Raw genomic sequence first — 144,179 nt, forward strand, 5'->3', positions numbered from 1 at the left:
CTGAAGCTGGCTTGGGCTTGGGTTCCATGAAACCGATGAGGCTAGAACCAGGCTCTTGACCGTGATTTCAATATGCTTTTTGCCCTACCCTACTCCTCCAAGATCAAAATGATAAAATCATACAATTTCAAAGGTAGAGGAGTGAGAGGTGTACATTTATAGACAGTGTGGATTCCTTCTCTAATATCTCTCTGGTAGAACGTACACTCTCTGAGGGCAAAATCTGTTGTTAACTTTGTCTTTGTATCCCTATGAGGAAAAATGATGACCAGATGAGGCAGTATTCATAAAGCATTTAATATAGTGCCTAGTATGTAGGAGATGCTTACTAAGTGCTTGTTTCCTTCCTTTCTTCCTTTCCTCCCTCTATCCTTCCTTTCTTCCTTCCCTCCCTTCTTCCTTTCCTCCCTCTTCCCTTCATTCTCTCCCTTCCTTTCCTCCCTTATTCCTTCCTTCTTTCCTTAGCATTTAGCATAAGGCCTTACAAGTGATAGGCTTTTAATAAATGCTTGTTGAATGCCTGAATCAAATGTGGTTATCTACTAAGAATCTGAAGACATTTAATGATGGATATCTACCTACTGAGACAGCCTGTTCCCTTTGGGGACAGCGATACTTTTAAAATACTTTAAAAGCAACAACAGTAATAATATATATATATATATATATATATATATATATGTATGTATGTATATGTGTGTGTGTGTGTGTATCTCTTTAAGGCTTGCAAAGTATTTTACATGTTATCTCTTTTGATACTCACCAGCACTCTGTGACATAGGTGCTATTATTATCCCCATCTTACAGCTGAGGAAACTGAGGCTGTGAGATTAAATAATCTACCCAAAGTAAAAAAAAGCTCGTAAATACCTGAGGCAGAATTTGAACTCAAGTCCGTCAGACTCCCAATGCAGCACCCTAGTCACTATAACCAGTTGGAATTTTTTTTTTCTTGAGATTGAGTCAAAATATATGCCCTTCTATATTTTCTTGTTCTTTGGGGCCATTCCAAAGAGGTCAGCTTCTTCCAAATGACAAGCCTCCTTGTTCTGAGTTAACTATCTGCTCCTGATTCTTTTATCCGTGGCTTCCAGTCACTTCCTCCTCTGGGAATGCTTCAGTACGTCAACGTCCTTACTAAAATGGGACACCTGAGCTGGACTCCTCAGTACCCTGGACAGGGTTCAGCCTGACAACAGAGACTGTCACCTCCTTTTTCTGGAAATGACTCTAAAATTCAGCCCACTGTCCCTTAGCTTTAGTGTCTGTCTCATCATATTTTGTCTTGTATTGAGATTAATGTCTATGAAAACCTTTAGACAGTTTCTCATATTAATTCCTTTATAGGCACCTGCTCCCCCATCCTATCCTCATGTAATAGACTTTTTTGAATGCAAATGTAGGATTTAGGTCAATAAAGTGGTTAAATGTAATAAAAATTAAACTAGTAGAAATAAATGTAAAGTCTTTCACTTGCATTCATAAAAATCCACTTCATAAGTAAAAGAAAAGAGACGGATAGTGGAATGACAATGTCAGAAATGGGACATATGAAAAAGATCTGGGGATGTAAGGAGACGGTCAGCTCACTCTGATTCACTAGGGTGACTTGGAAAACCCTTCTCACCTATCATCTAGACCAGTGGTGTCTGACTCTTATAGAGATGGGAGTCACTAGGGCAGATTTCTGGGGCATACACTGGCTTTGTTGCTGTTCTTCAGTCGTTTCAGTCATGTCTGACTCTTTGTGACTCCATTTGGGATTTTCTTGACAAAGATCCTGGAGTGGTTTGTCATTTCCTTCTCCAACTCATTTTATGGATGAGGAAACTGAGGCAAACTGGGTTAACTTGCCCAGGGTCACACAGCCAGTAAGTGTCTGAGGCTGGATTTGAACTCAGGAAGATGAGTCTTCCTGACTCTAGGCCCAGTACTCCATGCATTATGGTGCCACCTAAATGAGCTATAGCCTAGATGGTTTAGAAAACCACATATTAGCATTATCAATGTTCTATTGCATTTTTATGTATTTTGTTAAGTATTTCTCAAGTACATTTTAATCTGGTTCTAAGGTACTTGGGAATGTTGGGGGCCACAATGTGGCTGTGTGTTTGATGTTTCTGATTAACCTTCTAGCTGGTCTCCCACTAGCTACTCTTCCCCTTTTTCAATCTTTCCTTCATATAATTGTGAATATGATTTCCCTAAAATATAGACCTGATGATGTGACTTCCTTACTCGAAACCTTTAGTTATTCCTGATTGCCTCCAAGATGAAACAGAAACTCCTATTTGGCAGAGAACTTTCAGCATTTCCGGGCTTATTTTTTACAGTGAAAGAGTTTTAATAAAAATGTGTTTAATAGGAAAAGCCAATATATAATAGAGAAAGAGAATGTCCTTCACAAAACTAGGCTTATGCTACTCTTGGTAAACCAGGTTGGCTTTAGGCCCCCATTTCTTCATATTCCTTGTTACCTCTATAACTGCCTGAGGGTCAAACTTAATCTCCCACTGTCAGGTATCGCTAGACTTAGGAGGAGATGAATCTCCTGCTATTCTAATAGGAACCACAGTGTCTGAGCTGAAAGGAATTCTAGGGAAACTGAGGCACAGAGAGTTGAAATGACTGACCCAATGTGGGAAGCAGCTAAGCCAGGATATGAAACCTCTGATTCCAAATCTGGCTTGTCTACCATTATACTAGAATGGAGTCTGGATAGTAGGTGGGGGGAGGGGGAACAGTGAGATCCACTTACATCTTTAGATTATAAAGAAATCTGATCTGATGCTAGGGGATACTGGAAAACAGGACAAGGAAACTGTTTCAATTTAACAAATATTTAGCAAGTACTTTTAGTAAGTATAACAAAGCTAGTAATAGCAATAATTTCTATGCTAACTTAAGATTTACAGAAGACTTTGCAAACATTATCTCATTTAATCCTCAAAACTAGCTCCCTGAGGGAAGTGCTGCTATTAACTCTACTTTATAGATGAAGAAACTGAGTCTAGGAGAGACTATAGGACTTGTCCAGGGTCACATAGCTAATAAGTGATTGAGACAATATTCAGACTTAAGTCTCCCTGACTACAAGCCCACTTTGCCATTTAGCTAACTTCTATGTACCAAGTAATAGGGATGTAAAGGCAAAAAACAATGTCCCTGCCTTCAAGGCCCTTACATTCTCCAGGGGTATGGATAAGAGGATAGGAAAAAATCTATATATAATGTGCATGTAGATATAGACATCTATGTATATATAATATATATGTATGCACACAAATATATACATACACACATATATATAATGTGCCACAGTATGTACTTTATATAGTATACATACACAGATTGTATATATATATGGACATATATATACATTTATATGTGTGTATGAGTACATATGTATGTAAGTAAACATAGATAGATAGATACATACATACATATGTCTCAGCAATTCATTATCGTTTCAGTCTCTTAGAAGAGGTGGCACTGGAAAGCTTATCCTTGGAGGTAAGCCAGTAGTTCCATGAGGCACAGGGGTGATGAGGGAAAACTGTCTGACATGGGAGATGGCCTCCAAAGGCATAAGTTAAAGATGAAATGACATGTATGTGAAGTAACAAGTAAGCCAGTCTAGTTGGAATACAGAATCACCCTGGAAAAGATCAGAGTCATATCATAAAGGCCTTTGAATGTCAAGACATTTCATCCTAGGGGCAACTGGAAGCCACTGAAGGTTCTTGAGAGGAGGAGTGACCTTGTCAGGCATGCTTTAGACATATCAGTTTGGTAGCTGTGTGGAGGATGAATTAGAGAAAGGAGACACTGAATGCAGGGAGATCAAGTGAGTAGCTATTATTATAGTCTAGACAAGAGATGACGGGGGTCTGTGCTCCTTTGGCTCTGAGAGAGGAATTATGTAGACAGTATCACCAGAAGTCTTAAAAGAAAAGAACCAAAGATGGTGCTCTTTCCAAAGGCAGTGTAGAATGTTAAAATACAAGTGATTTGCTGAAGAGAAAGATTATGCTAAAGGAGCAGTGGCAGCAGCAACCTTCATCAGCAAAAAGGAGGAATTCATTAATCCATGGAGGAGAGCCATTTCCTTGCTAGGGCCAGAGCAAATTCCAGATTAAAACTGGTTATGGGTATTACTGAAGATAGGGATTGGAAGGAGGAGAGGAGGTAACTTTCATCCCTTTCTGAGAAAGCAAAGAGCAAAGATAAGAATGGACTTAGAGAGGCAATATTTTTTTTTCTTCTTAAAAGGTTTAAAGGAAAGAAGTAGCAGGAGGTGGGTTGAGAGTCTGGGTCAAGAGGAAAAGTGAATGATGGAACACATGACAGATGCTATACTGGCAGAGGAGAGGTCATGTCATCCAAGACAAATCTTTAACCAAATTAAAGTGCTTCAAATATGAATTGCTTCTTGGCATGAAGATTGCCTGGTACTAATTATGTTATATATTGATAACTATGTTTCAATATGTAGATATCTAGGTGGTGCAGTGGCTAGAACACTGGGCCTGGGGTCAGGAAGACCTGAATTTGGGTCTGCACTCAGATACTTATTAGCTCTGTGATACTGAGCAAGTTACTTAACCCTGTTTGCCTCAGTTTCCTTACCTGTAAAATGAGCTAGAGAAGGAAATGACAAATCATTCCAGTGCCTTTATCAAGAGAACCCCAAATGGGGTCACACATTGTCAGACACAACTGAAACGATCGAACAACAAATATTTCTATATAGTGTGTTTCTTCTGTATTACTGTATATTTTATTTTATGCCTTTTCAAAGTTCATGTTGAATAGGGGGTCCATGGGCATTACTACACTGCCAAAGAGGTCCATGACCCAAAAAGATAAAACCCCCTGACCTAAACTAATGGGGAGCCCCAATCTGTTCTTTCTCCATACATTTGGTAATTCAAAAATCAAAGAGATATTTTGTTCCCCAAAATCCTCTCATCATTTCATTCCACCCAAACGGTGCCACATGGCTTAGATGCCCACTGTTAATCATCAGATATTTCTGGTGCCCTCTACCTCGGAGCTTGAAACAATAACCAGCCTCTTTCTTTTTCAGACAGGAAGCATTGCTGGCTGCTATCAGTGAAAAGGATGCCAACATAGCCTTGCTTGAACTGTCTGCTTCCAAGAAGAAGAAGACACAAGAGGAAGTAATGACCCTGAAACGTGAAAAAGACCGACTGGTGCATCAGTTGAAGCAGCAGGTGGGCTCGTATGCATGTACATACTTTCTTTCCTTGCCAAAGTCTGGGCCTTTATTTCAGGCTTCGTGTCTTAGCTGTTCATCCTCGCTCAGTTTTCATCAGGCAGACATCAGCAGCTAAGGCAAGGTAGGCTGATGGTAACAACTCAACCATCACTCTCACAGCATCCCGTGGCTTCTCCATAACCCTACCCATGCATGCCAGCTTGTGTGTGGCCCATGCTCTGGGTTTTCATCCTTCCATTATTGCTTCTTTTCCTTACTAAGTCATTCTCAACTTTTCCCCCCATTGGACCTACTCTAATGTGTGACTAAATCCTAGCGACTCCTTAATTACATTTTGTGAATCCTCTGTTACCTACTGTCTGTGTGACCTAGGGCAAGTGACTTAGCCACTCTGGGCCTCTGTTTCTTCATCTACAAAATGACTGGGGTGGACTAGAAGGTCTTTAAGGTCCTTTGCAGCTCTGAATCTATGATCACCTTTTATATTATGTGTGATTCTTCGTCCACAGAAGCAGTCACCTTTATTTTGTTGTCCCCTCTCTGCTACTCTCAAATTCCCTTGTTTGCTTTTCCTCCTCACAAATTCTGTTGTTTAGCTTTTCTCCTTTCCCATGCCTGATCTCTGTATTCTCTGAACTCTTTCTCTTCATCATTCCTCACCACAGTGAGGTTTGATGTCTAGCCATTAGAAGCTTCAGCACCATGGAGAGTGCCTTGACACCTCTCCCTCCCTCTGCCCCCCCGCCCCCCATGAAAATTGAGAAATCACCTCCCTTGCTCCCCAGAGCCTAGATGATCAGTATCTTTTGATAACACCTTTTGGTCTTACTGCTCTCTACCTCCAACTTCTCCCGGATGTTTGTCCCTGTGTGTTGAGGTGGACCACCTCTTGCCTTTGCTTTCTGCCAGATGCTTTGCAATGGGCTTACCTGGCAATTAGAGACCATGGTGTCCCAAAATTAATGCTTGAAATATTTTCAAGTTATTTATCCTCTTAAATAACTTGAGGGCTTTTGCATGCAATGGTTCATGAGCCCACCCCACTCCCAGACTTCTCTCTTTATTCTGAGATCTAACTTTGAAAGTTCTCTATCTCCCTGGTGGCCTTGACCTCATGAAAGGCTTGCTACTTATGAAGGTCAAAATTTTGAAATGGCTTGTAGATGATTTAACTTTCTGTTGCCACACAGACTGTGTCTGTATCGAGGTGAGTCCTGGGGATGGCTCTCTGGTCCCAACAAGGGTGACTTTAGTCAAGAAAAGCAGGTCTATGATGGGAGGCAGGGAAGCGAGAGCTCAGGAATCCTCAGAGGGTGCTCCATACTTTTCTTTTTGCAGGGTATCTTTAGGCCCTGACCATGTGTATCCTTTTTTGCCTGGCTGAGCAGACTCCTAGCCTTGGCTTACTAGCCCTTCAGAGAAATCCATTGCTGTCCAACACTGGGGGTCATTTTGCAGACTGGCATGGGGTTTGGGCGCTAGGGTGTCATCCATTATAATTCTTCATTTGGAGCTGTACATCCTTTCCTTGAGATTCGCAATCACTCAGCAACAGAAAGTTAAGACGAAGCCTTTCTTTGCCCTAGGTCTTCCCCATGCCCTCTCGCGTCTCACCTCCTGCACCTAACCATTGTAGCTCTCTCCTACAGGTTTATAGATATAAGAAACATCCCCAGAGCATGAACATACCATCCACCTGTGATGTTGGCTTCATCACAGATATTGCTGCCACCTACCTCGGCTCCAGCCATGATGCACACATGATCCCAAAGTCTCAGGTCAGTCAGCTGTGTAGGAAGCTTTTCCTGTCCCCCTTCCCAGCCATGATATACATCTGTGCCAAGACCAGGCATCAACTCCTTGGCTATCTCGCTCTCCTCCTGTAGGCATGCCTTGGCTGAAATTGTACAGCTGAGCTGCAAAGCATTGTGGGGAGTTGTTGACCAAGCAATAGTAATTTTTTTCTTTCAAGGCTTTTGAATAATCCTCTCACTGCCCATCTTATTTCTCCCTTAGTCTTGGAGCCATAAGGGGATTAAAAAAGAAAATAAAAGGAAACAGAGAAAAACAAGCCGAAAACAAACAATACTAGGGCAAAACTGTGTGTTTTTCAAGTCTTTTTTTAACGTAGAAATGTGTTCTGGATTCCTGGAATGATTGAGCAAAGCCCTTCAACTTGCTCCTAGGGGAATGTACAAAGTGTTCCTTATTTGCAACGGGCTTGATTTTATGGAACATGAAATGTGTTTGAAAAATGGTCAGTCAGGGTAGAGAAATGCCAAGTGGGAGCAGATTGTGGGAAGCTGTAGCAACAGGAGAAGGAGCAGAGGCAGGCGGCCTCAAGGAGCCCTTAGCCTTTAGAATTGGGAGGGAGCAAAGCATTGGCCCCAGGAAGACTGTCTCAGCTGGGGCAGTATGGCTTCTTTGATAGAGGGACCCAATGCCTTTGATCAACTGCTTGAATCCAAAATAAGCCATGTATAGACAGTCTTGTCCAGATAAATTAAGAAGGGGATACCGCTAGGAGGAATTGACAACCACTAATTGAGGAAGAAATCAATGAGCATTTATACAGTGCTAATGACAATAACAACAGATGGTATTGGTATGATGCTTTAAGGTCTACAAAACACTTTCCATATGTTAGCAATGGATGTGGAGTCAGGAAGACCTGAGCTTGAATCCTACCTTACACACTTACTAATGGGTGACCCTGGGTAAGTCACTTAACCACTTGTCTTCCTCAGTTTCCTCTTCTGTAAAATGGGGATACCTCCCAGAATTATTGTGACAATAAAACAAAACAGTATTTGTAGGCCGGTTCATAAACTTTAAAGTTTTAAAGTCAGCTTAAAAATATGATATAACTGGTTATTGTTAGTTATCATCTTTATTATTATTGCCATCCTCACCCTATTACTCAATCCTACTGTGTGCTAGGCACTGTGGGTAAAATTACAAGGACCGAAATCGTCCTCCCTCATAAAGAACTTACGTTCTGATGGAGGAGACAAGTCCATATACACGTATCTATGGAATGATCAGAAGTAGAATGTCATTTGGGATGAAGGAGACCATCATGTGGGGGCATCAGGGAAGTTCAATGGCAAAGACTGTGTTCTGACTGTGTGTTTGTGATGCAGAGATGAGGAGTGAGGGCATTCTAAGTCTAGGGGCTGATCATCATAGGGACGTGGAGGTGGGACCTCCAGAGTTGGGATGAGAGGCAGAGAGAGGTCCAGTTTAGCCTGGCTGTAGACTACGGGAAGGGGAGTAATGTATGTTGAGAATGGAAAAAGAGTTTGGGAACAGGGTATACAGGAGGTTAAAAGCGAAGTCAAGAAGCTTATATTTCATTTTCTGCCAAAACATTCTAGGTATGTTTGGAGTTGTTTGGAAGGGTGGCAATTGCCAGAGTATTCAGCTGGGTGTCTAGAAGACTTGGATTAACCTCCTGCCTTGGACATTTTGTACCTGTGTAACCCTGAGCAAATTACTTAACCACTGTCTTCCTCAGTTTCCTCAGTTGTCAAGTGAGATTGATAATAGCCTGTACTTCAAAGGATTGTGAAAATCAAATGAGCTAATATTTTAATAATGTCTTGGCACATGGTAGACATTTAACAAGTTCTTGTCCTTCCCCCAATCCCCCCTAGCCTCAGTTTCCTCACTTATAAAATAGCGGTCACAGTAGCACCTCCCTCTCAAGGTTGTCATGAGGGTCTAGTGAGATAATATATGAAAAGTGCTTTCAGATCAGGAAAATGCCTGAGAAATGCCAGCAATCACCATCCTCTTCATCTTTGCCATGTTAGCAAAAGGATCTTCACATGAAATTTTACTCCCAATTCCTCCTAACAGTCTTCAAAGGTGCCGTCTTCTCATCAGGCTCGGTAAGGTAGATCACAGGTCCCTGTTTTCCCTGCTCTCTTGTCCAATGAGATACTCAGCAAGCCACATGGCCTCTGGGCAGACAGTGGAGCAGCAAACATGCTCCTTGTCCCAGTTCCCAGGTCCCATGACTAATAGCCAATAATCAAAAGACTTAGAGGCTTTTTTTTTTGAAGTCACTGGACTAGTGAAGGTCACAGTCAGAAGGGACCTCTCATCATCCAACTGAGGACTAACCAAGGTTCCACCCTATAATATCACAGAGTTTTACCCAATCTTCTTTTAAAGACCTCTAGCAAAAGTCACATAATTACCTCCTTAATTCTACTTGAGAAGGGTTTCAATTGCTATGAAGTTTTTCGTTTTTTGAAACTTTTATTTTCTGTATTTTTTTCAATTAAAAAGCATTTATTTTCTCTACCTCCAACACCCTCACTTCCTAAATGTAAAGAAAAAGAAAGCCCTTGCAGCAAATATTCAAAATCAAGGAAAACAAATTCCCAAATTGGCCGTGCACACACATATACACATATGTATTTGTGTTTGTATATATGTATATGTGTGGGTGTGGATGTGTATCTATTTATGTGTCTATGTATCTGTCTGTCTATCAAATAATTCTACCCCAGAGCCCCTCACTCTGTATCAGGAGGTGAGAAACAGGCTTCATCATTAATCTTTTGGAATCATAGACGTAAACACATTGAACAGAGCTCTGATATCTTTCAAAACTGTTCATTCTTACAATATTGTGATAGAATAATTTTGTCTGGTTCTGTTCACTTCCCCTTGCATCAGTTCATATAAGTCTTCTTAGACTTCTCTGATACCACCCCTTTTATCCTAGATTTTTTCTGTAACAATTGCTCATTGCTTCAAGTTATACCCTTTGGGGACAAACACAATGAGTCTAATCCCTCTTTTGCACAATGGCCTCTCAGATCTTAAAGAAAGGCAGCTTTAGCTTTCACCCCAAGTTCTTTCTTCTCCAGGTCAATTATGCCCAATTCCTTTCACTAGTCCTCATGTGACATGAGCTCAGATTCCCACAACATCCTCATTAGCCCTCCTAAGCTCCCCGACCAGTATTTGGTGACTCGGCTCTGTTCCTCCTTTTTCAGACAGTCGGGGCATTTGCTTGTCTCCCTTCCTGAGGTGTCTTTCTCATGCTCCACAATCCTTTGAAAATCACCAGCAAGTGTTCAGGAATTATATATGAGAAGTATTTTGGTGCCTGAACTTTTTTTTTTTTTTTATCAAGGATCCCAACATTTTATTTTATTTTATTTAAATTTTATTATTTATTTAATATTTTAGTTTTCAACATTGATTTCCACAAGATTTTGAGTTACAAATTTTCTCCCCATTTCTACCCTCCCCCCACTCCAAGATGGTATATATTCTGATTGCACCGTTCCCCAGTCAGCCCTCCCTTCTGTCACCCCACTCCCTCCCCCCATCCCCTTATCCCTTTTCCCCTTATTTCTTGTAGGGCAGGATACATTTCTATGCCCCATTCCCTATATATCTTATTTCTCAGTTGCATAAAAAAACTTTTTCTTTTGAGCATCTGATTTTAAAACTTTGAGTTCCAAATTCTCTCCCCTCTCCCCTTCCCACCCATCCTCCCTAAGAAGGCAAGCAATTCAACATAGGCCACACATGTAGCACTATGTAAAACCCTTCCAAAATACTCATGTTGTAAAAGACTAGCTATATTTTGCTCCCTCCTATCCTGTCCCCCTTTATTCAGTTTTCTCCCTTGACCCTGTCACTTTTCAAAAGTGTTTGCTTTTGATTACCTCCTCCCCCTATCTGCCCTGCCTTCTATCATCCCTCCTTTTTTATCCCCTTCCCCCTACTTTCCTGTGGGGTGATATATACAATTGAGTGTGTATGTTATTCCCTCCGCAAGTCAAATCCAATGAGAGCAAGATTCACTCATTCTCCCTCACCTGCCTCCTCTTCCCTTCCAATGAACTGCATTTTCTTGCTACTTTTATGTAAGATAATTTACCCCATTCTATCTCTCACTTTCTCCCACTCTCAATATATTCCTCTCTCATCCCTTAATTTAATTTTATTTTTTTTAGATATCGTCCTTTCATATTCAAGTCATCCTGTGCCCTCTGTCTCTCTCTCTATATATATACATATATATGTATATTCCCTTCAACTACCCTAATACTGAGAAAGGTCTCATGAATTACACACATCATTTTTCCATGTAGGAACGTAAACAAAACAGTTCAACTTTTCTTTCTTGTTTACCTTTTCATGCTTCTCTTGATTCTTGTGTTTGAAAGTCAAATTTTCTATTCAGCTCTGGTCTTTTCACTGAGAAAGCTTGAAAGTCTTCTATTTTATTGAAAATCCATATTTTGCTTTGGAGCATTATACTCCATTTTGCTGGGTAGGTGATTCTTGGTTTTAATCCTAGCTCCTTTGACCTCCAGAATATCATATTCCAAGCCCTTCGATCCCTTAATGTAGAAGCTGCTAGATCTTGTGTTATCCTGATTGCATTTCCACAATACTCAAATTGTTTCTTTCTGGCTGTTTGCAGTATTGTCTTCTTGAGCTGGGAACCCTGGAATTTGGTGACAACATTCCTTGGAGTTTTCTTTTTGGGATCTTTTTGAGGAGGTGATCGGTGGATTCTTTCACTTTCTATTTTACCCTCTGGCACTAGAATATCAGGGCAGTTTTCTTGGATAATTTCTTGAAAGATGATGTCTAGGCTCTTTTTTGATCATGGCTTACAGGCAGTCCAATAATTTTTAAATTATCTCTCCTGGATCTATTCTCCAGGTCAGTGGTTTTTCCCATGAGATATTTCACCTTGTCTTCCATTTTTTTCATTCATTTGGTTCTATTTATTAGTATCTTGATTTCTCATAAAGTCACTAGCTTCCACTTGCTCCTATCTAATTTTTAAGGTGGTATTTTCTTCAGTGGTCTTTTGGACCTCCTTTTCCATTTGGCTAATTCTGTCTTTCAGGGCATTCTTCTCATTGGCTTTTTGGAGCTCTTTTGCCATTTGAGTTAGTCTATTTTTTAAGGTGTTATTTTCTTCAGTATTTTTTCGGTCTCCTTTAGCAAGTCATTGACTTGTTTTTCATGTTTTTCTTGCATCTCTCTCATTTCTGTTCCCAATTTTTCTTCTAGTTCTCTTACTTGCTTTTCCAAATCCTTTTTGAGCTCTTCCATGGCCTGAGACCAATTCATATTTTTCTTGGAGCCTTTTAATGTAGGATCTTTGGCTTTGTTGACTTCTTCTGGTGTATGTTTTGATTGTCTTTGTCATCAAAAAAAAAGATTCTAGCGTCTGAGTCTGCATTTGAGTCTGAGTATGTTTTTGCTGCCTGGCCATGTTCCCAGCCAACTACTTGACCTTTTTGACTACTTGAGCTTCTTGTCAGGGAAGACTGTTTGTAGAGTACAGAGTGCTTTGTCCCAAGCTTTAGGGGCTGCGCTGCTGTTTTCAGAGCTACTTCTACTCCACTGTCACTGCAAGCTCTGCCACAGCAGTATTCCTCCTCCCCCAAGAACTGCCAACCAGGATTGTGACCCAGATCCAAGCAGGGCATAGCAAGCCCTGCATTCCTGCTCTGGTCTGCCACTTGGTTCCTCCCACTGTGTGATCCAGGGACTTTGGAAGCAGCTGATGCTGGAGCTCTGGAAGCAGCCACAGGAGCTTCTTGCTGCTGCTGCCACCATGGCACTGCCTGCACTGCCCCCAGGGCTGGGGCTGGACTGCTTTCTAACCAGATCTAGCAGTTTTCCCACTAACCTGTTCTGTGGTCTTTGGCATTTGTGGGTTGAAAAGTCTGGTAACTGCCACAGCTCAATGATTCATGGCCCTAAGGCCTGCTCCAGGCCAACTCCCAGTCTGGTCTCTACTGGCATGGCCCATGCTGGGCTGCGCTCCACTCCCAGCACAGTGCAACAGACCCTTCCCAGTGACCATCCAGGCCATCCTGGGCTGGCGACCTGCTTACCTCTGCTATTTCGTGGGTTCCACAGCTCTAGAATTTGTTCAGAGCCATTTTTATAGAGTGATTTGGGGGAGAACTTATGCAAGTCCCTGCTTTTCAGCCGCCATCTTGGCTCTGCCCTACTGAATTTTTTTTGCTGTTATTTCAGCCAGGTTTTATGAAAGATAGTTGAAGATTTTGCCGGGGGTCGTTATTGTCTGGGTCCATCATTAATCATTAACAGAGAGTAGATGGGTGCTGGAGCTGTGATTTTACTGGGTTAGGGAACTCCCAGGTGAGAAAACTCCTAACAATGCAGGTCAGTGCTTCCTCTGCAACACTTGAACCCAGCTCATCCTGGCTTTGAGGTCAGCTCTCAAGCTATTGTGCCATGCTGACTCTGTAAGGTAGCCAGGTAAAATATTCGATGAAGCAGTATTAGTGTATCCCATAGTGTTCTGAAGGTAAGCCTTGGCTGTATGGCCTACTTTTGCCGTGTTGTCCCCTTGAAGTTCCCATAGAATACATCAAGTACACCTCAACTTTGACGAGTCTTCATTGGATTAGGAAATGAGACAGAATCATAGAAATGAGAAACTCTCAGGTTTGGAAGGGATCTAATAAGCCATCCAGTGAACCCGTATGTGAAAAAATGCCCTCTACAGTATCTCCAACAAGCGGTCATAGAGCCTTTCCTAGAAGACTTCCATTGGTGAGAACAAGCAAAACCCCTTGGAAAGTTCTAATTGTTAGGACTTGTTTCTTCGAGGTCCAGAATTGGGATGTTCTTAAGAAAATATAACTACTTAGCAAAGTTCCCCAGGCTTTGCAAAGTATGTCCCACTGCCATGGCCTGTAATTGCTGATATCATGGCATCCTATCCTTTTCTATCACATTTTAAGACAGTATTTCCCAAGAGGTGTTTGCTTACCACTTGAGCTAATCCTTCTGCAACCTGACCATAAGGAGCAGTCTGTGTCCTTGGTGTTTCCTCATTTATAGACAGACACATGCATGAGCACACATATATGCATAGATAGTTATGCATATGTCTATACATGTGTACATATATACATACGTAGGCAGTTACATAAGAGATAGGTTCTTAGATACACACATGTGCACGCATATATGTAAGTAGATAAGTACGTAAGTAGATAAGACATGTACGTAGATGTAGCGATACAAAGATAAAGCAGCCATTTATTAAATACGTATAAGGAGTCAAACAGTGTGTTAAGTCCTGGGGATCCAAAGACAAGCAAACAAGATAGTCCTCTGCCTCTGAGAAGCCTATATTAAAATGGGGTGAGATACCACATAATGGAGCTAGAGGGAGTAAACATTTGTAGAGGGCTCACTATGTACAAGACCCTGTCTTATGTACTTTACAAGTATTATCTCATTTGATCTTCACAACAACCCTAGGAGGTAGGTGCTGTTATTAACCTCATTTTGCAGTTGAAGAAACTGAGACAAATAAAGGTTAAGTGACTTGTCCAGGGTCACACAGCTAGTAAGTGCCTGAGGCTGGATTTGAGCTCAGATCTCTTCTTGACTCCAGGCTCAGTGCTCTACCCATTGCACCAACTGTGAGGTGATGACTTGGTTCTCATCAATATAAGGTGAAAACTCTCTTATTAGGATGGTTCCCAGTATGGAGTTTCTGGTGGGGAAGAAGTAGGGGGGAAAGTCAGAGTGGAAACAGCAAGGTTTGGAGCCAGTCAAGTGCTCTTTTTAATGGGAGTTTATATTTACTTTTTATGTCTCTTGCATTTACTAGTGGGGTGAATATGCTATTACTCTCTTATAAAATGTAAGCACCTGGAGGATAGAAATTATCTCATCTTTGTCTTAACATCTTCATCTACTAGCACATAGTAGGCATTTAATAACTACTTACTGAATTGTTAAATTTCAAGGAGAATACAAGGAAGGAAGACATTGAGGGTTAAGACAAAATTATTATTATTCCAAATGCATATCTCTGACACTTTAATTGAGCTTTGACCTTGTTAATGCTATGCCACCATTATTACAGATTGCACTTCCATCTGTTCGTGCTCATCCTGATTCTCCTGCATTGTATCATGAGCTCCAGCATCCATTCACCTTTCTGGGGATCTTCCTCAACTTGTCTTGTTATTGTGATGATACCAATGGAGAACGTGGGCTGTCCACTGGTTATTTCTCATTTTGGGCACATGATTGAACCATCATCTTCTTCAGTCCTCCATGTTTCTGATGACATCCTTTACCCAGAAACCCCTGGGCATTTCCTCATTTGTCCTCTATTGTAATGTCCTTGAATCTGCCACATACCTCTTCACCATCCTTTGGGTGATTCTCACCTACAGTTCTCTGGTGACTGTGACATTTTGTGGCTTATGGCCATGCAGCACTACTGCAAGACAGGAGGTTTGAAAAGGATGGGCATTTGCTTCCTGGAGAATGTTGGCATTGGTAAGAGAACTTGCAGTTTCCCAGATTCTCATGACTGCCCTTTCCTGCTCTTACCTTCTAATTTTCCCACAAAAATCTCAACCTTTTTTTGTTTTTCTTGTATCTGACTTCCTTCCCCTCTTTGTTTTTGTTATACTCATCTCTGAACATGATGCTGCTGAATTCCAAGGCTGGGTCGGGATGCTTTTTGTGAGGGGAATCTCTCCGTGCCATCTCTGGGAAGGTTCAGGTGTCCCAGACATCAATTTGCTTAGAAAAAATCTGAACCTCTGTTCAGTGTCCAGAAAAGATGGCCCCAAAGGCAGTAGGCAGTGAGCTCACCAATCCCAACTGAGTTGAACCACAACAGAATCTTGACTCTGCAATTCTGTGACTGACGGCTGAATTGGCTCTAGACAAAGACAGGAATGAAAGGCATAGTATCAAGGAAAATACAGTTTCCTACACCAATTCTGTTGTTTTGAAAACTATTATGGGGTGATAATAATTTAGTATTAATTCTCTGTGTCTTCCTTCTACTCTCCTTGGAATCCATAAGTAGTTATTAAATGCCTACTGTGTGCTAGTAGATGGGGATATTAAGACAAAGATGAAATAGTTACTGCCCTTAGGATGATTACATTTTATAAGAGCAAACTAGCATGTTCACACATTAGTAAATGCAAGAGATACACAAAAATAAACCCCAAATTACTTTGTTTAGAGAACTGTGTTAACTGGGGGAATCAAATGAAAATCCTCAGAGGTGATGTTTTAGCTGAGCCCCATTAAAGAGTTCTTTCTACCTATGCTTCTTCTAAAACATACCTCCATCTCCTTTTACTCCATCCTGTTTTGTCCGCCTTCCAGACCTATAAGGGTTTAGGGAGTGAGGGCAGGGGACAGAAAGTTGATAACAAACTTCCTTCCTTCCTTCATTCCTTCCTTCCTTTGTTCCTTCCTTGCTTTCTTCCCTCCCAAGTCCTTCCTTCTTTCCTTCCCTCTTTCCTTCCTTCCTTCCTCCCTCCCTCCCTCTCTTATCTTCTCTCCTGTATCCCCCTCCCCTCTCCTCCCTTTTCTCTCCCTTCTGCTCCTTTCACCTTTTATCCTCTCCTCCTCTCCCCTCCTCTTCTTCCTCTCTCTCCTCCCTTCTTCTCCATCACTTCCCCTCCATCCCTCCCTTCTTCCCTCCCTCTCTCCACTATCTCACCTGGTCTGGTAGAAATGGAGTGGCCCCTCATGCCTACTACTGAATGGCACAGGAGCATTAACACCCTCCATTTCTGAGCTGAACGGGTTCACCCTTCCTTAGGTAGCCCTAGTGGTCCCATGATTCTGGGACCCACCATATTATTTTGAGCCTTCATGTGGCCACCCAATCGGGTGTAGCCCTAATGCAGCTGACAGCTCTCAACCTCAAGCAGTACACCAACCTGAGCCTCAAAGGTAGCATGTGTTACCTTGCCTAGTTTCAGAATAAGTACTAATTCAACACCAGACCTCCTATTGGGCGACAATTTTGTTTAAGAGAGTAAGAAAGAAAAGATAATCATCTTCCCCTCTTTTGTTTCTTGCATCCAATCCTGCCTTAGAAGAAAGAATTGACATCAAAATAATTAATTTTGAAACTGTTGGATTTGTCTTCTGTTAAGCGTTTTTGAAGAAGACTTAAAACTCAATCTTACCCCATAAGCTCTATTCCCAAATGTCCCTCTGTGATCTGAAGAAGCTGATATGTACATCCTTTTTAGAAATGCCTTTTAAAAAATGAGAGCCAGACATTATTGTTTGGTGAAAATTAGAACCAGCCTCTTCCTTAAAATCATTAGAACACTTTTGAGAGAAGATCTGTGTTTTCCTAAACGTTCTTCCCCTCTTTGTCCTTTCTCTTGGTTCTTTTGGGGGATCTTGGGCACCATTGTCAAAAAAGTTTCAGAGACCATATTGATCACGCAGGAGCAGCGAGATGCCTGAGCCACTGTCTGCCATTCCATCTTGGGGAAAGGGAAACTTGAGCTTTCCCCTCCCACTGCTTCTCCCCTGGAGCCTGTTGGAAGAGCAGAGCCAAACATCTGGGTGAATGTTCCTGGGTCAATGCCAACCTTGGAGCAGAATAACTCGTTTGATGGGGAGGGACAGCGCCGTGTATTAAATGGAAGGTCACAGTTCTTCAGGCACAGAGTCAGGAAAGCTATGAATGACTGTGGGACAGAGCAGAAGTCTGCCCCCAACCATGCATACACACACACACACACACACACACACACACACACACACACACACACACACCAGTTCAGTGGATCAGAGAACCTGGAGCTGAAAAGGATCTTAGGGGGCTCATTCATCTTGGAATGTGTCCAGGTGAGGTAGAAATCTTCTTGTAAGGCATTTATTGAGTCCCTACTATGTTCCAGGCAGTGTGCTAAGTGCTAAAGACACAAAGTAAAAAAATAAATAAAGCCCCCAAACCAGTCCCTGCCCATAAGGAGCATGCGTTCTACCAAGGGGAGGGGGAGCATCATAGATGAGCACAGATATATCAATATTTCAAAGTAATTTCTAGGGTGAAGGTAGAATCGCATCATTTGGGATAATGGAGTATGTGTGTCAAGGAAGACCTCATAAAGGAAGGAATATATAATCTGAGCCTTGAAGGGAAGAAGGGATATCCAAGTTGGCAAACTATGGTTTAGGCCTTTTATTTTCCTAGAGAAACTCATGTGACGGAAGCGGGTGCCAAGACCTTGGTCTGGCTGTGGTGGGCAGGACGTGTGGGACTCACTGACCCTGGGGCCCCCATAGATGTGTATTGTGCTTGGCTGAAGTCCACAAAAGCTTGCTCTGATCAGAGAATCCTAATTCAATACAGACTCACCCTCAGATTGAGTTGCCCAGATGCAAATGAATTCTATTACTGATTCACATTAGGATGAACTGCTCCAGTCACATGGGTGGGACCCAGGCCCATCCTTTCTCTGAGCCCTGACTAGAGCTCTTATGAGGGTGGGGCAGTGAGAGCTTTTCCCTAGGTTGCCAAAATTTAGAGGGGTCCAAGAGCACCATCTGGGGTATTAACTTCCAATTTTTTGTGGGATTACTTGTTTCACCAGATACTCTCCTCAGGAACTTCAGTGTTAGAATGAAACATTTAGGGTCCCTTGACAATAGGCTAAGGGCAGAGATACACCAATGAAAGTATAAATAGAACCATGTCTCTAAGAAATCCTCTTTGTCGTCTCAAGGCCCTGTCAAGGGCATCCTACCAGTAGGACAGACCATCTAAGTGTAGAATGGCAAGCTGGAGAGAGTGTAGGATTGACAATTGGAGACCCTGCTGCAAAACAGCAATCTTTGGATTTAGGATCGTAGACACAGAGTGGCCTTGGAAGTTGGCTGCTCCAGCCTCTTCATTCTAGAGTGGAAAAGACAGAAACCCAGACAGGTGCAGGGGGCAAAGCTGAGACCTGAACCCGGGTCCTTTCACTCCTAATTCAATGTCCTTTGGAATACAGCAGACTTTTAAAATCATGATTCTGCCAAAATAAATCGTTTCTGTAAATGAAAACTTAACAGCTAGGTACAACACTATACACATGTGTGTATATACACACATATGGACACACATGTACACACAATCATAAGTTTGGAGTTATAAGGGACCCTTGAGCACCAAGGACACCCTCTCATTTCGTTGATGAGAGATCCGAGAAACAGAGCTTAAATGCCTAGGGTCACACATCTAGTAAGCATCTGAGGAGGAATTTGAACTCAGCTCTTTCTGACCACACTTCCAGCCCTCTATCCACTGTACCAGCTAGATGCCTCACTTTTCAGCAACCCAGACCCAGGATTTCATCAATATAGGGAACTTCATTTTCCCAAGCAAATGCGAACCACCATGTGATTGAGAAGCTCACAGAGTTACAGTCTTCACCTGGGCACTGAGAAGTTTGAGTGAATGGTCCATGGTTACATATCCATTAGATGGCAGAGGCAGGGTTTGATTTCAAGCTTTCGATTGGCTAAACTGTGTGACCATATTTGTAACCTATGTGACTTTGGGCAAGTCACCTGACTTTGTTGAGTCTCAGGTTCCTCATCTGTAAAATGATGGGACAGAACTCAGGAAAACACTCCAAATCACCCTGACTAATGGCAGGTATTCAGCTTATCACCACAGGCCCAAGAAGAGATGACAGTTTAGTTCCCTAACGCCCAGCCAGTGAACCAGGACATGGTGGTATATCTCAATGACATCTGGCTTTCCTCACTCATCGACTTATGACCAGAAAGGTAAAGGGTAGAGTTAGTATTAATCAGGATGAAGAGTAGGAAAATGGAAACTCTGCATTGGAAAGGAAGAAGCCCTGACCCACTGGAAAGAGTGTGAACCCGGGTTCTAGACCCGTGCTGACTAGGTATCAGGTCAATCATTTATCTTGTCTACCCTGGTTTTCTCTGACGTAAAATGTTGATAATGATACATGTCAGCTTCTGGACATGCCATTCACTAGAAAGAGCTCCCCTTGACCTGTGTTTGTTACAGTTTGGGGATGGGTTGAGAAGGGAAGGATAAGTGTTAGTTGGTGAAATCAGAGAGGGCATCATGGAGAAGGCAAAAGTCCCCATCAAACTTCCTGCTGCCAAAGGAGGTGCTTCTAAAATTTTTCTTCCCAAGAAGTAAAAAGTCTAACTAAATGAGAATCTCCCTGCTTGCTGCTTTTAATATACATGCAGAAAGTCTTTCCTATTGAATTATGCTACTTTAGAAAAACAAATAAATGAGTCTCAATTGTTAGTCTAAAAACATTTGCCAATTTGACTTCAGGCCTTTGGCAGGGCCAATCAGAATGGCCAGCTGAGCTGAAGGTGATCAAACCAAAGCTTCACATGGAAATGCCAAAAAGAGCTCTCTTTCTCTTTTTTAAATTTAAATTTCACATCTGTGCTCTATTTTTAAACATTTATTCTTTAAGTGATAACGCATGTTTTACCAGGGTTCTTATTGGATTAGACATGTTTGAAATCCTTTCTACTTTAACCTGTTCATTACTGCCTGAGAGGATGTCTGGATTCATCTTTGGAACTAGAAGAATAAATATCTAGGACCTTTATGGAGACCCGTATAATCAGGGAATCAGCTGGAGAGTGAGGTAAGCTCATGGCCCATCCTGAAATCTATGCAAACTAGATTGAGGGTCTAGAGTACAAGTTAGCCGGTGGTCTTCTCTTGTTGCAATGAGGGAGGCTTGCCATGCCTAAGTCTAGGTAACTTGTAGAGATATAGCTCTCCAAATGAGGAGGTACCTTTAAACTCTGTCCTGGTCCTACCACAGCTGGGGTATTTTATTCTGCAGAGAGTACAGAAGACAACAGGTCGTGCACAATGTTGACTTCTCTGTGTCTGAAGATTATGAGAAAGAACTAGTGGTATTTAGCTTAGGAAAGAGAAGATTCAGAGAGCTCATGTTAGCTTCTGGGAGTGCAGAGTGTTTCCTTCTTTGGAATTTTATTGCCAGCACTTAGTACAGTGTCTGACACATAGTAGGCATTTAATAAATGCTTGTTGATTACTATTTTATTCACTGACAACATAGCTGTCTTCAAGAAGTGGAAGGGCTGTTATATGGAAGATGAATGACTGAATAAATCACTTATTAAGTGTTTACTCAATGCTAAGCTCTGGATATACAAAGTCAAACAGTCCCTGCTCTCAAGGATTTCATGTTCTAACGGTGAAGACAACACAATCAGAAAGATTTTAGCTACAAGTAAGATGGAGAGATCCCATGGTTCTTTGAGTACAGCAGGAATCTGAAGTCAATGCCTCTTCTTTAATATCATTTGCAATGATAAAATCACATCAATTTCTGATATTGAACTATTTGATAATGCCAAGGACTTTGGTGGCAAGACCCTAACCCTAGCTCTCACCTGTTGCCAGGTTAAGCAGTGCCCTAATATTCTATGTAATCTCTAATCATGGAATGGCATATACTGAGATGCTTTTTGGGTCATGGAAAGAAGCCCAGTAGATAGAAGTGAGTTATAGCATGTTATCAGGGAGGAACTGTGCAAACGAAATGTCATGGATGACAATGTGAAGAGCTAGTAGGAACAGAGATATGCACTGTCCCTAAAGCATGGCCAGGGAAGAGCTGGCACCTCAACTGGGCCTTGAATGAGATTAAATATTCTTAGAGGAAGAGGGGAGGAAAGAGTGCATTTTAAGCTTGGGGAATGAGCAACCTAGGCAAAGGCAGGAGAGAGGAAATGGAACATTGTATATAAGAACCAGCAAGGAGTCCTCTTTGACTGGAATATAATGGCCCCAAAGTGGGAGCAGTGAAGAGACAGTTAGAATCAGATTGTGAAGATTTAACGTGCCAGACAAAGGAGAATGTGTCTCCTAGCACTTAATTCTCATGATCATTTGAAAAGGATCAAATGAGATATTTATAAAGCTCTTAACACTGCCTGGAACATAGTAGGTGCTTAATAAATCCTTTCCTTCCCCTTCCCCTTTCCCCCTTTCCCTTCCCTCTTCCCCCTTTCCCCTTCCCCCATCATTCTTCCCTTTCCCTCAGCATGTAAATAAAAGCTCTTCTGGCTATGTTCACCTTATCAATGAAGAAGGTTTGAACTTGAACTTCCCATCCTTGAGTCCTCCTGATACTGAATTGCAAAGGGAAAGAAAACTGATTTTGTTTAATCCACACTAAACAGGGACCAGTGAAGAAAGCTGGTTCTCTCCTTTTGTAACTCATCAGCTCCATGGCCTTTTCAGAGGTCCCCAACTTCAACTTTAAAAAAATATTTTACATATCTTCTATAGAATATTATCTTCATTTCCCAAGATATCCTTTTCCAAAGAGAACTATCTCTTGTAGCAAATATTAAAAACAAAGAGAAAAAAGTATTTCCACAAAACTAGCCCAGATATTAACCAAGTCTGCTGATATATTCCATTTTCTGCACCCACAGCCTCCACCCTTGCAAAGAAAGAAGAGAAGGGCTTTTTCATCTTTTCTCTACGCATAAGCTTAACACCATATGCAGTTTCATTCTTTTTGTCTTTTCATTTACACTACTGTAATCATTGCTGAGGGAAAGCTAAGTAACACGGTGTATAGAGTGCCAGCCTGGAGTCAGGAAGACTCATCTTTCTGAGTTCAAAACTGGCCTTAGATAATCACTGTGTTACCCTGGGCAAGTCACTAAACCCTATTTGCCTTAGTTTCCTTATCTGTAAAGTGATCTGGAAAAGGAAATGACAAACCATTCTAGGATCTTTGCCAAGAAAAACCTCAAATGTGATCACAAAGACATGACTGAAACAACTGAACACCACCACCGAAGTCATTGTTTATATTATTTTCCTGGTTCTGCTTATCGTATTCTGCATCAGTTCATATAAGTCATCTCATGCTTTCTGTATTCTTCGTGGTTATCATTTTTTATGGCATAATCAACGTTCCATTACATCGTGTACTACAACTTGTTTAGTCCTTCCCTAACTGATAATTTACTTTATTTCTAGTTTTCCTTGCTAACATACGTGCGCACGCGCGCGCGCGCGCACACACACACACACACACACACAAGCTGATGTGAATATATTGGAGTACATAAAAACTTTTCTTTATGTTTTTGATCATCTTGGAATGTGACTGTCTATGGTTATAGACAATTTAATTACTTTGTTTTAGCATAATTCCCTATTGATTTCCAGAATGATAGGATCAGTTCCAAAGTTCTACCAACTGTGTACATGTACTAGTGTTCCTACTTTCTAGTAACACACAACATTTACTGTTCCCATATTTTGTCACCCATACCAATTTGCTTCATATTAGTTTATATCTCAAGGTTATTTTCATTTGCATTTCTTTTGTTATGAGTGATTTCAAAACTTCTTTTCTATGGTTGTTAACGTTCTCCTTTTGTGAGCTACTGGTTTATTTCTTTTGACTATTTATCCATTGGCCATTGGCTTTTGACATATTTTTGTGCCAATTCCCTAAATATCTTGGTTATCAATAACAACTCTTAGCAGAGATACTTGGCATGCTGTTTTTTCTTCTTTTTTTGTTTTTTTTTTTCCTCTCAGTCAGTAATTTTATTGTATTGTTTTGATGTGATAATTTTTCTCATTCAAAGTTTTTAATTTCATGTGATTGAAACAGTTCATTTTATTTTGTGATTTACACCGTCTCTGGTTGGGTTAATAATTCTCTTCTTAGCACTAGTTATAGAAGTTACCTAGTATTTTTAAAAATTTTGCTCTGGTGTGATTTTTAATATTCAGAACACTCATCTCTTTTGAGCTTGGTGTGTTACATGATATAAGATATTAGGCTAACTCTCATTTCTGACAACTTGCTCTCCAGTTTTCTCAGCAATCCTTGGCAAATAGAGACTGTTTCCCCAGTGAGTTTGTTTTGTGGTTTAGTGAGCCCTAGCTTATTGAGCTAAGTTATTTCTGATTTTGTGTTTATTTATTCTTATCCCCGCTTCACTTTTCTATTTTTCAGTCAGTACCAAATAATTTTGATGGTTACCGTTTTGTTATATAATGAGGTCTGGAAGTGCTATTCCCATTTAATTCTTCTATTTTGTAGGGATCATTAGAAGTTCTAAAATCTTTCACATTTTTAGCCAGTGTGTACTACCCAAGAGGGAATACTTCATTCCTAAAGCAACTAACATCCGAGGAACTAATTTCATCATTAGTATTTATTGCTCGTTGAATTTGTCATCTCCCCCTGCTGGGAACGATGTTATCCCACAGTGGAGATATAGCAACTTGTTTTCTTTTCCTTTTCTTCTTTTTTTCAAAGTCTTCTATACAGAGTTGGTCATTTACAAACTGTCCAACAGATATCAAGATTTCACGTGTACAATCTGTCTCTCCACAGATTCTAGCCACAGGGCAAGCGTAGAAGTATTCCAAAGGTCCGTGGTATACCGTCAGTAAACACTTGTCGGTTGATGGATGTTAGAACTGGGATATTTTCTTTTTAACTGGGACTTCGGGGGAGGGGGAGGGAATGTGGGGGAAGAACATTGAGCCGTGATATGGAAGAATAATTTGTCTCCTTTTCTTCCCTACATTTACTTAGACTGTGTACACTCCTAAGGGAAGCATTAGAAACTAAGATCCAAACTCTGAACTCTCAGAATTTCCAAGTAAGAATAAACCATCTAGTCCAACCAGAAGCTGACCTAGACTCCCTCTACTTATACCCAACTTGGGTCCATGGCCTTTGCTCCAGGATTTCCATTGAATAATAGTGACAATCTTAGTAATAACAAGACAGACAGGTAGCATTTATGTAGCTCTTGGACATTTGCAAGCCAGGTTAAGGATAACTGACCAGTCAGTGAGTTAGGGGGATGTCTACCTCAAGCATGTGAGACCCCTCCCCACCCCCATGTATGAGAACACTTTGTTCCAGAGGCCATGAAGGTGGCTGAAGCAGGCCCTGTGAAGTGCTTAGAGCTTGGTCAGTTACTGAAGACACCAAGGTCATCCGCTGCATCCTGGGCCATCACCAGTCATCTTGACTTTTGTCTTGTGACTGGACTTTGATGTCTTTGGAAGAGAGAGTAAGGCTGGACTTTGTGCAACTCTGCTTCACTTAAATCCTATTCATTGGCATGTCAAGACGTTGCCCCTGATGTCATTGGTCCTCTTCCAAGGAGAACAACAAGATAAGTTAACTGATCTGAGGGAAATCAATCATCCTTGGGCCACCTGTTCAATTTCTTCTCACCTCAGGCCTAATTTACCTCTTTTTTTTAAACTCTCAGGCCTCTTCCTTGGTCCTAAGGCCAACGAGAGCCAATCTATTCTTTTTTCCTGTGACAGTCCTTTGAATACTTAAGGTCAGCTGTACTGCCCATGCTGTCACATCTCCTTCAGGTCAAAGATCACAATTTCATTCAACTAGTCCTCACATGGTATCTACCATGTGAGGCACTTCACCATTTGTTTCCTTCCTCTGGACATTTTTTGACTTGCCTGTGGCCTTCCTGCACTCAGAATGCAATATTCTAGTTCTGATAAAGGACAGGGTACAGTGAAAATATCATCTCTAGAATCTTGTACACTCTCTTGACGTACCCTCAAATGCCCTTATTTTCATGTCCAATCCAATCTAGGAAAGGTGCTGGGTATTGTTTGATTAATTGTTCATTCAGTCATTCATTAGGATTTGGTTTTTATTTATTGTTTAGTGATCTGTGTATTTATTTGTATGTTTATTCGCTTAATTATTTATGTATTTTTATGTTTACTTGGTTACTTCTTACCAGGCCTGTGATTTCCTGGGTGCAGGAGCCCCCAGTGAGAAGCTCCTTTGGCCAATGCAGATTTTTTCCCCCTAAGTACCTTAGAGAATTGGCTGGGGCCCTGAGACATGAAGTGACTTCTACCAGGTCACACAACCATTAGGTATCAGAGCTAAAGTGGCATCTAGGATAGAGTGTTGGCCTCCAGCCACATTATTAAGATAGTGGAAACAAGAATGAACACATCCCCATTATTCAAGGAGCTTACATTCTACTTGGGGGCCAAGACAGAACTATAACATGTAGACATATAAAATATGTACAAAATATATACAACTTTCTAGGAATAAAAGAAGCAGAACGAACAACTGAAGGAATGAAGCAGGGCTTCCTGTAGGAGGACGTACTTGAGCTGGGCCTTGAATAGAGCTAGATGCTCCAAGAGACAGGGGAGAGAAGAGCATTCAAGGGATACAGACTATACAATGGTGTGATGATGAGAGGTGAAATGTTATGTATAGGGAAGAGCAGTGAAGTGTGTTTGGCTGGGGTGCAGAATTTGTGAGATGAGGATTGGGAAATGTCTGGGGGAGAGCAGGGGTGATAGATTGGGAAGGGCCTTAAATCCCAGGCTGGGGAGTTTATATTTGAATGTGGAGGTAATAGGGAGCCAGTGAGGCCTTTTGCGCATGGATGTAACTTGGTCAGACGAGTTGGTCAGATATTTGGGAATATCATTTTGACCTCTGTGTGGATGACATCTTTAGCTTACAATCCATTAAAACCCTCATATCTTTTTCACAAGAAATGTGCTTCCTTTCCTCTCCTCCCCCCACCTCTCCTCTCTTCCCTCCACCTCTCCTCTCTTCTTCCTTCTCCCCCTTCTCTTCTCTTCCTCTGTTTCTCCCTCCATTTTCCCATTCCTCTCTCTTGTCTATACCTCCATCTTTAGCCCCAGCAGCTGTGTCAATTGCATCCCCTTCCTCCAGTGGTGAGACAGTGCTCTTCTTTACTACCCCAGGGGAGAGTTGAACATCTGGGGAGAAGTTGGAATAAGACCAAGCAAAGCAACACAATTTCAGTCAGTTCAAAGTATAGAAGAAGTAGTGAGCTGTCAGTGTAGCCAATGGAAGAGATACTTGTCCCATGGAATTGCCCTTAACAAGTCCAGTGGCTCCATTGACTAGGTATAGGGCACCACATTCCCATCCCACTCAAGTCTGGCTGAGTGGAATACTTGGTGAAGTTGCCAGCAGATGTGTTTGGCACAGTGGAGGAAACAAGGATGGTGTTAAACAAGGAAGAGCTGGCAGTTTGGAGTCAATAGACCTACTTTCAGGAATTGACTTTGCAGCTTAATTCCCACATGACCTTGGGCACACAAGTCAATCCTGTTACTGTTATCTCAGTTTTACCTATAAAATAATATACTTGGACTTGAGTTATTATCAGAAGTCTTTCTCCCAGTCTTTGTTCATTTCTTTATTCCAAATTTGCTGAGTGAGGTTCGGTGAAAAGAGTGTTGGACTTGGTACAAGGAGGCCCTGAGTTCAAACACTGTAGCGAGGGGCTGCTAGGTGGCGCTGCAGTGGATAGAGCACTGGGCTTGAAATCAGGAAGACTCATCTTTATGAGTTTAGCTGTGTGACCCTGGGCAGGTCACTCCACCCTGTTTGCCTCAGTTCCTCATCTGTAAAGTGAGCTGGAGAAGGAAATGGCAAACCACTCCAATGTCTTTGCCAAGAAATGGGTTCACAAAGAGTTGGACACCACTAAACAACAACAGCAAAATTGTGTCATTGTGAACAAGTCATTGAATCATTATGATCATCAAAGGATGTTAGCATCATAGAGTTAGAACTAAATGCAGGGGTGCGCTGGAGCCAGCTTTTACCAATTGGAGAAATATCACTGTTAAATATTCAGTGTGAGCATTTTCATACTGGAAATTGGCCAAATGCTAAAATGCTTCAAATCAGGGTTTGATTTTGTTGTTGTTGATTTCTAGATTTAAGAAAGTGATGCAGGCAACATTAATAATGTCAACTAAACTTTAAAGTATGTGATGTTTTTGGAGAGCTGGTTGTTAAATAGCTACCCATGTACCTTTGGGTAGAAGGATCCTTAGAGACCATCCAGCCCAGGAGTCCTGACCCTTTGTGTTCACTACTCCACTGGCAGCCTGATGAAGCCCATGGACTCCTCCTCCCAATAATGTTTTTAAATGCATAAAATAAAATACATAGGATTATGAAAGAAACCAATTATATTTAAATAGTCAATTGTTTCTCCCCATCCCATTTCACAGGCCCATCCAGAGACTCCAGGCTAAGATTTAGTCTAAGAGCCTCAGACAAGAAAATAAGAACCAGAGAGGTTAAGGGACTTATCATAATTCATGAAGGTAGGGTTATCTGTAAAATAGGCGCCTTAATAGCACCTGCCTCACAAAGTTGTTGTGAAGCCCAAAGAATATGATCTATCTCTAGTGTGTGGCCAACTTTAAAGTGCTGTATAAATGTTGGTTACTGTGATGATGAATATCTTTGTTTTGAAGACAAGAAACCCTGGGACTTCTGACTCTCTTGAGTGTGGGACCACCCTTATGAGACCTACACATAGGAAAGAGGGCATCCATATGAGCCCCAGAAAAGCTCTAAGAAAGCCCATTGTCTCGTGCAGTGATGGGGGTGGTGATCTGGGCTCTTTGTAAACCCCTTGAAATCTAGCATCTTGAAAACTTTGGGTTATGGTAAGGTCACAGATGACCAAAAGTCTTTAAAAACAAGACACCATGAATTTTACCTGCTTCTCTAGAAGAAATGCCTTGGAAATCCATGAAAGCCAATGCCTTCCTTAGTAGCAATCTGGCAAGCAAAGGGAGATAATCACTCCGTCACTTATTTATTCATTCATTCATTGAATAAACATTTACTAAAGTCCTTTGGGCAAGGCAGAATGTGAAATTCTTTGGTGGATGAAGGATAAATAACATCTGTGAGATACTAGAATCATAGAGTGGAAAGGGAGGTCGATTTGGAAATGTGGAGATATATTTGATAGTTCCACTCCTGCCCCTTGTTGGATGACTTTTCCCTCTTTGAGCTTCAGTTTCTTCAGCTCCAAAGTGTGGGATGCCTTAAAACACAGCACGGCATAATGAAGCAAGAGTTGGTTTGGAGTCAAGAAGATATTGCTTCAAGTCCTGTAGGCAAGTGTCTGTTATACCCATCTCACTGATTCAAGGCAATTCACAGATGAACTGCTAAACAATATTGGTGGAAGTAATTTCCATACTGGGAGTTCCCTTCACCATGAAATTACCTTATCTGTGTCACTGTGTTATAGGAATCAGATAAGATCATATAATGCAAAATCAATTTTTACCACAAAAGCACGGCATAAATGTCCGTTATAGTAATTGTTAGTTGAGAATCAATTCAGCAAATATTTTAAACTACCTAGCATGTTTAAGACACTCTCTTATATTCTGGGCACACAATGGTCCAATAACATATAGCCGAATGAGAGTATTATAACATTGGGACGATATTTTTTACCCATGTTCTCCAAGTTGTTTTTTTTAAATGTTTTAAAATTATATTTTTAAAATTTAATGAATATTTATTTTCTCTCTTCTACCTCCAACTCACAGTAAAATAAAAGAAACAAAACCATTGTAACAAATATTCTGTGCAAATTGACATATATAACTGGAAAAACATGAATTACTCCTGGGTAAGCCAAAGAAACGTTACAAAAATGACAATACTACTGAAGTTAATTTAGAGGGAGCTGGTGACACAATCGACAGAACACTGGGCCTGAAGTCAGGGAGACCTGAGTTCAAATCCAGCCTCAGACACACACTAACTGTGCAAGCCTAGGCAAGTCACAACTTCTGCCTCAGCTTCGTCCACTGTAGTATGGAGATAATCATCACACCTACCTCCCAGGGTTGTTGCGAGGATCAAATACAATATTTGTTACAAGCGCTTGGCACAGTGGCTGACCCATCGCAGGCACTATATAAATGCGTATTCACTTCCCTTCCCCTGAATTTGCTTATTAAATGCCATCCCCATGAAACTTCCAAAAGATGACTTTATAGAAGTAGAAAAAAAGTAATAAAATAAATTGGAAAGAAAAAAAAGGTCAAGAATCTCAAGGCTAGCCATACCAGATCTCAAAGTGTACGGCAAAGCACTTTTCATCAAATTATTGGGCACCAATTAAAAATGGAGAGGTCAATAGGTGGTTCAGGTTAGGTAAACAACATACCAAAGCAAACAAACCTACCTGCCTTCTGTTCAATAAACCCAGTGACCCCTTGTGACTAGGGGAAGGACTTCCTATTCTCTCCTTACGATGGATCCATCTTCTTTTTTACTCATACATCTCTTGGATGGCAACCTTTACTCCAGTACCACTTCCTGCTTCAGTGTCTGAAGGCACTGACTGGCTGTGTGACCCTGGGCAAGTCCCTTAGTCTTGTTTGTCTCTGTTTCCACATCTGTTGTTGTTGTTTGTCCTTCATCTGTAACATGTGCTGGAGAAGGAAATGCAAACCACTCTAGTACCTTTGCCAAGAAAACCCAAAATGGGGTCACAAAGACTCAGACATGACTGAAATGACTGACAAACAACAAAAAACAAAGCATTAGTGAATACTAATGAGGCTGCTTTCAATATTTTTAGACAATGAGCAAGGAAGGGAGCATGTAAACCCAAGATCTCCTTGTGTAATAGAAACTGCCTTCTGTTTCTGTCTATACCAACATGATATGGACTTCAAATTAATTAAGCATTTATTAAGTGCCAGGCACCGAACAAAGTCCTAGGAACGTGTGTGTGTTATACACACATATGGAGGTAAATACACACACATAATATATGTAGGTTAAATATCTATTTCCTGCCCTTCAAACAGCTTCTGTTCTATTGGATTGTTTTTAAGGTATAAAGCCCTTGCTCACTTTGGCTAGGGTACCTATGGTGTTGCCAGGAAATGTTAATGCTAGCAAGACTTCTGCAGGATGCTTTGGTGAAAGAATAAAAATCAAAGCTGGTATTTTAGAGGAGAAGAAGAGAGAAATAGAAATGCCCAAAGGATTTTCCTTTTAACCAAACCCAAGGCACTTCAACAATTTTGATTTATCTGTGTCTCAGATACAGCGAGCAAAGGTCCCAGTTGCCTGTTTCCATCTGGGGCCTAGGCTGCTGAGCAATGAAATGGAATGGACCCAAGCTGTGATATTACAAGTCTTTAAGAGGATTTAGCCCTTTGACAGAAAACATGAGGTTTAGCCTCATTTCCAACATTTTCCAGACTGCAGGTGGACAGAGCCCCTGCGCCAGAGGAGAAGAAAGGGTGGGGCCCTGGGCCCGGCACATGGCTCTTGGGCGCCATGTTCTCTATCAGTCAAATGAGCCCATGTGCCCATCAGGGGAAGGATGTGGGTACCACTCATGAGCACATTCCAAGACAAATTAAGTAGCACCCAACTTCGTGTAGCTTTTGTCTGTGAGGCAGGCTTTCATCCCCAAGGAAGGAGTGACTCAGTTTACTGCCTGGGTGATAAGGGAAAGGGAGTGTACTGGAGTTAGGCTGGAGAGCAGGCAGAGAGGATTCTCTGAGGAGCTTGGCTTATCCATGTTTCGTGTTCTGCCGTATCTGAGCTGGAATGGAGAACACTCCAACAGAGCCTTAGAAGTTGGAGCATAAATTATGTCAGAGCCTTGCACGATGTTGTAATATTTGCTAATCCTTATTAGAGATGGATAAATTCTCATGGCTTAATTTGGCATGTTGGGCCTAGCCCTTCAGCCTGTCTTCAGGGACCAGAAAGGAAATAGACAACTTTGCTGCGATTTTTCTTTCGTTTCTCCAGAAAATGACATGGTTTTTATTGTGACCTGGTGGAAAGTTTGGGGAACCTGGGCCAGATCAGTCTCCATCCCCATCCCCCACCCCCAGAAAACAACAGGCCCATGCTGAGGTGAATGGTCTTGTTGAAATAAACCAGAAAATTGAATGTTCCCAAATATTTTCCCACCAAAAGATGCTATTGAGCAAATGTGTGCTCTGTGACCAGGACTAACAAATTAAGGAAGAGGAAATGGAACGTTTTCCTCATGGGCTGGTCTGGGGGTAGGTGGGACAGAGTTCTCACTGACCCCGTTTAGGGGAAGTTCACCTCTGTATAGCAGGAAGGAAGCTCATAGGTGATTCAGTAATACTCCTTTATTTCACACCTGATGAAAGTGAAATCCAGAGTCAAGTGTTTTGTGCAAAGTCACTCACAGAAGAAGTAATAGGGGCAGGATTTGAACCCAAGTCTTTTGACTTCAAGTCTGAAACTCTTCTCATTAGGTGGCATCATGGATGGAGCACTGGACTTGGATTCAGGATTCTGAGTTCAAATCCTGCATCAGAGTCTTAATAGCTGTGTGACCCTGGACAAGTCAACTTACTTCTCTCTGCCTCAATTTTTTTATCTATAAAATGGAGATGGAAATAACAGAACCTGCCTTATATGGGTATTGTGAGGATTGATACCATATGTACAGAGCTTTCCAAAGTTTAAATTACATATAAATATTATTATTGTTGTTATCATTATTATGGACCTCGGTGGCCTTCGGTCTTCTCTCCTTCGATGTTAGACAGGTATATTTTGCCTTGCAAAGCAAAAGTCTTGAAATCAAAAATCCAGGCTCTCCTGCTAGGTGGCCCATAGGGACATGGCCCTGGGAAAGTCAAGCCAGCTCCCAGTTCCCATCCCACATCCCACATCTGTTTCTGTTTTGGGGTCCAGAAAGCAGAGATGATAACAGATTTCTCCTTTTCGCCTCTGAAGAGCTTTGTCCTGAAAAATGATGTTTGTCGGCCTTGTCGAATTCCTTGAGCAAAGGTGCTGGCTTGTTGTTTGTTATTTTAACATCTTTTAACATCACTCTGTGCTCAGCAAATCCACTTGGTGATCATTATGTCTGGTCTGGTCCAGCAGTTTGGACCGAGTCTCAGGGGCTACTCTATCACATGGGATTGTTGCTTTAAAAAGATTTCAGTAGAATTCTTGTTCTGGTCATAATTTCAGGTTTCCTGGCAAGGATGTGGGAAGGGGGAGGAGAGGCAGCTTCCTTACTTGGGATCCTCTTAGGTAAAGCTGCATAAATGATCAGTTGGGAGAGCCCAGGCACTTGTCTTAAAGCCCTCCTGGGGCTTTGTCAGCAAAACAGTCACATCAGAAGAGACAGTTCTGCCCCTGCCAGCCTAGTTGGGAGCCAGTTCCAAGCTTAGCCCTCAAACCCACTAACGAAAACGTTAGGCCTTGCACTCCAAAGCTAGACCACGTTGGGGACATTTGGTGGAGTTTCTGCGGACAGGGGAGGGGGCAGGAAAAACGACCATCTCCTGGTCTAGCTGCTCATAGGTTTGTAACCTATTATTAAACTTGCCTTGACAGGCCTGGGATACAGACTTGGGTGTATTTTTTTAAACTGGTTGACCTGTAGTAATTGTGAGAAAAGGGTAGCTAGGTGGCACAGTAGATGGCGTTGGCCGTGAGTCAGGAAGACTCATCTTCCTAGGTTCAAATCTAGCCTCAGATACTTGCTAGCTGTGCGACCCTGGGCAAGTCACCTCACCCTGTTTGCCTCAGTTTCCTCATCTGTAAAATAAGCTGGAGGAGGAAATGGCAAGCCACTCCAGTGTCTCTGTCAAGACAACCCCAAATGGAGTCACAAAGAGTCGGACGTGACTGACAAATGACTGAACGACAATAACAATTAGGAGAAAAATTAGGAGTAGGAGAGTCTGGGTCATGAGAAAATCAACTTGCCTTCCCCCACACACATACTTTTTAACTCTGCAGTGATCCATTAATGCATTCCTTAGAATTTTTAAGAGATAAAGAACTGCACTTAAGTCAAGGAGACCAGAGTTTACCTCCCAATGAGAGTAACACTCGAACCCTAATATTGCTGGGGCCCATCCCCAGCCCTCTGATCTGCTGGTGCCATTCCCCTGCCTCAATGAAGGAGTCAGCAAGACCCAAGGTCACATTTTACCTCCAAAACTAGTTGTACAATCCTAGGAAAGTTAGTTACACATGGTCTGCCTCAGTTTCCCTATCTGTAAAGCAGAATCTATTACAGGGCTATTATGAGTATAAAATGCGATCGTTTATGTCCAGCACTCCGCAGACCTTAGAGAAATATAGGAATAGTAGCTCTAATTGTCGGTGGTGGTATAGGGGATGCAGAATGAGTGGGTCACCGTTTCAAACGTTAGGGTACTACAGGCAAGCTAGTTATTTCTGTGGTCAAATCCTTGCTGATTGATTGGTTGATTCTGGGTAAGTCTCTCGAGCTCTCTGAGCTTCAGTTTTCTCACCAGCAAAATGAGGATTGTGAAGCTTGAAGTGGCCTTGTGTGAGACCCCGATGGGATGTGTGTCAGCCCCCTTGTGAACTGTGAAGCAGCACAGAAAATCTATTGTCACTGTTGCTCACATAGACACTAGTGAGCTGGGAAAAAGAAGGAAACTGTAGAGCAAAATTGTGGGCAGCTGCATGCGTATCCAAGAGGAGGCTGGGGTCTTCCCCTCTCATCGCTCCTTGTAACTGATTGGGTTCAAATGCAGCACCTGCCTCTTTCTGAGCCAAATCCCTCATCTCTCAAGGTCTCAGTTTCTTCCTCTGTGAAATGAGGGAGGGGAGGTTGAACTAGCTGCCCTTGGTGGTCTCTTATAGCTCAGGAATCTAGAATCTCACAGCCAGCTCCAAGCTTTTCTAAAACACAAATGTTCCTCAACACCTCTGGGAGGCAAAGGAAGTTGCCTCACTTGGACAGCTCCCCTGGGAGCAGGAGAAAAAAACAGGACCTGGAGAAAGATGAAATGTGGTGCTCAGGATCACTCAACACACGCCAGCAGATAGGAGGCAGGAAGAAAAATTGGCCTTTTTGGGGAGCGTATAATAATATACAGATCGCCACTTTCAAGAAGTTTAATGTGATACCTACAGACTAATCAGAGAAGGTCATGGGTCAGGAAATGGGCAAAGGGTGAAATGACATGTATACACATACCCGTTTGTACATACACCCATTTATGTAAATATAAATTTTTGTGTATATATACACGTGTACATATGTGTGTGTATATATATATATATATACACATACATATGTGTGTATGAATGTGTGTATATATATATATATATATATATATATATGTGAAATTTCTAAGGGATAGTCTTTAAAGAGGTCCCTTCCAGTAATTTCAAAGAGAATTGCAAAAACTTTCAAAAACAACTGAAATCCACATCAATTCTTAAAATATGCACATGGCATATCAACATATTTAAAAGGGGAGGTACCCCAAGCTCAAACAAGCAAAGCTAGTGTGTCCAATCCCCCATAGCCTAGGAATCGCTAAGGCCACCAGCCTCTGCATTGGGGGCCAGTGGCCCGCAGATTTAAGCTAAAAGTCAAAAGGGGGAACTCTGGCTTGATAAGGGTGTGAGCAGGAAGGCCAGCTGGGGGCTGGAGGGAATCATGACAAAAAAGGAGTGAGGAAGGGGGAAAGATAACCCTGTCAACACAGCCCTCCTAATCTTTGGGCCAGTTAAACAATAATAATGATAGAGAGATAGTTGGCCCAACAAGTGTTGAACACTGAGTACATCTAGATCCCTGTCCTAGGCACAGGATGGGACAGATGAAAGAAGCCAAGGGTGAGTATATTGCTAGTTTATCCCATCCATGGCTTATCTGTGGGTGATTCACATTCTGTCCCTCCCATTTGACTGTGAGCTCCTTGAGACAGGGGACTGTCTTTTGCCTTTCTTGGTGTCCTCAGTGCTTAGCACATGACCTGGCACATAGTAGGTGCTTAATAAATAAATCATTACTGCCTTGACTTAAGAATAGATATATAGAAACCACCTCTTTCCCTTTCCCATCTCCTATACATTACAAAGGAGTTATATTTACAGAGAGGCACATTCCAAGGAATCAGTTACAGCAGAGTCCACATCGAGCCCATGTATAACTGGGGGCCTCAAGCAAAAAGTAAAATGTCACCAGAAGTCACAGAAAAGAAATATACCAAGAGCAGGGTAGTGGAGGCTTTGTCTCTAGGTGCTTAAATGTGGAGGCTTCTTCCCTTCCCCCAAAGTCATCCCAGGTTATACTTCCCTCTCCTCTTCCCCCATCAGGTGAACCCCAAGCCCACATAACCTCCCCAGTAATAGCCTGTAAGCATCTTAAAGACCTCATGGCATCCCAGGATATGGTTACTTCTCCTGGGAACTACATGCCAGGTGACTTCTCTACCAACACTCTCCCTCCAGCTCCAACACCGCCCCCCTCCCCCCTCAAAGTCCTAGATATGACTGTGTCAAATTTGGAAAGCATCTTTAAAGATTGCAAATCACTTTGTGTTGTCCTGTTTGAGCATCACAATAACCCTAAGAGGCAGAACTATCCTTACCATTTTTCAATTGAATATATTGAAGACAAGAGGGGTTAAGTGACTTGCCCAGGATCACACAGTCATTAAGAGTCTGAAGGTTAATTTGAACTCAGGTCTTCCTGACTCCTACTCTGTCAACTATGGAGGCTTGATTGGAAGAAGTCATTTTTTAGCCTGTTTTGAATGAAGAGAGGCATATAGATCGGCAGGAAAGTTGAAGCCAACAGATGTAGAAAATGATGTACAGATGTTGGTGGGGTACAAGCAACCTCACTTGGAGACGTTCTATAGATGGTAATTCTAGGAAACGAGATTATTGAGGTGGGAAGGAAGAAATTGTGAAAAGACATCTTAGAACAAGGCCACAGGTTTAGATTGAGTTTGACTTTAGGAGAAACTTCCTAAAATTTTGAATGAGTGAATCCTAAGTAGGATTAAGGTATCTCTAAAGAAGCATTAATTCCTCCTCACTTTAGACTCTCTGTGTATACATTGGAGTTAATGGCCACAGGTGAATGATTCAGAGCTGAGATTCTGTGATTTGGGAAGACACAGCAAGCATGGGATGCTTCTCTTCAAGGATCAAAGGGACTATTGTGTGGAAGACAGAGCTGATTTGGCTTTCCTGGGTCCAAAGATCAGAACTACTAATACTAGGGCAGTGTGACTAGGTCGCATTGTCAAGTGGATCTGGATTCAAATCCTATGCCCCCAAATAAATCACTTAATACCACTGCTCATTTTCCTCATGTCTGCAATGAGGGCTGTTTGACTTAATGGGCTCAAAGGTTCCTTTCCAACTTTGAATCTATTATCCTCTAAATTGCATAGAGGCAGTCAGTCACTTACTAAGCATTTATTATGTGCCAGGAACTAGGCTTCATGTCAGAAAAAAAAGTCTTCCAAATGACTTGAGCTACCCAGGAGTGGAATGGGCTTCCCACTCCTAGGAGAGCTTCCAGCTGTTTTTTCCTTTTTGTTTTGTTTTGTTTTGTTCAGTTTTGCTATAGCAAAATCTAGTTGCCTCAATGTGGATTTCCTATATTTTATTTCCATGAAGAAATATAATTTCCTGTAGATGCTACAATCCATTTGAGTTCAAGATCTGAACTTCTTACCCTGGGAGATCAATTTATAACAAAATACTGCATGGGAAGCTTAGAAGCCAATGGCAGGGTTGCCGCTCACTCGGCATTTGGGTACTAAGGACTTTATTTGGCTACCAGAGTTTCCTACTTATAGCTACTCTTACATAATCATTATGGTCCATTATCATTTTAATGAGTTATTTCCTGAAATGGTTAAGAAAAAAATTCAAAGACAAACCTGCCATTGGGTTTCCCAAGCTCATTTTCTCTTTTCTATTTGTTATTTTTTTATTTCATGGGACCTGGCCTGAAATGTCCCCAGGCAGAGGCTGGTTCTGGGCCTTAATTATGCTTTTGAACCCACTTCTTTGTGTCTATGTTCTCCGTGCTTCTCCATAATTACTAAGTTCGGCGTGTGGGAATGAGACGGATACTTGGAGCATGACTTGAGCCTATACATTACTGTAATGCCGTATTATTACAAGATATTTCCTGCAATCGGAGCTGTACTATTAACTCTCGACTTGAAAAGATTGGGGAAAGACAAATTCCCTATCTCGAGCCCGCAGAGGGGAGCTCGGAGGGAAGGTGCCCCTGTCCAGGGTGACCTCACCCTGCCCGTTGGGAGCCTTTGCCTTTGGCGCCACATCTCCAGAGCTCTGAGCCTAATGGGCTTTCGGCTTTGGGTTGAGTCTATGGGGAATGAGAGATCCGGATTCTTGACTTCTTCCCCCCTCCCCGCTTGTGTGTAGACGGGGCCATTGTCTCAGGTCACAGTCAGGAAGGCTTTGCCTTTCTTCTGGCTTTGAGAGATTCCAGGCACAATCACATCGTTCTCATAAAAAAAATTAGAAGTGGTTGGCCACTCAATGTGTTGACATTAACCGAGGAGATTTAAAATAATAAATAGACTGAGAGGCAGGCGAGCTTTTCCGCCAGTGGCCAGGACCTTCACTTCATCCTGGACTTGGGTAAAGTTCGTGAAAAGTAAGTCAGATTCCTGAGGATCCCAAAAGTATGACTAAGAAACTAGGCAAGATCTGGAAAGTCTTAGGCCTGTAGGATTGAGACCCAGGAGGGATCTCTGAGGCCATTTAGTCAAACCTTGTCATTTTACAACTGAGGAAATTGAGTGCTAGAGAGGGGCAGTGATCTGATTGAGGTGACCCCAATAGTAAAGTCACAGCTGGGATTTGAACTCAGGTTCCTTGGCCACAAATGCAGGTTCTCTTTCTCCTCTGTGATGCTGATTCTTAGTCCCAGAAATGTCTATTCCCAGGCCTCGGGATGATAGTACCCATTTTCTCATTGCTGTCCCAGAAGGTGACTTTTAATCTTAAGTTTATTTAATAAAGAATGAAGGATGTTAATATCCTTTGGGTTTCTGGGGCCATTCTTAATTGCTGGACTGATAAGCTTAGAGGAGGATAGGGCCTTTGAGACTAACTGAACAAATGAGGAAATTGAGACCCAGAGAGATTTGGTAACTTTGCTCAAGGTCACATAAGTAACCAGTGGCGGGGCTAGGATGTGAACCCAGATGGGGTCACAAGGAGTCAGGTCAGACATGACTGAAATGACTGAACAGCCAGAAAACCTTTCACTCCAAACCCAGTTTCCTCTTGCTTTTGACAGTCCTTCCTGGACACCTTCCTGGTATGTTTGGCCACATCTGACAGTCATTTAAATATCTACATCTTTTCTTTTCCTTCCCCTTCCCCTTCCCCTTCCCTTTCCCCTTCTTCTCCTTCCCCTTCCCCTTCTTCCCCTTCCCCTTTCTTTTTGTTTCTTGTTTTCTATTTTCTGTGTTTTCAATTTTCTGTGATTATAGCTAAGGCACTAAGTACGCCAGCTGAGAGGGGGCATTATCAATACATGTCTCCTTAAAAGTCTTCTACTGTCTACTAAGGCCATTCCTGTGCCTGCCTCCAGGGGACCCCCAGAATCAGGCACAACCCCCACCCCACACCATCCTCATGTTCTGCTCCTCCCTAATATCCCGAGTTCAGCCAGGCTGGATCCACTCACTGTGCCATGCTCATTCCATAGTCATCCCTGTGTCCTTGCCTTCACTTCTGTTTCTGCTTAAAATACCTGCCTTCTCCTCCTTTCCAAATCCCAGTCATCTTTAAAGAGGCAGCAGAGATAGGGGAAAGAATACTGGCTTTGAAGTCAGAGCACCTGGGTTCAGATCCTGACTCTGATTCAGTACCGAGGACACTTGATTTGATCTCTGGGTTCAAAGACAAAAAAAAAATACAATCCTTGCTCTTGGAGAGTTTAGGTATGTGGATAATAACAAATTCACAGAAGAGTCTGTATAAACTAAATACAAATTGTATGTAATGTAGGTAAACCTGAACTTGAAGTCAGGAGACCTTGGGTTCAAATCCCACCTTGGACATTTACCATCTCTGAGGGTCACTAGATACATAACCCTGGGTAAATCACTTAAACTTTTGGGGCCTCAGTTTCCCCATATCTAAAATGAGTGTTTGTACTCTGTGACTTCTTAAAACTCCTCCCAGCTGTAAGCAGACAATGCTAGGGAGTATATCAGTTTAAGATCTTTTCTACTGTCCTCTGAGTGATGGTTTTATGGAGGGCCTAGCACAAGCCTCAGCTCTTCCAGGAAGCCTTTTCTGTGTGTCCCAGACCAGTCTATAAGTCAGTCAACAAACATTTATTAAGTTTTTACTATCTGCCAGACCATTCTGATCTATCCCTTTTCTGCTTGGCCCTGGATGGATGAGCTTGGAGCCATGTGTGGGAATTGAAAAAAGGCAGAAGTAGGTTTGCTGTCAGGATCAAGAAGAAAGGAATGGAGTAAGCATTTATATAGCACCACTGTATGCCAAGCACTATGCTAAGCACTGGGGTTACAACAAAAGGCCAGAACTGTACTTCCCCTCATTGAACTTATATTCTAATGAGGGAGACACCATGTAAAGTGCACTGGAAATGTAGCCTTAGGGGGAAGGGACTGGCAGTAGAGGAGACATGGAAAGGCTTCCTGAAGGTAAGCAGGCAGGCAGGAAGCATTAATTAAGCATTTACTATGTGCTCAGAACTATGTTAAATTCAGGCAAAAAGAAAGATAGTCTCTGGCCTCAAGGAGTTTATGTTCTAATAGGGGAAAATAGCACATAGATAGGAACTAGAAAAGAGGATGGAGAGAAGGCTCCCTCAGCTATCATGGTGTTGGGGCAAAGCCTAGGAGAGTAAAAAATTCAGCTTGGAGGGGAATAAAGCATGATGGACCTGGCCCCATCCTCCAAATGGAGGCCTCTGAAAGGAACTCCCCAATCAGAGAAGGGGATTAGTATGGCAGAGGGATATTGCAGGGTGAGAAGCCCCAGGCCCTGAGTGAAGCTTAAGCTAAGAAGGCATCTAAGACATGATGGTGAAGTTGTAGACATGCAGAAATAAAGCATGAAGGTGGGATTTGAGCTTAATCTTGAAGGAAGCAGTGGAGCCAGGAAGTAAGGATGAGGAGCAAGAGCATTCCAGGCATGGAGGATAGACAGAAAAAGGGCAGGAAAGGGGAGGACGAGGTGTCACATGGGAGAAAGTAGGACAGTATGGCTGGACTACAGAATAAGTGAAAGCAAAAGAGATGTAAGAAAACTGGGAAGACACAAGGCCGATTGGAAAGATCATTAAATTCCAAACAATTGACTTTATATTTGATCCTGGAGGTAATAAGGAGGAATGGAGTTCTTGAGCAGGTGGGGTTGGGGATGAGGGTGGCATGATCAGGCCAGTGCTTTTGGAAAAATCACTTTGGCAGCTGTATGGAAGATGGATTTGAATGGGGAAAGACATCAAGCTGGGAGACTTGTTAGAAGGCAATCCAGGATAGAGGGGTTGAGGGCATGAAGTAGGATAGAAACTTGGTGAGTGGAGAGAAAGGGACATTAAGAAAAAAGTGATGATTGGAATGACAAGATCTGGAAACAAAATGGCTCTAGAGAGTGAATGACGATGAAGATGCAAAGATGACATTGATGTTACAAGCCTTGAGTGACCAGGACAATGGTGGTGCCCTTGGGAGCAACAGGGACATTTGGAAGAAGAGATGCTTTAAGGGGGGAAATATTAAATTCTCTTTTATACATGTTGAGCTTGAAGTACCTGTGGGGCATCTAGTTCAGGATGTCTAAAAGGCAGTTGCTGATGGGGACTGGAGCTCAAGAAAGAGAAGACAATGAAAAGAATCAATATAGGTGTAAGGCATAAAGGTTCCATCATGGCCAAGGCCATGGCTTGATGACTAACCTCATGCTTTGTACATAGTACATGTATAATAAATGATTGTTGAGTGAATGAATGAATGGCTACATATTGAAATAAAAAACCTACACATCCAGTCTGTTACCAAGAATGGGGAAGGCAGGTGGACAGCGCACGTGCTCCATTGGTACTAACAAGTGTTGGTAGAAAGTGAGGAAGGCCTCCAGTACATTGGATGGACCCTCTGTGTTTTCCCTGCTTTAGGAAGGATGAGGGCAAGAAACACACAGAGTGAGAAGGCATGGATAGGTAGCGATCTTCACCACTGGAGGGCATAGCTACATTCTAGAGCCCACAGACCCATTTTAGTTGGTATTTGGGTGTAAATATTGTTTGCTGCCACTCCCCCAAATAGAATATATCCTTCCTGAGGGCAGGGGCTTTTTTTTTCCAGTACAGTGTCCTTCCCGTAACAGGTGTTTGATAGATATTCGTTGAATTGAATTAAGACATTTGGAAGGTCTCCATATGGGAAAGATATTAGGTCTCTCTCACCTACTCTTGACCCCAGAAGGCAAAAAGTAGGACCAATGGGTAGAAGTTGTAGTGAAACAGATTGAATCTTGATGTTCAAAAAGGGAAAAAAAACCTTCATAGCAATTCTTGAACTGGGCTGTCTAGAGAGGTGGTGGGCTTTCCATAAGTGGAAGTATTAAGGAAAGACTAGATGGCCAATTATCAGGAATGTTATGAAGGGGATTCTTGTTTCATGAGCCTTGTACTAGAAGACTACTAAGTTGGTTTCTGTCTCTAGGAGTCTGTGGTATTAGCATCAATAAAATACAGGCTGCTCACCCACGCACTGGCTCCCATGCACCTATCCAGTCTTATCTCCTATTACCCTTGCAACGCTCTCCACTCCAGTCAAGCTGGTTCAATAGCTCTTCCCCCGGCATGACACCTCCACGCCTTGGCATCTGTACAGAAGGCATTCCCTCCTCCCTTCTGCCCTTTAGGGTCTTTATCCTCCTTTTAAGTCATGTTCTGATGGCTGCTGCGGGTGACTTTCCTTCATCCGTGTTCTCCTTTCAATTATTAGCTCTTTCACCCGATTGAAATCACTTATTTTATGTTCATCTTCATTTGTTCTTGGTAGAATGTATCTTGCACACAGTAGGTGCTAAATAAAGACTTGCTGAATTGAATTGAAGATGGAGTCAAGATTTTCAGTGAGAGTGGATATGGGCAAATTACTTAACATCCTTGGACCTCAGCTCGTCAGCTATAAAATGAGGACTTTGGACTCAGTGGTTTCTTGGGGCCCTTTTGACTGACCTTCTTAATTCATTCAGGGTGTCATGTGACAGTATATGAATGGCAGGGAAGTAGTCTTGCTTTTAAATATGGACTAAAACTCATGTAGCAACAGCTCAGACTCATTCTGATTTTACTTTGGTTGATTACCATTATTTTTAAAATTTAAATGTATATATAAATATATGTGTTTATATAATATATTTGTTGGTATATATATATATATATATATATATATATATATATATATATGTATATACTAGAGGTTCTGTTTTGATTTACTCACTATCTATCTACATGTTTAGATCAAACCTATGACTTTAGTAGTATAAGGAATTTGTAATAAGGAAATGTGTGCTTCCAAGACAGATAGGCACCTGCTGTCTTGTACAGTTGCTTGGGGCAGGGGTGGGGGGCTGGGGAACACTTAGAGGTTAAGGGACATGCCTAGGGTCACCCAGCTGGACTCAACAGAGCTGGAACTTGAATCCAGGTCTTCATGACTCTGAGTCCAGGTCTCTATCTCCCAGACATTGGTAGGAACACAATCCCCACTCTGTACCCCACCACATACTTCTACCAAATCTGGCTTATAAAAACGCTGAGTGTGGCCTGTAATCATGCTCTCAGTCATTATTTTTCAGTGTCTCCCTCTATATTTTTCCTTTCAAAGAGATCTCATTTTAGGGGTGTGGGCTATATTTGGGCGTGGCCTCCATCCAGACCATCTGTGCTAAACCTATGTCCTAAAATGCTTTCTATGTATGGACTGTGTGTGTCTGTTTGCAGACCCCCAGATTTCAGCAGTGACCACTAGTAAATTGTCCCTCCCTGGAATATGGTGGTTTCTTTGGTTGGTGCACATCCCATTAGTATCCATAGCAATGAAGGACCCAGAGTTTTTGCCACCCAGCCCTGTCTCCTGAATTTTTTGAAGAAATGTACTCTAAAGCTATGGCTGTTATTATCATTCAACCCTGGAATAAATGACCAAGAAAACACATAATCCTATATATCTTACAAGTTAAAGTAACAAAGAATAGATAGAAACTCAATGAAATCAACAATAGAGGAGGTCTGGTCTAGTGTAGTGGATGGAGCTTTGGACTTGGCTCAAGTCCAATCTCTACAACTTACCAGCTCTTTGACCCTGGGCTCACCCTTTCTGAATCTCTGACAGATCTTTCAGATTTACCCACCTACTATGTTATCGATGGGTAGTGAACGGCCTGAGGAAGGAAGATGCCACAGAGCTGACATTCCAGGTCCTTGACATTCTGGCCAAAGGTGGCTAGACGCCTGAGACTCTAACCAGCAAGAACATGGAGAATCGCCAGCCATCCTCATTGGAGCAGGCTGCGAAATGATTAGGGCTTTGAGCTTTTCATTGTCCAAACTGAAAGAGGGGTAATGAATTCTATAGGATGTTTGAGCATGGAGGGATTAGCCTTCTGGGCAGATCTGTTGCTTCACAAGCTGCAGCTGCATAGGCCAGTTAAAATGCCAAAGTAGAACGGTGTCAAGATGATAGGCCAGACTGGGGCTGAGGAGACCTGGGTTCTAGGCTTACTTTGGCTACTGCCCCGCTTTGTGATCTTGCAAGGAACTCGACTTCTTTGGTCTTCAGCTACTCTTATACAAATGACGAGGTTAAGCTCCATGATTTGTTAAGGGTTCTTTCTCCTTTATGGGCTTATGATTGTGGAAAATTGGATTGTAAAGACAGCTAGGATTAGAGGAGGCATTTTGAAGCGGGGGGGGGGGGGGGGGGGGGGGAGCTTGGTTTGGATCACTTGGGGAGAGAGAGAGAGACAGAGAGAAAGAGAGAGAGAGAGACACACAGAGAGAGAGAGAGAGAGGGAGAGAATGAGAATATGTACTTACTCAAGCTGGAGGTGGTTAATCCACCCTAGAATATTCCTTGTAAGGGACCTCAGATGCCCTTTAATCCAACCCTCTCGTTTCATCAGGAGAGGGAAATGACCTTTCTAAGGTTCCACAAGTAGTAGACATTAGAGGCTAAACTTGACCCCAGGTCCTCTGTCTTCAGAGCAAATGCCTTTTTTTTCCACAAAGTGATTCTGCTGCCCTGAGTAAGAGGTGTCACCTGGGCTGCACTTTGAAGGGATCTAGAGATTTTAAGATATAAAGACTGAGTCTCTGTTCATAAGGAGTGTATGTTCTACTGAGGTCCAGGTAAATCAAAACAAAGTAGATACAGTGGCGGTAATGAATATTCGTGAAATCAGAAAGACCTGACTTCACATCCCACCTTAGGCATTTATTAGCTGTGTGACCTTGGACAAGTCATTTAACCTTTTTGAGCCTCAGTCTTTTCATCTGTGAAAGGAGACATGTTGAACTTGGTGACCTTCATGGTCACTGCCAGCTCTATAGCTACGATCCTAGGAACCGGTCCGACCCCTGACCAAGTGGTCACTTCCATTTTGAATTCAAAAGTAAAAGTAATTTTGTCCTTTCTTGAAGTGTGAGCTCCAACAGACCATCAGCTCCCCTAGCTCTGCTTTGAGTGTTTTCCATTTGTAAGCTTTCAAAGGAGGCAGGGGGCTTATTACAGTGTAGGTTTAATTTCCTAGTCCTGAGAGCTCATAGGTATGGATGAGCATGTGATGAAACCAGGGAGTTGATGTGTTTGTACTTATCTCTGTGGGTCTGAGTGGAAGCCAGAGGACCCATCCCACCTGGGCTGGAGTGTATGGCCTAGAAAATGGATTGCCACGCAATAATCCATTGCTCTCCTGGAGGAGAAATGTCCAGGGTCCTCTAGAAAGCCATTTTGGTTATTGCACTCAAACGAAAAGCAGGAGAAAGCTGAGAGATGGGGGAACCAAAGGAAAGGAGCATCCCTGGAGAAGGATCTTGGAGCTGGCTAGTTGAGGGGATTCACTGTCATTTCTCTGTTATGCTTGGTTTTTCAATGGCCTTGAGAAGTACTAATATACATGTTTACATTTTATTAGCTTGTTTTATCCAAGTGTGAGACCAGCTGGCGAGAGAGTCTTGTGCTCCTTCCAAGGTCCTAACTCTCTCTCACTCCGTCATCCTCTCCCTCTCCCAGCTGCCAGGCCCCCTTCCCCCTGCCAAGCCTCTCTCCACTGTCTCGCCACCCCCACTCTCCAGGGTTCTATCCCAGCACATGTTTTGTATTGCACACACCCTGTTCAAGGCTCTTCTCCAGTTCTGGTGTTTTGTTTTCAGGAGGGGATCGAATAGGGTGGGCCACCATTTTGTGATCCAGGACTCTGAGGCAGGTCTGAGGGCTGATTTGACATCTCTCTGCTTCCCATTTCATGTCAGGACCTCCCCTAGTTTCAGACTTTAGGTCCATCCTGCCTTGCCTGTTGCTTTAAAACTGAATTCCTTCTCATTACTTTCATTAGTAATCTATCTCCTCTTCTTCTTCAACTGATACCATCTCGACTTTCTTTATTCTTCCTTTCTGAAGACTTTCCTTTGCTTTTGCTCCATCATTTTTTAAAAGAGGAATTTGCTGTTTCCTAGAAGTCTCCTTGCCCTTTTCTGAGGATGTTACAAGTGCTGTATCACCCTGACATTTTTCTCTCCTAACTCACTGGTCCAATTCTCTTTCTACTTTACATGAATGTTATCATGCACTACTGTGTCTATGACAGTGTCTTGGATGCTAGCTGTCTGACCTGGGCCAAATGTGTTAACCTCCCTGAGCCTCAGTTTCTTTTTCTGTCCAATGTTGGCCTCTGAGGTTCCTTCCAGCTGTAAATCAATGGTCATAAGATGATGTGATTGATTGCCTTGTGACCCTGGGCAAGTCAATTCTCTTTCCTCATCTGTACTATGGGGGCAGAGGAGATTAGACTAGATAGCTTCTGAGGTTCCCTCTAGCTCTTTGGTATTTCAATGGATTGGCAGATAGTCCCTTCATCTTTGTAAATCTCGGCCCATCCATCACCTTGGAATCTTAGTCATGTCCTTTAATAAAGCATTCTAAGACAAATAACCTGCCAGCTAGAGCTTTTAACATTTTATAGAAGCTGCTGTCCTATTAAACTGACATGTATTTAGTATTATATATGGCCCTTAGAGAAGACATCCGGCCCAACCTCTTTATTTTTACGGATGAGATCATGGAGATCCAGAGAATTGAAATTACTTATTTAAGGTCACCAGTAGCTGAGGTGGCACCCCCTCTCTCTAAATTCTGCAGTGTCCTTTCCATTGGAGCAGCATTATTCCAGCCTGGCTGATAGTCTCCCCTTTACATCTGTGGCCAGATCACCTTCCTCTCCCATCCTATTTGCTTAAATCCCAACCATCTTTCAAAATCTAGTTCAAATGTTATCTTCTGCAGGAGACAGGAGCCACAGTGGGCAAGACACCACAGCTGGAGTCAGAAGGGAGCTGGGTTTCAATCCTGCCTCTGACACTGGCTAGCTTAGTGATCTTTGGCCAATCCCTTCACATTGCTCAGCCTCAGTTGATTTATGTGTAAAATGGGACTGATAAGAGCTGCCTTTCCTACCTTTCAGGGTTGTTGTAGGGCTTGAATGAGATAATGGATGTTAAGTGCTTTATGAGCCTTCATGCCACATATAAAAATCAGCCGGTTTGAAATCCTGCCTATGGTATAAAATTAAATATTGAACAAAGTTTTCTTGTAACTCTCACAAGTCCTCTCCCAACGTACTTTGACAACTTAACATGAGAGCCTGGCCTTTTCTTGGGCTGTCTATTGATTCACAATTTGGAAAACAGTTGGGATTTCTTAGCTCTTTACCTAGCCAGGTCTGTGTGGACTTTTCCTTCCTTGAAGAGGCTGTCATTGACAAAGTTGACAAATTGATGAAGTGGGCTTTACAAGGATCTGAAAGGGAAGCATAGCGCTGCTTAATTAAATACAACGCTGTTTGACTAAGTCACTTTGCTGCATGAATTTCTAGGGTTGCTTCTCTCTACCCACTTTGTCCCCATCCCAGAGTTCTATAGAAATTCAGGATGCTAGAAATTCCTCAGCTGTCTACACTTGGCATGCCATACTAGATTCTAAACAATCTTGTTAGTGAAACAATAAAACCTAATGATGTTTGTGCCTGGTGTCCTTTAGGTTTATGTGGATGTTGATTGGAAAACGAACATGTCTGATTTTGATTCTTTTAGCAGCTAAAAAATCTTTTAGGGCTAAAAAAATGAATTGTGACTTTAAAGTTTGGATTGGCCAAGAAGCCAAACATTTGAAGCCAATTTCACTGAAATCCAATGAATATTTATTATGTACCTAGTATGTGACAGCTACTACATTGGAAACTGGGAATATAACGATAAAAACGAAACAATCCTTGTCCTCAAGGAGCACCAAAGACATTGGAATTATTGTGTTCATGTTATACAGGAGGTCCCAAAATTCTTAATGCAGTTGTAACTCACTAAAGTGTAAACTTCACTAAGAACTTTGCCCCCTTGGATGGGTGCATATCATTTCCCACAATGAAAATGCTAGCTCCCTAAGGGCAAGGGAGTTTTCATTTTTGTCTCTGTCTCTTTAACAGTAAGTATAGTGTTTGGTACATAGGAGGTGCCTAATAAAGGCTGGGTGATTGATTGAGGTATCCTTAGTGTTCCTGGCACACAGTAGGCACTTAATAAATGCTTGGTGATTGATACAAGAACTTGTGTGTACAGAAGCTAGAGAGTAAATTTATAAATGATGGACTGAATGAGTGAGAACAAAAATCACAGGGAATCTCTACCAAGAGAGCATGATAAAGTTCATGGCAAGCCTTGACCTTGGAGTCTGGAGGAGTACTTTGGAGATGAGGCTCTGTTGTTTGCTGCTGAGTGATATTGGGCAAGCCACTTCCTATCTCTAGTCCTCAGTTTCCATTTCTGTAAAATGAGGGGCTTGCACTTGGTAACCCCTAAGGTCTTTTGGTTGGGTGGGGAGAGGGCAGTGAAAAAGATGCTGGATTCGGGTCTGAGGATCTTTGAGTCTGCCTGGAGCCCAGCTATCTTGCCAGGTGTGTGACTGAGGAAGTCATCTTGGCACTATAGACCCCAGACTGTGCTTCACCTTCACATGCCATCCAACTCTCACCCGGGGCCATTCTCCCATCTGTCTTCTACCCTGCATGTCATCAGCAAGGTCCCTTGCAAGCACTCAGCTTACTTGAGTCATTTATAGGTGAATACAAAGAAATAGAGGCCATCTTAGAACTCTTAGCACCATCATGGAACAGCCTTTCCACAGAGAATGGTACTTTCTCAAAGAGTCACTTAGACCCCAGATTCCTTCAAGAGCTTCCCTCTTCTTCCCACTTGAAGGAAGGGGATTTATGAACCTCCCATCCTCCTATTGACCATGTGACTCCTTCCTGGTTGCCCTCAGGCATCCTGCAATCTCACTATGGCTTCCTTGTTCCTGGAGCAAGTCACACACCACTAAGATGTCCTGCTCTCCATGAGTATTTTCAATGGATGTGAAGGGAGGGAAAATTGGAGTCATCTCTCCCATTCTAAAATCTTACTACATATATGCCAGTATGTCAGATTATAGCTTGTCTATAACTTAAGTAGTCTTAGAAAGCTGGCTGAGCTTCAGAAAGTTTAAGGGAATTGGCCATAGTTGTGAAGCTAGTAAGTATGAAAAAGTGGAATTTGAACTCAGATCTGCCTCACACTAAATTCAGGGCTCTATGTGTTATACCACATGAACTCTTCTGGTGGTGGGGGGGAGGAAGAAGGAGAGGAGGTAGAGAGTGAGAGAGAGTCAATCAAAGCCTAGGATTTCATTGCCTTAGGGAGATCCTGATGATGAAATTCCCTTTACTGGGGGTGATTGGAGCCTTCTCTGGCATTGACAGCCTTAGAAAATTGCATGGGGCACTGAGAAGTTGGAGTGACTTGACCAAAGTCAATAACCGTGAGACTTCCATCCAGGTCTGGCTGACTCTGAGGTTAACTCTATAACCTTTAGGCCATGCTACCTCTCCCATACAAATTAAATGAAAGGAAAGAGGGAAAGAATACTAGTAATAGGTGTAGGGGCTGAAGGGATTTTAAAAAGAGGCCCAGCATGGGAGGGGTTTCTGAGCTGTGCTTTGAATGAAGGAAGCTAAGGATTCTTGGAGGTGGCAATGATAAGGGAGGGCATTACAAGCAGGGACATTTTCTTGTTCCTGACTATTCCTTTCACCAAGCCATAGAATTTAAGTATTAGGGGGACATTTACTAGCCACCCCCACAATGTTATTGATTTGTCCATTCAATGAGTGTAATTGGACCCCTCCATGTGGGTACAGTCCCTAACAGGGAGAGTTAGTCCCATCCAGTCCTATCCAAATAAATGTTTATTAAGCACCTACTATGTGCAGAGTTCTGTGTTAGGTCCTGAAGCTACAAAGAGAAAATTTTAAAATGTTCCTTTCCTCAGGGAGCATGTATCCTACAAGAATATACAAGACACAAAGAAATAAATGTCTTTGTGTAGAAATAATTAGGCAGGTTGGGCAGGGGAAGTTTGCTTTAGCATGTGGCCCCTTGGAGGAAGGAGGAATTCTAAGAAGCCAAAGTGAAGAGACAGGGACAGAAGCTTTAAAAGGCAAGTTCTCATATAGCCAGCAGCCAATTTGATGGAATGGTGGAAGGTGTGAAAGGCAGTATTATGGCAGAAACTTGCAAAGGTAGGTGGAAGGTGCTTGATGAAGGGTTTTTAAGAGCATAAGGAGGAATTTCTATGTTTGCTTAGAGAGAATGAAGAGCCTGTGAAGACTCTTGAGGAAGGGAGGAACATGCTTAGTCGTGTGTCTTGGAAGACTGTGAATGTTGGAATGGAGAGGAAAAAGACTAGAAACAGGGAGACCAAAGTGGAGGCTGCTGCCAAAATTCCAACTGAGTGGTGATGAATACCTGGCACACAGTAGGTACTTAACAAATGTTTATTGCCTTACTAGGGTACTGGATGTGATTGGGGAGAAGGCATCTTTTCTTTTAGATTGTTGACACGGATTGAATTGTTTCATTCTTTATCTCAGTGCTCCTAACAACTAGCTGGGTGCCTAGCACATAGTAGGTGCTTAATGAATAATTGGTGATTAAATGATTGATGGTCTTCTGTTTATATGTCAGCTTTCCTAACAAGATAGACTTCCCCTTTTCCTTCTGTGATCTGCTTTGCTGTTTTCTTCACGAGTTAGCCTAACTTTGGAGCTCATCTCTCATAGGATTCATTGTTGTTTGAGTCTTGCCAATGACAGAGACACCCAAGGTTGTGCTAGAGCCAGCTCTTACTGGTTCCAACATCCACTTGTTATATTTTCCATGTTAGAATTTACACTTCAGAAATTGAAAACACTACAAATCAGGGCTTAATTTATTGTTTTGTTGCTTATCTGGACTAAAGAAAGTGATGAAGAAAATATTAATGATATAAATTAAGTTTAGAAGTGTGACATGCATACCGTTTTCCTCTGGACAGCCAGCTGTTAACATTTCCCAGCACACCCCTGGAGATACTCCACCAGTCTTCACTTGCCAGGCATTATCTGTGTTCCCTATCCTTGGCCTAGAGACATAGACCATGTCACCTATCCCCAGCATGGGAGCAAACAATCTCAGCAGAAGTGCTCAAAAAGAAATCTGATTTCACTGTCAGGGAAGAGATGGAGGAGAAAATCTGATAGGAGAAAGTGTAATTACAATTGTGCAGCATTATCTCTATATCCCTTAGCAACAAATCTTATTTTTTTCCCCTTATTTAAACCACATTCATGAAGGTTTCATTGTTAACTTGATCCAGATGGCTGATCAAAGCAGAGTTACTTATTGCCACCTTGCTAAAATCTTTTTAAGGGCAGTTGTAATATTATCGTTTTATGGCTACATATCACGATTGACCTATTGAGTGTATTACCAGTCAATCAAAGATTTTCCTTTCATTCCAAGAGCCCTTTGGATAAGCCCTTCAGAAATATCGAAGGAGATGGAATATCTGACACCTTTTCCCAGATGTTGTTCATAAACGGATCGAGTTTTAGCTCTCTGCTCAGGATTTGGGGAGCTGACAGAGTCCCCAACAGGATGGGGGTATATGGCTCAGTGATACCTTATCTGATAAAAGACCTGAGGCCTCTGGCAGGCTGAAGGTTCAATAAGAGTCAACCACATTCTTAACTAAGCTCTCATGGAATTGGTTTTGGACGAGACCGGTGACGTCACCTGGTCGGGAGTTCCTGGTGGGGAACTTTCTCTGCTAATGCAGGTAAGCACCTGCTCTGCAAATCTGAGCCTCAGAGACTTGGGGCACTGAGACCCTGGGGGCACTGGGAGGGTTAGAAACTTACCCGGAATACACCAGTGTGTGTCAGAAGCCAGATCTCCCTGGCTTCAGGGTCAGCCCTGTCACCTTGCACAGTGCAACGCTCCTTCCCAGGTTACATTAATGGCAATAAAATGTCTGTGCAGAAGGAAAGGGTAGTCCCTCTGTTGTCTGCCCTCATTAGGTCACCTCTGAGGTCTTGTGTTTGGTTTTGGGTTTACCCTTTTAGGAAAGGCATTGGGCAAGCTACAGTATGTCCAGATGACGGTGACTCTCATGGTGGAAGGCTTTGGAATTAGCCTCTTATGAAGGATGGTTCAAGGAGTTAGGGATATTTAGGCTACAGAAAAGATGTCTTGAGAGACAGTGGGAAACATGATAGCTGACCTCAAATGTTTGAAGAACTGTTATGTGGAAGAGGGATTAGGTATATTTTGTTTGGCTCTGGAGCACAGAATTGAGACCAATGGTGCAGAAGTTACAGAGAGGAGTATTTTAGCTCGATAGAAGGAAGAATTTCATAACAATTAGAACTGTCCAAATGTGAAATAGGCTGCATTTGGAGGTAATGATATAAGAGGACTTGAAACAGAGATGGAATCACCAGAGACCAGAGATGCTGCTAGGGGAGGCAGTGTAGCCAAGTGGATAAACAGTTCGATTTGGAGTAAAGAAGACTTAAGTTCAAATCCTGCATCAGACACTATCTGGGCAAGAGTAAACCTCAGTGTCTTCATCTGTAAGGTGGGAATGAGGGTAAACCAAGCTCACAAGTTTGTTGTGAGAACAAATGAAAAAAAGGAAACATTCTGATAAAGGAAGGATTCTGCGAGGCAGAGATGAGAACCAAGAGCATCCCAGCTTGGGGGCCCAATGAGAGAAAGAGATGTTCAGAGGCTGTCATTTGTCCACCTGGGCTAAAAACAAGGCATGCCCAGGAATCTGGAGTGCTCTTTGGAGGAATCATTTCAGCCTTGGGCCCTATCCGCCTTATGCAAAATACCAGACAAAAGCTTCGAAATGTCCCTTCCCTTCAAGATGGAGCCTGTGGCTACACAACACTCCTGTGCTCCAGCATACCTGAGATCTTAACAAATGGAAATGTTCTCTCCCTCCCTCCCAGCCTGGGCATTGGGGATGACTCTCGTTAATTAATGTTCACTTCCCTCCTGGCTTCTTACAAAGACTTGACCAGAAATTCATCGTCCTACAAAATCAGACTTCCTCAGTCCTCCCTCCCTGACTGGGACCTTGGCCCAGAGCAGGTACTTCATCCCCACCTGGCTGTAGGACTTCATCACACCTCCTTTCACCCCTCCCCCACCACTTTCTTTTCAACTTCTGTGTTGTAATTCCTATTTAGATTGTGAGCTCCTTGAGGACAGGGACTGTCTTGTGCCTTTCTTTGTATCTAAGCACCTGGTGCTTAGCACTGTGCCTGTCACATAGTAGGCTCTTGGTACATACTTATTGACTGACTGTGTGCCCATCCTATATGGCTCTTGTGCATGATCTCCCACAAATTCACCACACAGGTTCTACCCAAGGTGCTTTGGGACATTCTTGGCTTCTTGTCACTGGCTGTCACCAGATGAAGACTCCACATTTTTCCAATTGTCTATTTCTTTGATGATATTCTTGATTCTATGTTCCTTCATCATTACTTGTCTGTGACAAATTCACGTCTTCCTGCTCCCACTGGGTGTTTTGCCATTGACCTCTGGATTACTCATTTTTACTTTTCCAGATAGAGTTGTACGCCGTGACTGCAGACTAGGATGAAACAAATGTCAGTATTTTTGGAAGCGAATCCAGTGAACTTGGGATGACCTTGCATCCTTTAGCAACCCCAAGGTTCAGTGCTGGATTCGTAGTCAGAGTATTGGGTTCAGATCCCAGTTCTCACACTACCACTGTGACCATCAGTAAGCCATTTACTGAACCTCCATGTCCTCTTCTAGAGAATGGGGAGAATGGCTCCAATGACCCCTGACATCCCTTTCAGCCCTAGGTCTGTGATCTCATGACCTCCATTGGGCCTCATGTTTCCCATCTTTGAAGTCAGGTGGTTGGATCTGATGACCTCTGAAGCCTGGGTCTATAATTCCCAGGGGGATGCAACGATGCTTACTATCTGTATGAAAGAGGAAAGTCACCACCTCCCTATGCCTCAGTCTTCTCATCTGCAAAATGGGATGGGTCTGGACTAGATGACTTCTGAGGTCCCTTCCAACTTTCAATCTGTGACCCCCCCAACTCATAATCAGAAGAGACTTGTACCTACATCATTTTAAGCCTTATGATCATGATTTAACCTCCTTGGGTCTCAGTTTCTTCATTTGTAAAATGGTGTTGATAATATTTGTAGTACCTAGTTTCTCATAGCTATTGTGAGGATCAGAGAAAATGAGAGATGAAAATTGATTCATAAAACGTAAAGACCGTTAAAAGACACCTCCCATAATCACGAAGCCCTACAGGAGAATGGAGTTTAAGCCCAAGTCAATGATGATAGATGATAGTCCTGATTCCCAGGCCTAACAAATTTTACCCTTCCAACTTTTCAGAACAATCACAACCAATCAAAACTCCTGTAGCTGAGTAGAATAATTTAGGGGCAAATTGGTGAAAGGAAGGGTTTCCATGGAAAAGGCTACTGGATGAGGTTGGTTCTACCAGACATGACGAAGCAAATCAGCAGTGCCCATCAACAAAGGAGTACGTCTGAAGACTGGGAGAAGAGAAACACACTGGGCTTCAGCTGAACTGCTAAATTAATCTATGCTTTTTGACGATGAAATACCTCCTTCTTCTGCTTGATGTATGCAGTATGAGTTTAAGTGATAGTGCCACTGTCCTCTGCTCTGGTCAGAGCCCATCTGAAGTACTGTGTTAATTCCTGACCATCACACCGAGGATGGACCTTGGTCAACTTCAGCATGCCCACGGATGAAGGCAGGATCCGAGCTACAAGCCCCACTCTCCTGTACCCTCCACATTGCTTCTTGCTTGTTGCATTGCCAATCTGCCCCATAAGACCTTATTTTCCCGATTGGTGACTCTCTCCCTAGGACCATCTTATTGGGAAGGACCCTGGCCATGGCACCACCTCCATCTTGCCTAGTCTCTCTCCAAAATTGTCTTCCTTCTCCTCACCTGCCACCTCCCTTCAACATGGGCAGCCCTCCTTCTCCATCCCTTGGTCTCCAGATTCTCTTTGTGGGTTCTCTTTTGCCCATAAACCAGGCATTTAACACAGTGCCTGGAACATAAGAAGCATTTAACAAATAGTCTATCTATCTACAACCTATTTCTTTCTATCTGCATATTTATCTATTCATCCATCCACCTACATCTATCCATCCATCTATCCATCTATCCAATCTATCCTATCTAATCTATCTCTCTCTATCTATCATTTCACAAAAGATTAGTTGAAAAGCCAGGGTTTTTTAGCCAGGGGAAGACTTGGGGGAGGGGAAGAGGGTCATAACTATGTTCAGATATTTGAATTCCCATCATATGGAAGAAGGATTAGATTTTCTTTGCTCATCTCAAGAGAATAGAACCAGGAGTAATGGATGTAAGTGTGTATGTATATATATGTATGTATATGTGTGTGTATTTATGCATATGTGTTTTTATCCATATGTGTATATATATGTATAGACACACAAATAAAATTTGGCTTTCAGTGTTATTATTGTCCCCATTTTACATATGAGTAAACTGAAATCTACAGAGGTCAAGTGACTTACCTAGGGTCATACAACCAACACATTTCTTAGGAAGGCTTCAGACCAGGTCTTTTTGATATGACAGCCAACACCATACCCGCTGTGCTACCTTGCTTCCTGATTGAAGCTTGGTGTCAGGAAAAAAAGCAAAACCAACAAACACAAAATAAAAAATTTCTCACTGAGGAGAGCTGTCCCAGACCATTGGGAGGTAGTAGATGCCCTCTCACTAACTACTTGTTGGGTATGTTGCAACAGGGATTCTTCATCAGATATAGGTTGGACATGTCCCCGGAGGTCCTTCAAATCTCTCTAAGATTCTCAGAAGCTTTACTCCGAACAGCCAGCAGCCTTATGGAATCCCTTGTCTATTTGATGACTAGGACGACTAGACCTATATGTGAGTCATAGAGCCGGTAGGTTCTGTGGTGCAGTTGAATCCAGATTCTTAAAGCCAAAGAAAGAACTTTTTGTGATTCTTCTACACACTGAAGTTGGGAGAAATGAGTCTTTTTCTCATAGGAGGACAGTCTACATTCTCTGAACATTATTGAAAAAAAGCAACTTGGGGGAGGATATATAACAGGCTTAATTCTTTTAAAGATGTCACAGCGGTCCTCATTCACCAACATTTTTATAAAAGAATTTTTTATAATAACAAAGAACTGGAAACAAAGAAGATCCATTAACCTGGAAATGACCAAAGAGTCATGGAATGTGACTACTGTAAGAAAAGAAAAATAGGAAGACCACAGAGAACCATGAGAAGGCGTCTACGAACTGACATAAACTGACATGAGCAGAACAGGGGGAACAGCATACAGAATGATGACAATGGCAATGAAAAGTACCCCAACAAAACAATAGAAACTTATGCTGTGGAATGGTAATGTCCAAGTTTGCCCCCAAAACAGACCTCAGAGAAGGTACCTCTCCCCACTTGTTTGAAGAGAAAGGAGACCACACTGCATACAAGATCAGATTTAATTCAGGATTTGGTGTTTGGGTTTGCTGAACTTTTCCCCTTTCTTTCTTTCTTTCCTTCTTTTGTCTTTTTTTGTTATTATAAGAGCTGATTCTCTGAGGAAAGGAGGGTACGGTGATACAATGGGAAGTGTGGTGATGTAAAACAAAAGGTATCAATAATAATTTATTTTGAAAAAAGCTGGCAGAAGATGCTCAACTTAAAACTTTTTTAATTTATCAAAGAACGGCGACTAGCCAATGTTATTTATATATGGGAGAAATAGCCGTCTTCTATCCCATCAGGATGTGACTGTCACCATTTTGGGAGCCCTGTAAAGGCAAGATAAATGAAAAAGGTCAAGACTAGCAGCTAAAGCTGTCATTTTTCATCTCGGTTTCACGCTCTCCAACTCCAGCACAGACTAGTCAAAGGAGCCCCCTTTAGTAACAATCACCCCGTCTACATTTCACCCAGATTGCTTATTCACAGGGAAGAAGTGGTTTATTTATATTTCAGCACCAAATTGGGAAGATGACATCATTCATTTACAGTCCTTAGCCCATGACACTTCTAATCTCTCACACCTCATTATGGGAGACACTTCAGGATGGCCCAGAGCATCTTGTTTAACTGGTGCATTCTTTTATGGAATAGAGTTCAAAGGTAGGGAACTATAGGCTGTTCGTGAGCAAAAACAATCATCTCCTAAAACATCAGGAGCTTCCCCAAAGGATAACAGAATTGTGATGTTTACAATAACAGCGTTATTATTTGTTCATTTGTTCTCCATCGTTCATTCTTTGGAGAGTTCTTTCGTCTCCGAGCCAAAGTATATCTCATTCTTCCTCTCATGATCTTCTCTCTGTGTGTCTGTTGCTAAAAGGACCAATTACAGACTGATTTCTTCAGCAGTTCAAAAATACAGGCTCCTGACAATACTGGAATCATAGGTGTGAAAAATGAATTTCAGAAACCCATGTTCAAGGTAAGGTCAGAAAAAGGGGAAGCAGCTTTGTCCTTTGTCTGCCACAGACAGCTCCAATGGGCCTGCACTTTCTCAGCAGAAATAACTTGTCCACTGGGTCTTCTGACACTTCAAGTGGACAAGGGGTGGATGGAAATAACATCAACTGCCAAAAATCTTTTTATTTCATTTTTAATGTTTTCTCTGTTTTTATTGCTTTAATATTCACAAGGCAATTTTATCATTTTTGGGTTTAACATCCACCCTGGGACCTATCAAATATTGTACATGTTTTAAAGCATTGAATGAATAAATAGTGGGACATCCGTGGGTGGATGAGGCTGGAAAGGAAGGTGTTTGGAAAACTTGGCAGGATGTAAGGAATAAATGGGAAGGGATATTTCCACCTGCCTAACGGGATGAATTCTTGGAGGCATAATAAATGAGGAGAATCGAATACGTGCACACACACCTGGTCAGGACCAGTGGGATCCCACGAGCCTAAAGTCACTCAGTCTGCTCTAAGATAAGTCACTTCTGCCTCTGGGCCTCCATTTTCCCACAGTAACAACAATGGATAGATTTTGGACAGTTAGGGCTCTTGAGTCCTCAATCTAAGCCCATGAGATTGTGGGGTCCTGGAAGGCAAGGACTATCTTTTGCCTTTCTTTGTATTGCTGGGGCTCGGTACAGTGAGAGACACACAGTGATGCTTGTTGACTGACTGACTCAGTTTCCTAAAAGTGGAACCTTCTTGATGATGAGAGCTCTCGAGCACTGAGATGGGGAGGATTTCCAGCAAGAAGGTAGAGAGAGAGATGTTCATTGTAAGAGAGCCCCCTTCCTCGATACCTTCCACAAAAATAGAGAGAACAGATGACTACAACAGTAGCAACTTTCACATAGCACCTACTGTGTGCCAGGCGCTGTGCTAAACACTTTATAATCTCATTTTGTCCTCACAATCTCCTTGAGAGGTGGGTCCTGTGATTATGCCCCCCTCCCTTTATTTTTACAGATGAAGAAAGAAGACTTGCTCAGATTGACATAGCTAACAAAAGCCTGAGGCTGGATTTGAACTCAGGCCCACCTGAAATCAGGCCTGATCCACTGTGCCACATAACTACCCAGCAGATGAGGAAAAAGGAGGGATGTCCCTGGAGTCATAAGAGGGAAGTGAGCTCAGGAAATGAGCAGGCGGGGAAAAAAAATCCTCTAGTATTCTGAGCAATTTTGGAGGGATTAATTAAACTTAAAGAGAAGACATTTAGAAAGAAGGAAGAATTAACATGAATGACTACCAAAGGAATAAGTTTGGAAGGTTCATAATATGCCCTGAATTGGACATCAATTCAAGCACCATTCAATAAGCACATATGGTGTATTGGGCCCAGTACTCAGCACTGACAATGCAAATCCCAACAGAAAGACAGTTCTTATCCTCAAGGAGCTTGTATTCTAATGGGAGAGAATAAAAATAAGGTGAAAAGTAAGAGAGGGAGAAAGAGGTGAAGGACCTTGTACAGGGGTATGGCGGAGAAAGTAGAGAGAGTCAGATGTACAGCCCAGAGTGGAAATAAGACATGGCTAGCCTGGGTGTCCACCTTAGAACAGAACTTCTCAGAGGAACCAGGCAATCAGAGGGAACTAGCAGGGTTAGACAGTACTTCCAGTGCGGGAGACCCAGGGGTGAAGAGAGCTTTTTGGGTGAAGCAGCTTGTGGAGACAAAGACCAGGAGAGATAAGAGTGTTGCCTGGAGAGAACATTTAGTCGTAATCGTAATCGTAGTAGTAGTCGTAGTCGTAGTCGTAGTCGTAGTCATAGTCGTAGTAGCAGCAGCAGTAATAATTGTGACAAATAAGAAATGATTATATAATAATAATAATTTCAATTAATAATGATGATGATGACAATAATTATGATGATAATAATAACTTCTAAGGAGGAATAAATGTGGCCAAAGAGAAAGTTCAGCATCAGAGGCAATGTGGCCTAGAGAATGGAGCTAACCCTGGAGTCAGTGAGAACTAGGTTCAAGTGCAGCCTCTGAAGCATCCCAAAAATGCGTGGGGCCTTGGGCAACTCTCTAAGACACTTGATTAAGGAAAAGGTTCCACCTACTTTGGTGAAGAGGGTTTCCTCATTGGGGAGTTTGCTATTTCTTTTTTTTTTATTATTATTTTTATTTTTAGTTTACAACACACGGTTCTACATAATTTTGAGATCCAGATTTTCTCCCCTCCCTTCCCCCTCCCTCCCCAAGACAGCATGGAATCTCATATAACTATCATGTATAACTTCGCATTGAATTAATTTATATACTAGTCAAGTTGTGGAAAAGAATTATGACCAATGGGGTGAATCATGAGAAAGAAGAGACAGAACCAAAAAAAAAAACCCAAAAACAAAAACAAAAGAGAAGAAAAAAGGCGAGCATGAAGTGTGCCTCAATCTGCATTCAAACTTCACAGTTCTTTCTCTGGATGAAGATAGCATTCTCCATCGTGAGTCCCCTGGAGTTGTCCTTGCACCTTACATTGCTGAGAAGAGCGAAGTATGTCAGGGTTGGTCCCCACAGAATCCATATATCTGTGGTTGTGTACAATGTTCTCCTGGCTCTGCTCCACTCACTCAGCATTATATCACGTAGGTTTTTCCAGATTGTTACGAAGTCCGTATCATCCCCATTTCTTATGGCACAATAGTATTCCATTACTTTCATATACCACAGCTTGTTCAGCCATTCCCCAATTGATGGGCATCCCTTTGATTTCCATTTCTTGGCTACCACAAAAAGAGCCGCTATAAATATCCTTGTACATATGGGTCTTTTTCCTGCTTGTGTGATTTCTTTGGGATACAACCCTAGAAGTGGTATTGCTGGGTCAAAAGGTATGAACATTTTTATAGCCCTTTGGGCATAGTTCCAAATTGCTCTCCAAAATGGCTGGATCAGCTCACAACTCCACCAGCAATGTAGCAATGTTCCAATTTTCCCACATCCTCTCCAGCATTTGTCATCCTCTTGTTTTGTTATTTTAGCCAATCTGACAGGAGAGATGCGGTATCTAAGAGTTGTTTTGATTTGCATTTCTCTAATCAGTAGTGATCCAGAGCGTTTTTTCATATGCCTATAGATAGCTTTAATTTCTTCCTCTGAAAACTGCCTGTTCATATCCTTTGACCATTTCTCAATTGGGGAATGGCTTGTATTCCTATGTATTTGGCTCAGTTCCCAGTATATTTTAGAAATGAGGCCTTTATCAGAGATACTAGTTGCAAAGATTTTCTCCCAATTTTCTGCTTCCCTCCTAATTCTTGTTGCATTGGCCTTTTTTGTACAAAAACCTTTCAATTTGACATAATCAAAATTATCTATTTTGCATTTTGTAATGCTCTCTATCTCTTGTTGGGTCATGAATTCTTTACTTTTCCATAAATCTGATAAGTAAACTATTCCTTGCTTTCCCAAATTACTTATAGTATCAGATTTTACTCCTAGATCATGAACCCATTTTGACTTTATTTTGGTGTATGGTGTGAGATATTGGTCTATGCCCAGTTTCTGCCCTACCATTTTCCAATTTTCCCAACAGTTTTGGAGTTTGCTATTTCAAAGAAATCTTGGGCCTAGTTCTTACTCTGTCACTTGAAAAAGAGGCCCGTTGTCCCCAAAACGAGCAAAAGAGGAAATTATAATGAAGTTTAATGCCATGGAGATGCTCCTAGAAAATATAAATCAAAGTCAAGATGGTGGAATAAGATCTGGGAAAGCAAGAACTAAAGAAGGAAATTCCACTGGCTGTGAGGCCTTTATCACTCCGGGAGCCAAGAAAGAAGACAAAGGCCAGAGCCTGCTTCCTCAACTGGAAAAGGGGGATGATATGAGGGCCTACCCCTCAGGGTTGACATGAGGTTCAAAGGAGACAAGAGACAGAACACTTTGCAATCTTTAAAATCTTACTTAAATATTAGCTTTAATTATTATTTAATAAAGTGTCATGACCTTGTTTTAGTAAATTTCATTTGGAAAGTTCTAAGAATTATTAAAATTAAAGGACATATTAGGAGGCTGTGTGGGTTAGTGAATAGAGACTTGACCTTGAAGTTGGGAAGTCTTGGGTTCAGGCCCCACATCTAATACCTGCTGGGTGTGTGACCCTGGACAAGTCACTTAAATTCTCAGCATCCAGGCAACTCTCTAAGGCAATCAGTAACAGAGTGGCTTCTGAACTGTGTCGGACAAGTTCCTCACCAAGAGTTCCCTACAATATCAGTCATAAAAGCAACAGGAGGTGGGGGCAGAAAACAGGGATAGACTACCAATGGATAGAATCAAATGCAGACAGTGAGGAATATCAGACTGAACTTAACCAAACAGTCGTCAAATTCCTAAACTTCACCAATACGTAGATAATTATATCAACATCTAGGAAAAGCCCTACCTATCCAGGAACACCCATTCAAATCTCAAAGGTGGATTCATCCAAGACAAGAGATAGGAAAAATGGCCATGTTGCTAAATTGAAAGTCAAGGGAAATTTCATGGCATCCCACCATGATCTGGTCAGATAAACTATAATGTTTGAAGGTAAATCATTGAATTCTCAAGAACTTATCCAAGAGCTCCTGTAAGAGAAGGCAAGTCCCCCTCAGGTCTTTGATATCAACAGTTAAAGGAATCCTGACTTGTCTAGGACCTTAATAGTTAAATCATGACTGGATTCAACAATGCTGAATACTGAATGGATATTTTAAATAACTAAATGGAGATGGAAAACTTGACTTAGATTCAGAAAGATCTGAGTTCAAATCCAGCCTCAGACACATAATACTCTCCAACTCTGAGTAAGTCACTTAGTTTCTCTCTGTTTTTGTTTCCTCATGGGTAAAATGAAGATGATAGTAGCATCTACCTCCCAGGGTTGTGATGAGGGCCAAAGGAGATAATATATATAAAGGGCTTTGCCAACCTTAAAGCATTATATACATGTTAGATATTATTATTATTTTTGTTCATTATTGTTACTCTGTGGGTTTAGCAAACAAGAGGTAGGGTTGTAGAGTGGGTAGGGGATCTCGGAATGGCAAGAGTGGATGGAATGACTGGGTACCTCACCACTAGAATTATTAGAGGCAGCTATCAAGGCAACAGTGGCCTGGATTCCATTAATGAATTCCTCATGTCCCTTTTGGGTGAAAACATGCTGGCAGCAAAGTTCCCTTGCATGGTACTCCAGAGTCCCAAATGGGCTTTGGGTTGGAGTGAGGTATGTGAGTAAATGAAGAAATATAGAATATAGCATAAATATATATGTCTGCTTAATAGCAAGAGAAACAAGACTTCAAATGGGCCATGGGATTTCATTGGTATGGAGCTCCTGGATGAAAATGCTCCCTCTCTTTATATAGGTTGACACCTTCTTTGCAACCTATAGTCTTCGAAAGTTGACTAGAGAGCCGTGATTGCTTAAGTGGCCTGCCTAGGATCACATGGCCAGGATGTATGAGAAGCAAGATTGAAATCAGGCCTTTCTGGAGCTAAAGACTACTCTCTCCCCCACTCTGCTATGATGTTTCTCAAGAATGTAAAAAAATGACAACCATATTTTCTTTAAAATGCCATCTCTTGAGTTGTGGACATCACCAGTCATGAATAAGTGCAGTGGAGAGGGAGGAAAGTATGGTCATTCCAGAGTAACACACCTACCTAGAAAAAAGAGAGTTGGGGTAGAATAAAACCATTGAAAAATGGATTGAGGTAATAGTAAAAATTAGGAACTCTGTGTGTGCGCGCACACACATGCGTGCCACATATAAGGGAAGAGAATGTCAGGCTAGATGCTCTATGACTGCTGATGTATAAAAGTGGGAAAAGCACTAGAGAAAGGGGAGGGGGTATGTTTTTAAGAATTTCTAGGGGCACCTAGGTGGTACAGTGAGTAGAACCCTGGCCCTGTAATCAGGAGGACCTGAGTTCAAATGTGATCACAGACACTTGACATACTTACTAGCTGTGTGACCTTGGGCAAGTCATTTAACCCCAATTGCCCTGCCTTCCCCCCTCCAAAACAAATTTCTAATTTAAAAAATCTAATATTCAAATCTTTAGAATTCATTAATGTAAAAACATAGGAGTCATTCTCCAATAGGAAAAAACCCCACAATCTCTGATAATCGGAGAATTTCAAGTTAAAAGCCACTCATAAGATTATTAAACATTTATTAAGTACCTACTATGTGCCAGGTACTGGGCTAAGTACTGGGGATACAATGGAAGGGCAAAAGATAGTCTCTGCTTTCTAGGAGCTCATTGTCTTATGGGAACCTCCAAGTTCATACCTTATTTCCATCAAATGGGGCAAAGAAAAGACTAATTCCGTGCTGGCATAGGTGTGGTAAAATGGAAATGTTCATCCTACCAGGGTGGTGCTGGCAACTATTTGAGGAAACTATAGAAATGACACTAGAGCAGTTAAGGACATATTCATGTCCTGTGATTCACTGGCACCATTCATGGAACCATGTCTTCAGAAAATTTTACCAGGAAGAAATGACTTATTTATACAAGGAGTAGAGAGGGTGAAGAGAGGGAAAGACCCCCTAGGGAGTCTTCAAGGTAGGGTTGTGGGACTCCTTGACTAGTCCGTTATTGAGGGTATTTTCGTATGGGTGTGAACTGGGCTAGAGCAGGGATTCTTAAATGAAGCCTATGGGCTCCTTCTCAGAAAAATGGTTTTGAATGCACAAACCAAAGTTCAAAGGATTACAAAGGAATCTATTCTATTTAAATATGGTAGTCACAATATTATACAAATCAAGTTTATGGACCCCAGGTTAAGCACCCCTACAAGAAATGGTTTCTGTGGTCCCTTCACTCTGAAATTCCGTGATTTTCTGAAGATGAAGGAAGCAGTAATACTTCCCAGCTTCCTCCCGTAAGTGTCAAGAGGACAAAAATGAAATGGCAAGATCCTGGGTAGTGAGAATCACGAATCCTGTGAAGTGGTCACATTATTTGAATTTGCACTGCATATTTCCACTGGGCTGGAACCAATTACCATATTTTACTTAATTATAACTTCAAAGAGCTTGAATTCAAAGACTTGCAACCACTTCATAGGATTCATTACTCGCACTCGTAGGAACCTGGTGGCATTATATGATATAGTAGGATGCAAATTCATGACATCCCCCTTTTTGTTAACAGAGGCATCTATCTAGGTGGTGCAGTAGATAAGGCATTGGGATTGGCTGGAGTCAGGAAGACCTGAGTTCAAATTTGACCTCAGACAATTACTAGCTGTGTGACCCTGGGCAAGCCACTTAATCATGTTTGCTCAGTTCCTCATCTGTAAAATGAGCTGGAAAAGGAAATGGCAAACCACTCCAGTATTTCTGCCAAGATTTGGGGTTTCTCAATGGGGTCACAAAAAGTTGGGCATGACTGAAAACAACTGAATAACAACATAAGGATAAATGTGCCCCCCTCAAACTGCTGGCTCTGTACCAATGGATAAGTTGGTCTCATCTCCTTTTGCTATTGGGGGGGGGTCTTTAGACACTTGTGAAATTAATAGGTACTGTGATTCATTTAGGTAAAGTAATAAGATGAAATTTAATTTCTTAGCTGATCAAAGGATAAAGGTTTAAGTTGAATGTTAAATAATTGCCCAACATGACAAATGCTATAGAAGAGAAATAACAGATGTAGGCCAACAAACTTACTCCATTCTTTATTCCCTTAATAAATATACTTCCCTAATGTGGCCCTAGCATGATCACAATAGGTAAAGGTGATCAACATAGAATGAAATCTTTCTTGATTGTCTTTGAAAAATGGTCCAGTGACTTCATCTCCATTGGCTATTTTTCCCCAAGGGTAGCAGTGATCTCCTTGTTATTTCATTGCTTCATCCTGTATGTGTGTAATTGTGTGCTTCGTTCCAGCGTTACATCATCTCAAGTTCACACACTCACTTCTCTTGCTAGTAGTTGATTGTGACATGTGACCTTTGGGACTTGAGCACCGCCATGGGGACAATGTGAATGGATGGAATGCCCCAAGGAGAAGGAAATTTACAAATATAAATGCTTTGCCTGGGATAGACCCTCTTCCAATGTGTCGCAAAACTCTCGTTGGATGGTTTTCCTGCCTTGATCTCAATTTGACTTAAAGTCATAACTTGTGAATGGGGAACCAACAGATTACTACTACGGATATTCTTGCTATTGCCAAGACTCTGTTTCCATAGTCTTTCCATAGCTGATGGAATTCTTCCCCCTTTCTGTTCCGTACAGACCCAGAACAGAATGAAGTTGATGGCTGACAATTATGATGAAGACCATCACCATTACCATCACCATCACCACCATCACCATCACCGGTCTCCTGGGAGGTCCCAGCATTCCAACCACAGACCCTCTCCAGACCAGGTCAGTTACATCATCCCTTACCTTGAGTATCCCTTTTACCCTTTAGATATTTCAAGATAAAATAAATACCCCTTGAGAAATAATAAACAGCACAAAGTGATATGTTCTTTGAACTGAAACTAATAGCTTTGGTATTTATTTCCATCACTCAGAGAACCTAAATGTTTTCTTTTCTCTTTCCTCTTTGGGTTTTTGTCTTTTACTGTTTATATTATGCTTCCCTCCCCAGCCTTCTTTTCCTTTTCAAACTCACTCCCCCCTGCTTTTGATTCCTAAGTATACCACTAATTTGATAACTAAATTTTGACAACTAAAAAGTCCTTTAGGATGTCCATTTCATTGAGTTTCCAGAGAAGGTAATTTTTTGACAATGTCCAAGAAAATTCCTCAGCAATACAAATTAATTCTAGTGCAAACCAACGGGACCTTAAAACAATGATGCTTGGTTTTTAGCAGATAGTGTCCAAAATTCCAGTTTATATCTTCTGGACACTGTGGTCTTGATTTTCCAAGCAAAGTGAACTAGAAGTAACATTGTAAAATAAAAGATCTATCAATAAAAACTTTGCTTTAAAAATAAAGCAAAAAAAAAAATCCTCTCATCATGCTAAATGCCTTTCAAATTCGCCCACAGAATGGGGCTTGCTTATTTTTTGGTTTTGTCTTGCAGTTAACCATGTTAAAAGCAGAATGTCATGACAAGGTCAAAGGAAATGCAGACCAACACAATAACATCTCTGACGTTAGCCCCTTTCATTTCATTCTTGTTTCTCATGCATTGGAGGTGGCCATAGTGTAGTAAGAAATATCAATGTTGCCTTTGGACCCAGGAGGCTTGGGTTTGAATTCTCTTTACTAGCTCTGTGAGTTTGGACAAGCCACTACTTTCCCAAACCTCCATTTCCTCATTTGCAAAATGGACGGTCTAGACAGGATTGACTTTAAGGGCCCTTCTAACAACTGAATCCTGTAAATCCATGAGACAGGATTGTATGGACAGCTTTTCAGTAGTTGTTGTGAGGATCAATTGAACTAATGAATGTAAACACCTTTTGAAAATGTAATGTCATATTGATGACCATTATTATTAACTTGGTTCTATACCTGTCCCTTGAATGTTTTGGGGGGGGCGATTATATCCTTTATTAATTTCCATCATACCACAGTTGGCAAACAGGTAATTAACAGATGACTCACACTGCAATCCACGGGCAAGAGCTCAGACCATTTGATTTGTTACTTAAAAAGCAATATCTGTTTCTCTTCAGGAGTGATGGGCTCTTGTAAGTGCCTGTGATCCCATTCCCAAGAAGCACCCCATTTCCCCCAATTTATTATTCCTGAAGCTTGACTAAATATGACTAAATCATTAGCACTCAATTAAAAGAAAAGACGTAGAATTGCAGCTCTTTGAAGACAAAAGATAATTTCATTTTTGAGTTTGCACCTTGCATATAGTAGGGATCTAATAAATGTTTGATGAATTGAATTAGAACTTAAAAGGTAAAGGAAGTAAAAACCTGGACTGACACTAAAGTTTAAAGAGATCTCACCCATCACATTCGGGAGCTCTCCTGCCCCTCCCCACCACACCCCCGCCCAAACATGGAGGACAGCTCTACTTTGAGAGATCCCAAGATATGCACCAACAGCTCAAGCAGAGAGTCACCCAAACATTTGACATTTTTGATGCACAAGTCAGGAAGATACTTTTTTGATATAATTGCAAAATTTTTAAATAAAATTTTAAGTTGTGTTTTTATGGTAAAGATCTAATAAGAAAGTGGGGAAAATTTTTTTTTTAATTCATTGTTTTCCACAGCTGAGGGTGTTTTGGTCTGTGTGTGTGAGTGCCCATCCTCCCCAGGCTCCTTGAAACCTTCTTTCCTGACTGCTGATAGCTGCCTCACTCACACTAAAGGTCTAATTTTTCTGGATTTCAGAACCTCTGCCCCCATCCCTTCCTTCACCCAAGTCTTGTCTGTGCCTCATCATAGGACGATTTGTAACTGGGCTAAAATACAGAAAGCAAACACCACAAACCAGGGGCCATTGCATTAAAGGGATATTCTAGGACCTTATGAAGGTCATGAAACTCAGTGACCCAGAAGAGGGAGTCAACATGGCCCATGGGAGCCAAAGCTGTGTTGTTCTATCACCTAGAGCTTATCTGCCTTTTGTAAAAGAGGTGGATACAGTGTTAGTTTTCTATGTCTGGACTAATAGTCAAAGTCTAGTGGAAAGAGCAGCTACTTTGGCAGCAGAGGGCATGGATCCGAGCCTGGGACTGCTGTTTGCAACAAGTACAATCTTGGGCAAGACATCTCCCTCTCTGGGCCTCAGTATATTCATCTCTAAAATGTGAGGGTCAGACTAGGTGATCTCAAAGATCCTGTAATACAATAGATTTTTCAGAGGGCATAAAGCCTGCTTGGGAATTTGAATATGCTGTCAATCCCCAATGACACTGTCTTCTGGGGATTGCAAAAGAAATGCAGAATCATGAGGAATCCATCACTTGCCTTGGAGAGAAAAACATCATACAGCCAATAGAGTGCTGATCTTGGAGCTAGGAAGACCTGTGTGCAGATTCAGCTTCTGACATTTACCTGCTGGGTGACCATGGGCAAGCATCTGCCTCAGTTTCCTTCTCTGTAAAATGAGGGGGTCCAACAAAGTGACCTTTTTTTTTGGACAAAGTGAACTTGAAAGTCCCTTCCTGCTTGAATTCTATGATCTCTATGCACCACAGCCCACTGCCTGTTTTACTGCTCTTAGGAGGCTAAATTACATCAGGTAAGACGTAATTTTAAAGAGGAGTCATGGTGTAGTGGACAAAATACTGAATTTGGATTTAGAAGTCCTGAGTTCAAATCCTCCTGCCTCTGACATTTACTAAGTGTTTAACTATAGATAAGTCACTTAACATCTCTGGGGCCCAGGTGAGTCACTTGCAAAATGAGGGGAAAGTCTTTTTTAGCTCTAAGTCTCTATATATTTAACTATCTCTATAGATCCTGGAAAGCAAACTAATTTAACAAACATTAAGTACCTAAGTTGGATCATAGCATGGGTATTGGATTTCAAAGGAACTGCTAAGACAAGAACTATTTTTCCTTCCTTCCTTCCTTCCTTCCTTCCTTCCTTCCTTCCTTCCTTCCTTCCTTCCTTCCTTCCTTCTTTCCTCCCTTCATTCCTTCCTTCCTTCCCCCACACTGTCTCTCACCCTTCACAGTCTGATGAAAACTGTGGACCCTTTCTCAGGATCATATTTTTCAATAATTGAAGTAAATGCTAAATTTCAGTAAAATGTTAGTGGGGATAAAGAAAGACACATTTCCCAAACAAATTCAGAAACTCCCTGAAATCTATCCACAGACCCCTCTTTTAAGCCCATAGTTTTGATTAAGCCAATGTTTCTATCTGAAATTTACCCATTTAATATCTCTACCCTTTCTCCCAAATCTGGTAGGATTTGAATGGCCATGGTAACAACGTGATGGCATGGATATGGCGTCAAACAACTTGTCTTTGAACCAAGCTTTTCTGCCAGTTCTCTCTGTCTGGTCATTTGACCAATGAGCCAATCACTTGACTTCTTTGGACCTTCATTTCCTCCTCTATAACATGAGGACCTTGGTCTAAATGGTGGCTAAGGACCACCCTATTAGATTTGAATGTATGCTCCCATGACAGTTGAATAATGTGCCCTTTCGTACTTCCCTAGCAACCCCAACTCCTGGGATTGGAGACTGTCTCTGAGAGGAGATATTGAGTATTGAGTGATAAGGGTCACTTTCTATGGTGGCTTGGTATAGAAATTACCATGTCCTGAGCTGTCCTGACCCAAGTGAAACTAGGAATCTCAACTGTTTTCCAGATTGGAAGAGATCTCAGGGGCCATTTATTAAAACTTCTATCTCAGTTGGTATCTCCTTTATAAAATCCCCTCAAAAGTGGCCATCTACTCCCTATGTCATCACCTCTAGGAAGAGAAACCCCCTCCCTAATGAGAGGCCATTTTCTCTTTGAGATCCTTCTAGACCTTAGGATGCTCGTCCTTCTTTCAAGCCTGTTTGCCTCTTTGGAACCTCCTTCTTTTCCTGCTAGCTCAAGGATGAACTTAGAGAGGACAGTGGGGAGATGGGAGGATATTTTTTATGTCTCTCATTCCAAAAACAAAATTCATGAAAGCAAGAAGAAAAGAAAGTAATATTCCTGAAAAAAAATTCAAAGATTGCTAGAAACTTCAGGAAGGGGTCATTTTCTGCTCCTCCCTTCCTCCCCCCATTATTTCACTCCTTTTCCCCCCTTTCTGCCCCTCCTCTTTGCTTTTTAACTCAGGGGAAATTTCATTCAAAGACTATGAGTTTGGAATAATGTCAGGTGAGGGAATAGCCTGACTTGGTGCTGTCAGGCATAAAAAATAGGGCCCATCTAGTTTTCCAGTAGCATTTCTAATCAGAAGCACGTGTTTTAAGGCAAATTTTCCCTGTATCATATTGATGCTGAAAAGCAGGAAGTGAGCCTTCCATCCATTTCCTTAGCAGCCTTTTTGAAGCTTCTTACCAGATGATAGGGAGATTCATATCAGGCTCTCCTCCCCCTCCTTCCCCCCTCATCTAATCAAATGAATTTGCCAGAAGAGAATGGAGGTATTAACCCAAGGGATCCACCATCAGCCATCCGGGGGTCCTTGGTGAACAGGGGCCTATGTATATGTGTGTATACATGTATACAACTGTATACATGTGTTTCTGTTCATAGGATTACAGACATAGGAGAAGAAGTGACTTTGCCAGCCCTCCAGGCCAACCCCTTTCATTTTGCAGATCAGGAAACTGAACCCCCAAGAGACCATAAAGGGCCTTGCCCAAATTCACACAAGTACTAAGCATTGGGGGCAGGAGTAATGGAATGGCGTTTGGGGAAAGTAATGCAGGATGAACTGGAGCGCTTAGTGTAATTTAATTAATGCATTTTTCAGTGAGAGGGTTGGCAAGAGAGGTCAGTTTTCAATAAATTAGCAATGAAGAGCCCCTCCCTGGAATCTAGAAAAGGAAGTATTGCTCCCAGCTAGATGGCTAGAGAGAGAGGACCACAATTCTGATTCTCATCATCCATGTTACTGTAATGATTTAATATAATAATTATCAATACCCACAAAGGGAAGGCAAGTGACATAGCGGAGAGAGTACCAGGCCTAGAGTGAGGAGAACCTAAGTTCAAGTCTGGCCTCAGACACTTACTAGCTATATGACCCTGGAAAAGTCACTTAACCCTGTTTGCCTCAGTTTCCTCAACTGTAAAATGATCAGGAGAAGGAAATGGCAAACCACTCCGGTATCTTTGCCAAGAAAATCCTAAAGGGGGTCGTGAAGAGTCAAACAACTGAAAATGCTCACAAACTCCTAAAGGTGTATTACCAGAAGATAGGGAGATTCAAATCAGCCTCCCTTCCCCCTCTCCAAGGGGGAAGATGGATTTGCCAGAAGAGAGTGGAGGTATTAACCCAAGGATCTACCATCAGCCATTTGGGGGTCCTTGGTGAAGAGGGACCTCCTCTTTCAAGGGGTTTTCTTTCCTGAAACCTCATTTAAAACTCACACTGCCCCTCAGAGGGAGGCAGGGGGAGTTGTATAATCCCTAATTTACAGGCAAGGAAATTGAGCCCCAGAGATAAGCCAACAAGAAGTTAATTAGCATTTATGAAGCACCTACTATGTGCCAGTTGCTATGCTAAATGATGGGGATACAAAGAAAGTTTAAAAGTACATGGCTCCTACCTTCAAGGAGCTCCCAGTCTAAGGGACACAGCATGTAAACAACTATAGACAAAGAAGAAATGGGTAAGATTAATTGGAGATAATATCAGAGGGAAGGCACTAAAATGAATGAGGCCTGTGAAGGGCTTCTTTCAGAAGGTGGGACTTTAGCTGAAAGTTGAAGGGAGCCAGGGAGGGCAAGAGGCAGGATTTCCTGGTGTGGGGGCAACCTGCAAAGATATCTGGGGACAGGTGCCTTAGTGTCCTGTTAGAGGAACAGCAAAGATAGGCCAGTGGCACTGGATCAGGAGTGTGATGGGGGTGGGTACAAGGAGGGATTGGAAAAGTAAGGGAGGAAGACTGGAAAGGCGGAAAGCGGCCAGCTTATGAAGGGCTTTAACAAATAGGATTTTCTATTTGATCTTAGACATAATAAAAAGCCACTGGAGCTGATTGAATGGCGGGGGGTGGAAGAAGGAGAGGAAAGGGGACAGGAGGTATGCCAAGGACTGGCTTCCACTCTAGGAAGTTCGGATTGAAAGCTGAGGGGAGCATGGACTAGGTTGTAGAGATACAAGTAAGGAAGACCAATCAACAGATTATTGTGACAATCTGGGCGCCAGGTGAACTAAGGCAGTGGCAGAATCAGACAGAATGAGAGAACTTGGCAACAGATTAGCCAGGGAGGGACTGGGGGGTGGGGGAGAGCAAGTGAGGAATTGAGAATGACACCCAGGCTTGAGTCTGAGGACCTGGAAGGATGGTGGCTCCCCCAACGGGAATAGGAGAGTTAAGGTGGGAAGATGGAGGAGCGGGGAGAGATCCTGAGTTCACTCTGGGATATTTTGAATAGGGACATCCAGTTCAAGACATCCAGTAGGCAGTTAGCAGTGTAAGAAGTGGGTCAAGAAGGAGGTTGGGACCAGAGGAGCAAATCTGAGAGTCTTCTGTATAGAGGGATGAAAGGCCTTACCTGAAGTTTCCAGGCTGGTAAGTGCAGAATCTGGGCCTTCTTTTGTGGCATCCAAGAGTCTTTCCCTTCTTCTACTCTAGTGTATGAAACTATGAGACTACTAAAGTAAAGAGACAGATAGACAGGACACCTAGAGGTGGGGAGATGAGTCTTTAGAAATGTCAAAGACTTCATCTTAAATTCTTATTATGTGCCAGGCACTGTGCTAAGCACTGGGGATACAAAAGGAGGCAAAAGACAGTCCCTGCCTTCAAGGAGCTCACAATCTAATGGGTCTTATTTAGAGAAACAATTCTTTAAGTATCTTGGACAAAAATTGGAAATGGATAAAAAATTGGGGTATGATTTGATGCCAGATTTGATTAAGAGGCTGGCCAAATATTGAGAGTGAAAGCCTGGTAGCCGTACGATACCAAGAGAAAGCAAGATGACTTTCTCACCTTGAATTCCTCAAACATTTACATCTTTATGAATTTACAGCAAGACAGATGAACCTATGGGGGTTCATGTCAATTTCAGGATATTCACTGTTTCTTTATGATATGGAGTAATAATCATTGTCATTATCAAGGAGATAGTGGTGGCATTATGTCAAGAGACAGGAATCTTGAAATCAAAGCTTAATGGAAAAAGGCATTGAGAGTAATTAAAAACCTCTCAGTATCAGACAATATATGCCTTTGGAATAACAAGAAAATGAAAATTGATTTACAATAAAACACACAGCCCACTACTCTAAGGCACCTTCATGTCAGAAAGGAAGAAAAAGATTTTCTAAGACTGCATGACAACCAGGTTACAAATTTACAGAAGTAATTCTTTAACAAATGGATCCTAATTAACAGAGCTATAATAAAGATTGCTAATAGATATATTCTATTAGATTGAACGGACGTGACTGTACTGCTTTGCCAATGGACAGATCCTATGAAATGACTAAGGTATTAGAATCAAAAGGCCCTCCATGGGCAACATCCATATGAACTCAACCAACAATATTTTGAAAAAGAAAAGGGGCAGGCAAATATGTGAATTAAGTGAATTTGTTTACATAAGTGGAACGGTTCATGATAGTGATAGAAGATTCAGTCATTGCTACTAAACTAAAGAAGGCTAGATCTGAAGGAACCTGGACTCTATTGATAAATACAGATTTTGCAAGATAATGGTAGGAATGCCATATTACTGCAGATTATCAAAACTTAGAAACTCCTGAATACTTAGAAAGACATGATCTGATGGCCAGAAGTATACAGCAGAGGCATGTTGTTTATCATCCTCCTCCTCCTCCTCCTCCTCATCATTGCTAGAATTTATATGGCACTTTACAAATTTTATCTTATTCTCATGACAACTCTAGAAAGTAGATACTATCATTATTCACCTTTCCTGTGAGGAAACTGAGAGAGAGAGTTCATAAACTGATAGATAAATCTCTTTACTATAAATAAAATTTTCAAAAAGTTCCTGATAATTCAACAAATAAAGAGAACTGCAGCATTATCAGGGTTGAAGTGACTTCTCCTAGATACCCCAAAATAATATTTATCCACTAACATTTTAGAATAATGATTTTGACAGGTGCTGCCACATCAAATGTTTATAACCTTTACCCTATGAGGAATGAATAGCACCCCAAATATAGAGGACTAATGGAAACAATCAAAAGTATTTGGGAATGAGAAGATGTCTCATCCCCATTGTCTTGTTTGCTAATAGAGTTGGAATGAAGATACTTTCAGTGACCACAGAAGATGAGCCAGCCTGCCAGACCTTTTATTCAGTTACGAAAATCACTCATTTTGTTCACCTGTATAAGGGTTTGGCAAACACTAAGTGCAAAGGAATGAAAATAGCTCATATTAGTCACAGGACTCTTTTGTCTGAGGGCCATCAACTCCAAAGAGGAGGAGGAGGAGGAAGAGGAAGAATGAGAGAAAGGGGGGAAGAGGAAGAAGAAGAAGAAGCAAGTGGAATAGGAGAAGAAGGTGGCTAGGTGATACTGTAGAAGGAGATTTATTATCTGGCGTTAGGAAGACTTGAGTTCAAATTTGACCTCAAGCACTCATTAACTGTATGAGCTGTGGCAAACAACTTAACAGGTGTCTGCCTTAATTTTTCTCATTTATAAAATGAGCTAGGTGGCACAACAAACACCGATTCATCTTCCTGAGTTCAAATCTGTCCTCAGACATTTACTAGCTGTGTGGGCAAATCACTTAATTTTGCTTGCCTCAGTTTCCTCATCTGTAAAATGAGCTGGGGAAGGAAATGCCAAGCTACTCCAGTATCTTTGCCAAGAAAATCCCAAATATGGTCACAAAGAGTCAGAAACAACTGAACAACAACACAATGGAGACAACAACACACCCATCTCCTAGGATTGCTGGGAGGACACAATGGGATATTTGTAAAGCACTTTGCAAATCTACAAGTGCATCAACAATCCCAGGAAAATGATGCGGATGGGATGGTAGATAAAGACCCAGCCTCAGCACTAAGATGGCCTCGGGCAAAGTCCCGTCTGAGACACAGCCCGACTTGGTGACCATGGCCAGCTCCAGGCAATTCGTGACATCACTGGGGATCGCTTCCATCCAGGAGTTTCTTGTGTTAATGATATCGCAGGTCCAGTCCCTCTCTGTAACAATTACTCACATTTATATAGCACATTAAGGCTTGGAAAGCACTTTACATAGGTTATCTCAATGATTTCATTTGAGTAAAAACCAAGCCCATCCATCCTCTTTTCTTTGACGATTTATGTTATGAATTTTGTTAATGAGGATTTAGTGATGATCTCCCAGCTCACACAAGAATATAAATATCCCCAGGAGTCCCTCACCTGTGGCTGCTTTCAAAGGGCTGACTTCAGCTTCCATCTTTCACTTTCCTCACACCTGCTAGTAATCTTTGTGGGCTTTCATTGATGCTCTTACTTTAGGTATAGATTCACTAGTAAAGTAGCCCAGATTTTGTGTGAGATGTGTGTGTGTGTGTGTTGGGGGGTGTCCAGGAGGGGGAGGAAGGGACTCTGCATTTGAATATCCAGATAATGAACGTTACTTTCTCAGTTGCCTCCAGAAGATGGATTCTGGACATCAAGGCATAATTCCTGGCTTTTGCTAAGAAAAAAAAAAAATTATTTTATGTTTTGAGGTTGAATGAATGTGCTATAAATGTATACAGACTGTCCTGTGTGTATATATGTATATATCTCTATATGTCAGGCTTGCATAGACTTTTCCACATATGGAAGAATTTCTCAAGATCATGTTTAACTAGGAAATTCTCTTCCTTGCTTCCATGGAGTTCTTGTTTGAACACACATTGTGTATATATAAGTTTTTGTGTTTCCTCTATAGAAGAAAAATTAACTGCCCTGTATTGTAGCCAACTCAAGTATATCTCTAGAACAGCTGAAAAAGCAAAGACTTTGCAATCCACTGAGACAGTAACTTGATAAGCAAAGTTGCATATCTTATGCTTTAATATCCATGTTCTAAGTGAGATAGCGGATTCCCCAGCCCACCCTACAAAGGGACTGTAAAGTTTGGCCCTGTGTCTAATCTTACGGTCTCCTTCTTAGAGAAGTTGGAATAGGGCTCCATATAGAATGGAGAAAGTCTCCCATGTCGGTAAAGATGGCTCTCATTCACAAGAAAGCTCACTGAATGCTTAGAAGATATTAGGGTTAGAGGCCAAGCCGTTCTTGACTTTTGGCCAGATCCTCCAAAGACACAGACCATCAAGGTTGCTCAGAGTCAGCGTAGCCTTTAGGATAGGCTTGTATTTGGAGTCAAGGAGATCTGGATTCAAGTCATGCTTCTGACACCTATTAGCTGACCTTGAGCAGATCACGTAATGACCTTGAGCATCAGTTTACTCTTTGTGAAATAGGAATGATGATACACCCCTGTCACCTAGCCGTCATGGAGATGAGATGAGATGAGATGCTGGAAGTAAAGCACTGTGAACTTTAAAGAGCTCTAGAAAGGTCAGCTGCTTTTACTGCTGCCGAGAAAGGAAAAGCAATATAGTAAATAGAGTGCTTGGTCTACAATCGGATTCCTCAGTTCAAATCCCACTCCTGACACTGATTGTAGAATTAGAGCTGGTGATGTGGAAAAGCTATTGGATTTGGAATCAGGGGACTCAGGTTTGAATTCTTCCTTTGCCACATACTATCTTTCTGACCTAGGTCAATTCACTAAGACTCTCTGAGTCTCAGTTTCCTCCTCTGTAAAATTGAATAACCTCCAAGATTCCTTCTAACCTAAATCTACAATTCTTTATTCTAGCCCAAGCTCTCATTTTACATGTGAGGAAAAGAAGACCTAGACAAGTTCACAGAGCTAAGATTTGGACCCAGGGCTCCTGACTTCAAATGGTCCAATGCTCTTTCCAATCATTTGACCCATCAAGCATTTCTTAGATAACTACAGTATGCTGACCACGGTGCTTGGCTCAGAGAATATGACAAAAATGAAACATTCCCTGATCCCAAGAAGCTTACATTCTACCATGTGAGCCAATATATACATAAACGGATGTTGAAAAACTAATAAAAAATAAATATGAGGTCATTTGTGAGAGGGGGTCTCAGGAAAGATACCATGGAACAGGAGTTCTCTGTGTCATGGATCCCTTTGGACAGTCTGCTGAAACCAAGTCCCCTAATGGTTTTAAGTGAATAAAATAAAATGCCTAGGATTACAAAGGAAACAAATTATACTTAAAAGTTATCTAAAATATTAAAAATGAAATAAAAAAGCAGTTGGAGAACTCCCGGATCACTTTAGAAGGAAGCAGAGGTGTGGTTAAGGAACTTTGTCAGAGGTCACACAAAGGAGGCAGAGGTGAGGAGACATGGAGAGGCATTGTAAGCATGGGGGACCACAGATGGAAGATGGACTGCTTTGTGTGAGGAACAGCAGGATGGACCATTTGTCTGTTCTGTGAGGAAGGAGGGATTAAGGCTAGGTTCCAATTAGTGAAAATATCAAATCTCCTGAAGTAGCCATATTATTCTGATTCATCCAGCATATTCCCTTTGGGCTAAAACCAATTACCATGCTTTACAGAATGAAAACTTCAAATAGTTCAAATTTAAAGAAATGTGACTACTTCAGGGAATTCATTATTTATAATAATCAGGGTTTAGCTCTAATATATGATAAGTTTGAAAAGGTAGCTTTGGCTAAGGGACAGAGCCAAGATTTCAACTTCAGTCTTCTGACTTCAAATCCACTCATTTTTCTAATTAATCAATAAGCATTTTAAAAACATTATGTTACACTGTCTGCCTCCCTTACCGGCTCCGTAACCATGGGCAAATCCATTAACCTCCCTGATCCCCAGGCAACGTTTTAAGTCTTTTGTTGTTGTTCAGTCATGTCTGACTCTTCATGGCCCCCATGTGGGGTTTCATTGGCAAAGATGCTGGAGTAGTTTGCCATTCATTTCTCCAGTTCATTTTCTGGATAAGGAAATGGGGCAAACAGGATTAAGTGACTTGCCCAGGGTCACACAGCTAGCAAGTGTCTGAGGCCGTATTTGGACACAGGAAGATGAGTCTTACTGATTCTAGGTCCAGCACTCTATCCATTGAGCCACCAAGCTCCTAGCTCATTTATAGAGGAATTGTGACCTGTGTGAAGTCACCAGTCCTTGATTTATCTATAGGGCTAAGCAAATCAGGAGACATGACACAAGAGATAGGATAAAATGACCAGTTAAAAATTCCACACTGGAAACCCAGTGGATTCCATTTTTTCCATACTCCGAAAAGAATCGATTTGAATATATTATCCAAGTGTCTTGGCCATACAGAGCAACTCAGGGGATATCTTTGAAAATCTCTATCCTCTGTGAAGGACCAGGTGAAAGTCAGGACCAGTGAAACTGACAAAGAGCGGGAAGTTTGTGTGTTTCACTGAAAGTATAACTGTCCCATGCTTGGGTCTGGCTTCCCAAGCCACCGGGTAGGAATAGAGGAGGAGGAAGAGGGTCTAAACAAGAAGACCAGCTTCAGAGAGGAGCATCCAGTTATCTAAGCCGAATTATGTTGCTGATTCCTTCCAGGCAGTCACAGGAAAAAGATTGCTGATAAGCCCTGTTCAGGTAAGTCTTCCCTTATAGGAAACCAGCCAGGACAGCTTAAGCTCGTCAGCCTCTATTGAGAAAGGATCTGTCCTCAAAGGAGGTTTGAGCCCAGGGAGGATTTTGGCATTAGGATATTTGGGATAAAGGAATTTTATTTAAAATTTTTGATTCTTTATCATCCCACTATGCTATAAATAAAGTTGCAGCACCTGCTTTGCCAGCATTTGAGTTTCATTAAGAGATTTGTCACGGTATCTTTTGAGTCAACAGGGGTTTTCAGACCCATCCCAGGATTCAGGGCTCAGGGACATAACTCATCTTGGCAACCTCGGATGTTTAATTCCTTTTCAACTTGCTCCTTTAATCCTACAACATTTGTCTAAGAGGCACTGCCGCCCAATCCCCCATTGAAAGGGGGTGGCCAACCTTGAAATGCCTGAGAGCAAAGAAATCCATTGTGCATTGCTAAGTATGGCTGCCTCTTCTTTTTCCCCACTTTAAATAGTATCCTCAGTACCAGGTTGAGTTTAAACAACCCTGTTACCACTAGCCTATGTAAAGATTAAGAATTGGTAGTGCAGAATACACCAGAAATATCTCCAAAGGAAAAGTTTAATTTAGAAGGTGATTGGCATTACCTCAGAATCACATCAGCACTGTTGGTTCCCTGTCAGGTCTGACATGCCTAGACACCAGAGGTCTTTAGAATTCCCATTTCAAACATCTTTAATCTCATAGGATCTGGGACTTAGAGAAGGAAGGGACCTTCATTATCTTCTATTCAGCCTTCTCCCCCATTTCACAGTGAGAAAACTGAGGTCCAAGTATGTTAAGGGACTTTGTCAGAAGTCACACAAATAGGAAATAGCCAATATAGGATTTAACCTAGGTTTCTGTCATATGAACTCTAGGCTTCTCAGAGCTGTATGGGGCTTACAGAGGTTAAGAGTTTTATCTAGTTTCACACAGCTAGGAAGGGTCTGTGTCATAACTTGAATCCAGATCCTCCTGGCTACAAGTCCTCTGCTCCCTTCGTTATGCCATGCTGTCTCTATGATTCAGCCAAAACCAGCTTACTGTACCCTATACATTCCATCTCTCACTTCCATGTTTTTACACAGGCTGTCCTCCCCAAGCCTGAAATGGACCCCCCTTTCACCTTAGCTTCTTGGAACTGCTAGCTTCCTTCAAGGCTCAGATCTATCCAACTATCCATCAGTTAACTGATTGCTAAGCATTTATTTAGTAAGTAATATGTGCCAGACGTTGAGCCAGGTACTAGAAAGACAGAAACAAATAGGGAATGGTTACTGTCCTCAGAAGATTTGTATTGTATCAGGGAAATAGTACATATACATTAGAGTTGATACTATCTGTATATATATGTATATGTATTTTTTCTTTGCATGTAACAACATAATCAATTATCAAGATAATTTAAAGGGAAAGTGGAAATCAGGATAGACTTTCTAGAGGGGGTTACATTGGAGCTGATCTTTGAAGAAAACATGACATTCTCGGAAGGGAGGGAGCATAATCCAAGCAGCCCAGGAGTGGGGGTGGGGGTGGGGGTGGAAGGAGCTTAGCCATTGCAAAGACACAGAGACAGGAGAGAGAATTTCCTGTATGAGGAATATCAAATAGGTTAGTTTGGATGGAAGGTTAAGTGGGTGAAGGGGAGTGATGTGTAATAAACCCAGAGAGATCAGATCGTGATGGGCTTTAAATGTCAAACACAGGAGTAGGACAAAGGAAGTCTCTGCGGCTCTTTGAGCTGGGGAAGCACATGGTCAGATGTGTGCCTTACTTAGTAAGATCACCCACATGCCATGTTCTCCTCAAGCCCTTTCCTGATCTCCTTCAACTGGTTCAACAGAATTTCATATTTATTTTCTTGCATCTACGTTGCTTCCTCCTGGTAGAATGTAAGCTCCTTACCTTTTACCTGCCTGTTTGCCTTGAGAGCAGAGACTGTTCCTGGTTTTAGTTCTTGTATTCCAGCTCCTACTTTTGTGATTGGCACACACACCAAAAAATCCAGTGCTTAATAAATGCTTTCTGAATGAATAATTGTATGTGTAGAACTCCCTTTGGATCAACTTCCCCAATTCTGCCACTCTATGGAGGGGTGACTACTGTTTTCAGGATTCTGAGGTACTATGCCTGTAGGAACATTGCTCATGAGCCCCCACCAGTTTATTCTTCACTAACTATTAACCAAGTGACTCCATGAGCTTTCAGAAAAGGGACTTACTAAGATGGTACAGTAAAAACAATTGGTAAAAAGCATTCCCCATCAACTAGGATACTCCCTCACTGTAAACACAGGAGGGGCCTGGGGAGAATGGCCTCAAACACAAGTACAATGGTATCAAGGAATATGTGTAAAGAACATCTATGGCAGAGGGGCATCTGACTCCTGGACCTGGAAGACTCTCCCCCCCACCCCTTTGTGGACCCCCTTATGAAGTACTCCTTAGGTAAAGTTCATTGCCAAATAGGCAGCCTAGCCAGGTCCTAAGGATTTGTGCTTCTGTTAAGTCCACTGCAGGGACTGCTTTCTGCTTCCAGATCCATGTTCTCTAAAGCTGCTGCCATGTTAAGGTGACATCTTTCTGCTTTCTATTGCCATCGGCCACCACTGCCCTACTGTCTCGGATGGACTCCTTAGCCATCATTCAGCTCTAGGTCCCCGTGAGACCTCTGATGAGACGTCAACAGCCCCTATATTCTCACGGTTTCCTAGATGCTTCCACCTCAGAATACTCATTTGCCCAAGATAAAGAAAGAACAAACACAAAAAGACAGAAGCTGCCATGTACTCAGAGCTGCCATGGCTGACTGGGAGATAGGACCAATGCCTGTCGCTCACCAGATGCTCAGGAATAACCCCAAATAGTCTGGCATCACAGTTACAATGATAAAAATGAAGAAGGTATGGGTCTCCCTTTCAATTATACATTTAGTTCTAACTCAGCAACCCAAGGCAGCCAATTAGAAGAATTGTCGTCATCATATGGTACCAATCTCTAAGGAGTTGTGTCCAGAAATTAGCTCCCTGCAAGTTTCCACATAGTCATTTAGAGTGAAACCCAGCAGAGAATGTCTGCATGACCCTCAGGGGCAGGTCCCCATTCATTCATGTTACAGATGAGTGGATGTCAGCAGATGGAAATGGTGGAGGATGGTGAACGGGAGAGCTAATCTAGATGTGGGGAATGGTGTGCCAAAAGGCCAGGAGGTGAGGCAATGTGCTACATGTTTATGAGATGGCGACAACATAGAGAGCAAGGTAGGGGAGATACCATCGGGAAGATAAACTGGCTGGGTTGGAAGGAGCCTTGAATACTGACGTAGGGGCTTTTCTTTACTTTTTAATTTTCTGTTGGGTTAGGGGAGTTTAACTGTCTACAGAAAGGTGAAATGAGTAAAAAGATTAGTTCAAATCTTAGAATGTGGCAGAATGAAAACATTTCCATTTTTTTCCATTAGGCAATATTTGAACATGCCCCATATTGTATTAGGGCCTTTGTGAGGAGTAAAATATATTGTCCTTTCCTTAAAATTGGATGGAAATGCTGCTGCTGATCAGAATGACTTTCCCAGATTAGTAGAATAGCATCTCAGTGTTGGGAAGAACAATAGAAGTGTTCCTCTGTGTACCCTACATGAGTCTAGCACCCTTTGTGATCGGTGGATCGCCCATAAAGCAGTCTTACCATGCCTCTGTCCAGTATCCTTGATTAAACACATCTGCTGGTGAGGAACTCACTGACTCACTAGGCTGCTAGTTAGATTGTGGGCTGGCTATGAAGGTTCAGAAATTGTTCTTGACATCGAGCTGAAAACTGTGACCTTAAACTTATTTGCTGTTTCTAGTACTGTTCCCAGGAACTGGGAAGAATGTTGAGTCTTTTCCACATGCCACCCTTCAGACATTTGAATTGTTATTCTGACTCCATTAGGTCTTTTTTTTTTCTCTAGGCTACATAGCTCTAGCTTTCTTCCCCAGTTATTCATGTGTCATGCTTTTTAGTTTTCTCTCAATCTTTAATACCCTCCTATTGATGCCCAGGACTTTGTCGGGCTACTGTCTTATTACATTGGCTACCTTACTTTTTCCCCCATCTTTCATCTATTTTTATAAAAAAACTCATTGGAAAACTCCCTTGTGCAATCCTTGAATCTTCTTAAATTCCACCCTTTTCTTCCTTAATCCACCAACAAGTATGCATTAGTGATTACTGTATACCAGCTATTGTGCTAAATGCTGGGGACTCGAAGACAAAAGTAAACCAGGGCCTTCCCTCAGGAAGCCACCGTTCTAACTGAGGAGACAACAGACAGGCATAGAGGTACATCAGAAGCATTTGTGATGACACCATTTACATCACACTCTTGAGATCTTTCATTTCCGGATTGTTACCTGGGGGCCCACTAGGGTCTGCGACGTGGCCCAGCAAACTCTCAGCTGAGCCCAAACCAGGAGGGGGTGGCTCCAGTATAGCATGCAGCTGGCTAATTAGTGAGCATCAGCTGAATAGGGGTTTAATCAGAAAGGCAGGCAGGAAATCTCCCTGGGCAGAAGTCAGTGGAGGCAGTGGTGGGACTGCCGCCAGAGGAAAGTCAGAAACCCTTGGAAATGACACTAGGCCATTCCAGTGGGTAGTTAATAGGAGGCAGCTTTAACAGAAAGGCAGAGGTAAAACTGGATCTGAGGGTTACAGCCAGGGTCAGCGAGGGCAAGAGTAAAAGGAGATGGTGTGCTGAGAGTTAGAGACTCATTAGGAACACAATCATGCCAACTCATCTGCTATGAGAGCTGCCTTTGTTTACTGGGGGAGAAGAGCCGGCCCTGCCCTTCCCCGACTTCTCCCTGACTCACAGCAACCAACAAAATAGTTGCCTGCATTGCAGACATCTCGAGTCCAACTCATCAGATGAGAATACGGACAGGGACCTTCGAGAGCATGTAGCCGGTTGGGTATGCTGTCCTGTATGCTGCCAATGAAGAATTCTGGAACTTTCTTTCCTTTTAGACTCCCAAACCATAAAGACATAGAAGTTTTCTCTGGGCCTTTGCACACCTGCTTCCTATGTCAACATCCGTTTTTTGGTGCCATAATTTCCAATGATCAGATCATCTCTGCTCCAGCATCACTGGTCGCTTAGGACCTGATTGCAATTCTCCTCGTTGCTTCTGAAAAATGGAATTATCAAGTGGAAGGATAGAAATTTATCCAGAGTCCTTCCTTTTGGTAAAAAGAGACCTGGGATAGTTGCCTGCATATCTGAAAGTCCTCATCACAACTCCATGCTTCCTCTGAGCCAGGATGGACATCTGCGCCAATCAATCACCAGGCACTTAGGTAGCACCTACTATGTGACAGGAACTGAGGATACAAAGACAGCAGGGAATCTATCCCTGCCCTCAAGATACTTCCATTCTAATGAAGCGGAAAATAACTAGGTGGCACAGGGGCTAGAGCACTGACCCTGGAGTCAGGAAGACCTGAATTTGAATCCTGCCTCACCAGCTGTGTGTCATGGGAAAGTCACTTAATCTCTGTTTTCCTCAGTTTTGACATCTGTAAAATGAGGCTGTCGGACTTGCTGGCTTCAAAGGTCCCATCCAGCTCTAATTAGATCCATGATCCCATGTACACACCTACATATGGTAGGATGTGAGAAAGACATCATTCAATTTCTCCATTCATTTCAATTCATCAAAAATGCATTTAATAGGTACTACGTGTCAGGCATGATGTCAGGCAGAGGAGAGATAAATGAAGCAGTCTATGACATCAAGAAATTTATGCCCACCCTCTGGCTGGTTGGTCTGGAATATACCCCCACAATAATATCACTTTTCTTCTTTTTCGCTCCATCTCAATGTTATCAATGTTTGGAGCCAAGTATTTCTTCCTGACAACGCAGAGAACCCCTTAGGACAATACATTCTCTAAGTATTGAGAACACATTTGGAAAGAGGGCTGACAGTAATGCAAATACCCAATGAACTCGGACTTGAACTGAGCACAATATACTAAGGGAAATTCATTTCTCTGGCTTCTCTGTGCTCCAAAGCCACACAAGCAAAGGTTTGTTTGTTTTTCTGTGCTAAATATCAGAGATAACCTCCTAATATTTGCTTCCGGATGGCACATTAGATACCCCGGGAATTGGCTAGGACCTCAGGAGTTCTTTGGAATAGGTAAGCCTATTTGCAAATGGGCAGATTTCCACATCTGGGCTACAATATATAAACATGAATTATAGCAACATATAAACAACCACTCTTGCTATACAGAGACATACAAACACGTGCTATTATAACTGTTATTCCAGGAGGAAGGCTGGATGAAAGACTGTTTAGACTTGAACCTGAGATAAACCTTATTATAGGTCTGTGAAGACTCATCCCCCCCCACCCCGCCCCATTTCCCAGGCTCACCCCTATTGTTTTTATTTTTGCAAGTGTCTGTAATTCCTGACTCCGGCCAAGCCCACAGCTGGAAATGCCATGAGGGGGGTTGTTCTGGCCGAACCAAAAGCAGAAAGCATCGTAAATCCCATGTTGAAATTCTGTTTTCATGACACATGCAGGCAGATTTTGCAGACTGCTGGGGTTTGCAGAGTTCAGAGAAGTTTTAGATAAGTGTCCGAGTTACATAGGGGCAGGAGGAAAATGTTACTTTGGATTGCCCTCATCCTAAGTGTTCAGAGCATTTTTCTGTGGCCCCTCACATAAGGCTGTTAATTAGCTGCCTCACAGAAGGTGATATCCCCATGTAAAATTGGGGGAGTCCGCAGGCTGAAGGTGATCATAGCGCTCACTTAGATTACTTTTTCAGATAGGGCAAGAAATGGCCGTGTAAGTTTCAGACTACATCATGGAGGACATTGGTTAGTGCCCCCCCTCCCCAAATGCTAGGGAACTGTCAAGGAATCGCATGAAAACTTAGTGGCCTGTCTGGCATTCACTGATGCTGAATTGTGATCAATTCAGAGAGATGCATAGATACAGACAGACAGTCAGACAAAGACTTTGGCCTTTTGAACTCATCAGGGAGTGTTCTTCAGGAGGTCAGTTTTGCAAAGTGGTCAGTGCCCGTGGCTATGGTGTCTATTTAAATCCTCCCTTGGCTCTCATGATGATCATCTAGTACCATGACCCCCCATCTGGAAATCAAAATATCCACAGGGAGAAAAGCAGCCCAGCAGTGAGGGGCTGCTACTCCATTTCATTTCTCTTCATTGGGGGGAGGGAGCCATTTTGTGTACCGCTGAAATGGTAACCTTGGCGCTATCCTGCTCTCTCCAAAGGAGCAGTGGAGCTGCTAAAAGAGCCCTTGGTCACTTTCGTCATTTATTTTTTTTTCCTAAAACTCCTTTCGAAGGTATTTTCTGGATGCCGTACAACTCGAGGCACTGTCTTCTGGTAGAAACCTCTCCAAATCCCCCCACCTCCATCTTCTAGATCCTGTCCTTTACTACCTAGGACACTTGGGCACATCATCCTACCGCAGCTTTGGCCCTCAACAGCCTCAGCTGCAAAATAAGGGCATGGGGTGAGCTGACCTTTCCAGCCCATTATACCTGATGTACAATCCTCTGGACCTGTGCACGGCCAGCCATAGATAGGCAGCATACCATAACACACAGCCCGTGGACTTTGGATCTAGAAGACCCGGATTGGCTGTGTGACTCTAGGGGACTCAGGGAACCTCTCTGGGTGTCTGTTGCCTCAGCTCTAAAACAAGCAGAATGATAACTGGAGTTCCTTCTCTAGGCAGTTGTTGTGAGGCTCCAATTAGTTGTGCAAAGTGCTTTTCAAACTCTAAAGAACGAACAGACATTATCATTACTTCATTCAAGTAGCCATGCTGCTGGGCCAAGTCACTGCTTTGCTGCTCTGCCTTCACATTCAATGTTGTGTGGATCGTTGCTCCAACTCCTATATCGTTGTTCTCATCCTTGGTGATGAGGTTCCGAGAGAACTGCTCCCAGGATATTTCATCACCCTACTGTAATTTTTACACTATTTAATGTTCCATATACATATATACATATATATGTATAAGTTCTTCATAGAATTAAAATAGTTCTATCAGCATGGGACCCACCCTCAAATCACCATCTCTCTGTTCATCTTAGACGTTGTATCCCCCAGCACAACAGTTCTTTGTGGGCGATAATTGCTCTGCTTTTTGCCTTGGTGCCCTCGGTGCCCCAGGCGTCCTGGGTCCTTAATGAGCAGTTTGGGGAGGGACAATAGGATGGCAGGTCTGAACTCCAGCTAGAAGAATCTCTGCAGCCCCCTGCTCCAACCGTCTTATTTCACAGATAAGGAAACTGAGGATCGGGGAGTTGAGGTGATTTTTCTAAGGATCAGAGCTGATTTAATAATGAAGCCTCCATACTACAAGGCCTTACTTGTGTTCTGTGGCCAGGACCTGTCGACTTCCGTCAGTCATCTGGATATTTCCCAGCCTCCAAAGTGCTTGGCATCGTGTAGACACGATGTCTAGATGACTGAGTCCTTTTCTCCCTCCCCAGCTGAATGGCTTGGCATCTTCCAGAGCAAAAAAACATTCTCAAGGAACACCCAGGGGATCGAAACCCTATTTGGCTGCATCCAAAAAGTCCATTCGAGAGTAGAGTTAGAAAAAAGAAAAACAAGGGAAAGAGAAAAGCTTCTGCCCATGGTCTGTCGGAGAGGGAAAAAATAGCATTTCTAAATAACTCCTCATGTAAATGAGAGTCAGGGATCAAGTGATGTTTATTCTTGCCTTTTTTTTCCATCTCAAAAATGCACATTTTTGCGAGGTAAGCTTGCTGAGTAAATTAACATTTGCATATAAAAAATGCAAGCATCTCAGCAGGGAAGTTGCTGCACATGCTTGGGAAAACTCGGGTTTTCTCTCTGCTTCACTTCTGTGGTTTTGCTTTTGTGTTTTGTTTCCAAATGGACCTTCACCAAGGCCCAAATGACTCCTGTGAGTAGGGTCAACTGCAGCACTCAGGGGGGGGAGAAGAGACGGGGACCAAGCATTTTTGACATTTTTCTCTCATGTTTTTTCCTTCGCAGGAGCACACAACAGAAAAAATCAGAAATATTCCAAGTTCCCTTTAAAGGGATGTAACCGCATTTCTCCAATGTTAAATGTTAGCAGAGTTTATATCGGGCTGTCATAGTTCTTTACTCTATTCCGTAGCATACAAGACATCGATCTTAACATCTGGTTTTTAATAACAGTTGACAACTGGGAGCTCTTTTTATTCCTCCAAGTAGACTGGGAACACTAGTGATATTGGCAGTGTATATTTTCAAGCTAAAATTCCTGTCTGTTTCAATCATAATTAATTACCACTTATTTTCTTTAAGATTTAATTTACTCCAAGTAATTTGCATTAGAGTGAATTTCAACAGTAAAAATTAGTGGTGGTGATTTTCTCCCTCAATTTCAGTTCTAGGTAGGAGGATTTGAAATATGACCAAATTTAAGCAATTTCTGAAGATTTGAATACCAAATGAAATGAACCATCCAAACAGAAAAGGGGGTATAATTATTTTCAAGGAGAATCATCAGAAATGAATTCTGATGAGATAGTATTTGTAAAGTACATAGCACAGCACCTGGCACACAGTAGGCGCTTAATAAATGCTTGTTCCCTTTCCTCTTCTTTTCTACTCTCACAGATTTAGAGTTGGAAGACACTCTCTAACCCCTCATTTTATTGACCAGTAAGCTGACACCCATCACCCATGAAAGTTAAATGTTTTGTCCAAGGTCACATATTTAGTGTGTGACAAGATTTGAACCCTTATCGGGGCTAGCTTTCTATTTTTAAAATTTCTATATTTATTTATTCATTCAATTATTTTCCTTAGTGCTCGCGCTCTCTCTCCCTCTCCCATCTCTCCCTCTCTCCCTCTCCCTCTCCCTTCCCCCCCTTCCCGCTCCCCCTCCCCCTCCCCCTCTCTCTCTCCTTCTCTGTACTCAGAGTTTCCAATAATGGCATAGCCTGAAACTCCTGCCTCTGTGAATGGAGGGGAGATGGTGTCAAGACTCATGTTTTCATTGAAGTTCAGATCACTCAGCTTAGAAAGCTCCCTCCATTGATGCAAATTGTCCACTCATGGCACAGCAATTCAGAATCTTTGAGAATTATTTTAGATCTTTACAGGATGAATGACCTGTCCATGGTCAGATGTGGAAAGTATAGCAGTCTGCCCATGGTGACACCAATAGTCTATGTCAGACCTGAAACCCCATCTTCCTGTCTCCATGTCCTGATCTCTATCTACTGTATCACACTGCTACATAGGAACATAGACCTAGAGCTTAAGGGATCAATTCAGAAATATGGAAACTGGGGCCCAAGGAGATTGAGTGACTTGCCTCGAGTCTAAGGGACCAAGGATCAAAGGTGGGATTTGAATCCAAACCCTCTCTGCCCCTGCAACAAGAGCCTGGGCTCTTTCCATCATAGCTTTCTGTGTAGCGGGGAATTAATAAGTTTGTTGAATTCAAAGCCATGTCTGTGTCCATTTTATAGATGAAGAACCTAAGGCTTAGGGAGCTTAAGTGATGTCTATAATCTGTGTACCAAACAGCGAATATGTCAGAAGCAGGATCTGAACATGGCTGTGACTGACTCCAAGGCTTTCCCTCCTTCCAGTACACCACAGCACCATCATTACTCTTTACTAATCTGGATAATGGGACTGCACTTGCCTTTTTGGGAAGTCAAAGAGGGAGATTTGATTTATGTGAGATTCTTCAAAATCTTCACAGGGGGGAAATGGCAAGCCACCACCTCCAGACTAATAATTCTAAGTTCTGACCTTTCTGTAAAGAGCTTTCAGATTTGCTAAGTGTTTCATAAACATTATCTCATTTGAACTTCATGACAATCTTATGGGTCAACCGTACCCATAGGGTTAGAGAGTCTATGAATACCACTTGACAGATGAAGAAACTGAGGCTCAAACAGGGTCAAACACTCATCCAAGGGTCACTGAATTGGTGTCAGAAGTGGGATATGAGTCAGGCCAAGGCCCTCTCCACACTGTCTTCCTCAAATGTCTAGACCTGGTAGACATGATTTCCCCTTCCCTGTGGGAAGTGGTCTAGCAAAATCACTCACCCCTTGTTTCAGAATCTGTCAAAAGGATCCTCCCTAAAATGTCAAGTTGTAGAGTTTCCCAAGACCTTGTAAAATATCTCCTTGCCAAGGAGGGTCAGTGATGACCAATACTTAACATTGGTGCAAAGTTTTGAGCACTACCAAGATCTTCATCAGTATTATTCTACAACCACCCCTTGAGGTATAGACAACAAGCATTATTTGTCTAGTTTTACTGACGAGGAAATTGAGGGCCAGGGAGGTTCAGTGGCTTGCCCACATGACTAAGCCAAGTGTCTGAAGGAGGACTTGACACCCACCCCTGCTGACTCTGCTCAATACCCTTTCTACTATCTCAGTGTGTCTGTTAAAGTCTTCCCAAGATCTATCTAATGGCAAAAAATGCCAAACCACCAACCATTAAGTCTATGAAAAGAGTTCAGAAACAGTAACTAGTGGGATGCTTCTATTTGGCCTTAGCATTATGGCAAATCTTTGATTAACCAGGACTCAATGAAGTAGAACATTGTGTTACAGATTTTTTTTCTCCCCTTGCCTCATCCTTCTACTCCTGGACTTCACAACCTAATTTTTAAAGCCAAGAGGCAAGCTACAAGAAAAAGTTCTGTAGCCTTCTTCCCCCAATGTCTGTGCAGAGTTTGTCCTGAGTTCTGAACATTTTAGCCTCATCTCCTACACCTCTGTCTCTGTGCACCTAGATCCTGGGTTTAGAGCTCTAAGAAGTCTAGCAGGTCTTCTAATCTTCATTTTATTGGTTATAGGATCCCACATCACCCAGACCTTAGACCTGGGAGGTATCTTTGAGGTAACTGGGTACAGCTTCCTCATTTCAATAATACCAGCTAACATTGATATGATGCTTTAAGATTGTAAAGCATGTTACACATGTTATCTCATTTGGTCCTCAGAACTACCTAGTGAGGCAGGTGCTATTATGAGCCCCATTTTACAGATGGGGAAACTGAGCCTGAGAGAATTTAAAAGCGACTTGCCCAGGATCACACAGCTAGTAAATGTCTGCAGTAGGATTTGACCTCAGGTCTTTCTGACTCCACATCCAACACTCTTATCTAATACACCTCCTGGCTGCCTCTTTTAACAGAGAAAACTGAATCCTGGAATGGTTACATACCTTTCCCAAGCCTACACAGGTAGTCCATTCTAGACATATCCAGTGAGCCAAGAGCCTAAAATCGTGAGAGGCAAAATCTTACTTGGAGTCCTGGGTTGGAATCCTGCCTCCAATACTTACTGTGTGGCCCTAGGAAAGTGACTTAAATTCTCTGGGCCTCAGTTTGCTCACCTGTAAAAAGAGAGGTTGTACTCGATGACCTTCTACCTCTAAAATGCTGATTCTATGATGACCTGAGACATCCTTCGAACCTTACTCATTGACTAAAGTGTTCACTACTGTGACACCAAAGAGGGCTGAGACATCTTAAAGGACTTTTCAGTCAATGGGGCTGGAAACAGAAAGGCTACCCCTCATTTAACCAAAACATTCAATTCAACCTAACCCCACATTCTGCAACATTCCAGCAAATGGGAGCTTTAGTCTCCCGTCATTAAAACCATCTGCTGTTTTTTGTCATCCTTCAGAAGCTGACGGCCATTCCAGCCTTCACTTGCCCTTTACTGGGAAAATCCTAGAGAACAGGGTGGCTTCACTAGGTTGAGACAATGAGGCGCTCTGAGAACCCCCCGGATTTAAAGAGGGCCTTGTCATACAAGTGTGAGGGACACGCAGAGGCTGACAAAGGGTATTCCAGATCAAGAGATGGCGTTTTCATTCTTCCAATTTTCTTGATACTTTTCAGCCTGAAAGAACTGAGGGGGTATGTGGTTACTCTAATTGCTCCTTTGCTGAATTAAAAAAAAAAAGTTTAATCTTCTCTTGCAACATATTCAAAATGCATGTCTTCTCCTCACACACGTCTGTTCATAGAGACTGATGATAATCTCCTAATTCATGTTGACACAGTTAGAGCTGAGCAGTCCTGTGTTTTCTGTATGGGTTGCTATAGACACAAACTTTCTTCTCATTTGGCAGACTTGGTGATGGGGTGCTTCAGTTGCTACAACTTTCTCTATCCTTAAAAAAAAAAGCAAAGATGAGTTTACCTTTGAAATGCACCAAGGTGTAACTAACCTTTTCTTCTTTTATTCCAATGCGTACCTCCTGCCTGTGCACCTCCTAATCTCTGGCCCACAGGATGATGAGGAGGGTATTTGGGCATAACCGATCCTATAAACCAAAGTTCCAGTTTTGTTTTAAGGGGTGAGAAACCATCTTTTATATAATTTTTTAAAATTGCATTCTGGTATTATTGTTGTGTGAGTGTCTAGCTGTGTTCGTTGGTGTCTGTGGCTGTGAACAGTGTTTGCCAATGTCTACCGTGAGCTCAGAATGTGCCCATCCCCTGACCACCCCAAGCCTGTCCCCATGCTAACCTCCTCCCCTTTCCACCTTCCAAATGTTGATTTATTAAATATTACCATTCTTCCTCTGTGAGAATGGAGATAGCTCAATTCCCATTGTGATTCTGCTAGCCTTAAGCTAACTCTCTGGGGATTCCCATCCTCACTTGAGGAATGACCGGAAACCTTGGACACCATCAAACTTCTCCAATATTAAATAATACAAAAGGGATTGCCTTGTTCCTGGCATGCCAATGCCGTAGGAGTGGTCTTGCAAACTTGCTTGTGGCTTTATGTGTTTTGGCAGGGAATGGGTCAATACTAAGCATCTCTGTGTCTGCATGAGGCTGAAATTTTGACTTGCCAGTAGTTAGTCCTGGGACAACTATGTAAGAAAACCCCCAGGGGAGAAAGGAGTTATCTTGAGGGTAGGGGGGGTGGGAAAGGGATGTGGGTATATTCAGGGAAGCAGAAGGGGAGCACCAGGGAGTTCTTTCATTGATAGTATCAGAATGGTGGCTTTTGAGTTTATTTCTGGAAGAAGTCTGGCATTAATTGTCAATGACACAGTGTGTATGTTTCAACTGCCTTGGTACTTTAAAGGGCTCTTGATTCCATCTACCTTTTTCAGCTCTGAGTAACCTTCCTTCCACTGAGAACTTTGCAACTGGCTGCTTTAAAGTTGAATGGTAAAGCATGTGATTCCCCTACATTTCTAAATCGCATATTTAAGCTTTAACAACCCTGGCTGTTGGGGATTCCAGTTCCCTCAGATACCATCATCTGTTTAACTTTATATGATATGAAGCTGCATCCTCCTTGAAATGGAATTTACATACAGTGACATGGAAAATGCCCTTGAGCTGATTGATGTTCCTGAAGCACTTTGTAAGGTACAATGAACATTACTGATTTCTATGTCCTTGTGAATCTATTCGGTCAGTTTTTTGTACCCTGGTGAATCTATTTGGTCAATTTCCTAGTGAATTTATCTGGTGAATTTTTGTGTCCTAGTGAATCTACTTGGTAAATACTTTGTGCCCTAGTGAATCTATTTGGCCAATTTCCTAGTGAATCTACCTGGTAAATTTTCATGTCCTAGTGAATCTACTTGGTAAATACTTTGTGCCCTAGTGAATCTATTTGGCCAATTTCCTAGTGAATCTACCTGGTAAATTTTCATGTCCTAGGGAATCTACTTGGTAAATACTTTGTGCCCTGGTGAATCTATTTGGTCAATTTCCTAGTGAATCTATCTGGTGAATTTTTGTGTCATAGTGAATCTACTTGGTCAATTCCTATGCCTTACTGAATCAACCTGGTCAATTTCTATTGAATCAGCCTGGTCAATTTCTATGCTTTGGTGAATCGACCTGGTCAATTTTTATGTCCTGGGGAATCTACTTGGTCTTTTTCTGTGCCCTAGTGGATTATACAGCTCTTACAAGGCACTACATGCAATGCTTCTCATGACCACCAAGATCCAATTTAGTCCCTGAGCAAACAAAGCTATCAAGATCTGTGAGAATCACTAAGGTTAGGATTCTTCATGCAGAAGATAAATTGTAGTGCTCCTACCCTTCTCTGTTTCTGCTTTCTCAGTGACAAGGGAAGACAACTCTTATAATATTCCCTTCACTAGGACCATCAGGGAAAGTTTGTCTCAAAGGCTTCAGGTGGGTCATAATTGGTAATTGCCTTGTTTTACTCAACTGGTGATGGATGGTTTTAGGAGACAGCTTCCTGTGTAGGTTTCACACTTTCAACTTGACCTACAACAAATCCCACCTCCCACCAAGGTGTCAGATTCCTTTCTTTAGTCAGGGGTGGAGGGTGTCCAGCATCATTATTTACTTTTCAGATAGGGGACCTCCTTCCATGCAGTCAGTATGTTCCTACTTTTAGCCTCATTTGCCACCAGCAGACTTTTGTGTCTTTAGGGGGGACCCATACCTTCTAGGCTCTTGATTTTCTAGTTAATGAAAGGAGAAAATGGTCCCCCATGTCTTGGCAGAGGGCCAGACAAGACTAGTCAACATAATAATGGCTCTCTCTAACACACCCTATACTTCCTAAGAAGAAGGTGATTGATTAAAGATTTCTAGAGACTTAGGCAGAAAAGCAAATAGGTGCAAATCAAGAGAAAGCAGTGTTAAAGGAGAAGGAAATGTTTCATATCTTAATAAAATGATGAATATGTCAAACATGTCAAAATGTAGATGGGGACATTTAAACAAATGAGGGCAAAAAAAGGATTGGAATTTGTGATGAAAAAGTTCTGTATTGGCTTCTGCAATGTCCCCATGGGAACCGTCTTTCTGCTCTCATCATCGTGGTTTGGGGGTGTGTGTGTTTTCTCCCAAAATCATACAGATTTTCTGACTTTGCTAATATTTGATTTAAAATTTTAAAATTTTAATTTTTAAATATTTTAAAATTTAATAATAATGCTAATAATAATTTCTGTTTCTATTGTGTTTTAAGGTTTGCAAAGCACTTTATATACATTATCCCATCTGAGGATCTGAACAACTCTGATTCTAGCACAGGATAGCAGATTTAGTTAGAAAGAAGGTTGAAGGCCTATTAGTCCAACCCCTTCATTTCACAGATAAGGAAACTGAGGTCTAAGATGGCTGTGAATGGGACAAATGGGTGTCAGAGTCCCAGAGGATGATAGCTGGAAAGGGCTTTAGATATCATTCAGCCTTCATTTACAATTGAGGAAAAACAAGACCCAGAAAAGTTTAGTGATCTATCCAAGGTCACACAGGGAATAAGGGACAGAGCTGGGATTGTGGCATCTATGGTGCTATGTCAGGAAAAGATAGATAACTTCACAATCACTATCAAGTTGCAAGTCTTAAAAAAAAAGACTTAGAAATATTTTGCTTTCTAATGACAAATGTAGCCCACCAGACTTCCTAAGTCTTCCCTGATGATCTTGTGTTGAATATGACCCATAGCTCATTATGGTGAGAGTAGGAGTGATTGTGGGAGAGACCAAGGAGGAAGACTTGGAGTATATGTATGAGGATAGACTTTATGTGTCTTGTTCAAGGAATGGCCTAGCCAAGTTTGGATGGACTTATCATCAAGGAGATGAATTTTTTTCTTCTTCTTCTTCTTTTTCTTTCGGTTTTGTTTGGTTTTTGTTTTTGGTTACAGCAGCCCTCAAAGACTGTCAACTGAGTCATTGAAGGGCTGTGATCTGTGTTGGAGAAAGGAGCACCCGTGCTGATGAAATCCCTTAATGCTTGTGCTATGACGCATAGCTAACAAACAGATCCCTAATGGCTATTATTCAGGATGCAAACCCATTTTATATGCTCTTATAAACTTTACAGGTTTCTGAGAAAAACAACTTATCTTCATTTATGATGCTTTTAAAAGTGTTTTCTCAGATATCCTAAGGCTTTTTAAACTCCTATCTTTCAGTATTTAAATCACAAGATACTACAAGGACATATGATCTGCTGCAGCCATCACATCTTTGAGGAACATTATGATCTGTGAGGCCTTCAGGATACAGTAATATTACAATGAAGGGAAGATAATGATAGCACAGTAAACTTAAACTGTCTTGGAATATTGGATTTATAGTCCTTATAAAAGAAAAATTATAAGATGGGGTTATTTTATTGGGCATCATTAATGTGCATATAATAGCATTAGAAAGCCTTCACTTGAATAATAATTTATGAAAATGGCAACTGAGTAGAATTAACATGATTCCCTGCCCCCCAACAATGCACCTCACCCACCCTACCCCCAGCCTCCTTTTACTCCTTAAAGATTTTAAGCCAACTCAAATTTTATTTCTCCCTTGGTAATCACATTTGGATTATTCACCTAGGGACTTATCCTCTCCATGCAAAAAAGGATGAAAAGATGGGGTGAAGGATGTTTTCCCAAGAGTCTGAGAGTCCTTGAACCTTGACGTGCCTGGTATCCACCCACGCCTACATACACACTGTTTCTTACGTGCCCACAAACACCTCAGCGCACACCTGTGCATACCTACTTTATAAGTGCATTCTCCCACATGACTGGGCACACACATACTGTCTCCTATAGTCAACAGACTTTCCCAATACCCAAACATGCTCACAGGCACAAACCCATTCACACACTGAAATCTCCATACATACCTATGCATACTTAGAGACACTCACAAACCTACGGCACTCAACCTTATCCCGATTTTCTCTCATGCATACACATACACTCTTGAAGAAACCCATAAACAGATATTCACATATACATGATACCTCTTGTACTCAGACATGCATATATAGAACAATGCTCACACTCATATGTGGCTACACTGCCTCTCGCAAATACGCACATACTCATGCAGGCTTATCTCACACACATACTCTTAAAACTATCCATCAACATATACACACTGTAACATACATTCATCAATAGAAAAATAGAGGGGGAAGGAAAGAGAGAGAGAGAGAGAGAGAGAGAGAGAGAGAGAGAGAGAGAGAGAGGGGAAGGGAGAGAGGGAGGAAGGGGGGGAGAGAGACCACATTTATGAAGTCATTGCTATGATCCAGGCCATTGCTGGAGCTCTGAAACCAAGGAAGCAAGGCAACCTCTGCCCATGAGGACCTTACATTCTAATGGAGACAGCAGCCTTTATGGAAAGGAAGGGGCATAGTTGTAATGTTGTGGGGGCCTAGGTCCTGACCAGAGAAGGCAAGCTCTTCCCACTTAGACCTAGGGCACTACGAGGTGGAGTCCAAAGTTCCAGCATGGGAGGATGAAGATGAGGGCATGTCTGGGTAGCAGGCCAGTCTCGTGGTGAACAGGGCCTAGCAGGCACATGCATAGGTATTCTCCCACCCATACACAGATTCCCACATCACACACTCACACACCCATGCCCATTCCAACATCTCATGCACAGACACTCTCACACACGTGAACACATGTTCCCACTTGTACACCTCTGTTTATTTACAGCGAGCAGTCTCCTCATAAATACACAAACCCTCACTCCCATATTCTCACACCTGCCCACACATACACACACACACACACACACACACACACACACACACGCGCGCGCGCGCTCTCATCTATACTCATGTACATACATACTCTCACACCTCTCCAGCTGTACAAACCATCTGCGCATACATATACTTACATATCTCCTTGGCCTTCTCTTGTCTGAAAGAAGAAGGATTGAAGCCAGTGTGAAACCTGAATTTATCATCGGGACTTTCTCACAGATGCTGGGAGTCAAGGGAAGCCTCAGCAACCTCCCTGCCCACCCCAGCCCAGCGCTGGTACTCTCTGCCTGACATCCCATCCCACTGCTTTCCTTCCAGGATGTGCCGGCATGGCTGGGCCATCACGAACACCCATTAGGTTTCAGACAAGACAGAGAGTAGCCACTGGGCACGTCGACCTTTCCCACCAAACAAAGGTACAAGATTTCTGGAGAGTAAGTGCTCTTTACTTCCTTCAGTGGGTGCTTTGTGCCTATTTGTTCTGGGAAGCCACAAGAGAAGCACCAGGGTGGCAATGGGAGGATTTGCACATTCGTTGCAAGGTAGGAGGTTTAGGATCCTAACTACAACCTTTCCATTGGGGTGCTGTGCTCATCGCTCCCCAGGAATGCTAGTAATGAGGCAGACATAGTACACAAGATTGTTTTTATGTCTTAAACCACTAGAAAGGAGTAAGTCTTTTTAAATTAGAAACATATACAAATTTTTAGGACCTGATTCATAAAAATACAGCTGTGGGCATGAGCATGTTTTGGCTCTGGGCCCTGACATTCATAGAAGCACTCAGTTCAAAATGAGACCTTATACTTGGATGCCACCAGGCATGTGGTCCCCGTTACAGTAAGTGCAAATGGAAAACACACAAGACTGAGGCTGCAAGGAAAGAGCTTTTTGACACATAGATGCAGAACCCCAAAGGCTAGCTGAACTCCTTGGTATGTCTGGCCTCTGAAGGAATGAAGAAAAGTGTGCTGGTTGGGGTCCTGAGTCTTCCTAGCTCTCTCCGAGATGCAATATCTGCCCTCTGGGCTGTACTCCTAGGAAGGGGGTGAGAGCATAGAGAAGGCACAGAGAGATCCAGTTTCATGAAGAAAAACTTTGGAACAAATGGCGCCCACCCCAGGGCCTCCTGGCACCCAATTTAAGCCCTGCTGAAAATAATGATGTGCCTCCAGCAAAAGGGGGATGGCCAGTTCTTGGGTGCTGGGTGTTAGAAAACAATTAAAATATAGCATGACTTGGACTCATTGCCTTCCCCGGGGTAAGTAACTTTCTTTCCCTGAAATTCCTCAGTCTTCTCCTCTTTAGAGGGTTAATTGACCTTTGTGGGTCCTTGAAGATCTGACAATTCTATATTCTTACTTCTCAAACGCTTTACGTCTCTGGAATTCTATGTTCTAGGACTATTTCTGTCTTTCACAATTCTGAGGTCACTCGTGGCTCTGAGGTCCTGTGTTCAAAAATCCTTCCCACTCAGTATATTTGAGAAACCCAAGACCCTGCCCATCCATCGACCTGGCTGCTGATATTTCTCCCAAGACATCCAGTGATTTTGGACTGGACAGGAGAGCCCTTATCCCCTCTGCCTGCTTCACCTCCACAGAGTAGGCCAGAAAACAGTGCTGGTTAAATGTAGCCAGGAGGCTGAGCCAGCAAAAGGGTTTGACCTCACGAGGTGGGTAAGTGGAGGCTTCTGCTAATCAGCAATGAAGCACAGAAGGAAAGAGGCAGCTGGGTACAGGGAAAGGGCCTTGGGTTTAGACAGGGAGGACCAGGGTTCAAATCCTGGCTCAGCCGGTTAATAACCGTATGACCTTGGGCAAGTCACAGTCATTCAGAGTCTCTTCCTTTGTTGTAAAATGAGAGGGTTGACTAGATGTTGGCCATGGTCCTTTCTAACTCTCTAGCTGTGATGGTAGAAAAAATAATTGGAGTGTCACAAAGGAACAGTGATAAGGGCAGGCTAATATGACTGCTAGGAAGTGGGGGTGGGGGTGGGCAGACAAAAACAGCCTGGGAGGAAGGGGGATGGGCTTGGTGGGGCTTCCTCCTTTCCTGAGCATTCCAGGCAGAAGCAAAGGTCAGTTAGGAAGTCCTGGGCCCTTTGTAAAAGGAGGCATTCCACATTCTTTATTAGGAAGGAAGGTAGACAGATGAGAGGCATGGCCTGTCCTAGTGGACAGGGTCTGACCTTTGAGTCAGGAACATCTGCATTTCAGCATCGCCTTGGTTCTGACCCTGGCTGAGGCCCCAGGACATTAAAGTGCGGAACAGGTGCTTTGTGGAGAGGAAGGTTCTCATCAGGATGACCCCTCCCCAATTAAATCACTGTTCTGCTAATTAATTAGTTGACAAATGGATGGATGGATGGATGAATAAATAAATGAAAGTGGATGAATAAATAAATGAATAAACAAACAAATGAATAAGAAGATCGTTTGAGTATCTCAGAGTCCCCAGACTCTTGTGGCCTTGCCTAGGTAGGATTTCAGGGTCTGACCCTGGGCCATCCAGATGTTCTGCCCTTCTCTCTTCTCCCTCCAGACAGTGCCCTCTCCTTCTGTGGCCCTGGATACCTGCCAATGTCCCTAAACAGTGGCCCTGGCCCAGACCTTTACATCAGAGAGAGGAGTGTCTCATTGGATTCAGTGACAGGACCTAGAGACCACTGGTGACCTCAGAGAGGGGAAAGCATCGATGAGGGCTGGCCAGGACCAGTATGTCTAGATCACTGGGCACCTGGGTGGTACAGTAGTGGTGCTAGCGGCCACCAGGTCTGGAGTCAGAGAGACCTGAGTTCAAATCCAGCTTCAGGCACCTATTTTCTGTGTGACCCTGGGCAAGTCACTCAACCTCTGTTTGCCTCAGTTTCCTCATTTTTAAGATGGGGATAATGAGGATCAAATAAGATAATAAATGTAAAGTGCTTAGCACAATTCCTGGTAGGTGGTAAGCACTGTATAGACGTTAGCTGTCATCATCATCATCATCTTCATCATTATAATTGTATCAGAGGGTTCACAGTTGGAAGGAACCAGCAAGATTCCCTGGTGGGCTCCACGTCACTTTTACGAAGGAGACCCTGGGGAGTCACATGACGTGTCTAAGACCAGAATTCGACGTTCCAGCCTTGAAAGGAAGAGTTGAGAAATTTAGAATATTTATCTGGGGAAGAATCAGAAGTGCCCATGAGGTTTTCTGAGCCCGAAGTGAGAATGAGGAAATGAAAAGGGCACCTCGATGGCCTCTTGACCAGGGGTTTCCAGATTGGGAGCCATGGGGAGACGCAGCTGGGCACCAATCCATGTTTATTAAGCGACTGATTGACACCAAAGATTTATGTAACTAAGCAATTGTGGGGGGGAGGGGGAAACAGGTTGAACCCCATCTTTGCTGTGACAACCAGCAGGGGACATAGCCCACAGTCATCCTTCAATAGCCCATCCCTCTGTTCCCACCCTCCTCTGTTCATTTGCCCATCCTCCCTCTTATGAGTCAGTTATGGGTCCCTTAGAGCAGCTATAACTCAAATTAAAGACTACCCACAGCAACAGGGCAAATGTCAGGAAAATTAATCCCCTGCCCCCCTCAAAACAAACACAAAACCAATGAGGCACCCCCACAGGATGGGCCTTGGCCTTGGGGACAGTGATCAGTGAGTAGGACTCTGGGTTCTTTCCTTTTCCTTTTGGCGAAAGCACAGTGAGTCAGACAGGAGGACCAAGCATGGGTTGATTTGAGTCACCTTTCTCTACACTTTGTTTTCCCCTAAACTTTCCTATTACCATAGAGGACATCAGCACCCTCCCATTACCCAGTTTCACACAACCGAGTTCTCATCCTCAATCTCTCACCCTCTCTGGTCTCATGCATCCGATCAACCTCTAAATCTGCCTTTCTCCATGCCCCTTCTCTTGGGTCACAGTCACGACCCAGTTCAAGGTCTCACCAATGCCCTCCCAGGCTGTTGTAATAGTCTTCTAGTGGGTCTCCCTGATTCAAGTGTCTCCCCTTTCAAGCCGTCCTCCACTCACCTGCCAACGTTCTCTTCCTAAAGCATGGCTATGATCAGGGCACTCTCTCTCTCAACAAACTCCAGTGACTCCCTCATGCCTCAAAAGCAATTTCATCTTATCTCATCCTTTTTGAAAAATATCTAGTTTCGCTCAAGTCTGTAGCTTAGATAATTATCAGTATAGCATACAGATAATTTATAAGTGAGTAAACCTATCGATATTGGCAGCGTATGTTCGGTTCTTTTTAGTGACAGTACCAGGATCATTCCAGACAAGAGTGCGCAGACATTGCACTGATGAAGCCGTGCTGCGCATAAGCTGAAATCAGCGCTTTGGATTCTCACGACAGTTTGGGAGATTTCCCACGTATAGACAGACCTTGACTCCTTCATGACTTTGGGCAGATCACTTACCCCATCTGTGCCTCAGTTTCCTCATCTACAAAATCAAAAGCTTAAAGCTAGACCGCTTTTTCCATTTCCAAGGCTGTGATCCCATGACTTTTATGTTTATTTATTTTTTACTAGGCTAACACTTGTTGAAAAAGGCCTGGAGCTGGAGTAAGAAGACTTTGGTTCTATCCATAGCACTTAGGCGTGGAAGGATATTTCTGAGTTTCAGTTTCCTAATTTGAAAAATAGAGAGTGTCCATTTCACAGACTTTTAAATAACATTAGGGAAATCCTTTATAAGAGGTGTAGTGAGTAATGATTATGGCTAACATTTATATAGTGCTTCCTACGTGCCAGGCACTGTGCTAAACTCTTTATAAATGATTTCAGTTGATCCTCACAACCATCACAGGAGGTGGGGGCTATGATTCTTCCCATTTCACAGATGAGGATACTGAGGCATACAAGTGTAAAGTGACTTGACCAGGGACACACAATAATTAATGAGTCCAAGACTAGATTTGAACGCAGGGCTTCCTGAAGCCCAGCATTCTATTCATTTCACTCCTTAGTTAGAAGTTGTCATGTTCCTTGAGCAGAAGCCAACTAAGAGTGAATGAATGAATGGATAGATGGATGAAAAAGCATGTATTAGTGACTTACTGTGTTTAAAGTGCTCTGCTAAGTCCTGGGGATACAGATATAAAAGTCAGACAGTCTCTGCTCTGTAGGAGGTCAGAGATTCATAGAAGAGGCCCCATGTATGAGGTGAATCAGGCTGGGGAGCAGGTACAATCAGCCTGAGACTTAAACAACTTTAAAAATCAATATTACAGAAAATCAAACCAACCACTAACAGTGTCAGCCTCAAGGCTGACATACACGAGGAGCTTGATGGCTGCACTTTGACTTAGAAAACCACACATTCACGTTATCTGTGTTGTTCGGCGAAATATTTCCCAATCTCATTTTAATCTGGCTCAGACACACTCTGGAACATTGGGCAGCTGCGGGTCTAATTCTATTGATTCCCTACTCCCCTTATGGTACTGAGTCAGCTACCTCACCCTTCTACTCCAGAACCTTCCATGGCTCCCAATTACCTACAGATAAAATATCAACTCTTCAGTCTCTCTTTCAAGACTCTCTTTTCAGCTTATCTGTTCTTCCCTCAAGGACGGGTGGCTTTAGTAGCCAGAGAACTGGCTTCCAGTCAGACCCTAGCTGTATGAACCTAGCTGAATCTCTTAACCTTCATGGCTAATGATTCCTAATTTATAAAAATAGAGGGTTGGATTTGGTTACTGCTAAGGGTAATAAACTCTAAATCTCTCTTTTTAATTGACTTGACTTTGGCCAAGCCCTGGGCATTGTTGGGTGTCAGTTTTGACCTCTGTAAAATGGGGACAAGCTATAATATAATTCCATGTTTAAGTCTCGAAACAGGATTTGAATCAACTCTACCATTCCTGTAAGAGCATGTGAGTAAATTGTCCTCTGTCTCTAGTGACCATCCCCGGGACTTCCCTTTCCTTCTGGACTACTATGCTCTTATATGGACTGCCTTCACCTATTAGATTAGAATGTCATTGAGGACAGGAACTGTCTTTTTTTAAATTTGTTTTCCCAGAATGTGGTATAGCATTTGTATATAATAAGCTCTTAATCTTTTTATTAATTTATTCCTTAATTTGTTCATTTGGAAATAAATTATATTTCAGGCTAAGAAACAGCCACATAGTGGAATGGATACAAGGCAAGCCTCAGAAACAGGCATAGCTTCTTTCAACTCTTCCTGCAAGTAATTTAACCCCTCATTATCTCAGGCTACTCCAAGACTGTCATTGGTAGAAAATATTCCTGACATCATTGAAATCACAGGTCAAACCTGAAAACAAGACCTTGATTCATGTGTCTTATGGACCAGAAAACTGGTCTCCTCCCAATCCTGTTTCTCACCATGGTCTCTTCCATCTCTATGTCTTTACTCAGAGTATTTTCCATGCCTGAAATGGATTCTCCCCAGCTACCATCTTTGTATGGAAATCCCTCATTCAAAGCCTGGTTCAGATGCCACAGCCTCTAAAACGTTCCTCATTTTTCATCCACAATAACTCTCCAAGACTGCCCACTAAGTAAGAGAATGATGCTGAGCATCAGTGGCCGTTGGTCAGGTTATTGGGATACCCAACACAACTCCAAAAACTAAGACATTTTCTGAAGGTGGCTAGATTGGAACACATAAGAAATGAAAACAGGAAGTCTTTAAGGGAAAATAGGTTGTTCTCCATGACCACGCCCACAGCAATCAAGCCACATTCTAGCTCCAGACCTTATAATACCTGCAACCTTTTAGAACATGTCTTGGCATTTTCAAAGTTATGAATTACTCTCTTCCTACAATACATGATCTCCCCAACTCTACTTTATCTTAAATTTCAGTAAGGATTGGCCTGTGAACAGGAGTTTTCATTCTTTTGAGGTTCTGTTGTCTCCCTGTTTTCAAGGGAAAGGATGATATTATTGCAGATGTGAAAATAAGAATGAGAGGAAAAGAGTAGTCATAGGATCATGAAATAAGACCTAGGAAAGAATGACCTTATAGACATCTCTTCTGGCTTAGAAGATCTCTAGTTTTTGAGAGGTCAAATGGAAGGTCTTCAAGACCAGGGACTTCTTGGTTTTTTTGCTGTGTTTTGTCTTTATATCCCTGACATCCAGAAGCAGGGGGGATGTGGGTACACAGAGAGCTAGCCTTGGAATCAGGAAGACCTGAGTTCAAGTCCACCTCTGACCACTGGCTATGTGACTCTGGGGAAGTGCCTGAGTCAACTCTCTAAGGCTGTAATCACAGAGAAGGTCCTGGCCTGCACTGGTGGGTGTTTCCTCTTCTGAGAGTTCTCTGCACCAATGGAATCCCAAGGCGAGTGCAGCGCACCTTATGAGTACAAAACAATTCTTTTTGCACAAAGACATTTGGGGGAGAATTGAAAGCTGAAAAGAGTTCATCAGCTTTTCCGGAGAAAAGCCAAGAGTCGAAGGAGAGAGTCTAGTCAGCGAGTTGTGTTTGTACTTCACTGGGTGGGTTGATCCCAGAGTTCATGAAAGGTTGCCTTCGCATCTAATTCCAATGGACTTGGCTGGGTTTTCATGAACATGGCTGGTCAAGAAGTGATAAACAAAGTGCGATGATAAGTGAGCCCCTGGCCAGTGAAAGGGAAGGGAAGTGTCCAGCAGAGGACAATCACATCACGAGCTATCTTTCCCATGCCAAGGTTGGCGTGGAGGTTGGAAAACTTACCTTCTCCAATCCTTTGTCATTTCTTGTTGAGTGGAGCTTTAGGCCTGGTCTTGCTTAAGCCGTTAATTAATGATCTGTAAGATGTAAAAGCCAGCATGGGATGGAAAGTTGCAGATGACACTAATTTGTGAGGTGTTGGTAACACCAGCAAGGTCAGAGAAATAATACAAATGGACTAAAAGAGACTTGGGAGTGTAGAGTGAAAATCACGAAGCTGGAAAAGCCCAGACACCCACATCTGGTGAATATTAATCGGAGACACAGCTATCAATGGGTGGGAGGACGATGAAAAACTGAATTCTGGAAGACAACTTTGGCCCAACAGACAGAAGGAAGAAATGCAAAAGAGGACAGAGACAAAAGCAGATGGTGTTTCAAACTGGGTTTGAAAAAAAACAAACTGCCAATTGCAGTTTGTCCCACTCTGGTGATTGGAGGAGAATGTAAGCCTCTACGGCAGAGGCTGTTAAGTGTTTGCCTCTGTGTCCCCAGCAGCCAGCACAGTGTGTGGCACATGGTAAAAGGTGCTAAGAAATGCTTTTTGTGCAGATTCTAACATCCAAGCCTGTCTAATTGCCTTAGGACATCAAGAGATTTAATTCAATTTACTGTACCAGGGATTGATGATATATGGATGAATTAAAAAAAAAAGATGCCATGCCCTCAGAGAAGATATTATCTGCTAGAGGAGATAAGCCATATGTACAATAAGTAATCAAAGTATCCTGTGATAGGGCACAGGAGAGGTAATATTAATAATAAAAATAATGGCTAGCATTTGTATAGTACCTACTATTTGCTAGGCACTGTGCTAAATGCTGTATGGATATTATCTCATTTGATTTGCACAACAGCCCTGGGAGGGTCTTTTATTATCACCCACCTTCTGCAGGTAGGGAAACTGAGGCAGGTAAGGGTTTAGTGACTTGCTCAGGGTCACACAGCTAATATCTGAGGCTGAATCTGAACTCAGGTCTTCCTTGCCCTAACCACTGCACCACCTAGCTGCATCTGCAAGCTGATCAGAATCAGAAAAGGTAGGAGAGGGATTCAGGAAGGACTTTGTATAAGAGAAGGTCATGAAATAAGATACATATTCTAAGAGGAAAAGGTGAAGAGAGAGTACATGCCAGGCATGGGGGATGGAGAACGTATATGCAGTCATGGAGGTGGGAGAAGTAGGCAATTCAGGTATGTGTTGAGTATGCTAAGGGAATTAATGTTGAATAATCCTGGAAGGTTAGCTAGCACCAGATTGTGAAGGATGGATTTCAGCATCAAACTGATAAGAATATATCATATCTGAGAATCAATAGGGAGCCATTGACATTTCATGAGTGGGGAATGACATTAGGAGGATTGTCTTGGCTGCCATCTGGAAGATCTTTTGGAGAAAGGAGAAACTGGAAGCTGAGGGTCCAATTAAGACACTTGAAATGGGGGAGGGGGAAAGTGATGAATGAGGGGCTGAACAGGGGCATTTGACAGCGAATGTGTAGAGAAGGGCATGCATGCAAGAGACAAGAGACATAGTGGGAGACTTGACCAGGGCTATGGGAAGACTGTAGGATGGCTGTGGTGGTGAGCCTGGGTACTTCCTTCAGCACTGAGAGGGGAGAGAAAAGGAGGACTGGGAAGGGTCCAGAAGGCAGAGAAATGAGTTAGTCCCTTGGGAGGCCGTTGCACAAATCCAAGCAAGAAGCAATCAGGGCCTCCTCTGGGTGGGTGGCCTGAGGGCTGGTGGCAAGAAATGCTACAGATGAGGTGAGTCAGTCATAGGGATGGAGGGCTGGGGAGGAGAAGCAGTCAGGGCTTATGGAGAGGTTTGGAGCATTAGTGACAAAGAGAATGGTCATATCTTTAACAAAAATGGGGTGGTTCATGCCCAAAGCTGGCGTGGCATCCATCCCCCTTTAAGAAAAGAAGTCTCTCCAGGTGCCTTCAAGTCCAGCTTTGCCTTAGTGTGACCAAAGATGCTGGCGCCTGGCTGGGGGGCTATTCTAAACGATCCTGATGAGGAAACCTCTGTGTTCTGGGAAGATTTTAAGGGTGTGAGAGCATTTTTAAGTGGGGAGATGACACCTTGGATTCTGCCAGATAGAGGGGGAGTAGGTAGGGGTGCAGAGTGGTTGTGGCAGCAGCTCATGTACTCTGAGTTTTACCCGGGGCCTTGTTCTGTGGGGCTTAACTTAAAAAACATACCAGCTGAAATTACAGAACTTCTGGAGCATTAGAAACAACAGAGCTTAGCACCTAATTAGCAAGAAGAATTAGTTAAATAAAGAGACCAGGAGGGGCCCTGCATGCCACACCCCAGGGGAGCTCCTCCTTGGCCTGCCCTCAAGCCCCAAGTGGTCAGGTCCTCAGCATTAGTCTCACAGTGTCCTGAGGGCAGCTAAGGGGCACAGCGGCTAGTGCTGGGCCTGGAGTCAGGAAGACTCATCTTCATGAGTTCAAATCCAGCCTCAGATACTTCCTAGCTGTGTGACCCTGGACAAGTCACTTCACCCAGTTTGCCTCAGTTTCCTCATCTGTAAAATGAGCTGTAGAAGGAAATGGCAAATCAGTCCAGTGTCATTGCCAAGAGAATCCCAAATGGGATCATGAGGTCAGTTATGATTGAAATAAATAAAGAACAATAAATCCTAGAAAAGGTTGGTTTGAGGATATGTGTTATGCCACTTGTCCTGGGCACAGTTCACAGGAGCATGCTTTTGAGCTGAAAGGACCAAAGAAGTCACTGAGTTCCATCCCTCGTTTTGTAGATGAGGATCTTGAGAGGGGAAGTGATTGGCCCAAGGTCACACAGCTAGTAGATTTCTGAAGCAGGATTTGAATCTATGTTTTGTTGACTCCAAATTGAGTACCCTAACCACCAGACCACAATGCCTTTGCCAGTGTGTGCATCCCCAGGGCAACATTTGCTAGGCACAGCCCTGCAAGGCTGTGGTTGATTAGCAAGCATGTATTTGGAGGTCATGGAAGAAATACTTCTTCAGTATCATCCAGGAAATAGACAATCTTCAAAGATGTTTGCTTATTCTTGCCACAAAAAATGAGGATGGCCAGATGGCCTGGTGCCTACAAGGTGTCCAGGGCACCAGGGAGTTTCTCTATGGAGGACTTAGGAGAGAACATTGACTCAAGTGCCTGGGATAGAAGGGGTGAGCAGTAGATGGTCTTTATCCATGGAGGGAGTTCCCACATCACATTAATGGGAGCTTAGCCCATTAAAGGCCTGGAGTCCTTAGGAGAGGTGCTTGTGGGATTGCTGTAAAATAGGCAGAGTTTCTACCTGGGCCAGCATTGCACTCAGTGGGAAGTGTAGACCATCGGCTGGAGATCATGATGCCCTTTCTTCAGGCTGCCTTCTTTTCTCAGAGGAATCGTACTCCCTGCACTTAGCCCTTCCCTGGTTTCACCAAGTTCATTCCCAAGTTGACAGACTCCTTGAGGGCAGGGATTGTCTTAAAACTTTCCCTGTGTCCTCAGTACTTAGCACAGTGCTGGGCACATAGTAGGCACTTAATAAATGTTTATTGACTGACAATCCTGCCAGAATGAAATAATTGCCTGGTCCTGGTGGACATCTGTCCCCTCTCCCCTCCCTGCTTTTGTTCGGGCAGCAGCTGGTCTCTCCATGTTTGCTGCTGCTGGGGTACCTGGGGCCATAGCCCTGGAAAGCCTGTGGGACCATCTTGAGTCAGCATGTGGTAGAATTAGCAGGGCCTACTTTATCCCCTGGCTTATTTTCTTCTTTCAACACACCTTGAACTCTGATGTAACTGCATAGTTAAGAGGCATTTATGTACAAATCCCTCCATGCAAAAACCCCAGTGATTAAAAAGGGAGTTGCCCGGTTGCCATGTGGGTTTGGGCTTTGAATGGGGTTTTTTTCCCCTCTTCATCTCTCCTGGACCATGTGTCATGCAGAGCCCTGTAGAGCAGAATTTATAACGCCTTGCAGGGCATTTTGTTTTTTCTCATGGGGTGGAAAAGCAGGTGAAGTTTATGGACATCAAAGAGGAGGGTTTGTTTTCTTGGGGGGGAGGGGAGGGATTTTCTAGGTCAGAAATTAAATTCTGACTAATAGGCTTTACCATGCAATTGATTTACAGACACACACGCGCACACACACACACACACACACACACACACACACACACCACACCACACCACACCACACCACTATACCACACCAATTGTCCTTCCCTTTCATGGAATGTGGAAATTAGAATGAGGAAATGCTGGAGGGTCAAAGACCAATCTTTGTTCCCCCTTTATACAACAGGCTTGAGAAACAGTGAAATCTGATCAGCCAAATAAGGTAGTCTCTGCATGTGACCGCACAGGCTGGGGCTTGCCCGGTTAATTTTCTCCGTGTTGTTATTTTTAAAATTATGAAGGCAGTAAGATGTTGGCAAAAGTCAGATTATAGCCCTGTCTGCTGGTGTCTCGGGTGATTGAAAGGGGCTTGCTCTGAGGATCTGGATGCTGGCATCCTTGAGGCAGGTGAGTGCTTCCTATAACCGGGCTCCCTTTGGTGCCATGCTTCTTTGGTTCATCAGATCCTAGAGCTTGAGCTAGATCAAGTACAAGCCTTTCATTTTACAGATCAGTAAACTGAGGCCCAGAGCAGTTCAGTGACTTGCCCAGTGTTACCAGGGTAGTAAGTGAAACACAGAGGATTTGACCTAAAGTCCTCCTTCCTTGCACCTGCCTCATGGTAAGTAAGGACTGCTTTGTTCTTCATGTGCCTGGAACACAGTAGGTACTTAATACATGCTCGATGATCAATTGCCTCTTACCCCAACTCGGAATAATGTGGGTCCCTGCTATTCAGCCATCCATCAGAATCAGTAACTCAAGTGAATGTCAAGGGCAAGGTGAGCTGGTGCCAACTGTATTGTTTCTGGCTTTCTTTGGGGTTCATAAGAGAGTCCCCCTTTCTTAAAACCTCTCCCCATTCAAATGCTGGGAATTAACCTTGAGGCTCACCACCAAAGAGGCTGTTTCTTAAATGGGTCATTAAGCAAAATAAATGGACCAATGACCATTGTGCGAAACCAAGACAACAGCTCATGCAAAGCCCAGACCATGATGGGGGTCAGTGGAGGTGGTAAGATTGGGGCATCCAGATAAACATGCTCTATGGAGCTTATAAATACTTTGACCCTGTTAACATGTAGGAGAGGGGGGCTATCACCCTATTCTTATGAGAAGAGCATGTCAGACTGGAGTCATGGGATACAAGGGAGGTTAACCAGAGAGTTTGGAATGGGACCAAAGAGCTGTAGAATGGGAATTCTAGCCTGAGACCCAAGGATCCCCTGGAGGATCCATAGATGGATTTCACAAGGTCTGTGAACTTGGATGAGGAGAAATAAATCTGTTCTTGTTTCCCCTCAACTCAAATGGCAATTTAGCATTTCCCTTAGTTATGAATAATAAAAATCAGCAACACAATTCCAAGAAGGGACTCATAGGCGTCACCTCTCAATAGAATGAGGGGGAAGAAATGTGGAAAGGAAGAAGGTGCGAACCAGTGGAGGGCCCATGCAATGCAAGGCAGGCAATGGAGTTAACCTCCTAGCAGAGTGGATTAGAAGCTTCATACCTACAGTAGACAGAGGGCTAGACTCAGAGTCAAGAAGATTGGGTTTCAATCCTGTCTTGGATGCTCGCTAACTATGTGACCCTGAGTCTGGGCCTGAGGCTGGCCCTTGATCCCTGAGACATCGAACCTAGGGGTGCAAGGGTTCCCCAATCTGGATTTCTGTCGCTAGGGAAATCATGGACATTCTTGGGTGCTGGAGTCTGGACTATAAGTTGGGAGATTTGGGTTTCTAGACCTGGGCTTGCCACTGACTATCTGCCTCTTATCTTTTTGCAGCTCTAAGGGTCTCAGTTTCCTTACTTATAAAGAGAGGAAGTTGGGTTATGCGACTGCCAAGGTCCCTTTTTGAGTTCTCTCTCTGACTGCTCTCCATCTCTTCTTTAGTGACAGCAAAGAGATGCTGGGAAGTCACCCACTTGCTTGTAGATACTTAACTGCTGGGCCCTGTGCCTAAGAGAGGTAAATGGACTCATTCTCCCCGGAGATATTTGAAAGAACGACTTGTCTGTTACAGTTTAAGTACATTTCTCCTTTGGTTCCAAGACACGGATTAGATGACTTGAGAAATGTACTTTAGATGGAAAAGTGCCTTCCCCCAGAAGTTAGTCAGACAATAAGCGTTTGTTAAGTACTTTACACTCAACACCATGCTAAATGCTAGGAATACAAAAAGAGGCAAATGACCATATATCTCAGTATTTTGTATATATTTATGTGTGTGCATGCCATCTCCGCAATAGAACGTGCATTCCTTGAAGGCTGGGATTGTGCCATTTTTGTCTTTGAATCACCAGGGCCTAGCACAGTGCCTGGCACACAGTAGGTACTTAATAGATGATTACTGGTTTACTGATAATTAGGAATTTGAAAAGAGTAAGAATTGTTTAGTTGCCACAAGGGATATCACTGAGTTTTGAGACTTGAAAAATATTCCACTAAACAATAGGGAGTAGGGTGGGATATTAAATTACAAGGAAAACATTTTTATATGGACTTTTCTCAACTCTTTTAAGTTCTCCAGTCTTTACAGATTCATTTCTAAGCAAAGACAATATTGGATGCAACCTACTAAGGAAAGCAAGTACCTACTCGCAGGTTTCTGTGCACTCTCCTCTTGAAGTGGCTTGCAGTGGGTTATATAATCAGTGTATGTTCCAGGAGATTATCGGTCTTTTTGTTACAGGGGTTACAGGATTGTCAGCAGCCAGCATCTCTTGGAAAGACCTCGTGAGTGGGCGAGAAGTGGGCAAAACCTTGGATTCAGCCTCACCAGGCAAATGCTTAGGCGTGTTGGTGAGCAAAATGGATTTTCTGCTCCAAGATTTCAGAAAGTAATGACAACGATAGCTTAGGACCCCAATGCAAATGATTTTAATCAGATATCGGCCTCCTGTTTGGAAGGCTTCTGTGGTGATAAGATCAAGCATTAAGCTGCAGCAGCCCTGCCCACAAATAATGCTGATTATTTTTAAAAGAACTTCAGAGATCAAAGAGCTGGATTCTTAAAACTCATACCACATGGCATGGCATCTGAATGAAATGGAATCGTTCTGCCCTTGGAAAATACATTTGTATACAGAATAGAGTCAAGAGGCAAGCTGGAAATAATCCAGTCCAATGCGCATTTATGGAGCTCCTATTGTGAGCCAGGCCTTGCCCTAACTGCTAGAGATAAAAAAAAGATTTTTTAAAATGATAGTGTCTGCCCTCAGGGAGCTAATGAGATCAAAAACTCACTAGGCTACATCACTCAATCCATGAAAAACACTTATTAAGCACCTACTAGATTCTGGGCACCGAGCCAGGTGTTTTATAGAACTGGGGTCAACTTCTCAAGAATGTTGTATATAATGGAAATATTACCATTATTAATGATGACTGGCAAGTCATGCCAGACTAACCCATTTCCCTTTTTGATGAGATAACTAACCCGGAAGATCATGGGAATGCTCAAGATAGATTTTAGCTGGATTGTAGTGAAGTCTTAGCTGTGAGGGAGATGATGCAACTAGACTGATTCTGCTCCACTTGGGTGGCTTGACTCAAAGAGTGGACGTTTCACGAGTCAGCTTAGTAGGAGGCTTTCAGTGGAACGCACCAGTGATCTGTGCCCGACTCTGACCTTTTAAAATAATTTTGTCAATAACTTAGAAGAAGGGGTAGGTGGCACTTTTATCACATTTGCAGATGAAACATACTGGGATAGATAGTGAATTTGTACAGGATGAAAGAGTCAGGAGTCCCAAAGAATGCAATGGGTGAAACAGGAGTTGGCTTCCAAAAGTCTATTATGGGAAAAGCACCATTAGTCATCAGTTTGTCTGAAAAATCTCTGGGGATTCTAGAAGACCAAGAGTTCAACAGGTACCTACAGTGTCATGGGCTATATGTGGAGCTAACCTAGATCTAGGTATACACATGCACCTCAGTCTAGATATAATTGCATTTACAAGTGGGTATTATGCACGTGTGTGCGTATGTGTGTATATGTATAAATCCAGTCCAAAAAGCTCATGGGACCTTGAGCTGCCCCAGAAACCTTTCCATGAATAAAGAGTCAGTGTTACTGCCTCTGTCCTCTGCCCTGCTCACACCATATCCACAGTGTGGTATTTCCTTCTGGTTGACACAGTTTAGAATGGACATTGGTAAGGTAGAGGCTGTCCAGAGCGGCAGCTAGAAGGGAGAAGGGCCTACAATTCACATGCTCTGAGGCTCTGGGGACAGATCTGCGAATCACAGCATCGTTAATTTAAAGCTAGAAAGGTTGGTCAAGGTCATTGGGTCTAACTCCCCCTGTTTGGCTGTTGAAAAAACCGAGGCCAGGAGAAATTCAGGAACCTGCTGGAAGTCACAAAAGGGTGCGCAGCTGAGCCAGAATTCAAACTCCTCCTCCTTCACATTCCCTGTTCTCCCTATGTCCTATTTTGCAGTGGAATGTTTGGTCCAATTATGGATACAGTTACCGTACGTTACCATACCATTCCCCCACTTACCCAATCTTCCCTTCTCCATTTTGGATACCCCCAGTTCCTTAGCTGAAGTCTAGCATCTCTTTTAGCCTTCAGAGGTTGTGGTCCAAGATTCATGACTCTATTGAGTCACAGTACAAAACGCCTCCAAGTTTCTGCTCTGGGACTCACTTGTGGGCATGGACCCTGACAGTGAAATGAGGGGACTGGGTTGGCTGGTCTCAGAGGTCCCTTCCATCTCTAGAAATAGGAGTCTCTGCTCCTGTGACATGCCTGAGCCTCAACTGGTTTATGAGTAAGATGAGGAGATTGGATTGTCCGGTCTCAGGTGGCCCACCTGGTTATGAGTCTATGAACCTCAGATGCTGGAGTTCTAGAGTTCTGTCACCCACTTGCAGAATTCATTGTCTTTCCCTCAAATCCTCCCCTCTTGGAATCTTCCCTCTGCATCCTCCCTGATCCTCAAGCTTGCAATCGTGGTTTCCTCTTTGACTCCTCGCTCTCAAGAGCGCACTTTTCTGATGTTGCCAAATCTTTTCATTTTTATCTTCAGAGCATCTGTCAATATGCACCCCTTCTTCTCAGGAGATAGCTAGCTGGCATAGTGGATAGAGTACCAGGTCTGGAGTCAGGAAGACTTGAGTTAAAAGGAAACCTCAGACATTTTCAAGTTGTGTGACCTTGGGCAAGTCACTTAAACCTCTGTTCGACTCAGTTTCATAAACTGTAAAATAGAGATTATGATGTCACCCACCTCCTAGGGTTGTTGTGAGGCTCAAATGATATACTATGTTTTAAATACTTAGTTTCAAAATGCTAGGCAGTTTATAACCACAATCACACAGACGATACCCTACTTAAAGCCATTACTGCTTCTCCCCCTGACTTACGCCTAATTGGTCTCCCTGACTCCAGTCTTTCCCAGGTCACCTTCTACTTGGCTGCCACAAAAGTCTTTCTGAGGTACAATTCCAACCTCATCACCCCCCAAATCTACCAAGTGAATAAGCTCCAGCGACTCCCCATTAATTCTGAGATGGAATCTAAACCTATATGGCATTTAAAGCTCTTTGCTACGTGGCCCCTCCCCCCATTCCTTGTCCCACATTTACAGTCTGATTACACTAGCTTTCTTGCTCTTCCACCTGTCTCCATGACTTTGCATCACTGCTCCCCAAAGCCTGGAATGTTCTCCCCCCTCACCTCTTCCTCTCGTTTTCCTTGGCTTCCAATCGAGGCTCCTTTTACAAGAGCAGAAGCTGCCAGGGCTTTTCCCTAGGGGATTACCTTCCACCTATTCTACATCATGCATATTCCCAATTATTTACCTGTTGTCTCGCCACCTTCCCCATCAGACAGTGAGCTATTTGAAAGCAGAGACTTCTTTTGCCTTTCTTTGGATTCCCAGGGTTTAGCACAGTGCCTTTCACGTAGTAAATCCTTAATAAATATTTGTTGGTGGAGTGATTGCTGAGGAGCAGTGGGCGAGGCTCTCAACTTCTTTGAACCTCAGTTTCCTCATCCGTCATGGGGATAATGATACCTCTTCTACTTCACGAGCTTGTAGACACTCTAGGACATCAGAGAGCTCTCTGGGAAGTCTGAAGTATGCCTCACATGTGCAGGGTTATTATTTTCAAGAGCTAGACTGAAACGATTCACTTTTCTTTGGAGGCTAATAGCGTCCCTGAGGATGCCCATCCCCTCACTAGCTACAGGAATCTCTCAGGTCGATCTGAACCCTGATGCTGCAGGTTTCCAAAGCTGCCTGCCGCCCAGGACCTCGGCAAACTTGATCTCCCAGGTTTAACTGAAATATTGTTTCCTTTTGGAAGCTGTCACCTGGGAGGCCCACAAAGAGAACTGGGTTTTCTTCCTGATGCTTTGGGTCGTGGTATTTGGGGAATAAGGAAATATGAGGAACAAAGAAAGAAGTTGAAATGTATCCCTCCAGCAATGGGCTAGTTCGGAGCAAATCAAAAACGTAAAATGAAACCTGTCCTTCTCCCCAGCAATCAAAGTCAAGGTGGTATCTGCATAATCGCTCCCCTCCTTATTGGCACAGAGCCAGTAAGCTGAATAGGACTGCAATGTCCTCCAAGGAGGTGGGGCTGGCAAGGCCAAGGTAGGGCATGATACCCACTCAGTGAAAAGGGCTTGAGCCTCATTAGAGAAGATTCTATCCAAAATAGATATCTGTAAGCTAAGGGTAGGACCTCCCCAGTCAGGGGGGATGATAGTAAGAGGAATTTGACTTTGTTGAATGATATAGATGAAACAGGCAATCAGGCCCTCAACATTCATTTCTTAAGTGCTAACTCAAGTGCTGGCACTGTGGTAGGTACTGAGGTTAGCAAGACAAACATGAGACAGTTCCTGTGCTCGAGGAATTATATTCAGTTGGGGAATTTATATTCAGCTGGTGAATATCTAAGTCAGTTGGTTAACAAGAATTAATTAAGCCTTACAAAGTCCTGGGCACTGTACTAAGCATAGGGATACAAAGAAGGGCAGGAACATCCATGCCCTCAAGGAAGTTACAAGGTAATAGAAGGAGAGGCCATAATTAAGTTGGTCCTTACGAGATCTGTAATTAAGTAGGTTCTTAAAGATCTAGACCATGCAAATGGAAGGTAAATTGGAAGGCGAAGGCATTAGCAGCTGGGGGTAGGTCTGAGAAAGGTTTCCTGGACAGGTAAGATTTGAGCTTAGTCCTGAAAGAAGACAGAGGAACCGAGTGGAGGAGGTGAGAAAGGAGGATATTCCAGGCCCATAGATCTTTGTCAGTACAAAGTGGCAGAGATGAAATTGGAGTGTCATGTTCCACGAACTGCCAGGAGCCCAACATTAAGTTACATATCACTGAAATTTGCAAAAATGTAGTACCTATTGAAGACCCAGGAAGGTACAACTTGGGGGCTAGAATGATGCATACAAACCATAGACCCCTTTGGCAGTCTAATAAACCCTATAGGCCCCTTCTTAGAATGGGGAGGGGGGGAACAACAAATATTTATTAAGTACCTACTATGTCCCAGTCACTGTCCTAAGTGTTTTACAAATAGTATCTCAAATGCATACAATAAAATGCATAAGATTACAAAGGAAGCCAATTATATTGAAATAAATTGTGAAAACATTTTAAAAAATCAATTTCATAGACTTCAGGTTAAGAACTCTTGAATGAGAAGCTCACTCTCTTTCATAAACTGATAGATGACAGATTCCTGTACTATAGAGATCTCAAAATATCTTTGTGAATAGAACAAATGAACTATAAAGTAGCAGAAACATTATCACAGACCAAACTGTTGCCAACAATTGTGAGAATATAGTATTGGTTCAGGAAAATTTAAAATCAACATGTTAGGTTATTTTTTTTAATATAATCTCCAAGCTACGTGGAATGAAAAACTTTTCAAATCCAGAGATGGAGCAGAAGAAATCACAAGCATATGGGAACCAGATGATGTAGATATTATTCCCAAGGTCCTGTCCATAACCAAAACTCTCCCAGAAAAGCTTTCAGATACACCTAGAGAGGCTGAACTAGTTTCCCAATACACAGATTTAATTATGAACCATTATTTTATCTATCCAGGCAATAGTCTGAACAATAGGAAATATTTAAAATAAAATAGCCCAATGACAATTTGTTCTAGTGTCCTGTCTATCTGTAAACTGAAACCAACGAGATAATAATTATAATAAGAAGGAGGAGGGAAAAGATGGATAAATATTCTCAGAGTATCCAGTAAAATGACAGAAATGAACACAAGTACGCTTGGAACAAACACGCCCAGCTTCACAAAGCACAGGTACGTGCTATGGGATTTGTCTAATGAGACTGAAAGTGGCCAGCCTCGAGATGGAACATGTGAAATGGCTAAGACCCAAGAGTGCAATAATAAGGTGACCTATGGAAGACATCCACGTGAACTCAAGCAACAGTTTGTCAACAAAAAAGGGCTGAGTCATGTGCATTTATAATGGAGCCCAAGGCTTCTGTGAGAGTGATTCAGGATCAGGTCATCACCACCAGGAATTACAGAAAGTTTATCCTTAAAGAGCTTGGATATATTGACCAATGCAAATTAGGCATAGAAATGACAGATACAGCACAATAAATATTTGCAAGTGGTAAAAATTCAGGATCTACCAAATATACCTAGAAAGACATAATCAGGTGACTAGGATTTTACAACAGAAATTTGCTAGTCCTTGTAAACTAACAGACAAGTCCTCACACTACAAACACAAATGCCAAAAATATCCTTGTGAATTTGACAAATCAATTTAACTAGAATCAGAACATTACTATAGACACAACTAAAGCCCATGGTCACCGATCCTAGCATTGATCTCTCAGAATTTAAGAAAAACATCTTAAGTAGATGTTGCCATACTTAATACTCATAATCTCCAAACTGTGTGGAGTAAAAATCTTTCTAAATATAAAGACCGAGCAGAATGAATTAAAACTGTGTGTGAGTAGGGTAAAGTATGCCTACAGGTCATGTCTGTCATCCTTAAGTTGTCCCAAAGATATTTTCAGTAAATTTATGGAAGATGAACTTGCATCCCAATCATCTTATTCAATTAGATTGGTTTTATGCACCTACTCAATTGTCCAAAGAATAGTGAGTATAAAAAGTATAATATCACGTTAGCAACTTGTCCTCAAACCCTTTTGTGTGAACCTCAAAAAAAAAGATGGATCAAGTAACAAGAAACAGAGTAAGAAGAATCACCCGTCACCATAAAGAAGCTACAGAAAGATTGATGCTTCCCTCACCAAAAAGGAAGAAAAGGATTAATAGACAGTCTTAGAGTACCTGACACAGAGGTCAAAAACCTCCAGAAATTCTTTGGACAGTGCAGACATCACTTCACTGAATGCTACTAAAGGCTGATACCAGTTACACTTTAATGGATTTATTGACTATAAGTAAAAGTGGCTTATCTCCAGATGGAGCATATGAATCAACTTAGATCCAGGAATGGAATCAAAAGGCCTTCCATGGGTGATATCTTTATAAACTCATCCGACAATATAACCATGCAGAAGTTTCATAATAAATAGTTGAGACATGAAGATTTGTTTGCAGAAACAGGCATTTATGATGGAGGTTCAGGACTAAGTTATTGTCACCAAAAATTCCAGATGGGTTTGTAGATTCCCTTGGGTTCTATTCCATCTTAAGCTCCATGAGGGCAGGGACTGCCTTTTGACTTTTTCTTTGTCCTCAGCATTTAACACAGTGCCTGACATATAGTAAGTGCTCAATAAATGTTTATTGATTGATCTATTGGGTATCCATAAAAATCATTAACTTAGTGGTCAATATAGATTATTCAAACAACATTTTAGAAACTTCACAATGCGTACTGGCAGATTTTACAAACTTAGCCTCTACTGCTGTCATACTTAACAAGTCATTACTTAGGGTTAGAATTACATATCAGAAGCTTGCTATATTTCCTGGACAGAAAAACCTCAAATCCCCCTATTACAAATATAGTCCTTGAAATATCCTGGAGAAGCATGACATTGTACTGGAGGCTAACCATGATCTCAGACAAAATGGATGACCATAACTACCCAGACATAAGTCAGCTATAAAAATTTAGGAGCAACATTTTTAATAGATGTTACCAAAACAGATAGGTTCTCCAACCTACAGAGAGGAACGCACTTTCAAATTATTGAGATCAAAATCACGTGGGAAAAAATGAAGATGGTGCCCATATTCCTGTCTGTGACTGAAATGGTGTCTATGCTGACTTCAATGAGTCTACACAGGATAACTTTATCTCCTAATACTTTTATTGAACCACAAAGAAACATTTATTGTTTTACATGTGCCTTAGTCTGCAGATTTAAGGTAGACGAATAAAAGCAGAAAGATAGTAGCTTGTCCCAGCACATAAGCTCAAACACAATGAGAACGGGACAACCGTAACAACCACAATAATAATAACGATAACTGACATTTTTATAGTGTTAGAGTTTGCAGACTTCTTTACACGTGGAATTATAATTGAGACAAATAATTACATGTTACATGTTCTATATAGCATTTTAGGCTTTGTGTAATGCTTATGCATGTTTTCACGTAAGATATGATCATTATACACGTATATTAATGACACTTAAAAGTTTATGTGTTGCTTCTATTTTACTTGAGACATGGTTGCTATTACCAGTAGTAGTATTAATTTTGTAATCCAGCAGGAGGGTTGAGTGGATCGGAATCTAGGTTTGGAGAGAACTTAAAGAGTTCAGATGATGGTTCTTCCCTTTCCTAGTTGTGCGACCCTGGGGAAATTCATTTAACCTCTCTGGGGCTTTGATAACTCCCAGGGTCTAATAAGCTAAATCTTGTGTAACTTGGGGCCTAGTTTGGGTTGAAGGAAGCAGGTGGGTTTGGCTACCCAACAAGAGGGCTTTTGCATAGGGGCATCCTGATGATCATGTTATCGTTATTAGAAACATTATTAATTAGGAGAAAGAGACCAGAAAGGTGTTTCCCATCTGATATTAAAGCAGATTGAGCAAAAGTTTATATGAAAAAGAAAAACCTTCTGATCCCTTGAAAATTGGACCTTTTGGGAGATGCCTGACCTCTCCACTAGGGTGCGGAGGTCATTGGCTCTGGAGACAGAGGACTTGGGTTCAAAACCTCCTTCTGATTCTTACCCCCTGGATGACCAGGCCTTCCTAGGCCTGAATTTTATTAGTTATAAGATGAGGGGGCAGATTAGTTGTCCTTTTAGGTTCTGTCCAGTCTTAGATCTCAGAGCCTGTGATTTAGGGAGAATCAGAAGTCATGGATCATAGTTTAACATGATCCCTAACTCTGGGACGGAAGGGAATAGGCATTTCTATGACCCCTCTGGGCCAGGCACTGTGCTGAGAGCTTTACAAAGAGTACTGCTTTTGATCCTCCCAACAACCCTGTGAGGTAAGTTTTATTAGGATCCCCATTTTACAGTTGAGGAAACAGAAGCAGAAGGGACTTGCCCAAGGCCACATGGCTAATAAGGGTCTGAGAATGGATTTGAACTCCAGGCCCAGTGCTCTATCCACTTTGTCACTTAGCTGCCCCAATGATGGGGGGTGGGGTTCAACAAGACAGAATTCCTGAATATAGGAATTTTCATGAAATTAAAGGATCATTGAAACATAGGGCTGCCAAGAAGGAAGTGGCCTCAGTGGTACAATGTCTCCCAAAAGCATTGCTTCAATGTACAACATCCCTGAGGAATGGTTACATCTGCTCTTTTTTAGGCCCCCTTTCCCTCCGTCACTCTGTCTCTCCTTTCTCTGTCTCTCCCCTTTTGCACCATTGTCTCTGTCTCTTCTCCTCTTCTTTTCTTTTCTCTTCTCTTCTCTTCTCTTCTCTCTCCTTCTCTTCTCTTCTCTTCTCTTCTCTTCTCTTCTCTTCTCTTCTCTTCTCTTCTCTTCTCTTCTCTTCTCTTCTCTTCTCTTCTCTTCTCTTCTCTTCTCTTCTCTTCCCTTCCTCTCTCTTGCCTCTCTCTGTCTCTTGCCTTTTGCTCCTTTCTCTCTATCTCTGTGTCTCCCTCTCCTCTCCTCTTCTGTCTCTCTCTCCCTTCCTCTCTCCCTCCCTTGCTCCCTCCCCCTCCCTCAAATACGAGACAACTCCAGCCAACTCTTAACAAATGCCAGAGAACACCAACTCTAACACTTATAACCCATATGATTTGGTGCAAGTGATTTAACTTTCTTGACCTGAGTTCCTCAATGGCCTCTGAAGTCTCTGCCAGCTTCAGATTATGGCCTGTGGGGACAAAGATGGCATCTGTGATTTCATTACCCTCAAAAAGAAGTTCCCCAGGGAGGAAACTCCCACTTAGTGCCAATTGGCACTTCCTCTGCCCCTTAGGTGCTTAAAGAGGTGCCCAGAGCAATGAACATTTTAAGTCCATGTGAGTGATCATATTTTCCCCATCATCACTTTACCGTCACAACATCTGCTTTAGCCTCAAGCCTGTGTCCATGGGTCCATGCTGCATGTACATTCATACAGGTTTTAGATGTAGATGCACACACATGTACAACCTATGGGTCCAAGACCAAGTCATTCTACGTCCCTTCCTGTATTTCCCAAGGCTAGAAAAGTTTTCAAAACTTGTCGTATTAGTTACATTTCTCTGCTAAGCCTAAAGCTATGGGCGAGAGAAGAGGAGACAGTCAAAGGCAGAAATGCCCAGTGGTTTGCCCTCGCCCTCCATGATGCATTTCACAGAATGCCCTTCCATGCTCTCCTCTTTCCTTCCCTCCAGTGGCAGGTTTGCTGGCGTTGTATGCAGAGTACTTCAAATTATTTTCTATCTCCTTTGCTGCCAAGTACAATGTCATAAGCAATAAATAAATAATCGGTTGGTCTCTATGAAAAGCATATTTTGTCCAGATGCCTCTTTGAAATGTCGGTCAGAAACTTGAAAGTCATATTAGAAACCACATCCATGAAGCTCAGGGTGAAACCGACTCCCACAAGACAGCTGGGAGATTGACAGGTAGTGCCAAGGCAGGTGCCACACAGAGGCTGATATGCATCCTGGAGAAAAGATATTAAATATACCTTCTGCAATGCCCCCCTTCTGCAATATCCCGCTGCTATCTTACCATCGAGACAAGCCCAGGTGATCTAGCCGGATGGGCTACAAGAGTCATGGAGTAATATCCCTCCAAGTGGGGAGCTGGCCGTGGAGGTGGACATGGCTTCCCCTTTCGATCGCTCCAAGATCCCAGCTGGGATTCCCCTAGAGCAAGCCGTCATCACAGTCATCAAAGGATACGCCTTCCCTCGGCTCCCATGTCTGCAACGTAAGATCGTGCTGCGGGCGCTTTAGACTTATTGGGTGTAGATGGGGAGGTCATCCTTCTAGGGAACAGGCAAGTGATGAAGAGGCAACCAGGCTGGGGAAGCATTAAACAATCATGCCCTTGGAAGGATGGTGCAAGGTTCTGGGAACATTTAAACTGAAATTGAGGTTGGAGAAGATTTAGTATAGGGAAGGGAGGGTGTGAGCAGGAGGTGGGGGAAGAGCTGTCTGCAAATATTTAAAGGCGAGTCTCAGGAAGGATTGATTAGACAGGCTCTAGGGGCACAACTGGGATGTTATAGGGAGGTAAATAGTGATTAAGAGAAAAGGGAAGGGAGGGGAAGGGAAAGAGAAAGGGGAAGAAGAAGGGGAAGGGAAAGGAAAAGGGAGGGAAATACAGAATTTTATGAAACGGACGTAAGAAAGGGAGAATGTTCCAGGCATGAAGAAGAGTGTGTGCAAAGATATGGAGATAAAAGGTGGTGTGCCATATGTGAGATGGTCAATCTGACTGAAGCGTAGGGGTAGTGATTTATAATGATGCTAGAAAAATAGATTGTGACCAGATTTTGAAAGGTGTTAAATACCAGAGGACTTTTTATATTATTCCAGAAGCAATGGGGAGGCATTAGCATTTATTTAATAGGGGAGTGACATGGTCAGATTTTACACACACACACACACACACACACATACACACACATATATGTATATACACATATATACACATATGTACGTATATACATATACGCACACAGATATGCATAGACATACATATATGTAGGTGCACACACACACACACACACATACACACCAGACCACCAGAAGCCTTAAAGGATGCCTTCTGCTTTCCATGAGGGCTGTAAGCCTTTCCCCATTATTACTTTTTGGTCATAACATCTTTACCCTCAAATCTGGGTCCAAGGGTCACAATATATACTGTGTATACATGTATATACTGTATATACATACATACAGATGACAGGTCTAGATGTCCACATGTGCACTGTGTGTATGGGGTATGAACACTCAGCTTCTTTTCTCCTTACTAAAGGCCTCCCAAGCTCATACTTCCCAGCAGATTGAGCCCCCAATAACTCCATTTCATTTTCACAGCTGTTTCTGAGTGTGGCTTCTTTCCCAGGCAGGCATGTGTTTTGCACCAGTCATAATGACAATGAATGTGAAGCAGGGCTCTTTTGTGGCCCACAGAATCAGAAGGGGGAATGTACTGTCCTCCATGCTTAGTCATCATAGCATGTGAGGGTCACAACTAAGAGAGGATCACAGCTGCAGAGAATGTTAGAGGTCAATATGCCTAGTCTCATTTTATAGATAAGGAAAATGAGGCTCCATATGGTTAAGTGACTTGTCCAGGTTGACATAGTCTTCTCATCTCCATATCCTGAGATCGGTCCACCACATTACACAGTTACCAACACAAAAAAAATTGTGAGTTATGTTTATGGGTTTTTTTAGGGAGGTTGCTTTTTTTGAGGGGAAGGGGCTGGGAAATGGGAGAATAGAACTGAGCTTAGATTCTTTAGTAGTTGGACATAGGCAAGCCGGGGCCAGTTTTCACTCTCTCTTGAAGTGTGGGGATATGCCTGCTGAGTACATATTGGACCTCCCTGGGCAGATTCTGGGAATCTGGCACCCAGTATAAATAAGTAAGATTGGAGTGAAGTGGCAAGTGAACTCCAGGGCAGAGAGTCTGGCCATCAGCTCTAAGAGGAGAGAAGGTGACTCATTTTCTCTCCTTTCTTCACTTGTCTTCGAGCTTCTTCCCCTTCCCTATTCAAATTCTGTAAGTAAGCAGACCAGTGGAGGACCATGAGGGTGAGGACCATGAGGGTTAAGGATCATGAGGGTGAGGAACAGGAGGGTTGAGGACCATGAGGGTTAAGGATCATGAGGGCAAGGAACAGCAGGGTTGAGGACGATGAGGGTGAGGACCAGGAGGGTTGAAGACCATGAGGGTTAAGGATCATGAGGGCGAGGAACAGGAGGGTTGAGGACCATGAAGGTTAAGGATCATGAGGGTGAGGAACAAGAGGGTAAGGCGTGGAAATCATGGTGTCTGGAGAGTAGCAGAGGAGGAAGCATGGCATGCTTGTAGAAACACCCTAGCTACCCAGTCCTAGTTATGTCTCTGGTGCTAAAGGCTGATTTGTACTCTTTTTAAACACTTGAATTGTATGTGATAGGAAATGTCACTTTCATAAAATTTGAAAATATTTGAGCTCAAAGAGAACTTAAGAATTTTAATCCAATCCTCTCATTTTAAAGAAAACAGAGGCCGGAGGAGGGCAGTGTTTTCTCCCAGATTTCACTGCACATAAGGGGTCAAGTTGGGACTAGAGGCCAAATCTCATGGTTCCAGTGCTTTCCCCAAATTTGATGACTGGTGATGACCAATTATTCTAGACCCCTTGGGGGTGACATCCTGGCCTATTTCAAAAGAACGTTTTCTGTATTTTTACCTTGATTAGCTTGACACCATTTACTCTTTAGAGATGGAGATGGCTATACCTATAATGCTCTATAATTCCTTTCATCTTTCTGGACGGCATTTGATCCACATGCCACACATGCTCTGCACCACATTAAGGGCTAGGCAGCTGTATTTGAGCACATGAGCCCTATAAATGATGAAAGGTTGAAATATCACCATACACTACCCTGTTTCAAAGTATTCCATTCGTCACTGGTATTTTTACAGGGCACTGTTTTCTTCTTCTTACTTCTGTTGATCAATAAGATGGCTTAATACGAATGAGAAATGATGGCTAGCTTTATTGCCCTGAAAAAATCGAATCCCATTAAAATCGTGATTCTATGAGAGTATAAATTCTCTATTAAGTATCATTTCTAGTATATATGAATTCATTTTCTATACCAAGGGACTGCCCAAAGGGCACGCTGGTGGGCAAACCTTATAGAGAATTGGATCTTGGCTTGACAGAAGGAAGAATTGACAAATTACTACAGCTAGCCAAAAATCAATTTGATTATCTTAAGAAGTAAAGGAATAACAAGTTGTACAAAATAGATTTGCAATTTCATGTGCGGTCTTCTTTTTTATTATACCATGTTATGGAAAGGCTTGTTTTATTCCATAAATTAAAATTTAAATAAAAAATTAAATTTAAAATAAAGTAGTACGATCTCTCCTGCACTGGAGGTCTGTAAATAGAAGTTAAATAAACCTTATGTAGGATATTACAGATAGAATTCAATTGTTGGGTGAAGATCAGCTTAGATGACCTCTGAGATCCCTTGGAATTATGCACTTCTATGATTTGTTCCTCAATTGACTTTATATGTTTAATGCCATCATTGGGCATGTTTAAAGAAAAGTGCTTGATTTTGAGTGCAAGATGAGAGCTCCAGGCTCAGATCTGCTGCTAGTGAGCTAGATGGAATTTATCAAGTTACATAACCTCTCTGGGTTCCTTCTCTTTCAAATGAAGGAATTCGATTCCAAAGTCCCTTCCAGCTATAAATTCCATGGCATTCTACCACAGGACACACATTCTCCCTTTCATTATCCTTATTATTATTATATTCAAAGGACTCTGGAATGCCTTTCAGCCTGTTTCAACCTTTTTCCGGTGGGAATGAATAAGAATTTATGATTTATATCATATCTAAGAAATATCTGAATAATGATGATAATTAACATTTATTGATTAAAGCTTGTTTGATCCTCACCAAAACCCTGTTATTACACCAATTTTACAAATGAGAAAACTTAGAGGAAATGGTGATATGACTTGCCCAGGGTTACACAGCTAGACGTGAGTCTGCTTGAGTCCAAATCTAACACTCTATCCACAATGCTACCCTGCTTGAGACGTTAAAGAAGACCTCTCCAAGCAGACCTTGGAGGGCATGACAGCTATGTCCATGGATGGGAACAGCCAACCTCTACCAATTTAGTTTAGCAACTCCCTAGTAGCTCATCATTTCAGAATGCTGCCTAGAGCCCTCAGAGAGGTCACAGGGCTCTCCCAAAGTCATACAGTCAGGATGTGGTTAGAGGCAGAATTTGAATCCAGATCTTCCAGATGTCAAGGCTTCCTCTCCATCCACCAAGTTCCATTGACCCCGATGTATTTTACTTCATTCTAATACTGCATTTAATGCATTCTAATACTGTTGTCTTCAAAGTGTGCTAAGCCATATGTTGTATATGAGGACAGTACAGTGTCCAGAACTCTGGACCTGGAATCAGGAAAAATAAAACTACTTGAGTTCAAATTCTGCCTCATTGTGTGACCTCGGACAAGTCACTTAGCCTTTGTCTGCCTTAATTTCCTCATCTGTAAAATGAGATCATCGTAGCACTTGCCTCCCAGGTTTGTCATGAAGATAAAATGATATAATATTTTAAAGTGCTTTGTAAAACTTAAATCATTATATACATGATAGGTATTATTATTAACAATGCCCATTTATCATGATAATAATTGGCACATACAGAAGTTTGCAAAGTACTTAACATATCTTATCTCATTTCAGGTAGGTGCTAGTATCATCCCCATTTCACAGATAAGGAAACTGAGGTCCAAAGAACTAAAAACTTGCACACTTTAACTCTATCTCATAACCAGACAGGGTCAGAGGTTAAATTTGAACCTAGTGTTTGCCAAGTCCAACATTTTTTTCTACCATAATACACTGCCTCATTCCCAGTCAGCTCTGAATAACAGAGTTGATCATGCATCTATGTATGTTTTTCTCTCAGCTTTTACTCCCCCAACAATGGAAGTTGAAGAGTTAAAATAAACCCTGGTATTCTGTCAGATTATAAGACCCAGCTTAGCAAAAGCTCATATCATTGAAGAGGGTCAGTGAGCCAGTAGATTGATTGTCTGGGAACTAATGAGTATAGGGGATGATTTATCAAACCTCTTTGGCCCTATGAAGAGATAGACACTGGTACCTAGACTGACTTTTCCATACCCCTTCTGGCTATGGTGGTGTTACTTAGACATGGTCACAAATCCTTCCCACATCCCCTAATGCAAATATAGAACATTGGTAAGAAATACCACCAGTCCCACCAGGAGCCTTTCTCTGAGAAGTAAGTCTGCTACGGCAACCTGTAATTTGGCTCCAGAATTGTGATTCTGTTTCTCTTAGTGCCTTCCAGTGAGAAAGCTCCTTCTGCCAATATAGATCACCACTTGCTCTGCAATTTACAGTCTTAGAGTTGTCTGGGGGCAATGAGAGGACTCGATGTGGGTCACTCAGCAAGTATGTGTCAGAGGCAAATCTTGAACCCAGATCTTCCTGATCCCAAGGCTTGTTTTCAATCCACTATACCATGTTTCCTCTCCTTGTCCCACAAGTGTCCATAAAGAATACAAAGAAGACACGCAAATAAAGGCATAAAGCACATGTAATTCTTACAGCAATGCCCACGCTGTTAAATTAACATAGCACACACAAGATGGTTGGTTTGCGTGAAATAACCCAAGTTTGTCTAGTCAAGAAAAAGACAAATCACTCACCCTTCTCTTCTAATCTGTAAAAGGAGGGGATTGGACTTGATGGCTTCTGTGTCCTGTCTTCCCAAAACCCATTCCTGTAAGTGCCTCCGATTCTACATACCATGCTCCCTTTATACTAACACATTTCCAAATATGCAGATGTGAAACTCCCCTGTGAAACTAGCATTGCCAAGCCCTCCCCAAGCTATGTTGAACAAATTTGCAGCTATTTGGGGATGGGGGAGTAATGGTACAGTATAATTAAGTGGTAGAGAAAATTTCATTTCAAGAGACAATCTGAAGCCACAAGCAATTGTAAGCATGAGAAAGAGACAAAAATCTTTGGATAAATGTGTAATGGATGCAAATTTGGAGCTGTCGAAACCTAGGAGAGGATATGTTTCACCTGTCTGGAACAACATCCAGGGATCTGGGGTCTGCATTTAGTTCTCAACTGACCAATTGTCTGCACACCTAGAGTTTAATTCAATGGGAAAACTAGTTCATGTATTATTTCTGTAGAGGAAAAAAAAATTCAGCAATTCAATGTCAAAACGAGAGTCATTGGGTATCTCAAGATGATTTGATCACAGATGTAGAACTGGAAGGCAACTCACCAGGCTTCTGATCACTGGAATCTATTCATAGTTCAATGAACCATAGGATATGGATGAGTTCATTTAATGAGAAGTAATTGATTCCCAGTGCAAATGAAATAAAGAGAGAGGGATAGAAAGAGAGGAAGAAAAAAGGAAGAAGAGAGGAGAAGGAAGGAAGGAAAGGAGGGACAGAGGGAGGGAGGGAGGAAGAACTTACTAAGTACTTAGCATCAGGTACTGTGCTAAGTTCTGGGTATACAAATGCAAATTTAAAGAGCATCTCTACCCTCAAGGAACTTAGCTTCTAATAGGAGGAGTCAACATATGTAGTGGGTGGGGTCAGGGAAGAGTGTTTCAGTCTGGGAAGGCATAGAGATGGTGAAAGAAATATTGGAGCACTTGACTGACAAGTCCTTTCCAGAGGCAATGGGAGTGTTGAGTTGATTATAGTTCTCAGAGCAGAAGGTAGAAAATGTAGAAGTAGGATATGTTAGGGCAAGAAATGGTTGAGGTATAGAAGCATGGCCCCAGGGAGTTCAAGGGATCTGTTTTTATACAAAAATCATTTCTGGATAGGCCCCATTGCTGCCCTAGAATTGAACCCTCCCTTGTAGCAAAGAAAAACAGTTAATTAAAAACGTCCAGTTTAGTACCTGCATTGGATAGGGTAGGCAACATTCTGCCCCTAGCCTCCTACACCTCTCTACTGACCATAAGGATGCATGTTCTCTGAAAAACTGCCTAGCCTCCTACACCTCTCTACTGACCATAAGGATGCATGTTCTCTGAAAACAAGATTGGTTATTGATTATTAGTCCCTCAAATCTTGACTTCCTTTTAGTGATCTCTTTAATTACCTCATTGTAATTATTGTGTATATGGTTTTCTGGTTTTGCTTACCTCACTCTGCATCAGTTCATACAAATCTTCCCAAAGTTCTCTCATTCTTCATAAACACCAGCGATATCAATCCACGATGATATTCCATTAGATTCATTTGCCACAGTGGGACCAGCCATTCCCCATTAGGTAGGAATCCATTTTGTTTCCCGTTCTTTGTTCATCACAGAAGGGGGCGCTGCGATAATCCTAGCTGACCTTTCCATAGATCAGACCTTTTAGCTTTGCAATGACACCTATTTCCTCATTAACCTGAATGGATAGGTGATGGGCAAGAACACGGGTCTTTCTGCTGCCTGGCTTGCCTAGTTGGGCAATTTTTCTGCAATCATCACTCATTCTTGAGCCACCTTTTAATTGAACATAATAATGTCAGTAATAACTCTAACAGGCACCATTAAAGGGAGGAAGGACCAAGTTCACTCCATTTCCTATGATGTAATGTCAGAAACATGTCCACTGATGGAAGCTGCGTCTGTTCCCTGCGGGAATAACTTCCACAATTCAGTTCAAAGGTAGAAGCTGTTTGGGCTCAAGCAGAGAAATAAATCGTGGGCATCTTTGTAAGCTTCCAGCCGAACACACAAAAGGGCTAGTAGCAATTTGCCAAATACCCACAGTGAATTCCTTTAGGAAGCTGCCTCATTTATGATTAGCCCAGCTCCTAATTACACCCTACAGCTGGGAACTGCTTTGTTCTTTTCCGAGAGCTTCCCCAGTCAATATCTCCGGCTAATTATGGCACTAGCCCTGTGGAGAAGGTGAGGGAGGGTAATGTGTCTGACAGTATTGTCTTCGGGTTTTTCCGTTTTATTTTTAGTCCAGACCTGTGATCTTTTCCGCGTGTGATTTCACTTTGCCAAGTCATATTGGCAACTCCTCTGGCAATTGAGAGGCTTAGTACCTTGCCAGAGTCACCCCAGGGTTATTATTATTCTTTGGGAGATGTTTGCTGAATTCAATTGTTAGAAAGACTGGTGCTTTAATGACTCCCACTAGACCTTTTCTGCTTTGCTCCAGAGGGCAGAACTCTGAGCAATACAGATAAGCACATTTTGGATGGAGGTAAGTATTCGCTCTCCCGGTGTGGGTTGGGCTGGCACAGAAGTAGCAAGTTCCCCCTCCCTAGAAACCTTCAAGCAAAGGTGAGGTGACAGCTTGCCAGGTATGCTGGCGAGAGAAGTCTTGCCCAGGTGGGGAGTGGATTGAATATCTCTGAGCTCCCTATTGATTCTTAGGTTCTGGAATTTGGTCCTGTTTCGGTCAGGTGAGGTGAGGCTGGGAATTCTGGCTTCAATCAGGCTTGTGTAGGCAGATGGGGAGACTAACTGATTTGAATCCTAGCCAGGTCTCTAGGTCGGTCTCCTTGCCCTTTCAGCTGTGTGAGCCTTAGGCAAGTAGAATGTGACTCAGTGATTACAAGGAGGATCCCTGCTGTTCCAAAGCTGTGCCTTCATGGGAATCCTAAAAGACACAGAGACAGGAGTATGTAAACCAGCACTTTGTGCTCCATCCTGCCCATTGGGACAGAAATCATGGCAGAAACATATACTAGGTGTTAAGTTGGAAAGGACCCCAGATACCATTTAGTCTGCCCCCTCCCTCATTTTACGGGTGAGAAAACTGAGAACCAGAGAGAAGTTAAGTGACTTGTTCAAGGTCATATAGGTAGGAAGTAGTGGAGCTGGGATTCAAAGCCAGGTCCACTTAATCCAGCTTCATTCTTCTTCCCCCTCAGCATGCCACCTCTGTAGTCCTTACCCTCAAGGAGCTTACATTCTAGCAATAATAAAAATGGATGTAACCACAGACCACTGCTGTTTGGGGGAGGGGGCATGAGGCCTGGAGTGGAATCTGCTTCTAAGGGGCCCCAGCTGGAGGCATGTGCAAGTCTCTGGTTCAGTATCTAGGGACACTGGCCTCTAAAGAGGGGCCAGGTTCTTTCTCCTTGTCTCTGGCTCTTTATGTCTCCCACCCTAGAGCCCCAGGGAATATCACTTAAACAAAACTTGGGTTTATCACATCTTGGGTCTTCCCAAAAGGGAGTAACTCCCCAACGTAGGTATAGAACAGCTACTTATTTCCTCCACATAAAAGACTTAAAGCTCTTCTTGACAAAAATTTAAAACATGAAACAGTAACCTTTGACTCCTATTACACTCTTTCAGGAGGTATATACTTAAGCTATTAAAACATGAAACAGTTTGTGGGATTGCTAAACAGCCGTTGCATGTTCACCTCAGTTTGGCATTATCAGAACAAGTCCCTCAAGGTTCCTGTATTCTGTCAACCCATAATATGGAGCACAGCTCAGCTCTATGACTGCCCCAGCAAGGTTGCATATACATATACATATTATAAGGGAGGGGGGCTTAATATCTGCATACACATACACACACACAGACACACACACACATACACACACACACACACATACATACATACATACACACACAGACACCCCCAAGTTCCAGGGACAAGATTTGTACCTGGGTCTTTCCTGACTCCAAGTCTTGTGCTCTTCTTACGGTGCCATGAGGGGTAGGACCACATTGGAGAGTTCTCTGAAAGCCAGGTCAAGTTGACTTTGACTTAATAGGTAAAAGACACATGCTGCATTATAAGAATGACAATATAATTCCTTTCTCATCATCTTTCAACTTTAGAATCTTTTTCTCATATGTTGTCTTTGTTCCTTAATATCTTTCAGAGGAGTCTATTTGCTGAATTGAATGTTGGAAATGGCCTTTGAAATGATGGTGACTTGGGAAGGACTTCTAAGGATATACATTTGGGTTCAAGCAGATGAGCTGACAAAGACCCTTCTGGCCACTGAGATGGAGGGCAGGAAACATGGCACCTCTTATCTTTCCTGAGAAACCAGATGAACAAGATACTACTGTGCAGCAGCCTAGGATTTAGAAAAGAAAATAGAAGGAAAAAAAAAAAAACTTTCCTTAAGTTTTCTTGAATATGACTGCCTCAGTAGGTGCCATACTCCTTTTGTTTCTTAGTTATTGATGAGAGAAGTTAGTGATTTTGAGTTGGCCACTGGGTTAACTCGTGCTAATCACAATCATACCCTTCCTTAAGCCCTTTAAAGTAATCAGTTTAGATGAGTTACTGTGTTTGTGACACAGTAAGCTCTTAGCAAAGCCTTTTCCATTCATTCATTCATTCATTTCCAGATCATTTTTCTTAAGACACTAACAAGTAATATATTTTTACATCAACACCACAACTTTGTCACTCAATTAATATTAGTATTAAAACTACCAATCGATAAGTGTATTCAATTCTAATCAACAACCAAGCACTGGAGATTCAAAGACAAAGGCCACATCATCGCTGCCCTCAGGTGCTTTACATTCTGTCTAGGGGATGCAACATGACCAGGAGTGAGAAAATACAAAACAACACAACAGAATTTCATGAGAAAGAGAGAGTGGGTTACACAAATGGCAGCCCTTGGAACAGTTCTGTGTTGAAGGGGTCTCCTGAGTTCTTTGAAGGAAGGTAAGTGTTCTATGACCAGGAGGTGAGGAGAGAGTGCAGGCTAAGCCTGCGGGACCCCTGGTGCAAAGGCCTAGAGATAAGAGATTGAGTGGTAGGCACAGGGAACAACTAACTAGGTGACTTGCCAATCACGAAGAATGCATGAAGGGGAGTCATGGGGAACGATCCTAGGAAGGGAGATAGGAACCAGATTGTGGAGGGCTCATGCGGCTGAGGAGTTTGCAGTGTGTTCTGTCAGTAAAGGTCTTTGAGCAGGAAAGGGACATTCTCAGCTCTGAGTTTGGCAGCTGTGGGTGGCCAGTCTAGGCAAGGAAGAAGCTGAAGGCATGGACACCAGCGAGAAGGCCATTGCAATCATACCGACAAGGGATAATAACAGCCTTCACTCAGATGAAAGCTATTTGAATGGGAGGGAAAAGAATGGACATGAGATACTACAAAAATAGCCATCTGATCCCTGCCCCAAATGGAAAATAATGAGGTGGTCATTGACTAAGCAAGATCCAAGATGTGTCCAGAAAGGACGGCACTATGGCAGTCCAAGTTCTGGCCATGCCTCCACCTGCCCGCTCCTCATGCCCCATATTAATGCCTCCTATTCACTCGGTAAATATCTTGAAAATACATATGGTTTGCACATTTTCTATCTCATTAGAATGTAAGCTTCTTGAGGGGAGGAATGATGCTGGCATTTCTTTGTGTCTCCAGTGCTTGCACAACACTCAGCCCATAGTCGGCACTTAATAAATGCACATCAATTGCTTGCTTGATTAATTGAAGGCTCTCCTGTGAATCCATTGGCCTTCCTTTATAGAAATGTTGAACTGGATCCATGCATTCAGCAGAATGATGGCTTCTACATTGATTTTTTAGAAGAGATCCCAAATGGCTTCTCAAGATCATTTTTTTTCTATGAATGAATTGCATCTGGGCTTACGCGACAGCCCGCATTGACAGAATCTAATAGGTAGAAGCCAGACCAGTGTAGAAGGTGAGCAAGCTGGTCCCAATAAATAAAGGCCCCATACATCTACATACCAAACATAGGTTCTTAGTAACTTCAAGGCAATCTATGGATCAGATATGCTGAGAGATTACAAGAATACATAAAATGCATTCAGAGAAAATACATTTCTTCTCTTGGGGCAGATCTATAAAGATTGTCTTTGTGTCTGGGAAATGGCAGGATGTCATTTCTAACTGCCGTTTTTGATCACGTTTAAAACCATGTATGATGGAAGACAATCAAGCCAGAGCTGTGGGAGTGGGGGTGGGGAGCTGGTCAAACGGGGAAGTTGGGGCCAGGTTTGCTAAGTACTGACAAGCTCCCTCCATTGAAAGTTACACCAGCACACTTCTGGTTTCCTTGACTTGACATGCAAAGCCTACCATGTGCATGGCTGGCCTTAATCCTGTGAGTCTAGACTCCCAGGTGATGCAGAGCTGGTGATGGGGCCACATTGCCATGAGCATCCTCCTAAGAAAGGAATAGACATGGTGGGGATTAGGGCATGGCTAGTATTTAAATTAAATAATGAGAGTTCGGGGCAAATCTTCCAAGGTTTAGTCTTACTTTGAACTAATTTCAATGTAGGTGAGAGAATGCCTGGTGCTCTATATCAGCTTTACAAGTAAAAAGGGAATGAATTATTAGAGGGAAAGTAGCTATAAAGTTAAGAAAGAAAGGGCAGAAGGAAGGAAAATACTCATGAATGTTCTCTGGTCCCTTAATGGTGGCTTCTCATAGAATTAGCAAGGAGATTCGCATGGGAAAGAACCGGAGAGAGCAGATGGCCCAAGTGTGTCGGGGCATCTTTGTGCAATCCCGTGAAGAGAGCTCAGGCTCTGGAGTCAGAAGACCTATGTTCAAATCTCACCTGGGGTGCTTCCTCCTTATGTGACCTTTTATGAGTTCTTTTCCTATGCTCACTGGATCTTAGGTTTCTCAGATGTGAAATTTCTCTGTAAGGTCTTGGTTGGTCTAGAGGCTTAGCCCAACCTTCTCATTTTACAGAAGAGGACATAAGTTAAAAGGTGAGTGACTTGTCCAAGGTCACACAGTAGTGAGGGCAGAGACAGGGTCTGGACTAATTTCCTCTGACTCCAGTGCTCCCTCCACCACATTTCTCTGCTTTTCCTCAAGCATGTGGCATCCTCAGGTTGTCTGCCATCCAAGTCCTGGCCAGATCTGACTCTGTTTAGCTTCCAAGACAAAGGAGATCAGGCATGTTTTGGGTGGTTTAGCCACTGACCTGTTTGATAGAAAAGGACAACCAGAGACGTTGACAGGTCAATTCACTTAATGGCAGAAACAAGATTAGAACCAAGGCCTGTGTCTGGCCCACAATCCCTTAGTGAGTGGGCATCTCTGGTGTGCTGGTGATGTGCTTGGCCTGAGATTCTAAACAAAGCAAAGAGGGTGACTGGGTAATAGAGAAATCTTCTGGGTGTCAGGGGGCCTAAGTTGTGGGAGGACCAGCTCTACCACTCATTTGACCTTGGGGGACAAACCAAACTATGTCCCAGTTTCCTCAGACAACAAATGGAGAGTGCAAAAAGCAATGGGCTAAGAGGCTAGGGGATGGGCGGGGGCGCGTATTCACGTACTAGCAAGGGACCACAGGCAAATCATTAAATTCCTCTGAGTCTCAATTTGTTTATCTGTCCCATGGGAACAATGTTATTTTGTGGTTATGCCTCAGAGGTCTAAATGTGATGGCAGAAGCCCACAGATGCACCGCTAAGATTGGAGAATGTTTTTCAAGGGTGTGGGATGGCGATTCCACACTTACTTTGAGATTTGGGGAATAATGCAGAGAAGCAAGGCGGTGACCCTGCCTTGGGGGTAGGAATTGTTAATGTTCTCAGGGCTTGCCTCTGAAGGCAAGCCCAAAGGGCAGAGCCACATGCCAGCTGTGAGTCTTGGTGCACATCTTCCCGGGCTAAGGGGTGGGAGAAGCGGCCCAGATAGTCTACAAGCCAACTTTATTTGGTTCTGAAAGGCCCTTGCTGGCTGTGCATATTTGAGTCACCTGTTGCTCGATGCTTTTCTTGGAGAGTTTTACTAAAGACCAGGCTTTCCCTAAGGATGCAGCCACTGGCTATCAGGGAAAGTATCTGAAATGTAGTTAAAACAGCAAACCCCCCAAATGTTTCGATGCTTTTGCCCAAACATCCCCCACCCAGCCCAACTGTCTGTGTCTCCTCCTGGAGAATCCCACCCTGCCCTCACTTTGGATATGCTTTTGTAAATTGGCAAGTTTCTCTGATTAAGAGGAAGATCCTTGAGGGCAGGGAAGATCTTTTTTGCCTCAGCTTCCCCAGTGCATGCACAGAGCACATACTTAATGGATGCTTTTACTGAATTGGACTGTAATGAAGCCAGTCTCTGACTAAATCTTCTCCAACAAAAGAGACAGTGGGAATGGATGTGGGGGAGAGCCCCTGGTTGCCTCCCAGACTCCCTTGCTTTCAAATATCAGAGGCCTGGGAGGGGCTTCCCTCATGCCCTCTACACTTCCAAAGTGGGCTGTCCTGCAGTAGGTTCCTGATTCATTACTGATGAGAATGTCTTCAGTCTGGGAGAATGAAACAATAGCTTCCCTCTCCCTGCTGTGCACAGTGAGTCACTTATTAACCGGTCACCAAATAGATGCTTCTTTACTTGCATCTGTCCATTGACTCTGAAGGATTAGCTTGCCTTCTGAGAAAAGTTGCCCTGTGACTTCTCGGCCCATCTCCCATTATGGGTCTGGCATTCATTCACACAACCTTCCTTCACTCTGGGTTTCAAGTGGTCGAGTATGTTTGACCGCCTTGAGGGGATTAATCTTTAAAAGGAAATAAAACAACTATAGCCCCACAGAGAAACACCTTCAGCCTTGGTCAAAGTCCTCATATTTACACAATCTTCCACATGCACAGAGTTGCACGGACGTTCGGTTTAACCAAATATGCACTTATTAAATGCCTACTGTGTGGTAGGCACTGTGCCAGGCCCTGGGTGAGTGAAGACAAAAATGAAACAGGTCCTGCCCTTAGGACCTTACATTCCACTAACATGCCCATATACACATGAAGCAGCTAGGTGGCACAGTAGATAAAGTGCCGGGCCTGGAGTCAGAAAGACTCATCTCAGATCTGGCCTCAGAAACTATGACCCTGGACAAGTCACTTTGTTTGCCTCTGTTTCCTCATCTGCAGAATGAGGTGGAGAGACAAATGGCAAACTACTCCAGTATCTTTGTCAAGAAAACCCCAGATGGGGTCATGAAGAGTCAGACATGACTGAAACAGCTAAACAACTCAGTACACACACACACACACACACACACACACACACACAGACCAGTGTAAATCCTAAAATTCTTTACAAAGTCCAAAACAAATAGAATCATGAAGATCACCTCTGGCCTTAGACTTCAGTGAATAAGCAGTTGTCTACATCAAAGAATAAATGAAGGACCATCTCCCATCCCCAAATCTTCGCTATACTCCAATCTAATACTATGGCTGGAAGTAAGTCATTAGCACATCCTTCTTTTGGAATAAGTCATGGTGTCTCCCTGCCTCGTCTTCTAAAATGCAATTCTTCATTCCTGGGATGGAGTCTGATCCTAGTCATCATTGGCTTCCATTCCACAATCCTTGATGACATGCCTATTAGGTGACAGGTGCTATGTTGCATGTTGGGATTGGGAGGAGAGGGGACTTAACCTATGATTTAATTCATGCAGAAAACTCTTAAAGTGAAAACTCCCTTTACTGATGAGGGTCATCTATGTTTTATATCTTAGAGTATTAGAGATTGTCCCCAGGTACTGAGAGAAAAAGTCATGTGTCCACAGTCATGTGGTCAGTATGTGTCAGAGGCAGGACTTGAACCCAGATCTTTCTGACCCTGAAGCCATTCCTTCATGTGCTCTGTGACACTGCCAGGGCCCCTCACCTGCTCCTTCCTTTATTTTCTTCTGGAGCTGTAATCTTTCAGTCATTCATCTTCCATATTTCATTCTCTGCCTTCCTTCTCCATTGTCCATTCTGTACTCACTCCAACCCTCTGTTTTTCTGTCCTCATGACCCCTTATATTTCTATATTGTATCACGACCTTCAAAGCACTCTGGCATCCAGTAACTGTTCTGCTCCTCATAACAATACCTTGAGGGTGTTAGGGCAGGTAGAAAGGAGGCACATTTCAGAGAAGGGAATTCTAGCTCTCAGAGGACAAGTTACTTCTCCAAGGTTACCTGAGGCAGGACTAGCGTGACTCCCACGCCACTGACTTTCTTCACTATTTCCTCTCTACTGGAGCCCCAGGAACAAGTTAATCACATGTTCTTCCATTGGCTAGAAGTTTTGACAGGAAGGAGGGAAGGATGGATGGATAGTTTGGGAGAAAACTCAGTGAGAGTACTGGAGTATGGGAGATGGAAGGTGGGTGTCTAGGGGGTGGCATGGGAACACTTTGTTTGAGAAAGCCATTAGGCATAAGGAAAGGATCTCAGAAAGTGGAGGCTGGGGGTGGGGGCAAGGCCTACCAAGCTCCCACCAGGTGCCTCATTTTGCCTGGAACATCCATTGACCACATATCCCAGTGAAAGCATTAATGTAGGGGTATTCAAAGCAAAAGTTATGAAGTGGTGAAAAGCCCATGACAATTGTCACAGGGTTTTCTTAGCCTCCAAGGTGGCAAAGGTTGGGGACATTTCTCTCCTTTGGTGCTCAGCTGAAAGCATGGTGGTGTTTCCATTGTCCTAGTTGTCACCCCCTCACCCCCTTCAGCTTCTATATAGGGTGCTGTGTGACTTCTACATCCAAGATTCTCTCCTTGGGTGGGAAAAATGGTACTGGCCAAAGATAATGAAAAGAACGGAAAATAAAATTTGACAGAACCAAAGCTTGGCCTCTCTCTTGCTCATTTCCCTTTATTTCCTTTCACAGGCTCTCTGTTGTTGTTAGACTGGTCTGCCAACTTCTCCTGGCACATGACCTTCCATCTCCCACTAACCTGTCTTTGTACCAATGGTCCTCCCCAACTGGAGTGCACAACCTCCTCACTTCTGCCTTGGTGAATCTGGACCTTCTTTGAAGCCCAGTTCAGGTGCTACCTTGTAGATGGTGCCTTTTCCCTTGTGACTCAAGCTCCTGCCTTATTGACATTAAATCATATATATTTTTTACTCACAGATCTATCTATCTATCCATCTATCTATCTATCCATCCATCCATCCATCCCTTTGTCCATCTGTCTTTCTATTGATCAATCCATAAGTTCATTTGTACATCTGCTAATCTATCTCTGTCCATCCATTTGTCCATCTATCTATCGATCCACAAGTCCATTTGTCCATCTGTCTGTCTATCTGTTGATCCATGAGTCCTTTTGTTCATCTGCCTATCTATTGATTCATAAGTCTGTCCATCTATCTACCTATTTATCTGTTTCTATCAGTTTCTTCAGCCATCTATCCATCTATAGGTGTATATATATATATCATATACATAGATCTGTGTGTATATACATATGTATATATTTGTATATATTGTATATACATATGTGTATATAAAAGTGTGTGTACAAATGTGTGTATTGTATCTTCTTGGTAGAGCATATGTGTCTTGAGGACAGAAATCTTAAAGACCATAAGGACCTTGAGGTGTCTTTATGCTTTTGTGCCCTCAGCACCTAATATAGTGCTTGGCATGTAGTAGACTTGTTGAATTAGTCACCTAACAAATGAATGGTAGATTGAATTAAAATCCCAACATTTTTTGTGAAATTATTTCAGAATAGCTAGCATGCAATTACACTATCCCACATATTGCTAAAGTTTTGGGTCTAAACTTTTACCAAGATATTTCACAATTTTGCCCATTAACTCCATGGTCAAACCAAGTCTATGGCAGTATGTAACCACCAGTCTTTAGCCCTATCCAGAATCTTTTATGCCAAGACCTCAAGAACTCCCTGACCATCTGAGTGGCTCTGTAGTGTAATAGATGGACCTGTACATGGCCTCCTCCATGAAGAGGGTGGAAAAAAGGAGTGATGGGTGGTGACAGATCTTGGAGAAATAGCTGAGAATATTAGTGAATTGTAAACATCAGAAGCATTGAGCCCATGGGGTAAAAGGGCAGCCCAAAAGATTGGCACTAGGGTGAATCTAGGGGCAGCAGAGCTAGTGGGAATAAGTAGCTAGAATGCTGCCTAGTCTGCCCAGGACATTGGTTGATTTATTCAACAAGTATTTATTAAAAGGTTGCTATGTGCCAAGAACTGTGCTAAGCAATGGGAATAAAATATAGGCAAAAACAGTCCCTGCCCTCAAAATGTTTACAGTCTAATGAGGGAGACAAGATGTAAACAACTACCAACTATGGACAAAGAGGATAGATGCAGCATACACTGGAAATAATATCAGAGAGAAAGGACTTTAAGAAAATACCTTAATAAAACATTGAAAGGGGACTGGGAAGAGCTTCCTGCAGAAGGTGAGATTTCAGCAGGGACTGAAAGGAAGGCTGGGAAGCCAGGTGGTGGAGATGAGGAAGAAGAGTTTTCCAGGGCTGAAGGATAAAATGCCCAATGGGAAAATGGAGTGTCTTGCTCAAGGACTAGCAAAGAGGCCGGTGTCCCTAGATCTCAGAGCAAGACAGGAGAGTGAAGTGTAAGAAAATTGGAAATGTTGGGAAGGACCAGTTTATGAAGGACTTGAAAAGCCAAACAAAAGATTTTACATTTGATCCTGGAGGCAATAGGGAGCCATTGCCTTTTAATGGCTAAGAGAATGGCAAAGTCAGACCTGTTAGGAATATTGCCTTCAGTTCCAAATGTTACATTAGGACATTGATGGGCTGTTGTGTATCTAAAGACAAATTATGAAGATGGTGGAGGGTCCAGTGGGTGTTCCAAATTCTTTGATAGGAAGATCAGTTGAAATAACTTTGATTGTTTAGCCTGAAGAAGAGAAGACTTGTGGGATTTGGGTGAGGAGGTGTGGACCAATGGATAGAGTGCTGATCCTAGAGTCAAGAAGAACTGAGTTCAAATCCTGCCTCAGATACTTTGCAGCTGTGTGACTCTGGGCTCCCTTTACCTTTTCCAGCCTTAGTTTCTTCATTTATCAAATGAGCATAAGAATAACACTGGGTTCTCATAAGGATCAAATGAGATAATACATGTCAAGTGCTTTGCAAACCTTAAGGAGCCATCTAAATGAGAAATATTTGAATTTTCATAGAGTTGTTTTAATAATTGTCTTCATGTACTTGAAGGTCTTTCATGAGGAGGAGGAATCACACTGAAGATAATAGATCTAGAACTGGAAGGGACCTTGGATATCATTTGTTCTGATCCTTTTATTTTACAGAAGAGGAAACTGATGCCTTGCCCAAGGTCATACAAGTGCTAAGTGGGGTAGCCAGGATCCAGACCTCCTCCTACTCTCTCCCCTTCATCGCGGTTCAGTCTGTTTGTCCCAAGGAGAACAGAATAAAAGAACATGGTCACAACCAGAACATGGCTTACATTTTGCAGCTTAGAAAATGGAATATGAAAGTGACTAAGCCAATTAGAGGCTGCTTTTTTGTTCCCCTGTCTCTGTGGCCTGTCTAGTTCCTCAGGAGCAGGAAGCTGGGCTTGCGCTGGCTTGTCTCCCTATTTCACCTCTGTATTTCTTTACCCTTTCTTTCCTTCTAGTTTCACTCACTTTCAAAAACAAATCTTCATTGGATCAAATGAGGCAGCCTCGACCCTTGGAGAGAGTTAAGGAATGATAGTGACATCCTTTGGGGCCGTGAAACTCATTCTACCGTGTCAATAGCCACATAACCAATACTCTCATTTATGAAAGAAAAGGTATTTGATTTCCTATTGAGAAAAGGTATCATTCTCTTAAAGGCCAGGGGTAAAATCAGCCAGGTGAATAGACTTAAAGCTCATTTTGTCTCCACCACCCATGATTCTCCAATTCTTGGTTTGGTTCCTACCAACTCTAGAGGGGCCAGAATGACTCAGGTGTCATCCTGCCATGTTAGAACCAACAAAAATCAATCAGTTGCCCCAGGGCCACTGTAAAGCTCTGGGTTGTCTTTAAGGTCAACTCAACTTCTTAATGATCCCTTGGAAATGGTATAGTTAACCCAACTCAAAATAGATTTCAGGTCATGTAGCACCACCCCTTGGCCTGACTTGAGCCTAAACTAGCTTCAAAAGAATAAGAGGTGGGCATGTCAGGCCAGCTGTCTCACCAAATTGCTTCTCAGACTTAAAGTCCCCCGAGTCTGATGCCTTTCTAGTAGCAGATTAAAAGTAAATTGGATCAGATCCCTGGGAATTGCTCAAACTCTAGAGGCATCCACAGCCTGGCCCCTAAGAGCTTCTCCTTTCTAGCTTCCTCTCCCTAGCACTTAAATTGGAGTTCACCCCTTGGATGAGCTGGGAAACAAGTGTCTCTTGGATCTACCAATGGGTTCTGGGCTGCTTGCCAGCTGTGTCTCTCCACCTCATTGCAGGCATATGGGTGGGGGGCATCCAGAGAGCAACATCTGAGTCACACCATTTCCCTTGCTCCACTTCTCCAACCAAAAATAGCTGCATGAGGGATGTGTGTGTGTTGGCCCATCCAAAGATGATGGGCTCTTAGGATTTCTCTCAAGCCAGCCCAGTCAAGGATAGTAATTTAGAGACACTTGTAAGAGCACAGAGTGATGCATTCCCAAGCAAACATCCTGAGAGTTTCAATTCTTGAAGAAATCTTTTAAGAGGTGAAAGAGTCGAGAGCTCTAGTAATGAAAATTCATATACTCATTTGTCTGACCATCATATTATGGGGTCATTTGTGACCTGCCCAAACCAATCAGTAGTAGGTTTCTGGGTGGAACATTCTCAAGCCTCTAACCCCAATCTTACTTCTCCATACTTAGAACTCCTGGCCAGAAAGGGCATGCGGAGTTCTGCCAGAGCTTCCATGGACATGCCAGGGAAAGCTAGTTTTTTCACTTGGCCAAGACATATCTAAGAATGGAATTTTAACAGAAGAGCCAGGAACTGTGGGTGCCCAAGGAAAGGAGTGAGGCCTCATGGTGAACCTTGAGTGGGCTGTGTGCTGCCTTGCAGGGGAATCGGTTGGACTGCCCAGAAAGTACCATTTGAGTAGAAGCCAGCTCAGTGTATTTGAACATTTATCGTACTTATTGACTAACTCTAGCTCACTCCCTTTCTCATGGCTCTCTCTTTGCCATCTTGGTCAAGACAAAGAGGCCATTGTGTCCCAAAGAGGACCACCAGAACTAAATTAAACATTCATTGAGCTTTAATTAATTATATTAAGGTTGAGCAATCCCCTTTGCTTGGAAAAGAATGAAATACTTAATTTACTCTCTATGTGGTACGTATCCCCCAGTATTGAACTAAACCACCGTGATACAATCACTCACTTACCAGAGACCAGGGGCCTCAGCCCAGGAACTAATTAGCCACTCTTTCTCTATATATAGCTATCTTCACCACCAGGCCCATCTGGAAGTTGTTACCTTCCAAATTCTTTCCATCTAGTTTTTTTTTTTTTTCCAAACCGATCATTACAGCAGCGATTTTTTTTTAAGTTACGTGACTTCCTACTCTTAGATTCTCTAGCGTTATCTCAATCACAGCCCAGTTTGCCTGGTTTATTGACTCTCTGTTTGATTTTCAGGAGGCACA

At 42.5% G+C, this 144,179-nt stretch overlaps 1 long non-coding RNA gene across 1 annotated transcript; it reads left to right on the top strand.

Annotated features, from left to right (window-relative positions):
- The first annotated feature begins 5,095 nt into the window (after positions 1-5,095).
- LOC118830547 lies at positions 5,096-92,637 on the top strand. The gene is made up of 3 exons (XR_005009087.1): positions 5,096-5,237; positions 66,239-66,373; positions 92,583-92,637. It is a non-coding gene; the product is annotated as an uncharacterized LOC118830547 (long non-coding RNA).
- The last annotated feature ends 51,542 nt before the right edge of the window (positions 92,638-144,179 follow it).

Source organism: Trichosurus vulpecula, chromosome 9 (assembly GCF_011100635.1).
Source record: "Trichosurus vulpecula isolate mTriVul1 chromosome 9, mTriVul1.pri, whole genome shotgun sequence".
Taxonomy (NCBI): Eukaryota; Metazoa; Chordata; class Mammalia; order Diprotodontia; family Phalangeridae; genus Trichosurus; species Trichosurus vulpecula.